Consider the following 144,179-nt stretch of genomic DNA (forward strand, 5'->3'; position numbering starts at 1 on the left):
ATTGCCTCTACGAATGGAATGTAACACATTTCATTCACAAGTTCTGTGTGAATGTATCTGAGAACGTCTTTAACACACCTGACGACCGGCGCTATTGATATGCAAAGTAGCCCAGGTGGGTACTTACAGCAAGTTGGTGTGCTCCGTGCACATCCATGCGTGTGCGTGCACACGCTTCTGCTCACAAAACTTTGGCTGCACTGCGTGCAACCCCGTCCCATGAAGAACACATCACTGGGCACCGTTGACCTATTACTAACGTAGCCATTACTAATTGTACTGACGGGAACCACTGAGTGGCTGCTTCAGCTGCTGGTGTAGTGTAAGCAGGTTTAATGTTTACTTTTAAGCCCTGCTTAAAAGGTGGAATCTGTAATGTTGTCAAACAGCGACCCCTAGGCAAAAGATGGCGACACAGTACTGCGCTTTGTTTGCGTCTGACGTCAGTGGGGATGGGGGAGGAGCTGCTACTGCCAGCCACACCTCAGGCTCTACGACGAGAGGACTGGAGCAATTCACAGTATAATAAGTTACTAAACTCCAACCAACTCACTGGCCAGACCAAAACAGAAAGTAAACAAAGGCTACGTTCACACTTCAAGCTTTAGTGCTCAATTCTGATTTATTGCTTAGATCAGATTTTTTTTGTTTGGCTGTTCACATCATTTCTTAAATGTGGCCAAAATCTGAATCCAGTCTGAACTGGTCACGCTCCTGAACCGACCCGCCTGCACAAATGAACAATAAAGAAGATGGACAATTCTGATCAATGTTCACACTGTCGTGAAAAAAACAGATCTGGGTCACATATGAGCAAAAACTAGGGCTGTCCCCGACTAAGGATTTGTATAGTCGACTTGTAGTCGCCGAAATATGCCGATAGTCAACTATTAGTCGACTATAAAAAAGAAAAAAAAGTATATTATATATATATCTTTCTTTCTTTCTTTCTTTTTCTTTTTTTTAATCATTCCATTTGGGCTGTTGGGGTGCTTAATGTCTGAAGGAGTCGACTGAAGGTTTCTTGTCCTCTGCAAAAGCATGCAATTGGTCCACTGATGGATACATCTTGATATTTGTCTAGTCTAGTGTGTTCATTAGATGGGTGAAATCCTCTTTCAGTGCCTCTGTGCCTGTTTTCTTAGGCAGTTAGCCTCTGGTATGCGCGCCATTAGCGTTAGCCACGCTTCTAGGCCTCTTTGCTTTTGGAAAGAATGATACAAAAAAAAGTATAATTCTTTTTTTTTTGCATTCGACTAAGAGGTTGGCAGTCGACTACGGCTCCTTTCGATCGATAGTCGTCGACTATTCGACTAATAGGGGTCAGCCCTAGCAAAAACTAATCTGATTTGGGCCACTTCTGCCTGCAGTGTGAACGTAACCAAAGTGCAGTACAATCACTCACTAAGGCCATCACGTTTTTCCATTGTCATCTTGTTAAGTGGTGTGATAAGAAACTGTGTATTTATTACTTCTTGGAATAATATACATAATAATGACATCACACATGATATACACCATAATGACATCACACATGATATACACCATAATGACACCACACATGATATACACCATAATGACATCACACATCATATACACCATAATGACATCACACAGGTTCTAACTCCATAACTCTGAAACCAAGTGGTTTTGCACAAGACAAGTTTATGGGTTTGTGATATATGTGAGATTTGGTATGCAATAAATCAGCTTCCTTGATGAGGTGTTCCTTTATGTTTCTGGTGTAACAAGTTTAATCTGTCTTTTTTGTATCCGCTATTTTGGGATGTGATAGGGAACGATGAACCCCTAACCTCTCTTCCACCATCATCCATTTTTAGACCCTTGCGTGACATCACCACACCACACTTGTGACCTCACCGTCCGCTCCTGTTGTGATTGACGTCGGTGAGCGACGCCATTGTGAGCGACGTCATTGTGACCGAATTAAGGGATATTTCTGAGGGAGCAAATAAGGCAGTTCTTGAGAGGCAGTCGGAAGTCTGAGAACACCGGAAGGGTGGGAGACGGTCAGAGAGGCTGTCACGGGTTCGATACCCGTCTCCACTGTGCAGTCGGAGATGGACCTCCAATGGATGAACACACCTGCAGTGGATACTATTTCCTCAGCCGTGAAACACGTGATATGTCTTCAGATCATGGATGTAAACGAACCTCCTTTGTGTTTTCTTGTTGGTCTTTCATGCTGGTAGCTGTTGACTCTGAGGAGGAGGGATACCGCACGCCCTGACTCTGAGGAGGAGGGATACCGCACGCCGGCTGACGCCTGGGAAAACACTTTTTTATTTTTTAAAGCCTCAACGGGAGGCAGGGTGGCCTAGAGGTGAAGAGGCCGGCCGGTAACCGAAAGGTCGCTCATCCGATCCCCGTCTCAGACAGGAGGGTGTATTCCAGCGGTGTGCTGGGGACTGAAGGGTGGCTGGTATTACATCTACGGTGCCCACCATCCTGCCCAAGTGCCCTGAACTCCAAAACTAGGAGTGTAACTAGGAGGGATATGCGAAAAGACAAATTTAAATTGCCTCGTGTACATTGACAATAAAATAATCTTCTGCCACCTGTGTTCAAAGTCAGCCACTTAACAGATAAGATTCTCCCGTGGTTTTTAATGCTGGACGTGGTGAGAGCGTCGTAGAATAAAGAAATGTATGTTTGATGAGCAAACAAAATCTACTGTAATAAAGAACTAACCGGCTAAAACAGTGTTCCTACGTTTTGGAAATAGTGTTGAAATAGTATTAAAATAGTGTTGAAATAGTCTTGGAATAGTATTAAAATAGTGTTGAAATAGTCTTGGAATAGTATTAAAATTGTGTTGAAATAGTGTTGAAATAATCTTGAAATAGTAGTGAAATAGTAGTGAAATAGTATTGAAATAGTATTGAGTCATTCAGTGAAATACTAAAGCGTGTTTAGTTGCGTTGACATGGTATGCTGTTGTACAGTACGGATGCAAGCATTAAATCAATTAATTAAAATTAATATAATTATAATTAGCGTCACACGCTGAGCCATACAGTGGAGTGCTGTTCCAAGAGCGGAGCGCGGCGTGAATTTGCTTATCTGTCCTTTAACGCCCACCTCCTGCTTTACATTCCTTTGAAAAACCTCCCTCCGCACGAGGTCATCGGAGTGTGCGGTATTCCTCGTCATTTTAATCTTCCCGCCAGCCGCCGGGACTTCATAAAGACCGTGGTGTGCGTTTATCTACTCTTTCGTCTAAGCTTTCTTTTCCTCATAAAAACAGTCCGGTGTTTTTTTAACGCTAGCCCCGTTAGCCGCATCGCGCCGAATGCCGCGTCGGTCGCCGGGCTGAATGGTGTCCCCGTCGTTCTTCCAAGAACGGTTGTACCACAGTTCCGCTTAGCTCTGTTCAACTCAGTTGACTTTGGTCCCGTAGCGTTCAAAGAAACAAATCGTAACACGTACGTATAACACATATAAAGAGTTCTCAGGTTAGACATACAAACGTCCAGCATGTACAGTGGACGCCGAGTTGTAGAGCGGATTATAATGGAAGGTAGAACTCGCACACTGGTGTACAGTTTCTACCTTCTACTGTAATGTGTACATGTGCAACTCAACGCTATTCCGGCTATAAAGTGCAGAGGCTGTGTACAGTCTGTGTCCGTCGACCAAACAGACAAGAGTGACGGACGAAGACAGGAGCGACGTGCCTCTCGGTGCGCTCGGTCCACTCAGTGCAGGATGCGGTGGAGGTATCTGTCGGGATCGCCCTCCACCCCTCTCCTCAGCACCGGGCCCTGCCTGGCGGGTCTCTCCGAGGGCCCCTGGCTCTCCACGGGGGCCGCCTTGGCCTTGGCCATCCCGACCGTGGCGCGCGTGCGCGGCTTTGGACCGCCGTGCGCCTCCTCTGAGTCGTTCTCCGCCTCCGCCTCCGGATCCTTCACCTGCCTGCTGGCCGAACTCTCGCCGATCCTGAAACAAACACAAAGGGCTTTTGTTGAACCGTTTGCTCCTACCGGGGTGATTAAAAAGGCACTAAGTTCAGTTACGCAACGTGGTGGGGAACATGGGAAGCTTTTCTGGCAGAGAGGATTAACTTCAGTCATTACAACCACGGGTTAATCTCTATTAATTACATAACTTTTCAGAAGGTTTCACATATTTAGACGGCTTACACTGCAGGTGTTCAAGTGTGTGAGTACATGCGTGAGTGTGTGTGTGTGTGTAATTGAATGTGTGTGTATGTGTGTCTACTAGGGCTGAGCCCAAACGTTCAGACCTTCGTTTGTTACGTTGGCATTAAAATCTTAATTAATGGGTTCGAACCTCCGCTTTTTAGAATTTTTGTTTTTTATTTTTCTAAATTTATTTGACACTAAAAATATTTATCAGAATGTGATATATATCAGAATATCACAGTACTATGTTGTGTTTATACTAATTCGAAAGCCACGCGCGAACATAGGTCACAACAACACAGTCTAGTGAGATGAGGAAGGGTCACCATCATACATTATCAGGAAATGAATCAATCATGCAAAAAAGAGAGTTGAGTGACTCACACTCACCAGTCTTATTTCATAATACAACGTTTCCAAATGGACATTTGGATTAAACCAAGTGTATGCAGTGATGCTGATGCTTTCCCAGCGGAACACAAGTTACTTAACGTTACACAGGGATGTTATGCACGTTAATTAAGCTATGCAGGGCGCAGCCCTTTAGCTGGCTAACGTTAAGATAGCAGGAGCCATCGGCCAACAAAGATGTTGTTTCAACAAATGCATTCACAAAATGGATTATCATCCAAACGTTATTGAAGCCTCCCGTGACCAGTAAGTAGGCACTACTACTCTTAACACTTTCAGTGCCCAGCAGGGGGCGCACATTTAGTGCTTGAATGCCCACCATCCACTTCAATGTTAGCGGTAATATCGCCTAATCTATGTTTAAAATTATGGCTATGTGTCTAATCTGCCCGTCGCTTATCAATGACTCATTTTCCAGTCAACATTGTCGAAGCGGATTGTTTTTTTATCGGTTCATTTCCGTTTTATAGCATTTTGAAAAGCCCTCGTTTTCAAGGGGAAAAAAAGATTCCGTGATAAACGCCCTGTACTGGAATATTCTAGAACGTTGTAATTTTTCGGCCTATTTATGAATCGTTTTCAAATAAACGCTAGATTATCGATAGTATATGTGTACGTATGCACGCTGGTGCCACGAGCTGAAAATCGCTTGCACAGTCAAACAGCCATATCACACATAGGGGAAAAGCTTATATCTCCGTGAAAACGGGTCTGATTATACTAAGACTGGTCAAATAGATTCCTTACCTGAGATCAGATGGTATCCAAAAAGATTATTCCAATTCCTGATCGCCATTCCAAAAATCGATCATTTTATTGATCCAATGCAACGTACTGTAAACACATATTCCACGCATTCCTGAGGCTCCACAATGACTGGGATCATCTCCGGTTACATGCGTGAGAAGTAAAATGTGGATTCCAGAGTTTTTTTTCTCATCCATTTTCATTGAGTCCATTCCAAAAGGGTGCATTACCATCTGGGAGACGATAGGGGGCGCTTTTTCCAAATCTGAGCTGCTACAGGGGCTGCTGTACCAACGGGAGACTCGGTTGATAAAATATGAATTCAGATCGCTAATAAAAAAATAAAATGATATTTGTCGTGATGGGCATTCAGGCGTTGGGCTGATAACACGAGTTATGTCGTGATGGGCATTCAAAGTGTTAATAAACGCAGCAATATGCGCATGTTCTACATTATATGCGTAAATGTGCGCTAAGACGCGACAGTACTGAACAAGAAAAAGTATTTAGGAGCACATTTTTGGCATGATTAAAAACGATGGTTCGAACGTCCGTTCAAAAAAAACTGGCGAATGTTCGAATCCCAAAAACAGGCTTGGGGACAGCTCTAGTGTCTACATGCGTGCGTGTGTAATGTGTATGAACTCCTCTACATAGTAGCGTGGGTACTCACTCTATTGAGCTATGTATGTATGTATGTATGTATCTATAAACAAAGCTCTATAACGAACCGCTGCAGGGTTAAGTCAATAACTCGTGCTAACTAATTATGGCAAGTTCGCATTGTGTTTCCGAAGGGATCGACAGGAAGGTCAAAGAGTCTTGACAAAGACTGGTGGGGTGAAAACACAAGCTTGCTGCTGAAATACAGTATGAAATTACCCTTTTTAAATCCTCCATTCCAGTAACAGCGCCTTAATGATTTTTTTTTATCCACTTTTTCTCCTTATTTTTCTCCCATCCCAATTTCGTATTGCCAATTCTCCCCTCCCCTGTCTTGAACGTTGCTAGACTATGCCTCCCACTGGTCGGCTGTAGTGAGGATAGAAGCCTTGCATCACGTGTCCCCTCCGGTAAATGAGGAGGCAGCCTGTCGCATCTTTTCACCAGACAGCGCAGACTCTCAGTGGCGAGGAGTAACGCGTGGGAGGCTCACGCTGCCCCCGATACTTCCTGTCTCTGCTGTGCAGGCGTCACCCAACCGACCTGTAGGAGTCGCTGTCCACAACGTCCAATCCCCACCCATCGACTTCCACCCGCTACCTCTGTCAATTGAGATAGTATGACGACTGGCCCAAGCCGCAGGCAATGCTGACACCGGGATTCGAGACCGGAGTCTCTTGCATTGGTGACGAGCGCAATCTCCGCTACGCCACCCAGCCGCGCGCCTTAATGATTTAATGACCACAGAAAACCACAGAAGAAGACACCATTACCGGTAATGAACAGCTTGGCTGGAGGACTACACTGCACTTCTGCAGCGGCTTGTGTCGAACCGGGAACCTTTCCTCTTTACAGACGACCGCTCTACCTCACATACAGTACTCCTGAGCTACATACAGTACTCCTGAGCCCAGTGATGTACCTGAACACGTTCAATGAACGATCGTTCGTGAACGCGTTTGTATTTTGGGCGAACGTGAACTGAACAGATGTTTTCCCCCCTAAATGAACGTAATTGAGAACGCGTTCATTCTCAGCGCTGTATAACGGCGTTCAAAAGTGCGTTCATTCTCAGCACTATATTATAACGGCGTTCAAAAGTGTGCCAGATTTCATATGCCTTTCAGCCGAAAACCCAGTTAAAACACACCGTAAAACAGGCTTTAAAATAATGCTGAAAACCACACAATCTGGCAACCGCTCTGGGCGGAGCTTCGGGGAGTCTGGTAGTATAGCAGCAGCACTCGCACTTTTAGAAGGCGCTGCACTCGCTCAGAGTCAGACTCTACGACATCGGTGTATGAGCATTTAAAATAGTTTTAGTTAAAGTCAGTAAATGTTTTGCACTTTGAATATTGAACTTTGAGGTACAACCTTAGTTTCATACCTCAGCCTGGTTCCTACCTCATGTTGTGTTAGTACAGAGTTATGTCGGCACATGTTTATATTTGCCCAATGACTACTTTCACTTTTGGTACTTTAAGTATATTTAGATTATTATACTTACCGGTAATAAAGACCATTCAAGCAGCACGTTTTTCCTCATGTTTTTTTAAAATATACTGTAGAGATGAAAGCTGCAGCTGTTACTGGCAGCAAAGCGTTATGGAAATGCCAGTATTCTGTGGTTCTATTATGGGTTGTGGCAATAAATTTGAAAAAGAATAGCTCGCAGCAACGTATTGAAAAAAGAACTATAAACTATAAATTAGTTCATTTTTGAAACCATGAACTTTAGTTCAACATTTTGAATTTTGAACTATGAACTGAACTAGTTCATTTAAAAATGTGTGAACTGAACTAGTTCATGTAGAAAGTGAACTTTCCCAACACTGCCTGAGCCACATACAGTACTCCTGAGCCACATACAGTACTCCTGAGCCACATACAGTACTCCTGAGCTACATACAGTACTCCTGAGCCACATACAGTACTCCTGAGCCACATACAGTACAACAAAGCTCAGCAGAGTGTGTGTTACCTGAGGTGGTTGAAGGCCCGTAACCAGCGTGAGCCCAGCGCATCCCGCCCCTCCGCCCTCAGGCCCCTCCGTCGACTCCGGGCCCTCAGTCCGATCAGCGCCTGGGCCAGCTCTCCCTCGTCCTTCTGACCCCAGACCAGCTCGGCCCTCTGCTCCGCATCCTGGTCCCCCGCCGCCCGGAACAGACGCTGGAGCTGCCACAGGTTCACCCCGCCGAAGATGTTCCCCGCCCCGGCCTTCCTGCTCCTCCGGTCGGCCAGCCGCCACACTCGGGAGGGGCCCGCCACGGTGGGGGAGGAGGAGGAGGGAGGGGAGGAGGAGGAGGAGGGAGGGGAGGCCGCCTCAGCATCCATACGACCCCCACGAGAGAGGCTCTGCTGAGGGGGTAGAGCAGGTGCAGCACGCTAGGCCTTCTGGAGGAGATGAAGACAGGAGAGTGTTGTGGTGGAACCGGACTCAACAGTGATCTCATAGATGGGTCTTCATGATCAATCAACACACACAGTACAAACATGTAGATTAAAATGAGCTTGGGGCTCCTGGCACTCACCGCGGTGGGAGATTTTACTCTATTGTTTGGGGCGAGCAAAAGGGATTCCTCAACAGTTTCCACTGAAGAATGCGTGAAACCCCCCTCTACGACGAGCTAGTCAAGATGAGAAGCACGTTCAGTCACAGACTCATACCCATAGCTGTCAACCCTACCGTTTTTCCCGGGATTCTCCTGTTTTTTCAACCTTCTTCACGCCCTGTTCACGGTTTACGGAATTGGCACGTATTTTGTACTTATTAATTTTTACAAAATGGCTGCAATTCCCCTCCGTGACGACAGGTGGCAGCAGTGTAAAGTATGCCGAGCTGATTTCAATGTCTCACACGGTGGAAAACACGTCAGCGAATATTATGTGTTTAGAATATGTTGCGACGGTCGGATTGTTATTAAAAACGGAGGGATACTAGCTATGATGTGTAGGAGTTGGCGAATATGAATTGATTGCTTTAAAAACGAAGAGAAATGTCATATTTACGCTGTTTAAAACGGGATGGTGGACGAAAATCTTCGGTTTTGGCTTAACGTGTGACGTTAGATTAAATTTACGTGCGGGGAAGTGGTTTACGTAAGGATTAATGACATGAACTAAGGTTGGGTGAGAGGTGTGAATGTAACTGTGAAATCTAGCTGGTTTGGCATATAATGAGGAAGGTTGCCGATAAGAATGAACGTTTTTTACTTCCTGTTTTGGATGACTGGGGAGTTTGGTCGAATATCGACGTCTCTCATTGGTCTGTGTGGTATGACTGAACAATGTGACCTCCCATTGGCTTAGATGAATGAATGACATCAGCAGAATAGTGATGTGCTGCACTGGTTTGCGTGAAACCAAGTCAGATAAAGTTTGGATGAATGTTTTGTGACTGTTGATATGAATGAAGAAATATGTTTATCTCTCGTGGTATGTGAAGAATGATTGTTTACAGTTAAGATGTGATGTGAGGGTGTCTGGCTGTGGAAGAGTGCAATAGATGTATAAATGAGGGAATTCCGTAGGGCTGTCTTAAATGCTTCGAAGCTTCGAACGTTCGATTCGATGGCACAAGCTTCGAACATTAAAAAAAAATCGAAGTTTAAAAAAAAATTAAAAAAAAAAAAAAAAATTCACATTTTTTTTTTTGCTTCGATTTGTGTGTGTGTGTGTAGGTGTGTGTGTGTGTGTGTGTGTGTGTGTGTGTGTGTGTGTGTGTGTGTGTGTACACTGCACTTGTCCTAATAAACTAACCTACACTGTAACACGCAACACTTTGATGAACATTGTTACTCAGCTGATAGAGTTGTACCCTTCTTGCTGTCTTGTCGTACAGAACTTGTAAGTCGCTTTGGATAAAAGCGTCAGCTAAATGACTAAATGTAAGTGTGTGTGTGTGTGTGTGTGTGTGTGTGTGTGTGTGTGTGTGTGTGTAGGTGTAGGTGTGTGTGTAGGTGTGTGTGTGTGTGTAGGTGTGTGTGTGCGCGCAGCCGCGCACCTTGTAGAATTCCACACATAAGAAAGAAAGATACTGGGATGAATAAACAAAATAGGAAATAAAATGTAGAAATGCATGCAATACATAAATAAATATGAATCTCCATATATGAAATATAACATTTAGATAAGGTGCTACTGAGATGTTTTGGTGAGTTCTTTGTTTTTTTGTGGAAGTTGCCCTTCTTAAAAATGCATGAACATTCACTGATAATTGGTCTGTAGTGGAGTCTACAAGGTCTACATTGCCGGACCATGTAGAATCCGGACCTTGTAGACTGACATAATTCTGTGCATAGTTTAGTCTACACAGGCCATATTTCAAATAATCAAAATCTTACTTCATTCATCTTAAACATTCTTGATTTGGGGGATTGGTAGTTCCCATGAAATCTGAAGTTGTTCAAACGACAACAGCGATCCACCTTGAATTAAATCACACAGCCGAGTGAAACCTTGTTGGATGCGTCAGTCACGAAAGGGGCTACTTAATTAATTAATCCAACCCACTTTATTTATAGAGCACATTTAAAAACAACAACGTTTACGAAAGTGCTGTACAAGTCCCACAACATAAGATAAAAAAAAAAAAAAAAAAAAAAAGCTTCGAAAGCTTCGAATTAAAATCGAAGCTCGGCCCCGAAGCTTCGATTGCCAAAAAAAGCTTCGAAGGTCAGCCCTAGAATTCCGTTTTCACCACAAGGTGGGAGCAAATCAATTACAATGGCTTGTTTTTAGCAGAGAAGGACTTCTTCCCCCATTTTCAATTCATCATAACATTTACAGTAAAATCAAATACATTTACAGATTACAACCTTTATTTAATGGTTAATATTTTGATAAAAGGTAATTTACTGTATTTTTATAGCATTTACACTTAAAGTAGGAACACAAAAGTAATCTGTAAAATAATTAGAGCTGGGCCGTTAACGGCGTTAACGTGCTGCGTTAACGCTATACTAGTATCGCGCGATAATATAATTAACGCATTAATCTAAAAAAAATAAATAATTTTTTTTTTTTTTTTTTACCTTTATTTACCCAGGGTAGGTTCGCTGAGCACAGATGCTCTTTTTCAGGAACGCCCTGCTTCACATTCACACAGTTCCATTCACACCTGGGAGCTGCCCAGTACAACCACAGTTGACACCATTGGCCACTGAGCAACTCCACTGGAGCTAGGCCTGCCACGATAACACATTTTGCTGGGCGATTAATTGCCCCCGAAAATATCGCGATAAGCGATATTATTGCGACCGGTTAGAGAATTTTTTTTTTGGAGACATTTATTTCCCAAAACTTTTATTTTGAAGCCCACCGCTCCGTCTTTTCCGGTGTTTAAGACTTTTATTTTGAAGCCCACCGACCGGACCGGAAGTATTGTTGTGATTATTATCAGGTACTTTTTGGGTACCAGAAAAGTCACGTGAAACACTGAATAGAGACGCGTCTCTAGGATTTCATAATCATTATGTTTGCAGCAGGCACAAGTGCAATAAACAAAGGATACAGTCACTGTGTATTCTGCCTCATTTATTGATTAAACAAAACCGACATCAACACAATTTGCCACCGAGCGGAGAGTTTAGTCTCGCAAAAAGATCGCTGACTTGTTAAGGCTTGTTGTTAGGTTAGGTGCTAATGTTGTGCTAGCGTTTTAGCATGGCTATCGTACATAGCGTGATCAATATAACTCGCTATTGATTGTTTGTATGAGTAACGTTAATGCTAGTAGAATAGACACAACGTGAGGTAATCACCATCCATTTTAAACCGGTTATTACCTAATGCTAACGTTAGCAAATAGACGCGACTGGTAACGTTACAGCTTGTTAGCCTAATGCTCGTTAACGTTAACGCTTGTAGAATAGACACAATGAGAGGTAACGTTAGCAGAATAGACACAACGAGGGTCTCGTTAATGTTGTTATTGATATTATACTACTGCTCTGTAGTAAAGCCAGCGGCCCGCCTCCCAACACGGACAGTGACTGACAAGGGGCACTGGGTCCGCCTCATTAAAACAAACGCGCAAATAGCAATTAATCGCGCCCGTCAAAATCATTGCATTCATTTTAATTATCGCGGCAATTAATCGATTTATTGCTTATCGCGGCAGGCCTAACTGGAGCAGTTGATTCAAGCCATGTCACATAGTTCAAGTTTGAAATGATTCTTTCTGTTTTGCTCCTGAGAGTGCTAGATACTGTACTGTACTGGTAATATTATTTATTTGTGTTAACTTCTGAATAAAACAACTTATTAAACACAAGTACATCTTATTGAACATTATTTTGATATTTCATTACCAATTATCATAGCAAAACAGCTTTTTCAAACAGTCTGTAATGCATTTTGGAAACGGGAGATGGGCTCATGGTGTAATGGGCCACCTGGCCTGAGAAACATAAGGAGGAAAGAAAAAGTAAGGACTTACTTCTGGTCATTATTTGGGTAGAACACACATATTTTGAATGCCTTCGGCAGGTTATTTTTTTATTTTTTTTTGAGTCATTTTAATCTAGATTAATCTAGATTAAATCCAGGATTGCAGATAGATTAATCTAGATTAAAAAAATTAATCTATGCCCACCTCTAAAAATAATACAGTGTATTTCCTGTGAAAAAACATTTACAGTTTACCCTTAAACGAATGGCTGGGTACATACAGGTTTTGACCAGCAGATGGCAAGCGACGAGGCAGCTCCATTGGGAGGGGGCGGGGCCAAGTGGGAGGGGGCGGGGCCAAGGGGCGGGGCCGGGGAAGGGCCGGGGCTAAAATGTACACGTTTTGTCTCCTGCCTATGTTGACAGCTATGCTCATACCCCCCCTGACTAACCGCCGTCGTTCAACCAGCGGCCATCAGGCTCCACAACAGTGGGCAGGGACTGCTGCCAGACATCCAACTACTAGGAAGAACCTAGTAGCTGACTCCCACCTAAAAGGACAATATACTACCTTATGCATATCGCACCTTATGTGAATACTGTATACTTCATCAGATCATATATTTAGCATTTTTTGATTACCGGTTTAGATTTAGATGATTGGATTATTAGATTATATATTGTAACTATTTATTGTAGGGCAAATATAACTGAGAGGGCATACATACCATTCATCTCGCAACTTGTTACCCATATGCACATGTCCAGAGTTAATTATATTGATTTGTTATATTGTTTACACTGCTTTTACTACATGTACCTCCCATCCCCCCTCCCCCATGATGCCTGCATTTCTCCAAGGGGATCAATAAAGGAATATCTTATCTTATCGTACTCTTTCAGTAAACATGGTAGGTATAACTAGTGGCTGCTGGGACAATACTAACACTGGAAAACACCCACATCTCCACAAGTAAGAGTGGGCCAAACACTGACAAAAACAGCTTCATATGAGTTTATGCTCAACAGGATGAATAACAGAAACAAAATTAAGACACCAGTATGTGACCCTTTCTGGACTTATATCACATTAATAAGCCTGTAATATGAATGCTAGCAGTACTGTAATTAACGTTATAATATTCCTGGTCATTATGTCATTATTAGTGTGTCCCTTTTATGCTACCGATTTATTTGTTATGTTACCAAAAGTAAAAGCAATAAAAACTTGAATTACAAAGGAAAAGAATGCATGAAACTAGATGGGAACCGACGTGCAAGAGGCAAAGCAGAGGACGCCGTTTCACGTGGGTCCTTATGTTATTCATGTCGGTGACTAGAGCTGCCGCGGTATTGATATTTTCCTTACCGCACGAATTTGCGCAATATTTCCTACCGCCGCGGTAATTACCGCAGTGCGCACAAAAAAAAAAAAAGTTTGAATGCATTTTTTTTTTTTTTAGTAGTCTACTCTTATAGCCTGCCTCTAGTCTAATGGCGCTTTTCCACTGCATATTACCTACTCGACTCGACCCGCTTTAGGCACCTGGTACTTCGTTCCTTTTCCACTGCAGCCAGGTACTACTCCGTTTGGGGAATGGGGATGCAGGCGGGGCCGCCGCCGCTCGCTTGTGTACACTGAAAGCTCCGTGGGCATAGATGTCCGAGGGCTTGCAGCAAGCCAGAGTTTAACACAGTTTCAATCAATCAATCAATAACAACATTAACCAGACTCTCGTTGCGTCTATTCTGCCAAAGCTAACGTTACCTCTCATTGTGTATTCTACCAAGCAAACCCGGGTTTAACGTTACCTCTCGTGTATATCGGATAACAACAACAAACTTAACACATCAGCGATCTTGTTGTGACACTAAACTCTCCGCTCGGTGGTAAATTGGGTTGATGTCGGTTTTGTTTCATCAATAAATAAGGCAGAATACACAGTGAATCCATTATTTTTTGTTTATTGCACTTGGTTCTGTCGCAAACAAATCCTGAATGAAATGCATCCTTAGCGAGGCAGTAAAGATGGCGGCGTTCTGTTTTCGTTCAGAGGCGTCGAGTAGGGGGTATCTGCAGAGCCGCAGAGCCAGGCTAGACCAATAGGGTCGCTTGGAACCGAGTAGGGTATATCTGCAGAGCCGCAAGCCGCAAGCCAACTTTATTATTATGATAAAAAACAGCGGTGACGCGGTATTCAGCCTAACTCTGCGGTGAGCGTGATGCAACAGCGATACCGCGGTAATGCGGTTATCACGGCAGCTCTATCGGTGACGATAACATACAGTACACCAGGGCTATTCAACTGGCGGCCCGCGGGCCGCATCTGACCGGCCCGCCAAAGATTACATGATAATAAAAAAGAAAATTAAAAAAAAAAAAAAAAAAAAATTTAAATATTTTTTATTATTATAATTTTTTTTTTCATGTCAACGTTAACACGCACAATTGAGCCAAAAGTCACTCAATTAATGACAGATTTCATTGATAAATTGAGGGAAAACTTTGCAAGTTGATTTGATGAATTTGACATGTCCAGATAATTGATGCATTTTGTGAGCAACCCATTTGCCAATGTAGCTGCTATTTCCACAAAAGGACAAGAGTTCCTTGCATCACTTCACATTGATGAAGGTATCCTGCAACTTGAAATAATTGACATGCAAGCATCATCTGCTCTGAAGCAGGCACTTGAGAATGAATCCACCACAACATTTTGGATAAAGTGTATTCATGTCAAGACATTCCCCAAAATAAAAACGTGGCAATATCTGTGCTAACAATGTTTGGCTCAACATACACCTGTGAATCCAGTTTCTCTCACATGAATGCCATTAAAACAAGGAACCATGCCTCCTTGACAAATGAGCATTTGCATCACTGTTTGCGGGTAGCCCTCACTTCCTATGAACCCTCTTTCTCTGCCATTGCCCAGTCAAAGAAGTGCAATCGCTCTCATTAGATGTGTGTATGTAGGCTAGGCCTGTCTGCCCCCCACCTCCCTGATGTTTGAGAGTTAAGAGTCGACAATAAGTGCTAATAAGATGCTGTGATTTGCTGTTGTTGCACAGACATGAAGCACTTTTTCATAAGCTCAGCTGCACTATAAATGTGTTTTTTTGTTCAAGTGTTGATGTTAGAATGTTCATATGCACATCATGCACTTGTTTGTTTTTTATTTTATTTTTATATTGAAATGTTGAAGAGGAGATGTTGCAGTTGTTGCACATAAATGAAGCACTTTTTTTGAAAAGTATACTACTTTTGCAATGTAGTTAAAGGGGATCTTATAAATGGCCTTTTTCAGTGTTTAGCATTGTTTCCTAGCTATGTGATCTATGTCTCTAATTCTCATATTGGCGCATTCTTCCAATTCTCCTCTCACAATATTCACCCTCACTGAACTGAGTCATCTGAAAATGTGCTGATTTGTGATGTCAGAGAGACACTGCTGCATGATAATCAGCTGAGTTTCCACACAGTTCCCACAGTGGTTGGAGCCCAGGCTCAAAACGTGTTTTTGAGTACTTGATTAGAAATACAAAACAATGAATTAAAAAAAAAAATATTACAGAGGTGTTCCATAAACCCACAGGAATTGTGTAAAAGTGCCCAAATAGTGAAAGAAATAGTAAAATAGTTCCCCTTTAAATAAAAGTTGTGAAAATGTGGTTGCGTGTTGTGTCAAGTGTACATATATTCATAGCACGGGGAGGCGCCGTGGCAGTCCGGCCCCTGGCCCCTTGGGTTTCTGACAATGTGGCCCCCTGAACAATTTAGTTGAATAGCCCTGCAGTACACAGTCAAAGACAATACATATATTGTGGTCGGCACCTGTTAATATGTATGACTAATACTGGATGTCCTAAACCACAAGGTAGATTCTAGATCGGACGGCCCGGAAGACATCTTTTACATGTGTCATTTTAGGTAGTGGCAGTCATTAAAAGGTGCTGTAAGTGTTAATTTAGCTCTACATTCCGACAGCCATCACTGATATAGTGTGTCTGGTGGTCAGTAACATATGTCTCTCAGTCCCTCCACTTTGCAATAAACACAAAAGACATTTCCTCGTATCCCATTCCCACGTTATCCAATCAGGAGAGAGAACCCTAGATACTTGTTTACTTATTTCAAGAAATCTTGCCAAGCCAAATTAGCTGGCAGATTATTTTACTTGTTTCAAGCCCCATTTGCTTTAAAATAGTTTTTTTTCTTATTTTTGTAGTGTGGAGTTCTTTCTCCTGGTTGGATAAAGTGGGAACGGGATACAAGGGGGAAAAAAAGTTGTGTGTTTATGTTTCTGTCGGAATGTAGCGGTATTATTTTAACATATAGACCACTTATTTTAACAACGAAAAACCAACAGACCCTCAATAAAATAGCTGATGATGACCCTGTCCAATCTGGCATCAACCATAACCCCCATTGTAAATAAGAATGTGTTCTTATTAACACATTCCCTGCCACGGTTATATCCAACAATGTAGCCTCACTGCCACTACTCTAAGCCTATGGAGATGTTCACCTTCTTTGCAGGGCTATAACTTTTTAAATTGTATTGCTAAATTGACATTACTATGGCCCATTCAACATCGATTATCTATCGTTCAGGATGTAGGAACGTTATACTTTTTCATTCATAGATTCTTCCAAAAATACCTTCTAGAATATAAGTATGTTTTTATCGTTTTCTGCAGTAATTCATAGAACGTGAGTTATAGGCATAAACGCATATAGATTATCAACTGCCGTTTATTCCCGATACACGCTATATTAAAAAATTCAACTGTATATGATCCTATTAGTGTTGTTACGATACTGGAATTTCGACTTCGATACGATACCTTGAAAAGTATCGATATTATCGATATTTTCGATACCAAAAAAAAATATATATATATATATATATATATATATATATTTTTTTTTACAAATTTTGCTTTTGTTGCTGGTTGATTCTCCTCAGCTTCTCTCTGGTACTATAAGAGAAGATAAATAGAACACTTTTAAAACCCTTTGTTTATCTTTAGATCAGACATTTAAAAATAACTAAATTATCTAATCTAAATCAAACCCCTCTTAAAAACAAAAACCTGTTTAACCTTGCCATCTATAAAACATCATGCTAAAACTGTGAAACAAACTCCCCTAAAGAAAGAAATACATAGCAAACATGACTCATGAGAGATTTCTCCGGAGCTATACTCGGAGCATTTATTAACGTTACATTTTCAACAAGATTGCTGCTAATTAAACACTTCATGGAAACGGGGTAACGTTATGTCGAGTTCATACGTGTCATGTACTAGTGTAGTATGAATGAACTCGACTTAACGTTACTCCGTTTCCATGAAGTAATTATAAAGGTGGCCAGCTAGCTAGCATAAGCTAACGGAGGAACGACTAGCTAACGTTAGCTCATAGCTGTATCGTTGGCACTGCTCTGTAACAACGCTTGCAAATGGGCTTTAGCTTTTCCTTCGTCGTTTACTTCAAACCCGAAGTACTTCCAAACAGCACAAGTTGCGGAGGCTCTGCACTAGCCATCTTCGGAGCTAAAATCTGTTTACAAACTGAAGACAGGTCTGCGAGGGGGAGGGGCAAGCGTGTGTCTGTCTGTCAACAACTTGCGGTAGAACACTGCGAGCAAGCCAGCTGGTATCGATACTGCAGAAAGTATCGATATTTCGGGAAATTAGTATTGAAACCGTTTTAAATATTCAGAATCGATATGTATCGATTTTTCGATCTTTTTGACAACACTAGATCCTATACGTTATGATTCATCATGCGCGGATAAAAGGGGGGGGGGGTCGTTTATAATGCTGTGATCGTCAGTAAATGCTTTATGTAGTATGGGTGATATATTGATCAGATCGGTTTGCAGTGAAAATAATAAACAATTGAGCTGAAAATAACGTTAGCGTCCTCTTACCGTGCGCCAATGAGACTGGCGGTGAAAGATCCCAGGTATAGGACGTCGATCGCCTAGGTCCATTTCCGGTTTGTATGTCGCAATAAACGCCGAAATCATATCGATTATTCAGGGCTGTACACTGCGATGATCTCGTCGCAAATTGCCCCTTAATTTGGCCGTTGCGAGTTGGAAATATTATTTGGGAGCAACGTTGCGAGTTGTGATTTCAACCCTTCATTCGCATTTCACTCCTAAATTAATCCATACAAATTGGATACATTTTTTTAAAAACATTAGCCTACAACCAGGGCTGTACAGTGCGACACAATGTCGTGGTGCTATGAAAGAATCTGTCGGCAATGAATGAACTTACTGCGATCACCGATAGCCTGAGTGAAAAAAAAGATTTGCGTGTGGAGTGAATCTGGGTCACGCTATATACTTGGTACTTGTAGTCTATCGTGCGATTAAAGACCATGTCCCTATCTGCGTAGTCTATACATCCAACACCAAATCCCATAATTCCTAGCAAAACAAAACTGAATGTGGGCTCTCTTCCTTTCAATATGGGCTATTGCATCGCCAAAGAAGCACCTCATTTCAATACATTTAAGACGCAAATTTTGCTCTGCAAGAACAACGGAGTGGATATCAGTCCATCTTATGACAACCACGTCCGATGTGGAGAGATGATAAGATGATGATGATTGACGTGATGATGTGATGATTGATTGACGGGGACACGGACACTTCTAACGTTCAGGTTCAGCTATGCATTAGGTGAGTAGTCCTACCGTAAGAGCCTCATACGGGTCAATTAAACCTTTTTGATTAGTCTTTCCTTCGAGCTAAGTTGGACTGAACATTTCACTGTCAAAAGCGCAAATGTAAATAATTTTGCGTCGCAACACGGTTTTCAAAATAAAGGTCACATATACAAATACCTCTCAATTCTTATTAAAAAAAGTCCCGGATATACATAAACATTAATTGGCATAGATCTCTATAAACGGCCCAACACATTGATCACTTTAGGCACACACTGAAACCAGTAACATCACAAATATGAAGCAGGTAATTACCCATACAAATAATAAACCTTTCATGGGGTTATTTACAATAATAATTAATTTGATTTCTAAAGCACTTTTCATTGTGAAACAAATGTATGCAGAGTTTCTTGTCCTCCTGATTAATGCAATGGTGTGTGTGTGTTGTGGTGATCTCATTCAAGGAGCACTACACAAGCGCGCACACACACACACAGTTTGTTGTTTTTGTTCTATTAGTGATTTACACACTTTCTCAGTTGGTTCATTATAAAAGATACAAACCTGAAAACAAACGCACTTAAATGTTAAATAAAAGGACCACAGTAATGAGGCAGGAGGAACATATTTTTTTAATAATGGTAAAATTGTTATTTAAAAATGTGCCCCTAAAAAAATTTGTTTGCCCCTAGTGAAAAAGCTTAGCGTACAGCCCTGCATTAAGTTTATAAAGCGATCGATATGTACTATAGTATCTGTCGGGAGCCTTGCAACAATGTCTGACGGCCGGAGGACTTTTCATCGATGCACTCATGCAGGGCTGTACGTTAACTTTTTTTGCACATAGCACTGGTGCTACAGAGGTTGATAGTTTTGTAGCACTGGCCAAAATATTGTAGCACAAGTATAAAACGTGTTATATTTGTATCAGTCACAAATGTGCCTATTGTATTTGTGTTATTTAGTTGCAGTCAGGGAACAAACTTAACCTTTTGACTTACCAGCCATTTGGCTGGTAGATTTAAAAAAGGCAGATTTTTTACCAGCCAAAAATGATAAATTGCTTTTTAGTATATCGCCATGTGTTATTATTATTACTATAATACTCTCATATGCTATTTTCAATTAATATCATAAACAACAAGGAATATTAGCATAATTTTGAGTGGACTGAAGGAATGAGTCAGCGTTAATAGTTTTAAATGCAAATAATTTATTGAAACATAGAAGTGGGGTCGGTTGGGACACACACACACACACACACAATGGGGGACCCTGATGTAAACAAGACGAAAATCTTTCTATGGTCTGCATCCCCGTACTGTATTGTACCCATTCTGCAATCTGTTAAATAAAGTTTTCATTCATTCACACTGTTTCAACTCACCACCCCCGCATCATCTAGTCTGTCTTCAAACTTCCACTCCTCTCGACACACACACACCCTTTCCCCAGTCCACACTGTCTCTATGGCTCTGCCTCTGATCAGGATTAGCTTGTTAGCTTATGCTAATGTAACGTTCATTTCGGGCGATGTGGGCATAAAGGAATGGCGATGATGCAAAGCGTGTTAGATGCATTTGACCCGTTGTGAGAGAAAAAAAACACCACAGACTTATTTCGGATCGCAAAATAGCCGCACTGCTGTGCAGCCCCGCTCGGCTGAGAGCAGAAGGCAGAAGCACGGTCTGGGTAACGTTCATTTCGGACTTTATGACGCGAGGATTGCAAAGCATGTTATATGCATTTGACCCGTTGCCGAATAAAACAGCAGGGATTTGTTTTGGGTCGCGACAACACTATCTACTAGCTCTGTTTCAATGTCCGCGTTCCAAACGCTGCTGAGACGAGTCCTGCAGTCACCTGCTGTGTTGTGAGCTGAGCCGAGCGGATATGAGTCACTGCTCGCAACTCGCGGGGATATTGTTCGCTAGGGATTATGGGATTTGGTGTTTGATATATGGAGTTTTACGCAGAAGGGACATTGTATTTAATCGCACAAGACTACAAGTACCAAGTGGATAGCGGGCCATCGCACCAGTGCTATTGAAGTCAATCCTTTCATCGCACAGACTGACGTCAGTGTCGCACGTGCGACATATATATCGCACTGTACTGCCCTGACTCATGGCACTTCCTGTTGTTCGAGTGTAACTCGCCCGACCATCCACCAGGCGGCAGTATTGAGCCGTAATTTTTTTTAGCCGTAGGGTCCAGCTGCAGCGCCGGAGGTGTATATATGAATTATGAATGCCATGGCGAAAAAATTTAATATTGATCTCAATATCGCTGTACAGCGTGGTCTGGCGGTCAAAGCATGGCAGGCAATAACGTTTTAAAGCGTTTCCGGCGGTGGATGTGTTAATGACTTGCCTGCTGAAATAAAAATGTATTAACAAATTAAATGTCCAGCACAAGCACCATACCACAACAACCTCTGACCCAAGCAACAGTGAAGCAGCTGCTGTAACGCATTAATAAAAAAAAAGCAGTTGGAACAAGGCTGTCAGTCGCTGAAATGACCAACCAGACAGACAACTTGATGACAACAGGCTGCCATGTCTGTCTCTCTCTCTGTTTAATCCTGCTCTAAGAGCTGGGACAGAGGCTGTCCTCCAAAGCCCATTACACTGCAGATGGTGACCGTCTCTTTGGTAACATGTATAGATCCATCAGGTTCCAGGTCCCCAAGGTGTATGTGGGTCATAAGGCGCTGCATAAGTCTGTAATTCGATTAGGCTTCACTCGTGTTCCCTTACTGCGCACCTCAGCCCGGTAGGACTGAAAAAGGTGGGAATCTCACACGGACTCACCACCACACCACTATCAATCGAACAAACTGTGGACAAGCTTGTTTTATATTTATCTTTTATATATATGTTAGATATATTTTCATATAAATGTAGATATAGATGTAAATAGATATATACATATAACACAAGGTAGCCTTATTGAGATTAGCATGAATGAATGAAAACTTTATTTAACAGATTGCAGAATGGGTACAATACAGTACGGCTCAATACACACAATTGTTAAGGGGATGCAGACCAGAGAAAGACTTTTGTCTTGTTTACATCAGGGTCCCCCATTTTCAATTCATAGTGACATTTATGACATACACAACATACATGACATTTATGGCATAGGGACATACAAGACACCCCTTATAAGAGAGGCCAACCGAGGGAGATAGGAAGACAAAACACAATGAAAAGTACAATATGAATGCTCTTGTACACAGAGAAGGCAATAGTATCCGTTAATTATATAAAGTGCATATAGTCTAGTTTACAAGCCCCTCGTGTTTTGGACGAGCATGTATGACAACAATGGACACTGTGGATAATAAGTTATTATGATCACCTCTTAGGACTATGTCACATAGGTAAACAAAAGACGAAGAAAGACATTATTAGAATTAAAATGAACTGGCTTGTTGTTTCTCTAAATCAACTGACACCGTGTGCTCGGCGTGGTGCCCCTGCTGTCCTGTACAGTGCCGCCCTGCGGGCACGATACCTTGTTATGATGAATTGAAAATGGGGGACCCTGATGTAAACAAGACGAACGTCTTTCTCTGGTCTGCATCCCCTTAACAATTGTGTATTGAGCCGTACTGTACGGTACCCATTCTGCAATCTGTTAATAAAATGTTCAATCAATCAATCAATCACATATAGGTCAAGGATAAAAGCGCGTGGGTCGCGCGTCAGTAACAAAACGAGCAGGAGTCTCGTCACGAGGGAAGAATGAAAAGAAAGATAATTCTAGTTACCGGAGCAGCTGCAGTATCCCGAGACGTGTTTTCCCCTACACCGTTCTCCTTTGCATCGTACTACGAACATCGGTGTTTGTTTTTTTGACCGGGGACGCTTTTGTTTTGACGACTAACGGCACCGTGACCGTTGGGCCTGCTGTGAGTGTCGGTCAGTCCACTCTGACCCGCCAGGCAGCAGGTTCCAGTTTAGAGCTGGCTTTTTAGGCCACGCCCAACTGCCGCCCGCCGGCCAATGAGAACGGCGATATCCATCGTCCCCTCCCATTAGGGGCGGGACGATGGCTGTTTCTCGACCAATCGGGAGGCTCGGGACAGATATCTGCGGTCTGTAGTCGCCCCGCCCCCAAGCCACGTAGAGACGAGTGCACCCATAATAGATATCTATGAGTGCACCCGCTGCTCTCCGTGACGTCACTGGTCCTGGCACTTGTTGTCAATTATGCTGCGGGAGCCTTTCACGTCGGTTGTGTGATAGCCTGATAGGATAGTAAAGGGTTGACCTTCTGTAGTGTGGCAGTAAAAACTAAAAAGGGTTAACCGGCTGTCGTGCGGCAGTGAAAGGGTTTGATTGATTGATTGATTGATTGATTGATTGATTGATTGATTGATTGATTGATTGATTGATTGATTGATTGATTGATTGATTGATTGAAAACTTTATTAACTGATTGCTGAATGGGTACAGTAAAATACATACAATTGTTAAGGGGATGCAGACCAGAGAAAGACTTTCGTCTTGTTTACATCAGGGTCCCCCATTTTAAATTCATCATAACATATATTACGTGTTTAGTCCCTTGTTTGAGCCAAATCTGGGTTTAACATGATTTGTGGACCTCCCTCTGGTGTTGTGATCGTGAATGAATGAATGATGAATGAATGAAAACTTTATTTAACAGATTGCAGAATGGGTACAGTACAGTACGGCTCAATACACACAATTGTTAAGGGGATGCAGACCAGAGAAAGACGTTTGTCTTGTTTACATCAGGGTCCCCCATTTTCAATTCATAGTGACATTTATGACATACACAACATATATGACATCATGACATTTATGGCATAGGGACATACATGACATACAGGTATATAGTACTGTTACATTTGTGACATATACGATATGCAAATATACAGTACTGTTACCCATAGATCCTGCCAGAGTATATACATATGATACGACTATGCTTGCACCTCATGGTACCAAAGCACCTCAAAGGCGCTAAAAACTAAATTACAAACATCTCAAAACAAACTGGTCAGACTACTGCTTGACCTTACTCCTAGAACCCACCTCACCCCTGCCCACTTTGACAACCTAGGATGGCTTAGAGTAGACGACAGAGTACAGCAACTTGCAATGGGCCTGGTCTACAAGATACACTACACGACCAAGGTACCCATGTACATGTCAAAATACTTCCCAAAGGTCAGTGAATACCACGATCACAACACCAGAGGGAGCTCCACAAATCATGTCAAACCCAGATTCGGCTCAAACAAGGGACTAAACACGTTTCGCAATTATGCCACATCAATGTGGAACGCCCTACCCAAAGCTGTAAAGGAATGTGAATCACTACCCACTTTCAAAACCACTCTCAAAGAACACCTACGGGAGACTGCAATTCGAAACTGGCCACCGTAAATGTCCATACACCCCCACCCCCTCCTAATAGTCAGTCTCCTCCCCACAGCATGGATATTCTCTCCCCACCGTATGTATATTTCTCATCCTAGGTTGTCAAAGTGGGCAGGGGTGAGGTGGGTTCTAGGAGTAAGGTCAAGCAGTAGTCTGACCGGTTTGTTTTGAGATGTTTGTCATTTTGTTTTTAGCGCCTTTGAGGTGCTTTGGTACCATGAGGTGCAAGCATAGTCGAAACTGGCCCCTACAAATGTCCTAACCCAGTTGTACAGTAAATTACCAAGTATGGCTTTGTCAGTATTCCAATGTACAGTGTACAGTGTCCCCCTGTTATTTGTTTATTTGACTGTTTGATTCTGAAATTCCCAATGTGTCTACGTTCTATGCCTGGGTTCCCCCAGTGTTCTGAAGGGCCAGATTAACATTGAGAATCTACGTTTTATTGTTTTATATAACTTGTATATTATTTATATATATAAGCTATATCCCTTTAAGCCTTCGTTTGAATCATAGCATTATTCGCTTTCCTCATTGGATAATGCCCTTGACGTCGGCGGCGCCTAGAATCGCGCCCCTGAGACAAGTTCAAAGACGAGTCTGGACATGTTGGGACATGCCTGGGGCCAGCGCATTGATCCCAGACAAGAGCTTCGGCTGCGCACTAGAAAGCCCTCTAAGTATATATATTGTGGAAGGCGCAAACAGTAGCAGTTCGTCTAGCAAGCAAACGCGTTGGTTCGTTCGTCAGTACAACGGTGAAGTTCAACCTAATGCAGTAACGTGAAGTTCGTCCGGAGTAATGCAACAGCAGTAGTGGAACCTAGCGTATAGCAGAGTCAAGTTCGACCTAACTTAATGTGAAGTAAAGAGTCGTCATTTAGTGTGAATCGTATTACGTATTATCGTATTAAGCGGCACGGTGGTGTAGTGGTTAACACTGTCGCCTCACAGCAAGAAGGTCCAGGGTTCGTATCCCGCTTGGGGACCAGGTTTCCATGATGCCAGTTACCCAGGTGGGGTATCTCCCAGGCCTTTCTGTGTGGAGTTTGCATGTTCTCCCCGTGCTCGCAAGGGTTTCCCCCCCCGATAAGATAAACCCAATGGAAAAACATGCACAACAACAAGATCGCTAACGCTGTGGCGTCCTTGACGAAGACGGACAGGAGCACTTGGATTGGTCCCCTGGCGCGGCTCACGTGGCGCCTGTCTGCTCCCGGCTGCCCTTGGGGGGGAAGGACGACGGGATGGGTTAATCGCAGATACGCATTGTATGCATGGTTCGCATGTGTGCCAAATGGTGACCTCGGAGCAGGTCCTAAATTATTATTATTATTATTACAGCAGTTCGTTCGGTGTGCAGCATTAACAAGCAGTTCGTTCGTTTAGTAACTAGCGTGAACCTTAGCAAGTGTGTGTGGACTTAAAGTAATTAGTGCCAGCACACGAGGAGGGCCTAGTAGCAGAACTATTGGACATGTGCGCATTGGAACCTACCGCAGCGATATTGTAGAACCATTATTGGTTGGATTATAGTGATTGTGGAAACGTAGTACCGTGGAGAAGAGCATCGTTAATACCCACTGTCGTTTGGATTTAACTACCCTGAAGATTCGACCACGGGCTAGCTTCGTGGACGAAGCTGGCTGGCTATCATCATTGCTATCGGGCATTGGATTACAGCTATTACCTTGCTGCCGAGCACTTGGATTATAAAGACCGGATCCGTATGAGAACCCCTTTTTCTTCAAGTGAACAGCCTGAGTATCCGTACATTCTTCCTTCCTCTGGAGCTTACAACTCTGGGAGGATATCACCAGTCTCCAGCCGTACCCTCGTTTTGCCCCCCTATATTGCCATCCCACGCCAGGCGGCGTCTGGTCTAGTATACCTAGCCTAGGAATTATTCATTCCCACTGACTTTGCTACTTGCTGACTTTCTAATATCATTCGCCATAAAAGAGCGACCCAGTAATTGACAGTTGTATCTTCTGCATAATAATAAATACTGTAAATGATATCTCCTTGTCACCGTGCCGTCTATTCTGAGTGTCTGCCATAATTAACTGTACTGTCTGGCAAGTAATAATAATAATAATATGTAGTAGTGGTTTAATCTATCACAATATTTAATACAGTCAGGGTTTTGTAACCCCTCAGTTACAATTGGTCCTTCGAGCCGGATGGTATCAGTAATCTTAATCATATTAATAGTAATATGGCCAGCGGCGGACACTCTCCAAACGGCTCTCCCAAACTAGCACGCCCTAGGCGCCAACGTCAGCCCCCTCCACAATTGGAGGACTACGCTTTCGTTTTACCTCCTAGCTTATCTAAAAAGACGTTAAGCACGGATAAAACTAATAGTTTAAGCATGCCCAATCCTATCGACTTGTCGGCCCCACTAGTAGAGACCCCAGCGGGTTCAAACGAAACTGACTTAGCTCACGGGGGGGACTAGCGGGACATGACGTGACTATGCCCAAAGACCACAGCGCCACCGAGATGGACCTCGGAGCGCCAGAGGATAAAGACAGCGCCACCGAGATGGACCTCGGAGCGCGGGAGAAGATAAGAAGCAGCGCCCTCGAGATGGACCTCGGAGCGCGTAAAGAGAACAGGTCAACGCCAAGTCCTGTCAACTCCAGATCACCCTCATCAGCGTCATCCCCAAGCGAGGCCGACCAGAGACTAGCGCAAGCCCTGATCGCCACGCTGACAGCTTCAACCGAAAGAGACCGCATCCAGGGTGAGCGTGACCGTCTCCAAGCGCAACAACAGAGTGAGCGCGAACATTCTGCAGTGGAAAGAGAACGTCTCCAAGCGCAACAACAGAGCGAGCGCGAACACATCCGACTGGAAGAGAGTCGCCTCCAGGCTGACGCCGCGATGACCATCAGACTGGAAGAGAGGCGCCTCCAGGCTGAAGAAAACATCCAGCGAGACCGCGCCAATGCGCAACGCGATGCACAGCGCGACGCCGCCAATGCACAGTGCAAGGCGGAAAGAGACCGCCTGCAGGCGCAGATGATGGAGCAAGTGCTCCAGAGGGCGACCCCCCACTCCTCCACCCGGAGCTCCCGGAGATCATCACGACACGGGTCGAGGGCACCTTCCCCTCCCCGACCAATCTATACGGGACCCAGCCAACGGGAAGATCCCGCCTACGTCGCCGAGAAACTAACTAAGAGACTTCAAGGCCTAGCGGAGGACGAGGGAGGACATCAAGCCCACCAGCACGAACCTATTTCGGACCAGGAGGCACAGTACAGCCCCGACCTCAGCCCGAGCCGCTGCGTTACGAACCCCCGACCCAACCCAGGGGTGAGTTTAATCAACAGTCAGCACCGAGGAGCAGTACCTGGGGGCCCGGCCTCTGGTTCCCACCCAGCACTAACCCACGACCCCACGTACGGAGAGACTCGCCAAGGAGGCCTCTCCCCCTACACGCATCAGTGTCACAGCCATCCATGGCATCTTACATTGGGACACCCACATTCCCAGACTTTACGCGTGAGGACAGAGCACAGTATACTGAACTACGCATGTGTTTAGAGACTATTATGTCCGAAGTACAGGACGAGTCCTACAAATATGCCATCCTCCTCAAGCACCTTAAAGTACCCAGAGCGCACAACATAGCGCTGGCATATTCTAACTCAAGAACCCCCACTCTGATGCCCTGGTGGCCCTCGACGCGCGTTATGGACGTACATGGGACTATGTAATTCAAGAGATACAGGAGATTGAACGCCTCCCCCCAGCTAAAGACAATAGAGCCCTAGATGACCTATCTATAAAAGTACAATCCCTGGTAGGGATGCTCGGGTCACAGAAGGAGAAGGGGAGATATGAACTATACGCCAACTCCAACGTGGAGCGGATACTGGAGAAGCTCCCCCCAGCCCGTCAAGAGCGTTTTCGGCGGCAGAGAGACCACCGTGACCCCCACGGCCCAGAACAATCCCTCCTAGACCTTGCTGACTTCCTAGCCAGGGAGGTCAGCAGTCTACGAATAGACACATTCGCGTGGGGTGGCTCTAACCCTAAAGATGGATCGAGAAGGTTCAACGACAACCGCCGGTCCGTGACCGTGATGCACCAGGCCGAGTCAGTGCCGCGGCACAAGAGCCATAACACCCCCCCGCAAAGGGAAAATGGAAGATCGCCTGCCAGTATTGTGACCATGAACACTGGCTATCTCAATGCGACACCTTTAAGAAGTTGACCGCTGAAGAAGTGAGTCAGTGGATCAAAGCGAACCGCCGCTGCTTCCGCTGCGCGCGCAGCCACATGGCAGCTGAGTGCCGCTTGAAGAAAAGATGCAGCAAGTGTGACAGCGCCCACCTGGAGGTCCTACACGAGAGCAACAAGCGGAGACCCGCACCACCAAGCAGCTCGAGAGCAGACGTCCTATACATAGACCCTGCGAAGAGCGGGAGCTCCCGAGTGCTCCTCAAGGTGGTCCGAGTGCTCCTGAGCTACGAGGACAAGGTCCTTGATACCTACGCCGTCCTCGACGACGGGTCAGAAAAGACTCTCCTCCTCGCTTCCGCCGCAGCCCAGTTGGGCCTGCGGGGTACCAAGGAAACAATGACAATCCGTACCATTCGGCGAGACCTAAAAACAATAAAGGGTGAAAACGTCTCATTCACAATAGCAGCGGTCGAGCAGCCCGAGAAGCGGTACAGCATCACCAAGGCATTTACAAGCCACGACATAGGTCTGTCACGCTATGACTACCCCATCCCACAGCTGATGGAGAAGTACGCGCACCTACGCCGACTGCCTATACCGATCATCGACGGCGCCACACCGACCCTGCTCATAGGCTCCGACCACGCAGACCGCATCGTCCCAACGGACGCGGTCCACATCGGACCCAGAGGCTGCCCAGCCGCGGTCAAGACCCGCCTGGGCTGGATGCTCCAAGGCCCCCTCTCCGGGCCTTCCAACCGACCAACGTCCACACGCTGCCTCTACACGAAGGTGAGCGACAAAGACACTACCCTCTTGCAGCACGTCGAGAGACTATGGACATTAGACTCGCTGCCATTCAAGAACGAACGTAAACTAGTTCGCTCCAAGGAAGACAAGTACGCCATAGCTCTCCTCGAGCAGAAGACCAAGAGGGTCGAGGTCGACGGAGTGATGAGATACGCGACTCCACTCTTGAGGCGGGAGGGGATGCCCACCCTGCACGCATCAAAAGAAGTGACACAACGCTATCTACAGAACACCGAGCGGCGTCTCGCTAAAGACCCCCCTCAAGCAACGATATACCGCGCCGAGATCGACAAGCTGATCACGGCTGGACATATAAAGAAAATCGACGACCACGAGGCAGACCAGACGACTGAATCCTGGTACGTGCCCCATCACAAGGTCCACCACAACGGCAAGAACCGCATTGTATTTAACTGCAGTTATCAGATCGGACTACAGAACCTGAATAACTTGCTCCTGCCCGGCCCGACACTCGGCCCCTCCCTCCTCGGCGTACTACTACGTTTCCGCCAGGACAAAGTAGCCATCAGCGGCGACATCAAAGGAATGTTCCTACAAGTGCGACTGATGGAGGAAGACAAGCCCCTGCTGCGGTTCCTGTGGAGAGAGAGGATCGACGATGAACAACCCTCAATCTATCAATGGGAGGTCCTCCCATTCGGCACCACATGCAGCCCATGCTGCGCCACGTTCGCGCTACAGAAGCACGTGGCCGAAGACCCTGGAGCCGACGAGGAGGTCAGGCACAGCGTGGAAAGGAGTTTCTACGTGGACAACTGCCTACAGAGAGTATCTACGCCAGAAGAAGCTGAGAGCATCTTGCTGAAGCTACGAGCCTCCCTGGTCAAAGGCGGATTCGACCTTAGGCAATGGGCCAGCAGTGACCCTCACGTACTCCGCAGCCTCCCCCCAAAGACAAAGGCAGCAAGCAGCGAGACCTGGATGGCGACCACCCCAGGTGAAGCACAGGAAATGACATTGGGCCTCATCTGGCGTTTCAAAACAGACTCGCTCCATTACAAGCACACACCCCTGACCAAGGAGCAGGGAAGGTCGACCCCTCTACCAACCACTCGACGGAGTGTATACAGAACACTCGCAAGCCAATACGACCCGCTGGGGTGTATCCTACCTTACACCACTCGGGCGAAGATGCTGGTGCGAGAACTGTGGGACAAGGAGCAGGGCTGGGACGACCCCATACCCGAGCACCTGGCTTCCACCTGGAGAGAATGGGAGGGAGAACTCGACTCACTCCAAGATGTGAACATTCGACGGAGCTACTTCCCCCCCACCGTGCGGCTGGAAACGTGTCAGATAGACCTGCACGTCTTCAGTGACGCCTCCGAAGTGGCTTACGGATCGGTGGCTTACCTGAGAGCCCGAGAAGAGGGAGGAGAAGTACATATAGCCTTCGTCCTGGCCCGCTCGAGGATAGCTCCCCGCAAGCAGCAGTCGATCCCACGTCTAGAGCTCTGCGCAGCTCTGGTAGGCGCGCAACTCGCCACGCTGATACAAAGTGAACTCACCATAACGGTGCGAAAGACAATCCTGTGGTCAGACTCTACGACTGTGCTCACTTGGATCCAGTCCGACTCTTGTCGATACAAAGTTTTCGTCGGAGTCCGAGTCACCGAGATCCAAGACTTGGTAGGATCAGCATGTTGGAGATACGTTGACACCAAGCAGAACCCAGCGGATGTCATCACACGGGGGATGTCCTTAGACGACCTCACACGTCTTAACCCTTACAGTGACGGTCCTGAGTTCCTCAAGCTCCCGGAAGAGAAGTGGCCTACCCCCACACCACGGGAGGCGAGTCACGAGGAGGCAGAGATCAAGAAGTCTATGTTCTGCGGGCTGACGCACGCCCCGGCTCCAACGGACCCGAACCTAGACGACTGCTTAACTCTTGAGAGTGCTCAGAAAAGGACATTCTTGTGGCACCACCCTGAGTTTCCCCCCACCACAGACCTTGACGCATCGAACTACAAAGAAGCCGAACTTCTTCTGCTAAGGAGAGCCCAAAGAGACTCATTCCTCATGTCCTTCCGGAGATTCCAAGCCCGGAGAGGAACCCCATCTGTGTTGTTGTCCGACCAAGGGACAAACTTCAGAGGAGGAGACACAGAACTGAGAGAGAGCTTCCTGGCTATGGGTGAAGAACTTAACACCCGCCTCGCTCCAGCTCAGATCACATTCCAGTTCAACCCCCCGAACGCCCCTCATTTCGGGGGAACCTGGGAAAGAGAAGTCCGTTCTATAAAGACTGCTATGTACACCGTACTTGGGGCCCAGACCGTGGTTGAGGAAGTCCTGATGACAGTCCTCACGGAGATCGAGGGCGTCTTGAACTCTAAGCCCCTCGGTTACGTCTCAAGTGGTGTAGCAGACGTCGACCCAGTCACCCCAAACTATCTCTTGATGGGGCGGCTGGACCCTGCCCTTCCACAGGCGGTGTACAGACAAGATGAGATGAACGGCCGGAGAATGTGGAGACACAGCCAAGTATTGGCCGACCAGTTTTGGACCCGCTTCTTCCTCCATTATCTACCATCCCTCCAAGCCCGTCAGAAGTGGGTAAAGGACAGGGACAACCTGAAGGTGGACACAGTCGTCATGATAATAGACCAGTCACTACCCCGAGCTACGTGGCCGGCCGGCCACGTGAGCAGAGTGATTACTGGTGCCGATGGGAAGGTCAGAGCTGCAGAAGTCATAGTCCAAGGGCGGACTTACACCCGACCTGTGGCGAAGTTGATAGAGCTGCCGGAGATCCCTGACTCCCCTGATGACGACCATGACCCACTGACTTTGTAGATTGCCCTACTCCTCACAACAAGTATGGAGAAGTTGACTGGACCCTAATATTAATCTGTGCTCCCTTTACTAATTAGGTGCGGACTAATTAGGAGGCGGCTGTTCTGAAGGGCCAGATTAACATTGAGAATCTACGTTTTATTGTTTTATATAACTTGTATATTATTTATATATATAAGCTATATCCCTTTAAGCCTTCGTTTGAATCATAGCATTATTCGCTTTCCTCATTGGATAATGCCCTTGACGTCGGCGGCGCCTAGAATCGCGCCCCTGAGACAAGTTCAAAGACGAGTCTGGACATGTTGGGACATGCCTGGGGCCAGCGCATTGATCCCAGACAAGAGCTTCGGCTGCACACTAGAAAGCCCTCTAAGTATATATATTGTGGAAGGCGCAAACAGTAGCAGTTCGTCTAGCAAGCAAGCGCGTTGGTTCGTTCGTCAGTACAACGGTGAAGTTCAACCTAATGCAGTAACGTGAAGTTCGTCCGGAGTAATGCAACAGCAGTAGTGGAACCTAGCGTATAGCAGAGTCAAGTTCGACCTAACTTAATGTGAAGTAAAGAGTCGTCATTTAGTGTGAATCGTATTACAGCAGTTCGTTCGGTGTGCAGCATTAACAAGCAGTTCGTTCGTTTAGTAACTAGCGTGAACCTTAGCAAGTGTGTGTGGACTTAAAGTAATTAGTGCCAGCACACGAGGAGGGCCTAGTAGCAGAACTATTGGACATGTGCGCATTGGAACCTACCGTGGCGATATTGTAGAACCATTATTGGTTGGATTATAGTGATTGTGGAAACGTAGTACCGTGGAGAAGAGCATCGTTAATACCCACTGTCGTTTGGATTTAACTACCCTGAAGATTCGACCACGGGCTTGCTTCGTGGACGAAGCTGGCTGGCTATCATCATTGCTATCGGGCATTGGATTACAGCTATTACCTTGCTGCCGAGCACTTGGATTATAAAGACCAGATCCGTATGAGAACCCCTTTTTCTTCAAGTGAACAGCCTGAGTATCCGTACATTCTTCCTTCCTCTGGAGCTTACAACTCTGGGAGGATATCACCAGTCTCCAGCCGTACCCTCGTTTTGCCCCCCTATATTGCCATCCCACGCCAGGCGGCGTCTGGTCTAGTATACCTAGCCTAGGAATTATTCATTCCCACTGACTTTGCTACTTGCTGACTTTCTAATATAATTCGCCATAAAAGAGCGACCCAGTAATTGACAGTTGTATCTTCTGCATAATAATAAATACTGTAAATGATATCTCCTTGTCACCGTGCCTGCCATAATTAACTGTACTGTCTGGCAAGTAATAATAATAATAATATGTAGTAGTGGTTTAATCTATCACAATCTTTAATACAGTCAGGGTTTTGTAACCCCTCAGTTACACCCAGTACAAGCGGGGTGGTTTAATGTATTGAGCACTCGGTGCCTATGGTGGGAAGAGCTTCCCCTACATTGATAACAAGAGCACCCGGTGCCATTTGAGTAAGAATAAACGTTGTAATGTATAACCTGCCCAGGCTTCACTAAAAGTAGATCTAATCGGGATCATTGTGTGTGTCTGTTTCTTTGAGTTCCATTTGCTACTTTATTCTCTGGGTAAATATTGTGACGGCATAATTATTTAACCCTTACACCCCATTTACAGAATAGCATTTGAAGGGTCTATACAGGTGGTCAAGGAAGGGTACTGCTTAAAGGGAAGCCCAATAATACTATTGAACTGACAGTCACTGGGTGTGGGAGGGCTGTCGGAGGTACTGAGGGAGTGAGGGTGTGTGGGGAGCTACTGCTGACCGCCTTGGAAGGCGAGGGAGACCAGAGTACCAGTCCCCAGGTTAGTAAATCCTGGGCCCCATCCACTCCAGCTGCAAGCCCTCCAGAACGACGTTCCGGGCCAAAGACGGGGGTACTTATAGGTCCAATACTATAGTATCCTACTACCCAGTGTCTGTGTACTACTACTCCCACAAGCAGGGATAATCCACCCTTCTACATACAGTTTCTACGTCAAATGTATATACACTCTTTTTCTGGACACTTTTTGTATCACAAACAGTACTGTATTTGCAAATCTGATATGTCATAAATGTATAGATGTAGCAGTACTGTCTAGCATGTATTGAAAATGGGGGACCCTGATGTAAACAAGACGAAAGTCTTTCTCTGGTCTGCATCCCATTAACAATTGTATGTATTGAGCTGTACTGTACTGTACCCATTCTGCAATCTGTTAAAAAAAACGTTTCAATCAATCAATCAATCAATCAATCAATGAGTGCTCCTGCCAGTGTGTCTGTGTGTAGTTAATTATATTGTTTACACTGTTTTCTTTTCTCATTATGTTCATATTCAGAGTTAATTTATATTGTTTACGTGTGTGTGTGTGTGTGTGCGTGCGTGAGAGAGAGAGAGAACACCACCAATGGGAACTTGATTGATCACATAATTTGTGAAAAACAACATCACTCCAACAACAACACAATGGACACACAGCGGCCTGGCCTGGAAGGCGGAGCGGGCTTTGGGTTACAGGCCGCCCCCTCGCTCCTCTCCCAGCCCCCCTGATGATGACACAGACGCTGCACTCACCACCAGAGGAAACGGAAAAGACGAAACATTTAAGAAGAATTTTCATTTTCAAAACCCCGGGGGCTGTGGAAAGAAGAACACACAGTTCTTTCAACTAAACTTTCCTCTTTCATTTAGAGATCACCAAGCCGACGGCAACTCACACCCTCCCCCAAAAACCCGTTCTTTTTTTACCAGCTGTTTTTGCAGCTGGCTGTTTGGGGGGAAAAGGGACCGGCGCTAAGAACAAGATGCCCCCGCCCCAACCACCTCCCCAAGCCCCGCCGCCGGCGAGGAAGATCTCCGTGGGGTTCCTCAAGAGCTTCCCGGGGATCCTGCGCGTCCTGCAGATCCTGTGCGGCGCGGGGCTGTGGGTGACCATCGCGGCCAACAAGTACGAGGGCTCCGTCCACTTCGTGCTGTTCGTCGCCGTGCTCTTCTGGCTCCTCACCCTGGGCCTGTTCTCCCTCACCCTGCTGGACAAGCAGCACCTCGTCCCCGTCCTGGGCGGGGAGCGCTGGCTGCTCACCAACCTGGTGCACGACGTGGCCGCCGCCGTTCTCTACCTGCCCGCGATCGGGGTGATCATCTACAAGACGGACAGCAACTCCTACTGCAACCTGGAGCTCTACAAGCACCCGTGTCTGTACAAGGTCTACCTGGCGGCCGCGGTGTTCGCCTGCCTCAGCGAGGTGGTGTACCTGCTCTCCGCCGTGCACGGGGGCTGCAGGAAGGGTCGGGGGGAGCAAACGGTGGTCTAATTAAAAGATCTAGATTCTAATCTAGAGTGACTGACATTTGGATGAAGTAAGGGCGGGGGAAGCCGTTTGAGAGGTGATTGTGGTGGGAGAGTGATTGTATCATGGTACCCCCCCCCCCCCACCCCCTGCTCAGGGCACAAAGAGAGGAGAGGTGAGATTTTGTCTCCTAGTTTCAAGTTTTGCTCTATTTGTCACATAAGGTACATGTACATTACAGTGAAATGCTTGGTTCTGTATGAGCCCCCTGATATTGTGCTTCATACAGTAAAACAAATAAAAATAAAGACCAAACACTGTACAATTTATACAATATACAACTAAAGTAGAACTAAAGTACAGAATGCAAACAATGAAGTACAAAATGAAAACCTTTTAAAATGCAAATAGTTGAAGTTGTGCCTCTATGCCTCAGGCTTTTTAACGTTGTTTTTTTTAATAGTAATTTAACATCCATCCTTTACACTACAGTAACTAATTAAAGTAGGCATATATTTTTAAGTGTGTATGTTTTTCTTTTTTATTATATATATATTTTTTTGTATGACAGCTAATACTGAACATTTATCGAAGTGTGATGGAGAATCTTCAGCAGATATCTATGTCCTCTTTAGACGGCTTTGTTTATTATTGTTTCGTCTGACTCAAACATTCCAAAGTGTTTTTCTGTCTGGGTGCTTGTATGTTTGACAAGATTGTGACGACGACAACCATATATGGATGTGATGGGTTGCCAAGGTGAACAATCATGTATGTTGTTGAGAGCATTATTTCCATAAAGTGTTCTTTATGTAAAAAGCATTATTTCCATAAAGTGTTCTTTATGTAAAAAGCAAACAATCAAAAACCTGCAGAATAAAAGAGCAACACATGAGTGGCAGTGAGAAGGGTTTTCTTCCTTGTTTTGTTTTAACTTGACATCATGGATAAGGAATTGTCCCAAACACTTGACTGCAGACCAGTCTGTGCTACACCCACATGTTCAGATGACGTGATGGTTGTGATATTTGACCGCCTTCGTTGTCCTGTATAACTTTTTTTTTATAAGTATTTTTATTGCACATTACTTTAGTTACATTCCATAATGATGCACACATGCAATCTTATTTTTTTTCTTGTTCAAAAACAATTGTACAGCGGCATATAACAAAAAAGATTAAAAATAAACATTCTTTCATTTGGCGGATTTATACATACAAATAAACAGGATAGTTAAATAAGCTAGATTCTTGCTGGGAAATAAAAAAGAGACCCAAAAAAATCAGAGCATTAGAAAAAGGCCAAAAGCCAAGACAAAACAGAGAATATACCTTCAGAAATGACTGTAATAAGAGTAACACTTTGAACTTATATATCATCTTCATCCTCCCTCAGACCCTTTAAGTAATCCAACACCTTTCTCCGTCCTGTATTTTTAAATCTAAGCCTCTCTAAGTAGAGGGTCTCACCCAGCTCTCTCATCCACATTTCAAATGAGGGTGCTGCATCAGACTTCCAGAGTCTATGAGCTTTTTAGCCAGTTATCCTGTATAACTAAACACATGACATAAGATATTTCTTATGATCCCCTTGGGGGAAATTCGGGCATCATATAGCAGCATGGGGGAGGGGGGAGGTAGAGGTAACCTTGCCATTATTACTACCTACCTACTATGCTAATTATGTCTTTATGTACTCAAGACTGTAGCACCCAAGTTCAACACTGTTTGACGAACAATGTTACTTACGCTTAGCTGCCAGAGTTGTACCCTTACTGACTTATACAGAACTTGTAAGTCACTTTGGATGAAAGCGTCCGCTAAATGAATAAATGTAAATGTAAATGTAGTAGAAAGACATAAATATAGGCAATAAAGTAAAATATGAATATGAGAAAAATAAACATTGCAAACAATAGAATTTACTCTGAATATAAAAATATGAGAAAAATAAACAGTGGGCGGCGCAGCGGACATTGCGCTCGTCACCAACGCAAGAGACACCGTGTTCGACTCCGGCTTGGGCCAGCCGTCATACTAACTCAATTGTCAGAGTTAGCGGGTGGGAAGTCGATGGGTGGTAATCTGGACGTTGTGGACAGCGACTCCTACAGGTCGGTTGGGGACGCCTGCACAGCAGAGACAGGAAATGGCGGGGGTCGTGTGAGCCTCCCACACGTTACACCTCGCCAATGAGAGTCCGCGCTGGCAGGTGAAAAGATGTGACAGGCTGCCTCCTCGTGTAGGGGGGGGGACACGTGATGCAAGGCTTCTATCCTCCCGACAACCGGCCTGTGGGGGGCATATGCGAGCAACGTTCAAAACAGGGGAGGGAAGAATTGGCACAATGGAATTGGGATGGGAGAAAAATTGAAAAAGAGGACAAAAAGTGGACAAAAAAGAAAAGAAAATGTAAACAATATAAATAACTGAATATAGAAATATGAGAAAAATAAACATTGTAAACAAAGGTGCAGATGAGGGTCTGTATGCCCTATCGGTCATAATATACGCTACAACATGGCTGGATAACGCCAAACGTCTTCATTTGGCAACACATGTTTTGATGCACATTGTGTTATTATTTTTCAAGTAACGGATGACACACCCTGAGTTATCCCCACTCATCTTGTCGAGGAGCGCTTCGATTTATGTCACACATTTGGAGACAGGCCCTTGTGGTGTTGGTGGCTTTTTCAAACGAGACACAGATTTAGAAGGATGAGACGGGAGCCCTCGAGGAACTTCCTGTTCAGAGATAAAAGGCCCAGCCAATCAACAGGGGCCATTTGGATGCCACTTGGCCACATGAAAGAGATGGATCTTTGTGTGTGTGTGTGTGTGTGTGTTTATTAAAGCTTTAATTGCAGCTTGTGAGAGAGGCACATAGAGTGGTGTGTGTGTGTGTGTGCAAGGGCGTATGTGTGGTTTCAACATGAGGGGGGGGGCACTTTAAGTGCGGGGTCTGCGGGTCCTCCCCCAGGACATTTTGAGCATCAAACACTTAATTTCTTGTATCCTGGTGTATTTTTATGCACCAATGTGTGCCTTTTCTGCATCAATTCATGGTGGAAATGTCTTTATTTATGTAAAGAAAAAGACAACACTCGGGTACCCGCTGACACAAATATAATGGAATATAATGCAGTAAGTCTCTCAGGCATTCTGTGGTGCTTTCAAATATTTATTCTATAGTTACAGGTAAGAAGGATATATAAATGTCTTCAGCCCATATTTTTGGAGGGTGACACATTTATTTATCCCTCCTCAATATTGAGGGGGACCTCCCCTAAATATACGCCTGTGTGTATGTGTGTGCGCACGTGTGTCACTGTGTATACTAGTTTGTGTTAGTCTAATAGGCATACTCTAAACAGGTGTGATCGTGTGTGTGTTTCTGCTTTAGTTTCAAAGAGTGATCCCCTTGGGGAAATCCAGGCATCATAGCAGCATGGGGGAGGGGGATTGATTGATTGATTGAAAAGTTTATTAACAGATTGCAGAATGGGTACAGTACAGTACAGCTCAATACATACAATTGTTAAGGGGATGCAGACCAGAGAAAGACTTTCGTCTTGTTTACATCAGGGTCCCCCATTTTCAATTCATCATAACATATATGACATACATGACATACAGATAGACAGTACTGCTACATCTATGACATATCAGATTTGCAAATACAGTACTGTTTGTGATACAAAAGTGTCCAGAAAAGGAGTGTATATACATTTGGCGTAGAAACTGTACATTGGAGGAGGTTGGTTGGGTGGGGTTGGGTGGGTTGGGTGAGGGCTGTACATTGGAGGTGGGGGGGGGGGGGTTGGGTAGGGGACACACACACATTTTACACTGTGCATTGGAATATTGACAAAGCCTTACTTGGTCATTTACTGTACAACTAGGTTAGGACATTTGTAGGGGCCAGTTTCGAATTGCAGTCTCACGTAGGTGTTTTTTGAGAGTGTTTTTGAAAGTGGGTAGTGATTCACATTCCTTTACAGCTTTAGGTAGGGCGTTCCACATTGATGTGGCATAATTGCAAAACGTGTTTAGTCCCTTGTTTGAGCCGAATCTGGGTTTTACATGATTTGTGGAGCTCCCTCTGGTGTTGTGATCGTGGTATTCACTGACCTTTGGGAAGTATTTTGACATGTACATGGGTACCTTGGTCGCGTAGTGTATCTTGTAGACCAGGCCCATTGCAAGTTGCTGTACTCTGTCGTCTACTCTAAGCCATCCTAGGTTGTCAAAGTGGGCAGGGGTGAGGTGGGTTCTAGGAGTCAGGTCAAGTAGTAGTCTGACTAGCTTGTTTTGAGATGTTTGTAATTTGTTTTTTAGTGCCTTTGAGGTGCTTTGGTACCATGAGGTGCAAGCATAGTCGTAGTACCCTTGAATGAGTGCTCCTGCTAGAGTCTTCAGGGTATTCTTGTTTACCAGAGAGGAGATCCGGTACAAGAATCGCGTTTGTTGGTTGACTTTTTTTATTACATTGGATGCCATTTTGTCACAGGAAAGATTAGCCTCTAGGATGGAACCCAGGTAGGTAATTTCATCTTTCCTTGTGATAATATTGTCACCCACTGTAACCGAGAAGCCGTCGGTCTTGCTGAGTTTGTTATTTGAACCGAAGAGAATGGACTCTGTTTTGCCCATGTGTAATGATAGTTTGTTGTCGGCGAGCCATATGCAGATTTTGCCTAGTTCCGAGCTGAGGGCTTTTTCAACCTGTAACTTGTTCTTGTCAGAGACCAGCAGGGCTGAGTCGTCCGCAAACAGGAACAAGTTGCAGTCACAAGCTGACGACATGTCATTTGCATAAATTAGGAATAGTAGCGGTCCTAGTATGCTTCCTTGTGGAACACCACAGCTCACTGTGAGGGGGGGGGATAGGGTACCGTTTACTTCCACAGGTATGGTATGGAGGTACAGGTATGGGCAGGGTAATAGTAGAAGACCTAAATACAGGCAATAGAATTATAGTACAGTAGAAAGTAAAAATAGGCAGTGTAAACAATATAATTAACTGAATATATGCATATACCCAGGCCTAGAACTGTGCCCCGAGAGAGGGAACTGCGCCCTGAGTGGGAGGTTCGAAGGGTCAAAGTGGGTATCAAACAGGAAGGAAGACTGTCAGGTTTTAAACTGTGGATACCAAACACGGATGGTAAAGACGGTTTTAAACTGTTAAACAGTCATTCAGAACTATTTTATTGCACTGTACTATTGCATCATTTTACTCTGTCTATTCTATTCTACTATTTTATTGCATTGCACTATTTTACTCTGTCTATTAATAATAATAATTCATTAATTTTATAGAGCGGTAGGCAGAAAAGAAAAAACAAAGAAACAGAACCACAGGGGAAAATGGGGAACAATATGAATACACAGGGACATAGAGACACAGTAACAAATTTTGACGATGTTGCAGAGGTGAAAGTAGGAGGTTTTGGCGACGGAGAGGACATGGGGGTCGAATGAGAAGGTGGGGTCCAGGATGACGCCGAGGTTGCGAACTGGGGGGGGGGGGGGGGGTGATGATTGAGTCGTTGATAGTGAGTGTGATGGTCCGGAACTGCAGAGGGTGGTTTTGGTGCCGATGATAAATAGTTCTGTCTTGTCGCTGTTGAATGCAGCTGTGACCGCGTCCCCGACCGCCAAGAACCTTGGTGTTGTCCTCGACGACCAGTTGAACTTCTCTGCTCACATCGCAGCGACAACCAGAACCTGCCGATTCCTCCTGAGCAACGTCAGAAGGATACGCCCCTTCCTGACAAAAGAAGCCACCCAACTCCTCGTCCAATCAACAGTCATCTCCTGCCTCGACTACTGCAACGCACTGCTCGCTGGCCTCCCGGCCACTGCCACTAAGCCTCTTCAACTCATTCAGAACGCAGCGGCCCGCCTGATCTCAAACCTACCGAAGTCGGCCCATGTCACCCCACTTCTTAGGGACCTGCACTGGCTCCCCATTGCTGCACGAATCCGCTTCAAGGCCCTCGACCTAGCATACCGTGCGGCAAAGGGAACTGCTCCCGCCTACCTCCGGTCAATGGTCTCTAACTACACACCCTCAAGACCCCTACGCTCTGCATCTTCTGGCCGCCTCAGACCTACTCCTATCCAAGCTCCGGGAGGGTCATCAAAGAGAAGTCTCCTATTCTCAGTCCTTGCCCCACAATGGTGGAATGAACTACCCACCCCAGTTAGGACAGCCGAAACACGTCCAATCTTTCGCCGTCGACTAAAGACGCACTTCTTCAACCATTATCTGAATTAAAAAAAAAAAAAAAAAATCTAACCCTAACTAACCATACTGTCATGCACTTGTCCTAATAAACTAACCTACACTGTAGCACTCAACACTTTGATGAACATTGTTACTCAGCTGATAGAGTTGTGCTCTTCCTGATGGCTTGTCGTACAGAACTTGTAAGTCGCTTTGGATAAAAGCGTCAGCTAAATGACTAAATGTAAATGTAAAATGTAAATGTTGAGTTTGTAGTTCAGATATGTAGGACTCGATGTGACTGAGGGGTGGGTTGTGGGGGAATTGTGTGCTGATGTAGATTTGGGTGTCGTCGGCGTAGCAGTGGATGTCGAGGTTGTATTTTTGGATGATGTGACCAAGGGGGAGAATGTAGCAGATGAAGAGCAGGGGGCCGAGGACTGAGCCTTGGGGGACCCCCTGTGTGACTGAGGAGGGGGAAGAAGTGTGGCCGGAGGGATAGTGACTGATTGAAGAGGGCAGTGAGGTGGGGGATGACAGCAGGGAGACAGGCCTTGGTGAGAGTAGTGGGGAGGGGGTCGAGGGAGCAGGTATAGTGGCCTTGGAGGTGGTCATGAGGTCTGTGATGAAGGAGGAGTCAACGGGGGCAACGTGACCCCTCTCACGAAGGCAGTGAGAGGGGTAGGGGGGATGGAGTCAGGTGGGGGGGGAATGAGGGTGGGGGAGTTGGCGATGCGAGCGGTCAGTGAGCTGTTGTTTTTTGGGAGATTTTGTTGTTGAAGGAGCGGAGAAACGAGTTGCAGAGGTCGGGGGAGGAGAGTGTGTTATTGTCCGGGGGTTGGAGGAGTTTCTTGACAGTGGAGAAGAGGGTCCGGGGGTTTCGGTTGCTGCTGTTGATGAGGGTGGAGTGGGAAGATTTGGCAGCTTAGAGTGCATCGCGGTAGGAGGAGATGTGCTGTTTATAGAGGTCAGCGTGGACAGTGAGTGAGATGGGTTTTTTTTGCCATAGATGTGCAAAACTGTGATTTTATGTCTGCACTTTATGTATTTTTTTCTACTGTGAAGTACTTTGAGCTGCAATTCTTGTATGAAAGGTGCTATACAAATAAAGTGTATTATGAGCAAGTAGGCAGTGCAAGCAAAGGTGCAGATGAGGGTCTGTATGCCCTATCATCAGTTATATTATACATAGATAAATATGGTTACAATAAACACTAGAATCTAAATATATACTATGAGTAAGTAAAGTATACAGTATACACAGGTGCAGTAGTTTGGCACCGAGGTGAGTGGCAGCCTATCATAGCAGCTCTGCACTACTCTATATTTACCCCTACCAAACTACTACTACCAAACTACCCCGTCCCCTACCAACCTACCCCTACCAAACGACTACTATGAAAACGTAAATAAAGTACTAACCTCGACCACAGGCAAAAAAGTTACACAATGTACGTTATGCTATAGCCATAAGTAGGGCTGTACCGAATGCTTCGAAGCTTCGATCATAATGTTGACATTCGAATTCTAAATCAACATTCGAAATTTTTATTTTTTATATATATATATATATTTTTTATATATATATTCTTTTATATCTGTTTAAACCAATGGTGGTTTGGCTACACTAATATTACAATATTATACATAAGACATCACCATCACTTTCATACCAACCGTGCCCTTATTGGATTATTTATGTTGATGAAACTGATTTGAGTGTAACTGAGTTATATTCATTAAAGAAAGTTGATTTAATAAAAGAAAAAGACTAATTTAATCAGATTAATGACTTCATTAAAATTGAGGATTTAGTTTAAAAAAAAATGTTAAAAACATTATTTATTTATTTATTTATTTTTAAGTAAAAAAAAATGTATAGACATTCAAAGCTTCGTTCGAATACTTGACATTCGGTACAGCCCTAGCCATAAGTAATATATAATATTTTATTTTATTTTGGGACTTTCGTTGATACGAAACATAACATAACATATTACTTATGGCTATAACATAACGTGCATTATGAACCTTTTTCCTGTGGTTGATAAGTACTTTATTTATGTATCAGGCTGAGCATGGGATGCACCTTTTCACTGCCAATATTGATGCATAGATAGTCCTGAACTTTGAGTATCCTCCAAGTCGAGCCGTCATGCCTCTGAGCAGTACAGACATGGACCGTTAGTTTGGGATCACTGGACAAACGTGATTAAGATAGGATCCATTTTCACTATTAGAGGACTCTTTGCATTGATTTAGTATTACACATGACACACGGGCCATGTCTCATGGTATTGTAAGATAAGATAAGATATTCCAGATATTGATCCCCTTGGGGAAATGTGGGCATCATAGCAGCATGGAGGGGGAGGGGAGGTACAGGTATGGGCAGGGAAATAGTAGAATTACATAAATATAGGCACAAAATATAAAAATGTGTAAATATCTCAATATCTGAAATGGGGGGGGGGGGGATACAAACCATGTGCGGTCTTTCACTAGTATGCACTCTCTGCTACTAAGGAATCTACCGTGCCTATATTACCTACAATCAGGGACGTGCGCACAGGACTTTAGAGGGGCAGGTGCTCAAAGGCTGAAAAGGGCACTACACTTGTGTGTATATATTAACCGAGCGCACGCAAGCGCGATTTTTAAGGGCCCTTTTCGGGCGGGGGCCCCCTTTTTATGCTTTTTGGGGGGTTTTGGTGATCAAATATTGAATATTGAACTATAATAATCAGTGCAGGAGCTCTCTTATCCTTGAAAGACACTTTTATCACTGACTTAAAAGGCCCATACATCTCCATAAATGTTCAGGGGGGAGGGAATAAGTGCTTACCCTACAGACCCCAAGAAGTGCTGTATATTCTGTATTGTTTAATATAAATGCATTTTTTATTCCAATCCCGATTTGTATTTGAGATTCCCAAATCCCATTGTACTTGACTTCTTCGTGTCCCTCAATGAGTGTAATACCAGCATTCAACTGTATGCGCCACAGCCAGTGATGCGTTGCTCATGGGACGAGATTGCACTCCGTGCAGCCAAAGATTTGAGCAGAAGCGCGTGCACGCACACAGGAATGCGTTGCACTTGCCAACTCGCTATAAGTACCCACCTGGGCTACTTTGCATATCTATAGCGCCGGTCGTCAGGTGTGTTAAATACATTCTCAGATACATTCACACCTAACTTGTGAATGATATGTGTAACTGAGGGGTACAATTCCCTGACTGTATTACTAGATATGATACTTACTACCACTACCTTTGTACTTAATATTCGGCCACCCAGTACACGGCATAAATATATTATCATGAACACTCTCACGTAGATGAAACGGATCCAACACAAATGTACGAATTAGAAGCAGGTCTTTATTTCCTACACAGCGATGGTGTGTAGAATAAACACTTAATCACTTAATTACATTTATGAATTGAAATAGTATGCACTTTTATGGCAAGGAGTATTCGTCGGTATATCAATAGATAATGTCCAATCTCTGAAGGCGCAGGTGGTAAATATACGACCTGGAATAGTTAAGGAATAACAGCAATGATACTTTAATGATTATAGGCTGGATACACTAGAGGGGGTTAATCCGGTCGCTTGTAAGCCGACAGGAGTAGGAGGGGGGGGGGGGGGTAGAATCCAGCTGCCTCGTCCGGCCAAGGGTATCCCAGGTGAACCCACTGTAGTGCCGTTCAATGCGCCGGCGATCCTTGGACCACAGATGAAAGCAGGTGGACTCTTTGTGGGCCGGCTCTCTCCGGTCCACGGGGGAGAGATGTGGAGAGACCTCGTCTTGCAGAGCGTCTCCTCACCTTGCGTCCTCTCCAGGGGGGGGGGTTCCAACACACGGTAGTGTCGGGGGTCTTTATCCATAGAATAATCAAAGTATCCAAAGCATAATCCGTGCCTGGGAAGGCGGGCTGTCGTCGGTAGAATAATCCGGTATACAGGTCCACTCGCTCGTCGGCTCTGGGGCTCCTCGGGTGCAGCTTCACATAGGGTCAACCACCCTGGGTAAGCAGCCAGTTCTCTGCCCGAAACTATGGGGTACTGACTACGGTAGTATTCTCACCGCACGAAGCACTATATATTAACAGACTATTATTAGCTTAATAGACTACGTCCAACTCGACGATATAGTGCCAAATATGACTATTCAAATATTAATATACACGATGTCTCAATACCGATGGTAGGCCGAACTTGGCCTTACTCCCACACGTGGCATCGCGGGGAGGCTTTACGTCTGTGACTCTATTGGAGGGTAAGAAACTGGACTGAAAAGAAAGTCCTACTTTAGTAGCGCAGTATATATACGCACTATGAACAAATAGTCCCATTAGTGGTGCGGTAGCCAAATTCCTACGCGGAACTAGGACTTGTTCGTACATGTCGAGCGGTACGTTTGAACTGGGTCTGAGGGGTATGGCAGCCTGGCACCAAGGTCTCGACCAATAGTAGAATGGAGACTATTATGGGATGTTCAGTAGGCTAGAATGGATATTCAATGCATATTGTACAAGGAATATACAAGGGATATCAGGGAATATTAGAGAATATACAAATACAATTAAATATATATATATAAATAAATATATATATTCGGTTTAATCTGGCCCTTCACAACAATATGTGTTACATTCCATTCGTAGAGGCAATTAGGCACTGTCTTTAGTCTGTGCTCAAGTGAGGGGACATTTATGCGCATGCGCGGGAGCGCGTGTGCACGACTGCACGTGGCGTCATTAGCGTGCGTGCAATCAGAGTTGATATCAGGAACGCACAGCTGGCCACAGCGGTTTCTATCATCATCATAATCAGTGGTGCAGTCGTAATATGGGCCAAGGCCAAACGCCACGCGCACGCGCATGCGCATACATGTCTCTCTCCTCTTTCATGAGGCGGAGCTGGGGACGAGACAGGCGGTCTTTTGTCACATAACACACGCCCAACACTCCACACACACGCACACACACGCACACACACACACAGTCTAGGTGATAAGTGCCGGCCGGGGTATACGGCGCGACGAGTCATTTTTGTGTCGTCGCGCCCTATAGGCACCCCGGCCGGCACTTATCACCTAGACTTTGCATAATAATAGGATGCGCGCACTTCTGCCTCAGTGACGTAGCCTAAACGTCGCTTGACCGCATATGCCCACATAGGGCTGGGGGATAAAACGATAACGATAACTATCGCGATAAATTATTTCCTCGAAATAAACATGAAACGTGGTCGCAAAGTTTCGATATATCGATTTTCCAAGCTTGGATATGAGCACACGCACTAACAACCAATCAGTGAAGGAGATGGCTGACAGTGAAGGAGACCCGCGGTGCACCTCTGGGTAGAGAGGTAGGACTCTAGTAGTAAACAAGGCTGGCTAGGATAACTAGCTTGCACGGCACTATTTTATATATTTACGTGCCGAGTATGTGTGTGGCGTGAATTCTGAGGCCACGTTTATAGTAGTGTGGGGTATACAGTGGACGTTGTTTCAATATATTGGGGCGGAAGAGAGTATTTTAGGGTAATATTTAGTACATTGTCATGGAATACACCGCTTAGAAACAACAGGCTGGCTAGGATAACTAGCTTGCACGGCGCTATTTTATACATTTACGTGCCGAGTATGTGTGTGGCGTGAATTCTGAGGCCACGTTTATAGTGGGTATACAGTGGACGTCGTTTCAATATATTGGGGCGGAAGAGAGTATTTTAGGGTAATATTTAGTACATTGTCATGAGATACTCCGCTTGTCGGCTAACTGCAGTGCTAACGTGCGCGGACTGATGACGACATCAACATTCGCAGCAGCAAAACAAGTCTATTATATATATCTATGCTATTAAAACACTTTAACTGCCACACACGAGATATCTCTGGTTTATTTTTATGTGGTTGAAAGCCACTCACGAGATTTCTCGGAATTATTATTATTTTTTTTTAGCGATCTGAAATCATATTGCATCATGCGAGCCTACCCGAGTATACACGAGCACCGCCGAAGATCATATGTGGAAAAAAGCGCCCCCTATCGTCTTTCAGATGACATAAGGGATTTTGGAATGGACTCAATGAAAATGGATGGGGGAAAAAATCCGGTACTCCACATTTTCCAGTCCACTGATCCAGCCGGGGTTACCATAGTTCATTCTGGAGACTCTGAGCCCCGCTGATCATGGAGTTCTACTGTATCGCGTTGGATCTATACACTTATCGATTTTTTCGAATGGTGATCAGGAATTGGAATATACCAGTTGGATACCATCTGATGTCAGGTAAGGACTCTATGTTATCAGTGTTAGGATAATCAGACTAATTTTGATGAAGTTATAAGCTGTTTTGTGAAATGTCCTCTTTCGGTTTCACTGTAAAAGTCAGAGAGGAAATCAACGCGGCGATTATCCGTGCGCGGCCCGAATGTGCTTGCGTGCACGTATAATATTGATCATCTAGCGTTTATTTGAAAACGATTCATAAAAAGGCAGACGAATATCAACGTTGTGGAATATTCCAGTAAAAGACGATTTTCATAGAATGGTCCAGAATGGGTTGTTTTTTATCTCAAAACGGGTGCTCTTCTAAATAGTGGTGCGGCATAGCTCAACATATCAAACCAATTGTTCATTTTGTGATAAAAGCACCAAATTTGGCAGATGTGTTGATAGATATATTGGAAACAAAACTGGATATTGGGGCATTACAAACTAACACCCTGGTGGCTGTGGCAGGCATTTTTCAAAATGGCCACCAGCGCTTAGTCAAACTTTCTTATGCCATTGGATTTGCATGCAATAATGGATATAATCTAGATCCCACTAACCCTGAGAACCAAATAAAATACTCACTCACCATTCTAAGGAAATAAAAAATAAAATAAAATAAAAAATAAAAATTACAATATTTTTACATTTTTTTTTTTTTTTTTTTACCACATGGTGGCGCTGGCGCATTATCACTGTGGCGCTGTGCCCCTATACCATTGTTTAGGGTCACCCTTGCCTTATTGCTGCTATTTCCAGCTGGACACATGATATGTCGCCCACCTTTTTCCCAGTCTGTTTACGGAGGAGATACAGGTAGGTTACATTATTTTGTTTCTGACAAGTTGTGATAGGCAAGATAAGATAGATGTTCGTGTTTCTTCACTGTATTGCAGATTATTGTGAGTAGCGCTGTATTTTGTGAGTTTATTCATCTGCCCTGTTAAGATGTGTGGTGACGTCTTCACAACTGCTGCGGTTGATAATATTGACCATAACCCTAGCTCAACTACCTCAAAGTAGTCCTTTCATGGCACAGGTATTTCACTCCTTCAACACCCTACATTTGCAGGTCAAGGAGTTGACCGCAGCATTGTGATTGTTGGAGGGTGTGGAAGCCAAAATACAGTAGGCCATTTGCCAAGCTACTACACAGAAGTCCCACCAGTTGTCCGTAGCACCACAAAGGCACCTGTACCACCTAGCACTGTGGCATCTCTGAGCAGGGAAAACTCTCACCATAACATCAAGGAAGAGTACTGCTGGCTAGAAAATGTGCGGAAGAGTCTTGCAAGTGATGAAGAGAACTCTGTGAATCAGAGTGTGGACAACATGTCCTGGGCTGCATACCATGCAAGTCAACAGCTTGCTGGAAGAAAAGTAATCTGCCCAAGTGCCCTACTACCCCTGTTCCACGAGAGTGCCCACACAGTGGCAATGATCAAACACTCCATGGATGTAGTCAGAAATGCAGTTTAACATCTGAATTCTGGGCAGACACCAGTAGTAACATTTGATCAACCCCTGTATGCTATTGCCAAGCAGATTCAGTGGAAGTGGCCAGAGATGTATGCGGAAGACAAATTTGTTGTGATGTTTGGCGGCCTGCATATAGAGATGGCAGCTCTGAAGACCCTGGGTGATTGGTTGAAAAGCAGTGGCTGGGTTGAGGCACTGGTACAAGCAGAGATCACAACAGCAGGCACTGCTGACTCCTTCTTGCGTGCAGCACATGTTGCTCGCACCAGACGTGCCCACCAAGTCACAGTGGCTGCACTATATGTCCTGCAGTATCGGGCTTACAATAACCGTAATACAGATACAGAAGATGTACCTTTGGGGTTTGATGAATGGTGCTCAAGGAGGGAGGAGAGCTGCCCTCAATTCCAGTACTGGGCAACAGTCATGTCATTGGAGCTGTGTGTATTGGTCTATGTGAGATCCCTGCGGCAGTCCTCCTTCAGCATGTACCTCGATGCTCTGACAGAACTCGTCCCCTGGTTCTTTCGCTCTGGACCATACCAACTATGCCCGCTGGATCCCAGTTCATCTTTGTGACATGACTGAACTACCAACAAGACATCCAGATGTTGCCAGAGAATTTAATGTTGGCAATTTCACCATTCAGAAGACCAATCGGGTCTTCTCTGCAATCCCCATTGATCAAGCACATGAGCAAAATAATGCTTGCATCAAGAGTGATGGAGGGGTGGTAGGTCTTACAGACAACCCTAGTGCCCTCCGACGGTGGATGGTAGCTGGCCCTGAGGTTGCAGCGCTGATTGAAGACTTTGAAGATGCTCACCAGCTCATGGGAAGACAAGATGGGGTGCTCCACCATGATCAGACAGCAAGTGTGCAGAAAGCATTTCGAAAAGATGTCTGCTCACTCGTCAATGTAATGGAAGAACTGGGCAACCCATTCGAAGAGGAGAGTGAAGACCTGCTTGTCCTTTACAGCAAAGAGATTGCAGATCCATCTGCAGTGGAGACTGTTAAGAATGCACAGAAGATTGGCCAACACCAGTTCCAAGCATTCACAAAGGAATGTCTTGTGGAGAGAACAAAACCCATTGATGACACAATCCACTGCAACCGGTTGAAACTGTTTGTTGGCTCAATGCCAAAGACAACAAGTAAGGAGAAGCAGCAGCTGACATCAATGAAAAGTGATGTTGAGTTGTTTTCACGACTCTACATTAGCTGTCAAACAAGAGATGGAAACCTGGAAGAAGAACCAAGCATGGCCACCAGCACTCTCTGATGGAGGAAGATTACGACTTGGGACCAAGAGTGACCTTCTGAAATGCCTGGAGGACCTATCTCCAGCTCAGACTAAAGCCCCTGATGCTACCTGTGTAGTTCTTGATGGAGCTGCCATGATTCAGATGATGAAGCCAGCAGGTGCCAAGACATTTGATGAATATGCCCAGCAGGTTTTCATTCCATATATCTATTCTCAGCTGCGCAGTGTGTCACGTGTGAACCTTGTCTGGGATACTTACAAGGATGACTCCCTGAAAGGCACAGCAAGAGCCAAGCGTGGAAAGGGTGTAAGGAGACGTGTGGTTGGGAAGGCTGCCATACCAGGAAACTGGCAGAACTTTCTGCGGGTTGACAGTAACAAGACAGAACTATTCAGCTTCCTATCCAAGGTCCTCCTTCAGGTATTCAGTGAGGAAGACAAGGAGGTTGTCCTCACTGATGGGGTGGGGGTGCTCAGCACACAGCCACTGCAGGATCTCCACACCCTGGCCCCATGCAGCCATGAAGAAGGAGATAGTTGAATGCTACTGCATGTATCACACGCTGCACTGCATGGCCACCACCAATTGCTTATTCGCACTGTTGACACTGATGTTGTGGTCTTGGCTGTATTTGCCATAACACAACTACCAGCTGGATGTGAACTGTGGCTAGCATTCGGAACTGGCAAGAGCTTTCGCTACTTGGCAGCCCACCAAATAGCTGCGTGCCTCGGACCAGAGATGTCATGTGCCCTTCCAATGTTCCATGCTTTGACAGGCTGTGACACTGTATCCAGTTTTGCTGGACACGGAAAGAAGGCAGCATGGTCAACATGGAAGTCACTGCCGGACCTGACAGATGCACTATTGATGCTGGCAAATGGACCAAAGGAGATCCAAGATTATGCAATGAACATTATTGAGAGGTTTGTCATACTTCTATTTGACAGAACCTGCACCTGCACCAAGGTGGACCAGGCAAGAAGGAAACTCTTTCCACGTAAAAGCTTGGCACAGAAAATCCCGCCTACCCAAGCTGCTCTGGTGGAGCACGTCAAGAGAGCAGTCTACCAGGGTGGTTACATCTGGGGGAAGACACTGCTTCCAGACCCTGTGCTGCCATCACCAATTGACTGGGGGTGGGTGAAGACAGAAGGAATGTATGAGCCCCACTGGACGACATTGCCACAAGCATCACAATCGTGCCACGAGCTGATCTCTTGTGGCTGCAAGAGTGGTTGCAAAAAGCGCTGCAGGTACTTTTGAAACAGCACTGTGCAATACTACACATACTGTAGACCTCAGTATATTTTTACTGTATATTTTATTCCATTTTTATTCTATTTTATTCTACTCTTATCTTAGGCAATTTGATTTGTTTTGTTATTCTTATTTGTGACCTGTTCTGTCTAAATGTTTAATGTTGAGCGATTTGCAGTGTCAAATTTCCCTCAGGATAATAAAAGTATTTCTATTCTATTCTATTCTATAGGTGCAAGAAGGCTGCACTTCAGTGCACAGGCCTCTGCTTCTGTGATGGAGAATGTGCCAGTTGAACCCTGTGGAACCATTCTTCGCTACAGTTTAATCAGGCAATAGGCCCATCACCATTTTGTGGGGGCGGGGTTAAAAAGGAAAATGTTATAAAAACAAAATTAATAAAACATGTTCTTCACTTTAAGTTATATGTAAATACTATTTGTGGTGTTAAAAATGTGGAAACAATAGCTTTGGTGGCCAAAGTGTTCTATGCCAGTAATCTCTGGCAGCCATTTTTGGAAATGGTTACCATGGTCACCAGAATGCCAATATGCAATGCCCCAATATCCATATCTTTTCTAAATATATTAAGCTAAATATGTACCAAATTTGGTGCTTTTATCACAAATTGAACGATAGGTTAGAGCACTAAAATGCTCTGAAACGGAAATGACGCGATAAAAAAACAATCTGCCTTGACAGCACTGACTGGAAAATAGTCTTTGATAATGCGATGGGCAGATTAGACACATAGCCATAATTTAAAACATAGATTTAGATCGATATCGAGTTATTTGAAAATAATTTTATCGCGATAACGTTTTTGGCCATATCGCCCAGCCCTATGCAGCCCACCACTGCATACCTGATCATCATCACCACCCACGATATGCATAAAATATATAGGTCCGCGGAGAGGCACGCTGAGGAGGCCGTGCAAACTGCAATGGAATATGGGGCATCTCTCTCTCTTTACCTAATATTTTGATTCTATCCTGACATTTTTCAGTTGGAAGGGCAGTCTATATGCGTAACGGTAAAAAAAAAAAAAAAAGCTCAAAAAGGCAGGTGCTCAAGCACCCCTTGGCCTCTATGTGTGCACGTGCCTGCCTACAATGCCAATATGCACTCATGTCTGTAGCACTGAAGTTCGACACTGTTTGACGAACAACCTTACTGACCCTTAGCTGCCAGAGTTGTACCCTTCCTGCTGACTGGTTGTACAGAACTAAGTCGCTATCGGTTATATTGTGCGTCACTCTCAATAAATATATGCATTACAAAGTTTGAATCTGAATGCTATTATTGTACTATGAGTAAAGGGTAAAAGTGTGCTCTCGATACAATACCCTATTTCAGCCTGGTGTTGCCCCGATATCCCTACAGTTATGTGCCTCAAAGGATGCAACGTGTCCTCATTCAGGGAAATAGTAATAGAAAAAATACGTTTTGTATCCAAACATTGCAGAGTATCATTCATACGTGCATACATTTTCTTTATTGCAACGGTCAGTAGGAATCAAACACACACGACAAAAAGAGGGGAGGGCCCGGGGGCAGGAAGCGTTAATAGGGAGACAGGGTCTGTGTCTCCGCGCCTGCTCTGAGGTTGACCGGGGGGACCCACAGTAGATGGGGTGGCCAGGGGCCTAATTCTCAACAGCTGCAGTGCTGAGACATAAATCTAGCACTTCTGAGAGGAAAGGAGGTCCCATCTCTCCAACCCCCCACCCCGGAGACTTCCACAGCAGTCAGTATTGTCCTGTCCACGTGTCCGCATTATGGAAAAACACCAGTCATATAGGGCCAGATGGAATCCATATACCACAACAGGCACGTCCCTACCATACAAGACAGCAAACATTAGAAGATTACAACTTTCAGGAAACTTGATGAGAGTAACTCTGGCGAGTCTGGGTTGTTTTGAAGGGATGAGTCACGTTAACGTTAGAGTACCCAACAAGTCTAGGACTAACTAATCCTTCCACCCTGCAGGCTCTTTCTAATGTACCCATAGAAGAAAATTGGGCTCCTCTTCATGACATCATCCACAATCATAATGAACTTGAATTGTTTTTTGGTTTGTGAAAGCAGATCTCTAGCCGCTCGCATGCCCCCTGTCCAGACACGAATCAAGGTGTGATGAACACAGGTAATAATGTGAATCTTTAGGCTACGTTCACACTGCAAGCATTAGTGCTCAGATCTGATTTTTTTTTTTTTTTTTTTTAATGTGGCTAATATCAGATTCCACTGTGAACTGGTCACTCCTGAACTGACCCGCATGCGCAAATTAAGTTTTGCTTGGACAGAAGTATCACCCCAAGTAATATGGTAAACACCTCACTGTCCCTCCACTGACCACGTCCATCACAGCCGTCTTCCATGTTTGTATTCACAGAGTGACTCTCACCAACGCAGAATTGTGATGAATGTCAATCTAGAGTGGTGTAAAAGTCCATGAATTCCGTATCCACACATATGTGGAAAGTGGCCCAAATCAGAATTGAAAAGATCCGATTCCATGTGATTTGTGCCGTCCACACGGTCATGAAAGAATCAGATCCGAGTCACATATGAGCAACAAACTCAGATTTGGGCCACTGTGTGAACGAAGCCTTATTGTTAAGGTCATGAGAAGGGCATGGGCTCTGAGACTGCAGGACCCCCCCCCCCATTACATATCTCTTGTTGTGGAATTAACAACATTATGCATACTTTTGACAATAAATAAAATCTGAATTTGTTCTTACTTGCTTGCCTGGGTAAATAAAGGTTATAGAAATGTAAAAAAATATATATAATTTTTTTTTTTTTTGAAAACCGATAAGGATATTTTCCGATATCACATTTTAATGCCGATATCGGCCGATAATATCGGACATCCTCATGCATACATACTGCTTTCATGGACTGGTATGAATTCTCTGCCAGAAAATATAAATAGAATTTATAATAAAACACAAGATACTTGTGCCCTAATGATAAGGATAAACGCTCAGTGAAGAAACCCAATCCCCTTGCCAAACATCTATGCTACTCATAGTGGTCAAATAAAAGGCCATAATTTGTGCAGTGAGAACCAGTTATCAAGTGTAGCTAGATAGACAGTGAGAGCAGCATATCACCAGGGTTATCAAGTGTAGATAGATAGATAGACAGTGAGAGCAGCATATCACCAGGGTTATCAAGTGTAGATAGATAGATAGACAGTGAGAGCAGCATATCACCAGGGTTATCAAGTGTAGATAGATAGATAGACAGTGAGAGCAGCATATCACCAGGGTTATCGAGTGGGAACCTCCATTCACTGGTGTTTTGTCAAGTTAGGCCTATTATAAGAACAATGTAAGGAGCATAATGATGACAAAGAATTATCAAATCATTATAAGAACTGTACTTAAATCCCAATCCTTTCAGGTCACAGAGGTCAACATAAGCACATGCATTTTTTTAATAAAAAATTAATAAAGATCTACATACTTTGACACTACGCAGCATTTGGTCTTCAGGACCTTGCTTTGCAAAAATCTGCCATTACAATCAAAACATGGGCCGACATGCAGTTTGCTGAATAAGGTGTTTTTGCTGGGCTGTAGCTCATAGTGTATTGTATGCTCCGCCAGGACCCATCCTGAAACCCTGAGCCCTGGCTCTGCTTAAACACCCCCTTCCCTTTCCAAGCCCCCCCCCCCACCGTCAGACAATCCTCTACTGCTCCTAGGGGTCAGTGGGTACACACACACACACTCACACTCATAACATCAATGGCCCTGTTAACCACACTTTCGACAGAGAATGCTGAGGTGCACATTCCGCTGCAGAGAGGGAGAGAGAGAAAGGAAAAGAGAGCGAGGAAGGATGAGAAAACAGAGGAAGAATGACAGACAGAACAAGTGACTGATAGGTGGGGGGGGGGGAGCAAGCGAGAAGATTGAAAGGTGCACACTCGGAAAACAACCTTTACTATCATGCACTTTGCTACTAATAATAATCTTCCTTGCCTATATTACTACCTACTATGCTAATATGTCTTTACTACTATGCACTCAAGACTGTAGCACTCAAGTTCAACACTGTTTGACGAACAATGTTACTTAGTTGTCAGAGTTGTACCCTTCCTGCTGACCTGTTGTACACAACTTGTAAGTCGCTTTGGATAAAAGTGTCAGCTAAATTACTAGATGCAAATGTGCCCAACCCTCATGGGTTTAAAAGACACCATTACACATTACATTTCCTTATCTAAATACGGATTACATGAATACAGATTACAGCTCGGTCTCAAACAAAGTATTCTGCCTTCTCTCCCAAGCTTGACAAATAAAATCTGCTACAAAAAAACATCCCTTCCTAAAGCACAACTCAAGCTCAAGAAAATCAACATAAACTGAGGACAAGTACTTCCCTTGTGTCCTCGTAGACAGGACACGGACAGTAAAACAAAAAGAGAACCTCGTTCTCAATTTCACCTAGAGACCTTTGCCTTACAGTCGTGAGGAACTGATATCACGGATGACATAATTTCCCGTCTGTATCAGGCATGAATGGGTACAGTGTTCCATGATGAACTAGTAAGACACAGTAGTAGTCCCCTCCTGACACTGATTCCAGGTCAGTTTACAGTTCCCTAACATGGCTGTTTAAGACCAGGATGAAGGGAGGACACGCTGATCTCACGTCTGTCCCGAGGCTAGTTCTGAATGGGCACTGTGTTCCAGTGGGCAGTGCAGCCGTGGTGGGAGATGATGGGCAGCTATTTATAGAGGAGTGGAAATACCACGACTTCCAGGCTCTAGCAGATGTGGAGGACGTGTAATAAGTCTGAGTCTGGTAAGCTACTAAAACAAGGAGGAGAACTTGTAATAAGTCTGAGTCTGGTAAGATACTAAAACAATGAGGAGGGCGTGTAATACGTCTGAAGGAGTCTGGTAAGCTACTAAAACGAGGAGAACGTGTAATAAGTCTGAAGGAGTCTGGTAAGCTACTAAAACAAGGAGAACGTGTAATAAGTCTGAAGGAGTCTGGTGAGCTACTAAAACAAGGAGGAGAACATGTAATAAGTCTGAGTCTGGTGAGCTACTAAAACAAGGAGGAGAACGTGTAATAAGTCTGAAGGAGTCTGGTGAGCTACTAAAGCAAGGAGGGCATGGGAGGAGAGAGGAAACGCATACAGGAAAGAGTGTATGTGTGTGTGTGTGTGGTGGGCAGGGGTGCCCAGGCACTTATTTAGATAGTACTACCTACTATGCTACTATCCCTATACTACTACGCTAATATGTCTATACTACTATGCACTCAGAGTGTAACACTCAAGTTCAACACTATTTGATGAACGCCACTGACCCTTAGCTGCCAGAGATGTACCCTTCCTGCTGACTTGTTGTTCACAATTTGTAAGTCTCTTTGGATAAAAGCGTCAGCTGAAAGACTATATATAAATGCAGATCCATATTTTTGCAGCTTGCAACTCTTCTCATGTCTGCCTATCTATTATTCTGTGATACTTCAGAGTTCCGAGTCCACTTTTACCACCTACCCGTAGGTGCTCTTTAAGAGCAGTTTTGAATGTGGGTAGGGCGTTCCACGTTGTTGTGGCATAATTGCGAAATGTGTTTAGTCCCTTGTTTGTGCCGAATCTGGGTTACACATGATTTGTGGAACTCCCTCTGGTGTTGTGGGTGTGGTATTCACTGACCTTTGGGAAGTATTTCGACATGTACATGGGTACCTGTGTGGTGTAGTGTATCTTGTAGACCAGGCCCATTGCAATTTGCTGTACTCTGTCGTCTACTCTAAGCCATCCTAGGTAGTCAAAGTGGGCAGGGGTGAGGTGGGTTCTAGGAGTAAGGTCAAGTAGTAGTCTGACCAGTTTGTTTTGTGATGTTTGTAATCTTGTTTTTAGCGCCTTTGAGGTGCTTTGGTACCATGAGGTGCAAGCATAGTCGTAGTACCCTTGAATGAGTGCTCCTGCCAGAATCTTCAGGGTATTCTTGTTTACCAGAGAGGAGATCCGGTACAAGAATCTAGTTGATTACATTGGATGCCATTTTGTCAGAGGAAAGATTAGCCTCTAGGATGGAACCCAGGTAGGTAATTTCATCTTTCCTTGTGACAATATGGTCACCCACTGTAACTGAGAAGCCGTCGGTCTTGCCGAGTTTGTTATTTGATCTGAAGAGAATGGACTCCGTTTTGCCCATGTGTAATGATAGTTTGTTATCAGCAAGCCAGGTGCAGAGTCTGCAGAGTTCTGAGCCGAGGGTTTTTTTCAACCTGTAACTTGTTCTTGTCAGAGACCAGCAGGGCTGAGTCGTCCGCGAACAAGAACAAGTTGCAGTCACAAGCTGATGACATGTCATTTGCATAAATTAGGAACAGTAGCGGTCCTAGTATGCTTCCTTGTGGAACACCACAGCTCACTGTGAGGGGGGGGATAGAGTACCGTTTACCTCCACCATCTGTTCTCTCCCCTCCAGGTAGGATTGCATCCAGCTCACTGATAAACTATCAAAACCAATTGCTTTTAGCTTGTCAATCAGAATGGAGTGATTGACAGTCGAAGGCCTTTTGTAGGTCCAGCATGACCATGCTGCAGTGTTTGCCCGCGTCCACCTCTTGTTTGATTTGGTCATTCAAATAGAGAAGGCATGTGTCAGTGGAGTGGGATGTTCTGAAGCCAGATTGGAATTCGTAGATTCGATTTTCTTCTGCAAGGTACTTTTCGACCTGTTCGTAGAATTCTTTTTCCATGACTTTGGAGATGGAGGTAAGAATAGAAACAGGGCGGTAGTTGCCTGGGTCTAATTTGCTGCCCTTTTTGTGCAGGGGGTCACTCTCGCAATTTTGAAGTCCTTGGGGACGTGTCCATTTTATGGAGAGGTTTATTATGTGTGTGATGACTGGGGTGATGGCGGCTGCTGAGTCTCTGAGGAATTTGTAGGGGATGTTGTCATGGCCAGTGGCCTTGTTAGGTTGGAGGGCGCTCAATTTTTTGTTACCATTTCAAGTCTGAAGTCGTCTTTGCGGACCCCTAGGTTTTTGTAGTATGCTACTATGTGTTCTACCCCAAAATGCCCTGAGTGGGAAGGTAGTTTATTAACCAGTGTTGTGGCTATGTTTGTAAAGAATATGGTATTTGGCCACATCCAGTTTGTCTGTGATGAGAGTGTTTTCGGTCTTTATGTTTATGTTTGTAAATCTGGTTTATAGTTTTTTGCTGCAGCCTAGTTGGTTGTGGAGTAATTTCCAAAGTTCGCAGGGTTTGTTTTAGTTTTCCTCAGTTTTGTCAGATGAAATATTTTTTTGAGGTTTTGATCATGGTATTTACGTCATTTCTTAGTCTGTTTGACGCGCGCCACACGTACACAGACGCACGCCACAGAGCAAACGAAAGGACGATACGCCCTGAAGAAGAGAGGAGCCGTCTGCCGGTGCAGCGTCTCCGCGGTGTCTTCTATGGGGGACGGACTGAGTCCTAGAATATAACAGGACACACGCTGAGAAGTAAAACAAACATTTGCTCCCAAACACGGAACATGGTGAGCTTGATAAATGTCTCACCGTGACTCAGATCTGTGTTCCCAGTGGTGTACCCTCCCCCACACACACACACGTCACAGACGATCAAACCTTGAAGGCCCTCGGTTTAAACGTGTTAATTAAAGACATAACGGTGAATTCCCAAGCATCCGACTCCCAGAGGAACATTTTTTTTCCCCACTTTGAAAAAAAAGAGAAATAACAACATCAGACAAGTAGCGTGTGAGAATGCAGTAATGGCAGAAGCAGCCGGTGTGTATATTTATGCATTTCTTTAATACATTACATCCATTTCTACACAGCATTGTCAAAACAATACATAATAGTTTGATAGCAACAGACATATATATAAATAAAAAAAAGATGAAGTTGAAGAACTTCCATTATGGAGAAAGAAAATAAAGAAGTAGGCAACCAATGGCATTGATTGACAGACGACAGAGTTCATCGCTGACTTTGGCTACATTCACACTGTAAGCCTTGGTGCTCAATTATGATTTTTTGCTCAGATCAGATTTATTTTGTTTGGCTGTTCACATTATTATTGTAATTATTGAAAGAAATGTTGGGCTTTTGCCTGCAGTGTGAAACGTAGCCTTTGTGGCACTGGATAAATAGAAATACATCTGTATCAGTAGACAAGACAATCAATTACTTGTGCAGCTCCTCATAGATCTGAAATTACATTGTGATCAGCGAGGGATCAGTCAATTGATTGGGAGCAGAGGGGAACACACCTCTTGTTCAATCCCAACGCTGTTGAACACTAGAGGTAGTGAATGAGTACTCGCACTAGGGGGCAGTATATAGTTGCACAAAACAAATCTGAAAAGCAGGCATCCTTAAGTGTTAGGCACCAGCAGTGAAGGAAGCATTCCCAGTGGGAGATCTCTCTATAAATTGTAGTGGTTATTCTAACTCAATACAAGTCCACTGTCCACAGGATATGGTTTCCTCACTCTCCTCTGTAATAATAATGATGACATGGATGATACTAAGTAGTCAGTGGTGAGATGGATGGATTGATTGAATTGACCATATTCACACGGCGGCCATTTTGCTCTTATGTCATGTTCAGGTTGGGAGAGATAGGGAAACTATAAAAGAAGGAAGGGTCATCACGTCACTGTGTAGCACGTGTGTGGGAACTTTCAGCTCGGCAGACATTGAATTAAACGGTATCGCCATCTCCTTGTTTATGTTTAAACAGGTTATTACCTCAGAGGTCAGAATAATCAGCAATGTGTTGCTTTGTTAGCTAGCTAACGTTTGATATATTGGTTGATGTATATTTCCTCAGATAGCTGGTATATTTTTTATTGGAATATTTTTTTGCATAGAACGTGATGACCCTTCCTTCTGTTATAGTTTCCTTGGGGATAAATCAATCCAAACGTGAGCATGACACAAGAGCAAAATGGCCACCGTGCATAGGCGGCGGGTAATGAAGGTGAGGGTAGGTTATGCTGGAACATTTGAAAATGATATATAATATATGTGCGCAGCATTATATAGCCTACTATATTGTGTGTGTGTTGTCGCTGCAGCCCCCTGGTGACAATCTGGTGATTATGGGTAGGCTCAGGTTAAATAATGTAGCCAATCACATCCTGATCCCGCAGCAAAGCATAATACATTTTTTGTAAACATCTGCAATTCCGAATTCCCGCCCGCCAATCGCTTTGTAGCGAACACCACAAGCTCGCTATTTTGAGTCAAATTTCTTTTTTTTATCAATTTCTTGCCCACTGCACCACCTAGCCACCCCTTTGAGTCAAATTTCTAAAAGCAAAATGGATATACGGTCTTTTTCAAGGCAACTTGGCAACATATAAAAAAAAGTTATTCAGAACCCTGCCCGGGCTGCCCCTGGGCATAACACCAGATCACCTGAGGCTATATATTGTATGTTGCTTTATCTTTGCAAACAAGGGCTTGCTCTACGAGGGCATGATGAGTCAGAGGTAATCAAATCGTGGAAACTTTTTAGAGCTACTGTATGTACATTGTTTTCAAAGCATGATGAGATCCAAATTACGGAAAACGTTTCCTTCATTGCCGTCGGCACCGCAACTTGTGAACGGTCTTTCTCAGCAATGAGGCGCATCCGAAACTGGCTAAAAAGAACAACAATATGCACCAGGACGGAGAGACAGTCAACTCTGAGTCTGCTTCACATTGAAAGTGATCTCACGGACAAACTTAAAGCCGAAAAGATCATTGATGCCAAGACGAAACGTCACATTTAGATTTTGATGCATTAAGGTAAGACAATGGTGAATCATATTGGATGCCTTCATTTGAACACTTAATTTGCACTCTATGAAATGAGTGGGGCTCGCTGTAGTAGCCTAGTGGGTTGTGTGTATTGTATGAAATCAGAACCTGGACAGCACCGTTTTTTGCGCGAGCAAAAAAGAAAAAAATCTGCGCGCTACGCACGACTATCAACTATAGCCTCCTCTAATGTCCAGCTCACCTGCCGCCTATGCCGCCGTGTGAATACAATGAATGAAAGTCTTCCTATCTTTTTCAAAATCAGCCTTATGACTAATGACCAGCTTTAATGCCCAGCTTAATTTTGAGCAATAGCTTAATGACTTGTTCCAACCGAATCTCAGCGCTAGCCTAATGACTTGGTCCAGCTTGATGGCTACAAATGATTGAAGACAATGAAATGATACACACGTCTCAGAACAAGCAGAACAAGTCTTTTCCTGACCAGGGTGAAACAGATCTCCCGTTTTCCAAATCTGAAATTACACCTATTAGAGCAGCTAAAACTGGAGAAAGCCACTGGCGGGGGGGGGGGGGGGGGATTGGGGGGTTTGCATACTTTTGACCAAAGCCAAATATAGGGATTATTCTCTACACAGTGTGATTTCACAATTCAAACATTCAAGGCCTTCTGTGTTCAGCCACGGACATGGGACAGGAAATGTAAAATGCTAAATACGTCCCGACGTGACGAGGTAATACGACTGCATGTAAAACAGGCCCTACATACACCGGCGATTCAGATACTGAATAATACATATCACTAACAGGGTGGCGGGCAGCTGCAATATCTCTAGACCTGCTGTGTTATGTGAGGAAGCAGCCGGGCGGCCTACTACTCTGTCGGCATTTGGAGGTTTAGTGAATATATTGATTAGGTGCCAAGATGGCTCAGGAAACAAGAAACAACAGCAGGGACTCTGGCCTTTGACGTACGCTCGGGACGAGACGTCTAGAACGCCCGGTTGTTTTGAGCCTGAGGCTTGCCGTTTTGTACTTCACCGTGAGCCACCGGCACGGTCTCATCGGTAAAACGTAAATAAAGTACTTAATCGACCACAGGAAAAAGGGTACATAATGTACATTATGTTATATATATAAGTAATATATTTATGTTTTGTATCTGCGAAAGTCCCCAAAAAGAAGCACAACCGGGAGTTGAACTAACAATGCTTGTGGCTCACCGCTAGCTAGACCAAGACACCCTCTGTGATATAAACACAGCAATACTATGATGATAGAAGGTTATGGTTAGGGTTAGTTTAAGTTTAAGTTTAGGCTTGGTCTAGTGGTGAGCGCACTTGCCCCCCCCACCCCAGGCATTGTTAATTAGACTTTCATTAGTTATTTTTGGACTTGCGCAGATACGAAGCGTAAATATATGACTTATACAACACGTAAATATATGATTTATGGCTATAACATAACGTACATTATGTACCTTTTATACTGTGGTCGATTTTTTACATGTGGTCGTACTTTATTTACATGTTTTAAGCGAGATCGGGCCTCGTCATTCCGCAGTCTCTCTTCACCGTCCTCCCGACCCACGTAAAAGTCAACGATTCCACTCTCCTCGACTCCGTTCTCGCTAATAAAAAGAAGTCTGCGCCGTCGTCGTGACCGTGGCTGGGGGGGTGGGGGGGGTGGAGGCATGCAAGCTGGGAGCAACGTTTTATGATGTTTTCTTTTTAATTGAGGAAGTCTCCCCTGTTACTGTCCTCTACCCTTCCACCTCCTCCTCCTCCTGCGTGGTTTACACCTCTGCGTGACCCACGTCCGCGTCGACGGCACGTCACCGCTTCTACATTTTACGCAGTAATCCGATCCCATCAGATGACCTTGTTTTTTTCTTCTTCTCAAGTCTTCTGTGAGACGGTACACATTTTAGAACGCTTCACGTGATAACCTACGCGGAAAGCACTGGAGCTAACCTCGTGTCGTTCCCCGCACAGACCCGTGTGCAAAATGCAGAGGCCGTGATATTGACCTTTTCTCTCTCTCCGGGCCCCTCTCCTCCTGACGCGTCCTGCTACCACCAGGTGAAGAAGGGTCTCCTGCTCTGGAAGCTCTGTGTGTAGGACTCGCTGCTGGCCCTCTGAGGGGCCCTGGCCGTCTCCACCATGACGGGGGGCATCTGCACCAGCTGGAGTGGCGTCTTACCGTCCTTCATGGCCTGGCTCAGGTTCAGGATCTGAAAGACACACACAGTGAAGCAGCCGAAGTTAATCAACTTAGTCAAAAGAGACCTGGTTAATACGATGCATTAACTCAATCAAAGTATTCAATACAAAATAGTAAGAGTTAGGCTGGATGACTGTCAACGAGGTGCTTAGCTAGGACACCACCGGCAGAGACCCCTCCCCGGATCTTGAAACATTTGATTTGATTTTTATTTGTCTCGAACATAGAAACATAAAACAAATTTAAAAAACAAAAAGGTAAATAGTCAAAGACTATTTCCATACAATAAGTGTTCGAGAAGGAACAGGGGGAAGTAAAACAAATTATCAAGCCCTGCCCCTTCCTTACAATATTTGACAGTATAATTTAATAAAAATAAAATTAATATAACAAATAATAAAATAAAAGTACAGTTTTTTATATATCCAAATATCCAAATGAGAAAAAATAATAGGCAGTCACATTACTGCTCAAGCTCCTCTCTCTTATAGCTACCTTTAAATGTATTGATATTTTTGCTTAATTTTATATTCGCATTCAGACCATTCCAGAGTGATACCCCACAAACTGCAATGCACATACTTTTAAGAGTTGTACGTACCATAGGTTGCTTTAAAGCTAATGTCCCTCTAAAATGATAAACACTCTCTCTAGCCGTGATTTTTTTTTTAATGTTGCTTGGTAATTAGTTTTTTATTGCCAGAAACATAATTTGTGCAGATTTTAATTTGATTAAGTCCATGAATTTTAATGTTTGACTCCTTACAAACAGACTATTTGTGTGATCTAAATATCTACCATGAATATAAATATCTACCATATGTATAAACATATTTATACATACAAAACTGGAAGGGGTGGGGGTCACAGGAATACACGACTTATAGGGGTGTCGTGACATTTTGGGGACAGGTGGGGAAGGGCGGTAGGAAGGAATGGGGGAGGGATGGGGCTAGGAAGGATATGGGTAGAGGTAGATCATCAAAGAGACGGGGGAAGGGAGTCTTAACTCCCACAGCATCAACACAGATACAGAAGAGCATCCCTACACGGGCACGCATGCACATCCATGGTAAATGGACTGCATTTATATAGCGCTTTTATCCAAAGTGCTTTACAAGTTATGCCTCACATTCACCCATTCACTCACACACCGACGGCGGAGGCGACCAGGTAAGGTGCCAACCCGCTCATCGGGAACAGTTAGGTAGGGATGTCCCGATCCGATCACGTGATCGGGATCAGGGCCGATCACGTGATTTTCCGAAGATCGGGATCGGCAAAAAAAATCTGGATTTTTTTTTTTATTATTTATTTATTCAACAAACATGACCATGTTCACGTCTTAAACTCATACTGAGGCCTTAGTTTTGGTTTTAAATTGCATATCATCATTCATTTACACAGAGCAGAAGAATTTTGCCAAAACAAACCAATAGTATCCAGCTGCAGAACGGCAGACCAGCCACAGTCTCTGACCCAAATAATTTTTTTTATTTTTATTTTTTTTATCCCAATTTCTCACATTACATTCACCCTGAATGTTGACGTTATCCAGGTGAAAAGTTAACTTCATTCAAGCGAGGCATTGCAATCCTTGACATAAATCATTTGATGTATAATTAAATCAAAGGAAATGCGTTTGGGTCTGAGAGTGTGACTGGTCTGCCGTTCTGCAGCTGGATACTATTGGTTTGTTTTGGCAAAATTCTTCTGCTCTGTGTGACAATAAATAAATGAATGATGATATGCAATTTAAAACCAAAACTAAGGCCTCAGTATGAGTTTAAGATATGAACATGGTCATGTTTGTTAAATAAAAAAAAATAACTTTTATTTTTTTTTTATCGGATCGGGAAATATCGGTATCTGTAGATACTCAAAATCACATGATCGGGATCGGATCGGGAGCAAAAAAACTTGATCGGGACATCCCTACAGTTAGGGGTAAAGTGTCTTGCTCAGAGACACTTCGACACGCTGCTGGGAGGAGCCGGAATCAAACCGGGAACCTTCTTCTGATTACCAGACGACCGCTATACCTCCTGAGCCAGTCACCCCCAATCATCATCTCATAGATGAAGACGTACATCACATATCCACATTACATATCTTTCATGAATCGAAATGTTATATCATGTTTGTGTACTATTAAATCTCCCATTTTATTTAGGGTGTTTGCAATGTCTAGGGTTTAAGTCGTTTTTTATGTAAAATGTGACTATAAAAAATATATAATTTTGAAATAAAACATTAATGACATAAACATGAACCCCCCACACACACACACACACACACACACACACACACAGTGACGCTCACCTGCCCTCGCATCACCGATATCTGCTTGTGGAACTGTCCTCGGTCAAAGCCTGGATCCTTCTGCAACGCACCAAACAAACAACATCATACACCAGCAGTTTGGTTTGCATACCATACGCACATACAGTCTACTGCAGGACAGGCGTGGGAGTGATATACAGTAGGGCTGACCTTCAAAGCTTTTTTTGGACGTCGATTTTAATTCGAAGCTTCGACAATAATTAAAAAGAAAAAAAATATATTTTCCCGTTCGAATCCCGTGCCCATCGAATGAAGCTTCGAAGCTTCGAAGTACTTAAGACAGCCCTAATATACAGTGTTTGTTTATTCTGACAGGAATTCAAAGAGAAACAACGCACAAAAGAGAATTCGCAAATACTATTGACCTATCTAAAGGGAAAACAGCAAAGGAATAATGGATTTTGTTGTGGCTTTGATAGATTACTCTTTGGTGTGTGGTAGGGTTTCGTGCCAGTAGCCATCAGGCTCCACAACTGTGGACACAGACTGCTGCCAACTGCTGGAGAACTAACGGCTGGTGAACTTGAGAACTGTTAGGACTGTCCGACTCTTAATAATAAACACCGTTAGGACAATCTGACTCTCAATGATAAACACTGTTAGTGTATCCTATTTTCATACTAGCGCTCATTTCTATGCTTTCTCTTTTGTTGTTGTTCTTAGCTCTATTCTATTTATTTTAAATCTTTCAAAACATTTCTATGTACCCCAGTTGCTATGGCATAATACATATTTGTGCATTTATCACAGGTATATGTACATACATACTAGGGCTGACCCCTATTAGTCGACTAATCGGTCGAAAGGAGCCGTAGTCGACTGGCCAACCTCTTAGTCAAATATATAAAAAAATATGTATTATTATTATTTTTATCATTCTTTCCAAAAGAAAAGAGGCCTAGAAGCGTGGCTAGTGCTAATGGCACGCATACCAGAGGCTAACTGCCTACGAAAACAGGCACAGAGGCACTGAAAGAGGATTTCACCCATCTAATGAACACACTAGACTAGACAAATATCAAGATGTATCCATCAGTGGACCAATTGCATGCTTTTGCAGAGGACAAGAAGCCTTCAGTCGACTCCTTCAGACATTAAGCACCCCCACAGCCCAAATGGAATAAAAAAAAACAATAGTCGACTAACGGCACATTTTTGCCAATCATAGTCGACCATCCAAATCCTTAGTCGGGGACAGCCCTAATACATACCAACTAGGGATGTGAGGCCCTCTACAGGAAGGGACAGAGCAGGCTGCTCTTCCTGAGGAGATGCAGGTCCTTCAACATGTGCAATAGACTGCTGCAGTCGTTCTACCAGTCTGTAGTAGTCTGCGCCCTCTTTTTTGCTGTGGCATGCTGGGGGGGGGGGGGGCTACATCAACTCAAGGAACGCCAACAAACTGAACAAGCTGGTGAAGAAGGCCAGCTCCGTGCTGGGAGTGGAGCTGGTCAAACTAGAGGTGGCGGCGGAGAGGAGGATGAGAACCAAGATGAGGAGGATGAGAACCAAGATGAGGAGGATGAGAACCAAGATGAGGAGGATGAGAACCAAGATGAGGAGGATGAGAACCAAGATGAGGCGCACGTTCAGCCACAGACTCCCCCCCCCCCCCCCCGACACTCCCACTAACCGCCCCGGCCAGTCCTTCATGCCGGCGGCCATCAGAGAGCTAACGGCTGCAGAACGAGAACTATTAGGAATGTCGTATAATATAACCGATAGGGCATACAGACCCTCCTCTGCACCTTTGTTTACACTGTTTATTTTTCTCATATTTTTTACATTCAGATCTAATTTTATTGCCTATATTTATGTCTTTCTACTATTACCCTGCCTATACCTATACCTCCCCCTCCCCTGCCCCCTCCCCCCATGCTGCCATGAAGCCTGAATCAAATCAGTGGGATCAGGAGGATTTAGAGTCAGAATAAACAAACTAAATGAAATGGTGTTATAGGGCTGGGCGATATAACGATAAATATCGCGATATATTTTAATAATCGATATCGAATATCGAATTTTTTTTTTTTTTTTTTTTTTTTTTTTGTACCTGCAACAGGGCAGTTTTAAAACCAGAGACAGTGGACAGACTTGTCTTTCTTGCCTGCAACTTAAAGTAATGGCTTTGCTTGTCCAAATGACAATACTGACCAAATTCAGATTTCTTTTTCTCTTGTCCATTTATTTTGTTTGCTTTCTAATTTAAAATACATTTTGAAACTGTCTGTACACAGTAGGCTATGTGTGCTAGCAGAACTAGACTCCAGTCACGAGTCACAGTGCACATGTTCGGTGGTTTGTCCACCAAAAAAGCGCCAAAAGATCGAAAATAAACGAGCAGAGCCAGAACTGTTCAACTCCTCTGGAGCCACAGCCAGCAGAGAAGCCGGTTTACTTTAGCTTTTAAACCAGCTGCAGCCTGAGAACTGGAGTGTGAGGGGATGTAACACTAAAGATGGCGGCAATGACAAAGAATTGCTGCAAAATAAACATACATCTGTTGTTAAAAAAAAAAAAAAAATGTTTTGTTTAAAAAAAAAAAAAAAAATTATACTTATAACAATTCGATAATTATCGATATCGAGAAATAAAATAAAATTATCATATCGTTATCGCGATATGATTTTTTTCCATATCGCCCAGCCCTATGGTGTTATATAAACACCCTCCTGTGTGTTTCTCCTGGTGTTGTTTTGCCAGGCGGGGCCTTCCAGAGCACAGGGGACCACCTTTGGTCCAAAGTCTGGACCTTGGGACAACCAGAAGGGTTCTGCCCAGAGGATCTCACGCTATATTTACTATATTCAAACTGAACAAATATTAAAGGATCATACGAGTCTAGTTTTGACTTCTCGTAATTACCAGACATCGTCTCAGTCTTTAACAGATTTTGTGTGCATACTAGGTGTATAACGTTTATGTTTTGGTAGATCTTGGCCTACGTTTCAAGTAAGATCAGGTGTTCCTTTATTAATCCTCTTGGGGAAATCCAAATGCTTTTGTTCCCGGAAATACACTGGCCTGGTCCGCTAGCGTTAGCTGTTAGCAATAACAGCAGCCAGCTAGCTCGCTTGTTGGATTATCTCACGTTTCGCTATTAACACATTGAGTGCCAGCAACGTCATATCTCGTTTTATTAGCCCCCCCCACTGAGTGCCGACAACGTTTATTATCGTTTTATTTTTTTATTAGCGATCTGAATTCATATTTCATCAACCAAGTCTCCCGTTGGTACACCAGCCCCTACAGGAGCTCAGATTGGAAAAAAGCACCCCCTATCGTCTATCCCTGTGTAACTGCAGGTCAGTCGCTTAGACTGACCTGGGATCTGTAGATCTGTAGAGGTGGAGCCAACTGGCTCCTTGTGCTGGCGAGCAGTCTGCTCAAGAGGGATCTGATCGCGGGACGGAAATCAGCCTGGAATATATATTTACAGCAGCCAATAATCAATCAATAAGCGTGATCGATATTTGGAATGGCGATCAGGAATTGGAATAATCTTTTTGGAGAACATCTGATCTAAGGTAAGGAGTCTATGTTACCAGTCTTGGGGTAATCGGAGCTGTATTCGCTGAGATAACAGCATGTCCCCTATGTGTGATATGGCTGTTTGGCTGTGATCGCTGATGAGGAAATAAGATAATCGATTTTTCAGCTCGCGTCTATAGCTTGCATACGTATACATATACTATCGATAATCGAGCGTTTATTTGAAAACGATTCATAAATAGGCCGAAAAATTACAACGTTTTTGTGTATTCTAGAATATTCCAGTAAATGTCTTTTATCACGGAATCTTTATATTTTCCTTGAAAACGAGGGCTTTTCAAAATGCTATAAAACGAAAATGAACCGATAAAAAAACAATCCGTTTCGACAATGTTGACTGCAAACGAGTCATTGATAAGCAACGGGCAGATTAGACACATAGCCATAATTTAAAACATAGATTAGGCGTTTTTAACGCTAACATTGAAGTGGGTCGCGGCATTCAAGGAGGTTCCGGGGCACCGAGCTCGGGCGCGGAAAGTGTTAAGAAAGAACAAACCATACATTAACGTGGAAGCTTGATTTTCGATTAGTATTCGAATAGTTCCCAGTGACTATCGAATAGTTCCCAGTGACTATCGAATAGTAATTTTGTGAGTTTTTCCCATCCCATCCCCACACCATATACACCTACAAACACAAATCGTACTACAGTTCAACTGTAATATTCAGAAAAGAAAAAAAAAGGCACAATGTGATTATTTAGTAAGCGCCAACGTTACCTTGAAGAGCTCGTACAGGTCCTCCTCCAGGTCCTTGATGAAGTTTGGGTCATTGAGTTTGGGCAGCACTAGCTCTCTGATCTCCTGGGAGAAAGGAACCTTGGCCTGAGACAGCCACGCCCAGTAGAACGGGTCTGCAGGAGAAAGAGAGAGAGGGGGGGGGGGGTGAGGGAGGAGGAGAAAGAGGGGGAGGAGAGAGAGAGAGAGGGGAGGAGGAGAGAGAGAGAGAGAGAGACTAGAATTAATTATTTCTAAATGGAACATTTGGACATTTTTCAATGGAAAACAATGGAACATTTGGGGAAAGATCCCTTTGATGTTGACTTTCTCTGTGTTTTGTTTGTTTGTTTGTAGGAGTGTGTGTGTGTGTGTGTGTGTGTGTGTGTGTGTGTGTGTGTGTGTGTGCGTGTGTGTGTGCGTGCGTGCGGTGTGTGCATGTGCGTGAGTGGTGCGAGTGCGTGTGTATATTTCTGTGCATGTGCATGAGTGGTGCGTGTGTGTATTTCTGTGCATGTGCATGAGTGGTGCGAGTGTGTGTGCGCGTGCGTGCGTGCGTGTGTTTGTGTGTGTGTGTGTGTGTGTGCGTGCGTGCGTGGCGCGAGCGTGGCGAGTGTTCTGCTGGCATGACTCACAGGCCCTCCAGGAGTCTGGGTGCTTAAGGGGGAAGGCCAGGCCGTTGTCTATGGCAGCCAGTTTTATAATAGGATCTCTCACCACCACCCAGTCTGTATCCTACATACACACACACACAAACACAAAAGGCACATATTTTTTTACGGTGAATGAGTCAACACGTACAGTATGTGTTGCTGGTGTTTCACGTTTAGTTTTATTTGTCACATATAAAAGGTACAGTACAGGTACATTATAGTGAAATGCTTGGTTCTGTATGACCCTCCTGTGATTGTGCAACATACAGTAAAAAAAAAGTTTAAAAAGTAAAGACTGAACACTATACTAAAAAAAATATACAAATAAATTGCATAAAAGGAATGTACTTACCCGAATCCCTCCGGTGTCCATGGGTAAGTCATACTTTATTAGCCAGTTGTCGTTCCCTCGATCTGTAAGAGACAAAACTCAAATCAGAGTGTTTCCCAAGCAAATATGCCGTCGGTGGCAGCCTACTGTAATATCCCACAGGCACGCCACGACAGACACAATGGGCATACGAGTATCGCTTTTTTGATTATTGATTTTCAAAACGGCGTTTGACATGGTTAATGGTAAACGGTAAATGATGCATTTATACAACAGCTTTTATCCAAAAGCGCTTTACAATTTGTTACAATTGACATTTTACCCATTCACACGCACATTCACACACCGACGGCAGAGGTGACCATGCAAGAACACTTCGACTCGCTGCCCGGGAGGAGTGGGAATCAAACCAGGGACCTCCAGATTACCACCAGACGACTGCTGTACCTCCTGAGCCACTGTCGCCCCAAGTTAATCCTTAACTATCACCAAATTTACCAGATTAGTAACTCAAACATCAGCTAGAATCCTTAAAACGGAAAAATCGACCCTAAAATAGAATTCCTATGTAATACCCAGGGCTTTACCTAAACAATGGTATAGGGGCGCAGCGCCACTATGACAACGCACCAGCGCCACCATGTGGTTAAGTTTTTTTTAAATAATAATACTAATTTACGTTTACATTTCTTTGGCAGTGAAAGCTTGGGGCCATCTTAGAAACAGACGCATCATTGTCTAATACAGTGGTTCCCAAACTTCTTACAGTCCTGTACCCCCTCAGACATTCAACCTCCTGCTGAGTACCCCCTCTAGCACCAGGGACAGCTGAGTACCCCCTCTAGCACGAGGAACAGCTGAGCTGAGTACCCCCTCTAGCACCAGGGACAGCTGAGTACCCCCTCTAGCACCAGGGACAGCACGCTCACAAATATTTCTTTTTTGCCACGTTTGTAAGCCTGCTGCACTGCTATATATATACAAATAAAGATGCATATATTATATAACAGAGTGTTATCATTTGCTCTTTATTTAGCCTTGTAAAAGTCCTCTCACATATCAAACATGTTATTTGCACATTCTCGAAGTCAACTTCCTGTCTGTTGTTGCTACGCAACTGCAGCGTGGGGGGGAACTGTCCAGCCTGGTACATTGTGTACGCTTCATTGAGTGGAGAAACGGATCGTTAAAGCGGCAAATTAAAGACAATCAAGCAGAATTTTCTTCAGTCCTTCACAATGCCAAAGAGCTGCTGTGTTACGCGTTGTACTAATGACAAAAACAGAAGCCCAAATCGCTTTATACCATCACGGAGGGAGAAGTGGCTGGCAGCTAACATTAGCTACGTTAACCTAGACAAATAGCTACATGCTGAGCTAACGTTAATTATATCATATCGAACCGATAGGAGCTTATCTTATCTAATCTTACGTGGATGTTTGATCGGGTAGTGGCACACGTGGTACCACCACGTAAGATTAGATAAGATAAGCTCCTATCGGTTCGATATATATGATGTAATTAACCTTAGCTTAGCATGTAGCTACCACGACACCAGAATCAGGGGGAGCTTCTTTGACTCATATCTCGCCTTAGAATCACCAGAAAAGCTTTCGAAATAGTGAAATGCCATGTTGGCCTCAATATTTTCAAAACAAATCGTATGCAAATGTTATGAAATGAACAAGAATGTGATAAAACATGTAATAAAAACAGACTTCAACGCATGCATTTGATGGTAGAAATCAGTTTGTTACCCTCATACCAAGATGGCGGTGGTCTCGTGACATCAGAGTGTCTTCGAGAATCAGCTCAAACAATTTGTGATTGACTCACCAGATCAATGAGAAGGGTGTGCTTGACATGGCGCGAATAACTCCGCAATGTTGGCTTGTATAGGAGAGGTTTAGTCTTAAATAATTTTCCAATGTAAAGGCCGTTTCACACGGGGAGCGGTAATTCATTTTCAATGAGAGGCCAGCGACTATTTTGGAGGCGAGGACAGTCTGAGGGGCGGAGCGGCAAGCGGGCGGCCGGGCGCGGTCCTGGGAAATTGTCGCACACGTGCTCTTTTCGCGCACATGCCCGCCCGCGACAAAAGCTGGATTGTGGTCAGCTTTCCCCGCTGCGCGCATATCGCCCTGCGTTTTCTCACGGAGCGATTGTGTTTTTCTGTCGGCTATTCACATGAGACGCGGTGCGTTCCCGCTGATCAGAGCGAGAGTGCATGCGGATTATCGCTCCTCATGTGGGCCTTTTTGAGGACGATTTTCTCAAAGGCACTTTGGCGACCTCTAGTGGCTCGGGTGTGCATATTTTGTAATACAATATATATATATCTAATTGGAGGCTTATTTGTTGCCTGTCCGACAAAATCCGTTCAGCGGTTCTCGAGTTACATGCCGGTATTTGAGGCTTGTGCAAAGTACACGGTATTGCGCAAAATACCACTCCCAACTCTTGGGGCTCTAGTTCTGTCAATCATTTGGCGATCTCAAAAATGATTGTGGAGGGTTGTAGCCAATGAGTGTGTCTTTTCAATGATACCCCACGTGGGGATGTATGAATAAAAAAAAATTAAAATAAAATAATGAGCAAAAACAGGAAGAGAAAAGCAGCCGAATGAATTGAAGTCTATGAGAAAACTGAGTTTTTCTTTTGTACACAGTTTACCAAAATCACTCCTAATCACTCATTTCTGAATGTATCTTTATGAAATTTGGACATGTACTACATAAGGCTTCAGTCTATGGGTAAGCCATACTACCTTCTGGGGAAATACTACCTTGGGACTACTAACTACTACAGAAAAACTTGAGTTCAGACCTATGTTACTCTATTTCATTAGCACTAAAAGTGAATTTCCTTTCTGGAATCAGAAACTTCAGAATGTCATCTTTCAAAAGAGACCAGGCCCATGCATGTGCTATAAGTATAAAGTATGTTGTTTTGGTTTGCAAAAAAAATATGCAGTCCTCAAAAACTTAAACTAAAACGGCCAATTTTGGGGGCGCAGGTTCACCCGTTAAATCAGATTTTTATCAGATTTCTTTGGCGTACCCTCGATGTGATTGCACGTACCCCAGTTTGGGAATAGCTGGTCTAATACATGATTGCTCGGTCCTCAGTTCCTTTGTTCCACTGTGTGTATGTGTGTGTGCATGCACGCGTTCGTACGTTCATCGTTCAACCTTATACAATGTACTTAATGTTTTTAAATTGTAGGAAGTTAGAGCAAATGAGTTTCTTTATTGCAATTTATTTTGCCTCCCACTGCTGGGGGCACGGCCCCCCTCCGGACCACCCCCTAGTTGAGGCACGGCCCCCCTCCGGACCAACCCCTAGTTGCGACTCAGCACTATCTTGTTTGAAAATCCTGGGGAAAACCCCGATTTCTATAATAGTGTACAGCTCAGTTTCAATTTGTGAATATGAACAAGTCTCTCCTTAAAGGGACAGTTCAGATGTCTGGCCCCCTGGCCCTCCTGTTGATCTGTGGTAGAGTCCTTTCCCAGCACCACCCCGTGCCGTTCCTTCACACCAGCTCCGGCTAACGAGCCACAAACTGATGCAGAGTCGACGAGGTGGAGCTCCCGTCTGCTCCGGCTGAGCGAGGCTCGAGCTGAAATGCACTCTACGGTGCAACACAAGCCCTTCGACCTCCAGCTCGGTACTAGGGCTGACCTTCGGAATTATTTTTGGAATTCAAAGCTTCGGGCCGAGATTCGATTTTAATTCGAAGCTTCGATTTTTTTTTTCTTTTTTAATATTAATTAAAAAAATTATAATAATAATAATAATAAAAAAAATAATTATGTTGTGGGACTTGTACAGCACTTTGTTCAACTTTGTCAGTGCTGTAAAGTTTAAACCTTTTTAAATCGTAGACAAACTAAACACTTTGCTTTCATGAAATATTGTAAGCCGTCATTTGAGGCTTTATAAAAGCAGCACAAATCTGTCAGTGCCGAGTCCGACCTCATCTTAAATAACAAACAGCATTGCTTGTTGTAGTTAACAAAGAGAGGCAGGGTTGATTTTGCAAAACATTTTAAATAATATAATTTTTATTTTTTTTTAATAATAATCGAATTACATTTTCATATTCGAATCCCATGCCCATCGAACGAAGCTTTGAAATATTTAAGACAGTCCTACTTGATACACAAACCTGTGTTTCTGATGATGTAGTCGAGGACCACCAGCCGCTCGAACTGCAGCTGCAGCTGGCGATTGGTGTTCTCCGGGAGAGGCTCCGCCTCGAAGCGCCGCAGCCAGAAGTCTGCGTCCTTGAAACCTTCCACGAATAACTGAAACGATCCCACCTGAGGCCGACGGGGGAGCGAGAGAAGTTAAAACACACGACTTCGAGTGTCTAGTGGATTTTATTGGATACATAATCTAAACGACCTACCTCATACTATAGTCTACCCATATAGCTCTGTATGATAGCATGTACAATAGTGCTGTATATACCGTATATATACATTATATATTTATATTTACTGCATATATCCATATCTGCCTGAATATACCTGCATACAATCCTTCTATATATCTATGTACCGTATATATATTTATATATATTATATATATTTATCCACATCTGTCTGTACATACCTGCATATAATCCTTTTTACATATCTGTAGATACTATATCTATATCTGTACATATCCCTTACCAACTCTTATTAGTTACACTGCTGGCCAGTATGACTTACTACCATAGTGTCTTTATACCTGTATCACTGTACATATTAATACTACAACTCTGTACATACATCTGATTAGCACTACACTCGGTAGTACTAATTTATATATCTTACACCCAGTTTAAATCACCTGTACATTGTACGATTGCACTTTACTGTTACATTTGCACTCTGGTTGGATGCCAAGCTTCTTTTTCGTTGTACTGTACTTGTGCTAATCTAAAACAATTACATTTTTAAGAATGCCCATCATCCACCCACGCGACAGAAGAGGTTTCTTACCTTCGGAGGCAGGCCTATCCGGTGGAAACGCTGTCCTACTTTGGGCACCTTTTCCAGGGCTAGCCTCTTTCCTCTGGACTTCACCCTGTCTATGGCGTTATAGTTGAACGTTTCACTGGCCAGATACACCACCTGGAGACACAGGAGAGAGAGAGAGAGAGAGAGACAAGAGAAAGGGAAGGACGGAAATGCTTAAAGCTGTACTATGTAACGAAGACGGAGCAAGAAGAAAACGTCTTCAAGCATAACATTGTGTTTTTCATTTGTCATTCATATTTATGCTTTAGTTTTACATTTGTCAATGCACTTTACTGTTACCTTGCACTCTCGTTAGATGTCAACTTATTTTCGTTGTACTGTACTTGTGCTGTACTATGACAATACATTTTAATCTAATATAATCAAGATGGTATATTTTACACTTATACTGTACTATATGTGAATATGGATTTATGCATACTGTATGGTACCAGGACTGCCGTCATGGGCTATGCATGGCAAATTATGATAGTCACTCACCCACTCTCAGTCATGGACATACTCAGTCATGGCTGCATTTATAACTATTTTATCCAAAGCGCTTTACAATTTGTTCCTCACATTTTACACATTCACATGGTGGAGGCAACCATGCAAGGTGCCAACCTGCTCATCGGGAGCAATTAGGGGTTAAGTGTCTTGCTCAAGGACACCTCGACACACTGCCTGGGAGGAGCGGGAATTTAACTGGGAACCTCCGGATTACCAGACGACTGCTCTACCTCCCGAGCCACTGTCGCCCCGTGGACGTTCTGTGAGGGGCATTTAATCAAACGCATGCACAGATCATGTTCATGCTTCTAGCGACTTGTGCTAGATTAAAGACGCAGCCTGTTACGGCCTTCAAAAGACAGTGGGATGATATATGGGCTGCTAGAATTAGTATTAGTTTTGCAGAGAAGATTTCTTGCCACTGGTCACACGCCCGCCCACCAGAAGGCCACTGTCGCCGTGTCGCTGATGGGACAGTTTTCTCTTGTTGAGTGAAAAGAAGCGATGGTTTTCATTGAAAAGGTTATAGTGTAGGTTTAAGACACAGGACTGATGATGAAAGGTTATAGTGCAGGTTTAAGACAGTATAGTGCAGGTTTAAGACAGTATAGTGCAGTTACATTTCGCTCTTGTATCTCGTTCTTCCGCTACATGCACCTTCACTTGTCCGGCCACGCCCACTCCCGCCTATGCATACAAGCGAGGGGGGTGACCACCGTGCTTCTTCCTTCCCTCATCTTTCACTTCCAGAAGTGTTTTCGCTATAGGCACACGTCAGCAAGTGATATTAGCTTTTAGATTCGGTTTTTTGTGTTGCTACTTTTTATTCAAGAATGACATCACCATCGGGACCTGGGAAAGATTTTTCAGGGCTCCACCACCAGCGATTCTCCATCGCGACCTCCTCCGTGCGCCGCGGGGGTTCCCTACTCCCACGTTCGTGGCGAGAGGCCGTCCGGCTCCGGCGTCCCCACCGGGAGACCCCCGACCAGCCCGGGCGCGGTCTGTCTTTGGTGGTGGATGATTTGCGGCGCAAACTCTTCCGAATGAAGGTCAAGACTCGGGAAGGAAGAAGCACGGTCACACCCCTCGCTTATATGCATAGGCGAGAGTGGGCGTGGCCGGACAAGTGAAGGTGCATGTAGCGGAAGCTTTCAAGGTTACAATAGGTAACAATGAGGTCATCCCACAGAGCAGAACGCTCACAATAACTCATGTAACTAGGGTTATAGGATAACCTTCGGTTTAAGACACAGGACTGATGATGAAAGGTTATAGTGGAGGTTTAAGACACAGGACTGATGATGAAAGGTTATAGTGCAGGTTTAAGACACAGGACTGATGATGAAAGGTTATAGTGCAGGTTTAAGACACAGGACTGATGATGAAAGGTTATAGTGCAGGTTTAAGATACAGGACTGATGATGAAAGGTTATAGTGCAGGTTTAAGACACAGGACTGATGATGAAAGGTTATAGTGCAGGTTTAAGACACAGGACGACTGATGATGACTCAGGCGAGGTCATGACATTACAAAATTAGAAAGGTGCTGTAAGGGGTATTTTTTTGTTAAATAAGTGTTAAAGGGGAACTAATTATCTTACTATTTCTTTCACTATTTGGGCAATTTTACACAATTCATGAGAGTCTATGGAACACATCTGTAAGGTTTAAAGAAAATATATAATAAAATTTGAGGAAGCGTCAGTGACAGGGAAACCGCTTCCGCATTATTCCCACTCGCTCCGTTGTTGAGCGAATTGTTGATTGTGAGTGGTGGAACTAAACCACAGAAGGGGCGGAGGTACGCATATCATTATGCAAATAATTCTGCGTCCGTCACAGGGGACCAAAATTCTGAATGGCTTGGTTCAGTGGGGGAGGATCTTGTCTCGTCTGAACTGGAGGAATGCGCCAAAATGAGAATTTGAGACACCAGTACAACCCCACATTGCTAGAAAACAATGCTAAACACGGGAAAAGGCAATTTATAAGATAGTTCCCCTTTAAGTTAACATTCCGACAGCCATCACTGATACAGAGTGTCTGGTCAGTAACATGGGTCTCTCTCAGTCCCTCCTCTCTGCAGTGAACAGGAATATACATTTTCTGGTATCACGTTCCCACTTTATGCGATCAGGAGAGAGAACTCTCAAATATTATCTGATAAGAATAAGAAAATAATAACTAGTTTTAAGAAAATATCTTCTTGAAACAAGGAAAATTATCTGCCAGTGCAGTAATGTCTTGAAATAAGTTAAAAAAAATATATATATATCTCCCGATTGGATAAAGTGGGAACAGGATACCAGAAAATGTATTTCCTGTTCACTGCAGAGTGGAGGGACTGAGAGACCCATGTTACTGACCAGACACTCTATATCAGGGATGGCTGTTGGCATGTTAACTTAACACTAATTCTAACAAAGAAATACATTGTACAATACAATACAAAGATGATCCCCTTGTGATTGTGTGTGTGGGAGGGTCATATTTCTCCATCTAAGCCGAGTCTGTGTGTCCATACCTTGGTCTTGGGAACTATGTTGAGCTCCAGCTTCTGGTCCACCAGGCTGGCTCCAGCCTCCGACAGGTAACCCTGGTTGAGCACCAGACAGTCGCGGCCGAAGCAGCAGGGACAGCACAGTTTCTGGAGGAACTTGGTCCACTTGGGGTTCAGCTGGCCATAGGGCTCCTCGTTCTTAGGCTTAAACACGCCGATGACCTTCTGCGAGAACACATACACAGAAAGAAATCAGAGTTTCAGTTAAGACTTTTGCAGGGTATCTGCAGGTTTCAACAAGTTTTTTTTTTTTTATCAAATTTTTTTATTATTAATTACACGAAACAGGACAACACAATAACCACAGTAACAAAAAACATAACTTCACAGGAGAATAACAAACAATAATAATACAGAATAATAAATTATAAAGACAAAAGAAAAAGAACAGCGTCCAACCTATCAAATACAGATGGCAATTTCAATAACAAAAATGTCTTCAAACATGCCAACCTTTCCCCACCTTTACAAGTGGAGTGACTAGGCCTGCCACGATAACACATTTTGCTGGGCGATTAATTGCCCCCGAAAATATCGCGATAAGCGATATTATTGCGACCGGTTAGAGAATTTTTTTTTTGGAGACATTTATTTCCCAAAACTTTTATTTTGAAGCCCACCGCTCCGTCTTTTCCGGTGTTTAAGACTTTTATTTTGAAGCCCACCGACCGGACCGGAAGTATTGTTGTGATTATTATCAGGTACTTTTTGGGTACCAGAAAAGTCACGTGAAACACTGAATAGAGACGCGTCTCTAGGATTTCATAATCATTATGTTTGCAGCAGGCACAAGTGCAATAAACAAAGGATACAGTCACTGTGTATTCTGCCTCATTTATTGATTAAACAAAACCGACATCAACACAATTTGCCACCGAGCGGAGAGTTTAGTCTCGCAAAAAGATCGCTGACTTGTTAAGGCTTGTTGTTAGGTTAGGTGCTAATGTTGTGCTAGCGTTTTAGCATGGCTATCGTACATAGCGTGATCAATATAACTCGCTATTGATTGTTTGTATGAGTAACGTTAATGCTAGTAGAATAGACACAACGTGAGGTAATCACCATCCATTTTAAACCGGTTATTACCTAATGCTAACGTTAGCAAATAGACGCGACTGGTAACGTTACAGCTTGTTAGCCTAATGCTCGTTAACGTTAACGCTTGTAGAATAGACACAATGAGAGGTAACGTTAGCAGAATAGACACAACGAGGGTCTCGTTAATGTTGTTATTGATATTATACTACTGCTCTGTAGTAAAGCCAGCGGCCCGCCTCCCAACACGGACAGTGACTGACAAGGGGCACTGGGTCCGCCTCATTAAAACAAACGCGCAAATAGCAATTAATCGCGCCCGTCAAAATCATTGCATTCATTTTAATTATCGCGGCAATTAATCGATTTATTGCTTATCGCGGCAGGCCTAGGAGTGACTTAAAAGATTGTTTATGAGAGTGTTGCCGCAGATTTATTGTAGATAGCCTAGGTCCCTTACACATGTTCAAGACTGCCAAACTCGCAGAAGGTAAAGTGTAAGAAGAAAGAAATTCTTCCTCCAAGTTGGTTAACAGGTCAATCAGTCTGCCAATATTAGTCCCTTGGGGAGATGGCATGTGAATTGACATATAGCGCAGAATAGCTAAATACCTACCCCCCCTCAAATCCCCCCCGGTCAAAGTTAAGAAGGACAAGACAAAAACCAAGACAGACAAGACATTTCCTCCTCCCCCTCCCCAGAGACCGCCGGACCCCCCCCCCGATCAAGCGCCCCAACCCCGCTCAGCCGCACACTGCGGTCTTTACCTTCTCAGCTGCTGCGAACCACCAGGTTTCAACAAGTTTAAGAATTTTTTTTTTTATCTACTTTTTCCTTTTTCTCCCATTTTCAATTTTTCTCCCATCCCAATTTCGTATCGTCCAATTCTACCCTCCCCTGTCTCGAACGCTGTTAGGCCATGCCTCCCACAAGCCGGCTGCAATGTGGACTAAGCCTTACATCACGTGTCCCCTCCGGTACTCGAGGAAGCAGCAGTCGCATCTTTTCACCTGAACAGCGCGATCTCTCAGCGTCGGGGGTCTGCGTTTTGGAGGGCACGCCACCCCCGTCGCTTCCTGATTCTGCTGCGCAGGCGCACCAACCGACCTGTAGGAGTCGCTGTCCACAACGTCCGATCCCCACCCACCAGCTTCCCACCCCCTAATAGTGTTGTCAAAAATATCGAAGTATCGATACATATCGATACTGAATATTTAAAAAGGCTTCGATACTCATTTCCCGAAGTACCGATACTTTCTGCAGTATCGGTACCACCAGCTGGCGAGTGTTCTACCGCAAGTTGTTGACGCGCTGTTCAGAGCGCTCAGCGTGCTTGCCCCCCCCGGCTCCTCCGAGTCCAGCCCTCCCCCTCACAGAGTCACAGAGAGCCGTCTTCTTCAGTTAGTAAACAAACATTTTAGCTGAAGATGGTAAATGCAGAGCCTCCGCAACTTGTGCTTGTGGATAAAGAAAGCAGCAGAAGTGCTGTTTGGAGGTACTTCGGGTTTCAAGTAAACAACGAAGGACAAGCTACAAATGCCCCAATGCTATTTGCAAGCGGTTATAGCAGTGCCAGCGCCGATCTCCATAAAGAAATGAAAGAGGTTCGTGACAGCTGCTCTTTCAACGTCACTGTGACTGAAGCATTAAACCATTAACTCTAGTTTAATACATGATACGTTGTCTACTGATGGCGCATAATATCAACAGCTGCTTCGTTGTAACGTTACAGCTACCAGCTAAAGTTAGCTCCCTTAGCTTAGCTGGCCACAGTTATAAATACTGCATTGGAAACGGAGTAACGTTAACGTGTAAACGTTATGTCGAGGTCATACAATACTACAGTCGACATAAGGTTAACGTTACCCCGTTTCCACCAAGTGTTTAAATAGCAGCAATCTTGTTGAAAATGTAACATTACTAAAATGCTCCGAGCATAGCCTCTCTGTCTCTCTCTGTCTCTCTCCATCTACTGCTACCTCTCTCTCGCTCTCTCTCTCTCTACCGCTACCTCTCTCTCTCTCTCTCTCTCTCTCTCTCTCTCTACCGCTACCTCTCTCTCTCTCTCTCTCTATCTACCGCTACCTCTCTCTCTCTCTCTCTCTATCTACCGATACCTCTCTCTCTCTCTCTCGCTTGCTCTCGTTATCTTTAAATAAAAACTGTTACTAACTGTTCAGTTTGTGAGGTACATGCAACACAGATTACAGTGTTTACATCTGTCTGCTTGAGAAAATACCATGTTCTGCATTTGCAATAAAAATGATTGAAGTGAGATGAACAGTTATTTTTAAATGTGTGATCTAAAGATAAACAAAGGGTTTTAAAAGTGTTATATTTATCTTCTCTTATAGTACCAGACTCGAAGCTGAGGAGAATCAACCAGCAACAAAAGCTAAATTTGTTTTTGGTATCGAAATGGTATCGAAGTATCGATACTTTTCAAGGTATCGTATCGAAGTCGAAATTCCAGTATCGTGACAACACTACCCCCTAATACTGCCAATTGTATTAGTATGAACGACCAGCCAAGCTGATAGCAATGCGGAGAGCTGGGCTCGAACCCAGCGTCTCCCGCATTGGTGGTGAGCGCCTTGCCCACTGCACCACCAAGCCACCCCGTTTAAGACTTTTTTTTTAAGATTTCTTTTTTTTAAGATTTCTTTTTTTAGCGTTTATCGCTTTATACTACTGGGCAGTCCAGTAGAGAGAGAGAGAGGAGGAACGGGAGACAGAGTGGGGGGAAGACATTCGGCAAATAACGACGGGTCGGGGAATCGAACCCGGGTTGGCCGTGCCACGACTCAGCACGTTATGTGGTTCGCCACTGGGGCGCCAAGTTTAAGACTTTTTAATACGACTTTCATGACCATACTAGCCTCTCCTGGCAGCCGGAGATGAAACTTTAATATATTAACCCATTTAGATCTAAAACGCCTGCTAAAAATGCATTATATAGCCTGCATATACACACACAAATGTGTTTCCCGGTTTCAATGGGTTAAGGCCTTAAATTGAGAATTATGAATTTAATACTTTTTAATTCCCCCGCCGATACCCTGTTTTGAAGCCAGCGGATTCTAACCGGGGGAGAGATGTGATTCTAGACACGCGGTCACTTGATAATTACCCAATTGTCTCATAACAATCTGGACTGATAACGGGGTCCCTATGAAGTGAGTTGGGGGTTGTCATGATTCCAGACGCGCGCTCCATCATCCACCCTGCTGTCAAAGGATGCAATTCAAGCTGGCTGCTGCAAACTAAGTGGAATTGGAATGGTTTCGCAACTCATTTATGTCAATCAGATTATCTTAAGTTTCCTCACATGGTCAGCCGTGTAGAGGTGTATTCTGGGGCAGAGACAGGGGCTGGTTTTGTAGTCTGCCCAGAGCAAGTCCACTTGGCAACTGACCTACTGTCAAGTAACAAAGTCAAATCTTGTGCCTTTTTTGTAAGATGCCGAACCGATATATATAGTTCGGCCGATATTGGCTTATCACCGATATATCCATATCTGTGTTTATGTTTACCCTGTCTTTAAGGGACTCTAGCGGGCTAGCCGAAGATACTGGCATGAAACTAGAGATCTTGGGGGATCCAAAGGTACCAGCCGTGTCATGCTAGCTCACATGCTAGCTAGCTCCTAAATTAAAGCAGTTTTAAGATAGCTTAAATTTGATGGGAGGAAAATGCTGTGGGCATGGTCATTTCCACAGGGGTCCCCTTGACTTCTCAGATATCTGAATGACAATGGACTCAAAAGCACCATACAAGACTCCTCTTTACAGCCAGGCTAATTTATGCTAGACACATGCAAAAGTCGGCCCAAAGCACGCTGTTTTTTAGCATTAAGTACAAATAGGTTACTTTAGCCTTTCTTTCTTATAAATAATATACACACAATACACATGCACACACACACACATATATATTCACAGTACATTTCGTTCCAACTGTAAAATATATGTGATCCTTGCTAAGAAGATCAGCATTATATGTTGCCAACGATCTATCATCTGCTATATCGTTTTTTCCCCCTTTACTCCCAAATATCGGCCTCAGAAATATTGGTCAGGCTCTACTTTTAATAGCTGTATAAGTAACATGACAGTGTTTAACTTTACTCATGTTTGTTTCTTTTGCTTAGAGACAAACACAAACACTCTGTTATTCTGGAAGGGATGCATGACAGGTTGTCATGGATGAGGGTAGAAGAGAGACTGACATACAGCCTGATCCAATATAAGAGAAACATTTGTGCCTTAAGAGAACCTACATACTTGTGTACACAGATAACACACACAAATGATAGACATCATTATGATACGAGACATGCTTTTACAAAACGCTTCACATCACCTGTTCAATTTCATCAATGACAAAACTGAGGAAAACAAAAACAAACCATGTGACCTCAATAATCAACTAGGCTGCAGTAAAAAACTTAAAAGCAGATTCTCAAACATAAACATAAAGACGGACAAGACGCTCATCACAGACAAGCTGGATGTAGCCAATTACTTAAACATTTTCTTCACAAACATAGCCACAAGTCACAACACTGGTAAACAAACTACCTCCCACTTAGGGCATTATGGGGTAGAAGTTAGAACACATAGTAGCATACTACAAAAACCTAGGGGTCCTAAAAGACGACTTCAAACTGGAAATGGTAACACAACAGATGAGGTACTCAAAAAACTGAGCGCCCTCCAACCTAACAAGGCCACTGGCCATGACAACATCCCCTCCAAATTCCTCAGAGACTCAGCAGCCGCCATCACCCCAGTCATCACACACATAATAAACCTCTCCATAAAACAGGGACACGTCCCCAAGGACTTCAAAATAGGGAGAGTGACCCCTCTGCACAAAAAGGGCAGCAAATTAGACCCAGGCAACTACCGCCCTGTTTCTATTCTTACCTCCATCTCGAAAGTCATGGAAAAAATTGTCTACGAACAGGTCGAAAAGTACCTATTGGAAAAAAATCGTATCTACAAATTCCAATCTGGCTTCAGAACATCCCACTCCACTGACACATGCCTTCTCTATTTGAACGACCACATCAAACTAGAGGTGGACGCGGGCAAATACTGCGGCATGGTCATGCTGGACCTACAAAAGGCCTTCGACACTGTCAATCACTCCATTCTGATTGACTAGCTTGTCAATCAGTGAGCTGGATGCAATCCTACCTGGAGGGGAGAGAGCAGATGGTGGAGGTAAACGGTACCCCCCCCCCCCCCCCCCCTCACAGTGAGCCTTCTGTTGACTTTTTATCAAATTTTTAGCTCCACACATTTTATGTTCTTTTACCAATTTCTTTTATCAGTTTTATTTATTCTATGTTTCTCTATGTTATTCTATGTTTAGTCTTGCCTATTTTTATATTCTCTTTCCTTTAATCTCGCTTGTTTTTAAGTTCTTTTAACTGTAGCGCTTTGAGATTTGCCCCGCAACTGTAAAGCGCATTAAATAAAATCAAATTTATTTGTAAGGCCCGACAACACACGTTAATGTCCCCATGGGACGGACACGTCTTCTTTAAACAAGTCAAGAAGAAACACAACAATAAGTCAAGAACAAAACAAGAACACCATAAGGTCCAACAAATTTAAAATAAATAATAGAATGCAAGCACTCCCAGACATACCCCACGCGAAGGTAAGGAAAAACTCACTAAACCCTAACAATAGGGAAAAAATGCTCCACAGGCAGTGTGGAGGAGAGAAACCTTAGAAGGGCCATTCAAGGGGGGGATCTCCCTTCTTAGATGTCGGTGATAGTAGTGTTGCAGACTAACAGTTGGTAAGCATGCACTCATGTGTGTAGTGAAACACAGATGAGTGCATGCAATAGCAACTGAACATTTTGAAAAATTAAAGATAGAGCTGATAGCAATAGCAACTGAACATTTTGAGAGATTAAAGATAGCGCTGATAGCGAATCTATTTGAGGCACAGGAGCGACGCAAAGAGGGTCGCGTCCTCCCCGTCTTAATCACGGGACGTTCAACACTCCGGTCATCGCTCCGAGACAGCCGGAGACAGGGAGATGGGGGGGCGGCGCAGAGAGGGTCGCAACCTCCCCGACATCATCCCCCGACAAATAGAATCTAGTGTTGTCACAATACTGGAATTTCAAACTTCGATACGATACCTTGAAAAGTATCAATATTCGATACCATAGGGAAAAAGGTTCAATCTTAAAATGTAAAAAAAAAAAATTGTTGCTGGTTGATTCTCCTCAGCTTCTCTCTGGTACTATAAGAGAAGATAAATATAACACTTTTAAAACCCTTTGTTTATCTTTAGAGCACACATTTAAAAATAACTGTTAATCTCACTTCAATCATTTTTATTGCAGAACATGGTATTTTCTCAATCAGACAGATGTAAACACTGTAATCTGTGTTGCATGTACCTGACAAACTGAACTGTTATTATAGTCATATTCCGACTTAACTGAATGCGCATGTGTGTGTGTGTGGACTACTGTACTATTACAGGTATTGAAATGAACAACTTCCTTATACAAATTTCTTTTTATGAATAATTAATCGATATTTCGGGAAGAGTATTGAAATTGTTTTAAATATTCAGAATCGATATGTATCGATTTTTCTATATTTTTGACAACACTAATAGAATCTATTATTATTATTATTGAGCTGTGGTGTTCCACAAGGAAGCATACTAGGACCGCTACTGTTCCTAATTTATGCAAATGACATGTCATCAGCTTGTGACTGCAACTTGTTCTTGTTCGCGGACGACTCAGCCCTGCTGGTCTCTGACAAGAACAAGTTACAGGTTGAAAAAACCCTCAGCTCAGAACTCGGCAGAATCTGCACCTGGCTTGCTGATAACAAACTATCATTACACGTGACCTGGGTAAAACAGAGTCCATTCTCTTCGGATCATAACAAACTCAGCAAGACCGACGGCTTCTCAGTTACAGTGGGTGACAATATTGTCACAAGGAAAGACGAAATGACATACCTAGGTTCCATCCTAGAGGCAAATCTTTCCTGTGACAAAATGTGAAAATGGCATCCAATGTAATCAAAAAAGTCAACCAACGAACTAGATTCTTGTACCGGATCTCCTCTCTGGTAAACAAGAATACCCTGAAGACTCTGGCAGGAGCACTCATTCAAGGGTACTACGCCTATGCTTGCACCTCATGGTACCAAAGTACCTCAAAGGCGCTAAAAACAAGATTACAAACATCACAAAACAAACTGGTCAGACTACTACTTGACCTTACTCCTAGAACCCACCTCACCCCTGCCCACTTTGACTACCTAGGATGGCTTAGAGTAGAAGACAGAGTACAGCAACTTGCAATGGGCCTGGTCTACAAGATACACTACACGACTAAGACACCCATGTACATGTCAAAATACTTCCCAAAGGTCAGTGAATACCATGACCACAACACAAGAGGGAGCTCCACAATTCATGTTAAACCCAGATTTGGCTCAAACAAGGGACTAAACATGTTTCGCAATTATGCCACATCAATGTGGAACGCCCTACCCAAAGCTGTAAAGTAATGTGAATCACTACCCACTTTCAAAACCACTCTCAAAGAACACCTACGGGAGACTGCAATTCGAAACTGGCCCCTGTAAATGTCCTAACCCAACCCCCTCCAATGTACAGTAAATTACCTAACCCAAGAATACACAAGACCCTCCTCTTGGAACCAAATATGGTTTCGTCGATATTCCAATGTACAGTTTTGCTTGTACAGTTGTACAGCCCACATTGCAGCCGGCTTGTGGGAGGCATGGCCTAACAACGTTCGAGACAGGGGAGGGTAGAATTGGACAATACGAAAAAGGGGACAGGAGAAAAAAATAGAAAAATGGGGAGAAAAAGTAGATAAAAAAAATATGTAGCAGTACTGTCTATCTGTATGTCGTGTATGTCATAATATGTTATGATGAATTGAAAATGGGGGACCCTGATGTAAACAAGACGAAAGTCTTTCTCTGCTCTGCATCCCCTTAACAATTGTGTGTATTGAGCTGTACTGTACCCATTCTGCAATCTGTTAATAAAGTTTTCAATCAATCAATCAATCAATCCCTTAACCTAAAACCAACGCTTTAAAGAAAACTAATGTATAGAACTATGTCATTCTGGAACAGACTACCACTGTATTTAACCCAGATTACAAGTAAGATCAGTTTTATCAGACTATACATGATGCGACATTCTCTGAGGTGATGGCTGACTATAATTGTGGTGCTTAACTATGTACGTTAAAATGTTATTCTGGTGAGATAACTTCCTATATTCTTTCTTTCTTTAATTACAATTGTAACTGTGTGAATGTACATGATGTGATGGTTATATATCTAATTGTTTCTCTTGTGTGGACCCCAGGAAGTATAGTTGTTTCTAATAGGCAGCGACTAATGGGGATGATCCTAAATAAACAAACAGCTAGGGAGTGTTATCATTAGAAGTATCTTGATTAGCCTGACACACACACACACCTGGAGGCAGGGTAAATAAATAAAAACACACATACCGACCTGGAGGCAGGGTAAATAAATAAAAACACACACTGACCTGGAGGCAGGGTAAATAAATAAAAACACACATCGACCTGGAGGCAGGGTAAATAAATAGAAACAGGGCCAAACACTTGGATTGCTAACACATGACTTCCCATGCCTTTCTCACACATGCAACATGCTGAAAAGTAAACTGATTTTCGAGCTTGAAAGAGACGAGCCTTTTCAACAAGCCCCTGGGAGATCTCACAGATATGTGAACAATGCTGTCAATGTCTGTATGTATCATGTCTCCTAGCCTGCAAAGTGCAAGTCCTACCTACAGGGACCCTGCGCTGGGCAAGTCCTACCTACAGGGACCCTGCGCTGGGCAAGTCATACCTACAGGGACTCACTGGGGGAGTTTAGCCACAGTAGCACCACGCCGATAAGGGTTTTGATTCAGTGTGCCAGAGAGAGCCCAGATCCAGTTCACCAAAGTCATAGCACGGCAGTTACGGCAGGCTACGTTCTGTGCAAAGAAGGTACACTTGGGATTGCGACAGGCCGACAGCATTAACTATCCAGATCAAGGTACTTGCCTTTAAAGGCGCCTGTCATAGTAATCAACACAGTTGTTTAGAGCGAGGTCAAAGTCACATTCTAGGCGGACACATTTTGGAGAGGCCTCTGTGGTAAAGATGCCACCTCTGGTGATTTGTGTGGCGGTATGGTGGTGTGAAGTCACAGCAAAACAAAGGGCACAAATAAAGCCATTAGGACCTCTTCTGAATCCATGATGCAATCTGATTAGCATACAATAGTGCTGTATATACCGTATATATACATTTACCATATTCATTCAATCTTTATTTATACTCGATAATACACTGAGTAATTAAACTCATTTACAGTGCCGTCGAGATGTTACATACACAAGTGTCACAGTGTGTTCATAAATATAAAGACATCAGACAATCAGAATAATTAAGAGCACATTTTAAAATACATTAAAAAAAATAATAGCTCAAAATTAAAACAGAGGTAATAATTTAAAAACAATTACATATTGTGGTGACCTGATTGGTCATTAAGGTTCTAAACCGACCCATAGACACTAGAGTATCTAGTTTGTGTTTCCTGCAGGGTATTCCATGATGTAGGGGCAAAAAAGCCAAAAGCAGATCTACCAAGTTCAGTAAACTCTAGGCACTCTAAGTGTAAGCCAAAAACTGGATTGTGTACGACAGGGTCCAGTGGTCCATTCCAATAAAGAACTAATATAATTTGGACAATCTCTAATTATGGCTTTATAGATAAAAAGATTGCAATGCAACTTACGTCTCTCTGCCAGAGAGGCCCATCCGACCTTATTATATCGGATACAATGGTGAGTACCATAACTATCACCGGTGATAAATCTAATGGCTGAATGATAAACGGAGTCTAAGGGCTTAAGAGTGGAAGCCGCTGCATGTCTATAAATCACATCTCCGTAATCCAAAACAGATAGGAACACTGCTTCAACAACTCTCTTTCTACTAATCATAGGGAAGTTGGCTCTATTTCTATACAAAAAGCCAATCTTTTTCCGTAATTTACTAGCGAGAACGCCCACATGATATTTAAATGCAAGTCTCAGGGTTCGAAATTAACGGGGGCTTGGGGCATAATGCCCTTGAAAATGGACAAAATGCCCTCGAAAATCAGTTAAGGGGGGCAGAAAATGCCCCCGACAGTTTACTAATTATATATATATATTTATCCGGTAATGGAGCATCTGTGTATCGTACGGTTCAGATGACGCGCAAATAAAAAAATTCATTTGGCGGAGCCGGGAGAGGTGAGCACTGGCTGCAGGCAGCAGCAGCAGCACTGCAGCCAGGTGCTAGTCAGTTTGTGTAAAAATGGCAAGCACAATATAAATCAATCTTCATTACGACTTTAAAAACATAGCCATTAACATTACATAGGCCTACACACATCTTGCCATAGCGTTAGCAGTTTGTACAACACAACGCACGTTTTAACTATGGTAGCCCGACGCAGCTTGCGAGCTAATACTGTACAGTCAATGAAATGTCACCGTAGCTACTAGCTACTGTAGCAGAGGAGGAAATGGGAGTCTGAGAGGCGGGGTGTTTAAAGACCATGATAGGCATTTATTCAACATCCAAGAAGGCTAACATACAACTGTGTTTTACTAACTCCAACCGGGACTATTGCCGCTTTCGTGCTGCTTGTTGATGTTATGATCTCCTCCTAACGTTACCGGAGCTGAAGGTGCCACACGCTAAAATGTCCGTGGGGACCCGGCGCCAACCCATAGATAGTTCCAACTCACCGAATTATGTAATCCACCACAGTTGCACTCAATATTTAAATAATGTTAGTCTAAATAAATGTAGACAGATACATAATAATTTCAAGCAGAAAACGAATCTTTCCATTAAGAACTGACAATCAGGGAATTTAAACATGGTTGACAGTTTTTTTGTGTTTATATTAAAGAAAGGAAAGTCTAGTGCTGGCTGAGCATATTGTTTGTTTGCACTAAGTTAATACTTTGACAAATGTAGCCTATATTTTTCAGTCAGTTCGGTCTTTGTGTGCCAAACATTATTTAAGGCTGTAAACACTGTAACACTGTAAACCCTTTTATTAATTTTTTTTATAAATGAGAAGCATGTTTAGATTTTAATCAAAATTAACGTATATCGAACCGAACCGAAAACCGTGACCCCAAAACCGTGATACGAACCGAACCGTCCATTTTGTGAACCGTCCCACCCCTACCGTTTATCATAAAAATTCAGTGCCCCCGAAATACAAAAAAAAGGCCCCGAAAATCAATTAAGGGGGGCAAAAAAAGCCCTTGAACTTTTTTTTTATTTCTAACCCTCCAAATACCAAGGTATTTGTATTCTGAAACTCTCTCGATATCAGAACTGTTCAGAATCGATATATGCAAGTCACTATAAACAATATATATATATAATATATATCCATATCCGTCTGAATATACCTGCATAATAATCCTTCTATATACCTACTTATACACCTGCATCTAACCCACTGTATATACTGTATATATCCACGTCATCCGTCTGTACATACCTGCATAATAATCATTTTACATATCTGTAGATCTATATCTGTCCATATCCCGGCATTACCTACTCTTACTAGTTACGCTGCTAGCCAGTATGACTTACTACTATTATTAGTGTCTTTATACCTGTATCATTGTACATATTAATACTACAACTATACATCTGATTAGCACTATTACTCTGTACTGTAGTACTACTCATTTATATATTTTATACCCAGTTTAATCACCTGTACATTGTATGTTACTATTGCACTTTACTGTTACATTTGCACTCTGGTTGGATGGCAAACTTCTTCTCGTTGTACTGTACTTATCATATAATGACAATACATTTGAATCTAATGAATCTAAATCATTCTTTTAGACAATGGATGCATGGATGTGGAGTTACTTTCAGTGGCATATCTTCATTTTGTAAAAATAAATCCTTGGTGTATGACTAGGCGTAATCCACGTCTGTAACACCAGTAGATCTATAGGCCACCTGGGTGCTGTTGTTATGCTGGAGAGACCTGCTGTGAGAAGCTACGACCCATCACTGGTCTGGTACTGACAGGAAGGCTGAAGCAGCAGCTGAGTGGGGGACGAGTCAGCATGGGTTGCCTGGTCAAGACAATGGGGGCAACTCGATATCTATTGTTGATTACAGCAACTCGATATCTATTGTTGATTACAGCAACTCAATATCTATTGATTGTTGATTACAGCAACTCAATATCTATTGTCGATTACAGCAACTCAATATGAATTGTTGATTACAGCAACTCAATATCTATTGTCGATTACAGATACTCAATATCTATTGTTGATTACAGCAACTCAATATCTATTGTGGATCACAGCAACTCAATATATATTCAAAGAAGACTGAAGTCAACATCACATTGTATATCCTTGTATATCGTCCTGTACATTTGACAATGTACTGTACATTTTACTGTACGTTTTAGATGTACAGTTTCTACGTCAAATGTATATACTCTCTTTTCTGGACTCTTTTTGTATCACAAACAGTACTGTATTTGCAAATCTGGTATGTCATAATGTATAGATGTAGCAGTACTGTCTATCTGTATGTCATATATGTTATGATGAATTGAAAATGGGGGACCCTGATGTAAACAAGACGAAAGTCTTTCTCTGGTCTGCATCCCCTTAACAATTGTATGTATTGAGCCGTACTGTACCCATTCTGCAATCTGTTAATAAAGTTTTCAATCAATCAAGATCCTTTACACAACATGTCTCACCCCCTGAGAGTCCTTCACGAAGTAGCTGCCACTGGATCCCTGGTAGATCCTCTCCGGGAAGATCTCCTCGTCTATGGCTTGCTCTGCCTTCCTCACGATCTCCCTGAACTCCGGGTCGTCGGGGAACTCGTTCCTGTGGTGGTGGTGGTCCCGTGGAGAGCTGCCCCTGTCCCCCCTGTCCCGGTCCAGCAGCGGCTGTCTCTCTCGACTGCGTCCAGAGGAGGGGCTCCCGCCGCCGGGCACTCGAACCCCCGATCCCGGCGTCGCGCTCGACCCGAACCCGCCGCCGCGGGCACCACCGGTGGTGGCATCGCGTTGGCAGTAGTTGTTGTAGTCTGTGACGTCCTGGTGCGGGGGCACTAACGGGCTTGTTTCGTCCATAATACCCGCTGCATGGGATGGGAAACGACTTTTATTCCAGTGGCTACTAACCTGACGCAGAATAGATGATGGACGTCAGCAGCTCTGTTGCTGCCCGACCGACCGACCTCTTGCCTTGATCTGGCTTCCGCATTCAGACCCCGCCCATTTAAAATACGAAGCGGTTATTGGTCCATCTTTTTAAGACACGTCTACCTCGTGCGCCTTGTACCCGCCCTCCCCTGTTGATGATGCATTGAAGGCAGGGATTGATTGATTGATTGATTGATTGATTGATTGATTGATTGATTGATTGATTGATTGATTGATTGAAATTTGTATTAACAGATTTCAGAATGGGTACAGTACAGTACGGCGTACAGTAAGGGGATGCAGACCAGAGAAAGACTTTCATCTTGTTTACATCAGGGTCCCCCATTTTCAATTCATCATAACATGACATACACATGATTGATTGATTGATTGATTGATTGATTGATTGATTGATTGATTGATTGAAAATTGTATTAACAGATTGCAGAATGGGTACAATACAGTACAGCTCAATACAGACAATTGTTAAGGGGATGCAGACCAGAGAAAGACTTTCATCTTGTTTACATCAGGGTCCCCCATTTTCAATTCATCATAACATATATGACTTACATGACATACAGATAGACAGTACTGCTACATCTATACATTTATGACATACCAGATTTACAAATACAGTACTGTTTTTGATACAAGAAGAGTCTAAAAAAGAGAGTATATACATTTGACGAAGAAACTGTACATTGGAGGAGTTTCAAGTTTCTCAAGTTTCTTTAATAGTTGTCATACAGAAGTACAGAATACTTTTATACAAAATGCTTCTTACTGTTACGCTCCAGAGACTGTGCTAGACAAGATAAGTATGAAATAAAATAGTATAGCATGTAAAATAAAAGTAAAAATAGAGGTCACAGTGTTCAGTATAGACATATGTACAATGTTCGATGCAGAATAGAAGTAACTGAGTTACCATACAATATACAATATACTATGCAATGTACTAATATACAATACTATATAGTGCAAAGCAGAAATGGGATGAGGTACAATTTAGGTACAATTTACAGTAAGGTGTACGAGTTGTAGTGCAAATCCTTTACCAATAAATATAAAGTGTAAAGTGTGTTTAGGTGATCTAAAGTGTGGAGAGTGGGTGCTGCAGTGTGTTGTTTGTTTAAGTGAGTGTGTGCGTGTGGGTGTGTGTGCTGTGTGCATTTGATGGTTGTTGTATAGTGTTTATTGTTCGTTGAGCAGCCTGATGGCCTGGGGATAGAAGCTTCTTCTGAGTCTTTCTGTGCTCGCCTTAAGACTCCGGTATCGCTTGCCTGACCGCAGCAGTTCAAAGAGGCAGTTGTTCGGGTGGCTGGAGTCCTTGATGATTCTCTTAGCCTTACCCCTGCACCGCTTGTTGTAAATGTTCTGGAGGGTGGGAAGCCCCCCTCCAATTGTGCGTTCGGCTGAACGTGTCACTCTTTGTAGTCTGCTACGGTCTTGTGCAGTGCTATTCCCAAACCAGGAGGTGATGTTGCCAGTCAGGATGCTCTCTATTGTACATGAGTAGAAGTTCTTAAGGATATTCTGACTGACTTGGAACTTCCTTAGGCGCCTGAGGAAGTAGAGGCGTTGTCGTGCCTTCTTCACAACACTGTCAATGTGTGTGGTCCATGTCAAGTCCTCGGATATGTGGGCTCCGAGGTACTTGAAACTGTTCACTCTCTCAACCGGTGCCCCGTCGATGCTGAGGGGGCTGTAGTCCTTGACCCCCGACCTCCTGAAGTCCACAATCATCTCTTTTGTTTTGCTGACGTTCAGGGAGAGGCAGTTCTCCTGACACCACTGTGACAGATTCTCTACCTCTTCCAGGTAGGCCCTCTCGTCGTTGGCAGAGATCAGGCCCACCACTACTGTGTCATCAGCAAATTTGATGATTGTGTTGTTGTTCCGCTGTGCCACGCAGTCATGTGTGTACAGGGAGTAGAGGAGGGGGCTCAGAACACAGCCCTGGGGGGCCCCTATGTTGAGTGTGATGGATGAGGAGGTGCAGTTGCCTGCTCTTACCACCTGGGGTCTGCCCGTCAGGAAGTCCAAGACCCACTGGCAGAGGTCATAGTTCAAGCCCAGGTCCCTGAGCTTGGCTATGAGTTTGGAGGGGACTATGGTATTGAATGCTGAGCTGTAGTCGATGAACAGCATTCTCACATAGTTCCCCTGCCTCTTGTCCAGGTGTGATGCTGCTGTGTGCAGCACATGGGCTATGGCGTCCTCCGTGGACCTGTTAGGGCGGTATGCAAATTGCAGGGGGTCCAGGTTGATGGGGAGGGAGGAACAGATGTAGCCCTTCACTAGCTTCTCAAAGCACTTCATGGCTATGGAGGTGAGAGCTACAGGGCGGTAGTCGTTGAGGCAAGCGGGCGTAGATTTTTTGGGTACAGGGATGATGGTGGACTTCTTCAGACAGGTGGGGATGACAGCCTGTTCTAAGGACAGGTTAAAGATGTCAGTGAATACCGGGGCCAGTTGGTCGGCACAGACTTTTAGGACGCGGCCGGGGATGCCGTCCGGTCCTGCTGCCTTCCTGATATTCACTTTTTTAAAGGTCCGCCTCACCTCATGCTCTGTTACCCTGAACTCTGAGGGGCCTTTCTCACTCAGGTATTCGGTTCCATTCCGTTTCGTTCTAGCCCGTTCCGAGATCTGATGCGAACTCCCCCCCCCCTCTCCCCCCTCTAGTTTGCGTACACACTGCAGTCTTGTTTCATTCCGGGTTCTGTTTACGGTTTGCCTTTTGAGCGTTTACGCTTGCCGTAGGCGATGATGTCACGTTCGAAAATGTAAACACAGGAAGTGTTAACATGGCGCTGGAGACTGGATGCTGATATAAAATGAACAATAAGCAATAAATATGAAGTTATATTTGAACCTCTGTTGTCAAGCCTTGTCAATATAACCCACCCCATTTTATCACGAATGGATGGTGTTGTAGAGTTCGCTTTTGAGCGTTTCCCAGGGCTAATGCTAAGCTAACGGCTAACGCTAGTTAGCTTAGCCTAGTCTAGTATAGCCTGTAGCACTTTTTCTTTTCAGCAAAGAACGTGCAATAAACAAAACGGATACATTCACTGTGTGTTCTGCCTCTTTTCTCACGAATGGAACTCTGTTGTAGAGTCCGTTTTTGAGCGTTTTGCAGGGTTAACGTTAACGCTAAGCTAACGGCTAACGCTAGTTATCTTAGCCCTTTACTAGTAACATTGCTGCATCGATTATATTGAATGTCATTGATCTACTGGTCGACCACGGCCGACTGGTTGGGCACCACTGGTCTAATAGAAATAAATGCATTCAAACAAGAAACTAATGTATAGAAAATAGCATGGCAAACAAAAATTGCCAGGCCTAATGCGAGCCAGGGAAGTGCTGTGCGTTTGTAACATGGCTTCATGTTTTGGTTGAGGTCTGAACTCTCAAATTGCCCATAAATATCGTTTTTGTGGGTATTCTCCAGTTGTTGCTGTGTGGTGTTATCTGCCCAAAATTCAAGCAAGCATGACAGTAACGACGTTGTGTGTGTCACGCCCCCCGCTCCCACGGCGCGATTCCGAGACCACCTAATCCAGTGGTGCCCAACCAGTCGATCGCGATCGACAGGTAGATCGCGGGCTGATTTCAAGTAGGTCTTGATTAATAAAATTTGATTATTAAAACAAACAACATTTTTTTTTTTTTTTTTTTTTGCTAAATCAACTCTTCCTCTCCTTGTTAACTACAACAAGCAATGCTGTTTGTTATTTAAGATGAGGTCGGACTTGGCACTGACAGATTTGTGTTCATTATGCTGCTTTTATAAAGCCTCAAATGACGGCTTACAATATACAATTTTGGCTGGTAGCTCTCGGGCTAGGTGGTAAATAAAAAAGTAGATCTTGGTTCAAAAAAGGTTGGCCACCCCTGACCTAATCCAACTGGCCCCGTTCAGCGGGGGGTAAAACGAATCGGCGCCGTTTCGCATCCCAAAAGGGGTGAGTGAGAACACTCCCCCCCGTTCCCGGGAGCAGTGATTCGATCCCAAAACGTGAGTGAGAAAGGGCCCTGAGTCTCCATCAGCAGACCCCCCCCCCCCCCCATTGCCGTGGCTTGTAGGCTGGTGTTGTTATTCACAGCCTCAAACCTCGCATAGAAGGTATTGAGATCATTGCTAAGGAGATGTCACTGTTCAGTTTGAGGGAGGTGCCTTTGTAATCTGTCATTGTTCTGAGGCCCTGCCACATACCTCTAGAGTCAGCCTGTTCAAACTGAAGTTCAACTTTATCCCTATAACGCCATTTTGCCTCTATTACTGCTCTCCTGACGTTGTATCTTGCCGTCTTGTGTTCATCCATGTTGCCTGTCACAAGCCCGGTGTTGTAGGCTGAGGTGCGCACTTTCAGAGCCTCACAGATGGATTTATCTACCCAGGGCTTTTGATTTGGGTAGATTCTAATTGTGGTAGAGGGGATTGTTTCTTCTACCAGAGTACAGACAAAGTCAAGCACTGTTTCAGTGTATTCGTTAATATTGGCTGTGTTATCACGGAATACATTCCAGTCTGTGCATTCAAGTGCAGCCTGGAGTGTCTCCTCTGACGTCACAGTCCAACGGAGGTTGGTATAGGTAGGAGGTTGGTAGGTGGGGTGGATGGGGGGGTTGGGTAGGTGGGGTGGGGTGGGGGGGGGGGGGGAAACTGTACATTGGCACTACTAGACTTACTGTATTCTGGTAAGATAAAATAAGATGTATCTTTATTGATACCCTTGGGGTTAATTCGGGCGTCATAGCAGCATGGGGGAGGGGAGGTTCAGGTGTGGGCAGGGTAATAGTAGAAAGACATAAATATAGGCAATCAAATCAGATCTGAATATAAAAATATGAGGACAAAATAAACAGTGCAAACAATATAATTAACTCTGAATGTAAAATTATGAGAAGAATAAACAGTGTAAACAAACGCGCAGAGGATGGTGTGTATGCCCAATCGGTTATAGGTTACAATAAATATAGGCAATACATATTTTTTTATCTGAATACTATGAGTAAGTGTAAAAGTAAACGTATACACAAGGTAATTTTCAATGATAGCATCCAGACCAGTTTCTGCTACAATTCAGTTGTTTTAATATATAATTCATCCAGGTGATAGTGGCTACTACCAGAGATTACGATGGCTCTGGTAGGTACTGATGATGGGGAATATGGATCAGTCAGTTGTTGAGTTCTAAATCAAGCAGGATATACTATACATATATATACATACTATATCTATATCTGCACATATCCCTTATACTCTTACTAGTTATGCTGCTGGCCAGTATGACTTACTACCATACTGTCTGTATACCTGTATCACTGTACATATTAATATTAAAACTCTGTACAATACATACATCTGATTAATTAGCACTACACTAGTGCTAATCAGACTCACACAGTAGTACTCATTTATATATTTCATAACCAGTATAATCACCTGTATATTACTATTGCACTTTACTGTTACATTTGCACTCTGGTTGGATGCCAAACTTCTTCTTGTTGTACACTGTATGTATCTTATAATGACAATACATTTTAATCTAATCTAATCTAATCTAACATATACCATGAGCCTTGATTGATTGATTGATTGATTGATTGATTGATTGATTGATTGATTGAACATTTTATTAACAGATTGCAGAATGGGTACAATACAGTACGGCTCAATACACACAATTGTTAAGGGGATGCAGACCAGAGAAATACTTTCGTCTTGTTTACATCAGGGTCCCCCATTTTCAATTCATCATAACATATATGACTTACATGACATACAGATAGACAGTACTGCTACATCTATACATTTATGACATAGCAGATTTACAAATACAGTACTGTTTGTGATACAAAAAGAGTCTAAGAAAGAGAGTATATACATTTGAGGGGGAAGAAACTGTACATTGGAGGAGGTTGGGTTGGGTAGGTGGGGTGGGGTGTTATAATACATTCAATGCGAAATATATAAAACATCACAAACTACATTATGAAGGTCACCATAACTCCTCCGCCATTGGTTTAGAATCAAACGCGGTGTTATTTGATTGGTTGTGGAACAGCGGAAGTGAGAGAACAACCAATGACAGGTAACAGCGAGGAGCGCCCGCCCCCCAGTAGAGCGCGTTGGTTTGTGACAGCGAAGTGTTCGTCAGTCCCCTGCTGTCCTAACCTCGTTCCCAGCTTTATCTCGAGAGACTGCTGTTCTCAACGCACACACACACACGCACCTCTCTCTCTCTCTCTCCGTTTGGTCAAAACTAGGCGCTCACAAATAATAAGTTATCAATGGCTGCCTACAAATTGGTTTTAATTCGTCACGGAGAGAGCACGTGGAACCAGGAGAACCGCTTCTGTGGCTGGTTTGATGCCGACCTGAGCGAAACCGGGGAACGGGAGGCGAGGAGAGGCGGCCAGGCCCTGAAAGGTGAGTGTTTGCTGCAATATAGACATGATGTCTGACTTGTGGACCATTTCTAAAATAATCTTCACCGGTGATGAATGAAGCAAATGTGATGTGGCCGGCCGGCTGGGGACTGGGGGGGGACGCGTGTATAATATGGTTAACAATAATAATAATTCAGGAGGCTTCTCCCTCTTTCCTCTCTCACACGTGATTCCCTCAACTCACCCATTTACTGTGTTGACCAATCAGCGACGGGAATACGTGACGCCACATTTCCAGAGGATGTGCTTGATTGATTGATTGATAACTTTATTTAACAGATTGCAGAATGGGTACAATACAGTACAGCTTAATACACACAATTGTTAAGGGGATGCAGACCAGAGAAAGACTTTCGTCTTGTTTACATCAGGGTCCCCCATTTTCAATTCATCATAACATATATGACGTACAGGTAGACAGTAGCCTACTGCTACATCTATACATTTATGACATACCAGATTTGCAAATACAGTACTGTTTGTGATACAAAAAGAGTCCAGAAAAGAGAGTATATACATTTGATGTAAAAACTGTACATTGGTGGGCGGCTACGTGGCGCAGTGGGCAAGGCGTTCGCAACGAATGCTGGAGACTGGGCTCGAACAGGATGCCTCCTGTTCGAGCCCCGCTCTCCATATTGCTTTCAGTTTAGCTGGTCGTCCACAGTAATACACATTGGCCGTATTACGGGGAGGGAAACTGAAGGGTGGGGATCGGGCGTTGTGGACAGCGACTCCTACAGGTCGGTTGGTGCGCCTGCGCAGTAGAATCAAGAAGCGACGGGGGCGGGGACCCTCCAAAGCCCAGACCCCCGACGCTGAAAGATCGAGCTGCGCAGGTGAAAAGATGCGACGGCTGTTACCTCGAGTATCGGAGGGGACTCGTGCTATGTATGACTTAAGGCCTCTACATGCTACAGCAACTTCAAAGCAACTGCACCACAACATCGACAAAGCAACGGTGTTGTAGACACTCTGCCTTTATGCTTCTGCAACATCGACGCTAGGGGTGGGACGATACATCGATCCAGATCGATACATCGATGTAATTATCAACAATCGAATCGGATCGATGCGATGTAATAAGATCGATTCATATCGATACTCTTATTTTGAAAATCCTGTGGCGAGTCTCATATCCGCCCAAGAACAACAGCAGTAGATTGATTGATTGATTTTTATTGTGGAGTAAAAGACAGCATCCAAGGGATAAAAACATGAGAAAGTGCAAGCACTTATTTCCATCATGGTCCCTGATTTTGGACATGGACAGACATCATAAAACATAGAGCATCATAATAAAACATACTAAAACAGAGCATCATAATAAAAACATAGAGCATCATAATAAAACATAGAGCATCATAATAAAACAAAGATCATCATAATAAAAAACAGAATAAAACATAATAGCAACCCCATACAAAAAAAAGCACTTCCTACCCTCTCCTTCCTATGGCTATTCTATGCTTCACTGGCTAGCCATTTCTTTGTGGCACGTCTAAAACTTCCCCCCTCTTCGATGTTTTTCAGGGCCACTGGAAGCTTGTTCCACTCCAGTGCTGCAGAATATAAAAATGTATTTGTGCCCATTAGGGAGTTAAATCTTGGCAGAATAAAATCCGTACTGCTCCTTCTAGTAGAGTATGAATGATTGTCACGGAATCGATTAAAATAATTAGATAGATATTTCGGACCTGTATTTTGAACTATCTTGTGTGTGAGACCTAATTTGATGTGAATTACCCTTTTATTGACCGGAAGCCAGTTTAGTTGCCTAAAGAAAGTTGGCCCTAGGTGAGTGCGTGGAGGTAGTTTAAGGACTACTCTAATTAATTTGTTTTGAGCTGTCTGAAGTTTATTTTTCAGGACCTGTGGAGCGCCACTGAACCAGGAGGTGGCAGCATAGTCAAAGTGACTCTGTACTAATGCGCCCGCTAGCATTTTAAGTGTTGCCTGGTCCAGTAGTTTCCCTTGTCTAGCTAGGAATTTTGTTTTCTGGCAGATTTTAGTGTGGGCTTTTTTAGCCATGGCCTCTCCTGTAAGGTGTTTGTCCAGTATGCAGCCTAGATATACAACAGAATCCTTGTTTGTTATTTGCTTCTCACCTACTCTTACCTTCATTTCAATATCTTTACCAAGCCGTTTCTTTGATCCAAACAGGATGGCCTCTGTTTTTCCTAAATGAAGAGATAGTTTGTTATCTGACAGCCATATCTGCACATTTGATAGCTCCTCACTAAGGGTCCTCTCCACTACTGCCAAGTCCTTATGGGAGACCAGAATAGCTGAGTCATCCGCATAAAGAAAAAGGTCTGATGAACAGGCATTCTTCATATCATTTATGTAAATGAGAAAGAAGAGCGGCCCCAGGACACTCCCTTGAGGCACCCCGCAGGTGATCGCCTTGGCTGAGGAGTAGGTCCCGTTTACATCTACCATCTGAGACCTGCCTGATAGATATGAGGTGACCCAGTTCAACGCTGACCAACTAAACCCAATCGCCTTCAATTTAAATAAAAGGACACTATGGTCAACCGTATCAAAGGCCTTTTGTAGGTCCAACATGATCATTCCACAGAATTTCTTTGCATCAATCTCCTTTCTGATGCAGTCAGTCAAATACACCAGACAAGTCTCAGTGGAATGAGATTGTCTAAAGCCTGACTGATGCTCAAATAGGATATTGTTACTCACTAAATATGTATTGATCTGTTCATGAATGATTTTTTCCATGACTTTTGATAGTATACTTAAAATGCTAATTGAGTAGCTCCGTGTGTGTAGATGTTACAGCATAGCATTCTCCCTTTCTGTGTGTGTGTGTGTGCGCGCGTCTTTGGAAAGACCAGATGAGGTCAGAGGAGTTTGATGTTTAAATGTTATTTAAACATAAACAATATAATACATAATAAATGTAGGCCTATACATGATCATCCAACATCAACAAATTGTTGTAGGAACGGTTTGGGAGAGGGAGGTTGTGAGTTTTGAGTTCCAAAAAAATTTAGCTTAAAGTTTAAAGCTCGATATATAAAAACGTGGCACTTTACAGTGAACAGGAGGTCTATTTGTATTAAAAACAATAGATTGATTTTCCTTTAAATGTCTGGAAGAGCTCAAAAATACAAATGTCAAATGATATTTTCATTAGCTTTTTTTTGTTGATCTAAATGTTACTGATTGTGTTAAATGGGCATATGATATCATCTCATATCGATCGCAGGCACCTGAATCTTATCGTATTGTATCGTGAGAGACTTTGTGATATCGGCAAATATCGTATCGTTGTCCAAAAAAATCGATATCGTATCGTATCATGATGAAACTGGTGATTCCCACCCCTAATCGACGCGCAAAGTTAGTTTAACTAAAGTTAGTTTAGGTTCGTGTTAACGTTAGATAATGTACAAAATAAACGTATTTCCGGTGCTTTTAGACGTCGCTCTTTTATTTTGAAATCCCCCGACCGGAAGTGTTATAGTGTCTGTTGCTAGCAGCTTAACTTCTGTCGCCCGTTTCTGTGCTTTTCGAGCTAACGTTACCGTAACGTCATTAGTTTCCAATGGAGAGGAGAGAAAGACCTCGGCTCATGCAGCTCAAACTACCTGTTGGAATAAATTAATTGATTGATGTTTAACTTGTCCCTGTGTGTGTCCAGTCATTTCGACTAGCAAACGTTGTATTTAACCTTACCTCAGGATACCATTGTATTTAGTTGGTTAGCTATGTAGCTAATGTGGATAGCATTTTGTATAGCATCAATGCTAGCTGGCTGGCTACAGCTTTATTTACTAAATTATGGAGGCTTTTTAATCGTCAAGGTAAGAGAGGATTTGTCATGATCAACTGAAGGCGTATGCTATGGAACAATATGTGCTTGGGTTTTCAGAAAAAGGCCAGCTATGACGCTAATTATTTAGCTAATATTGATAGCATAGCTTGCTGGCTACAACAATGGCGGATGGTATTCCTCGCTGCGGGACCAATATTATTCTATGACAGCCCCGCCCCCATTCACTACCAACCAATCACTGCTACGCAATATCAACGCAACGGCTGTTTAGGTTAGATTTGGGGGACATGTACGCAACGTCCTCGCAACACAGTCTACAAGACCCTCTAAAACAACCGCGTTGAAATCGTGCCGATGTTGTGTTGCAGTTGCTTTGAAGTTGCTGTCGCATGTAGAGGCCTTTAGTCCACATTGCAGCCGGCTTGTGGGAGGCAAGAAACAACGTTCGAAGACAGGGGAGGGTTGAATTGGACGATATGAAAAATTGGGATGGGAGAAAAAAATAGAAAAATGGGAGAAAAAGTGGATCCAAAAAAAAACTGTACATTGGAGATTTGGAGGAGGTTGGGTAGGTGGTGTGGGGTGGGGGGGGGGCTGTACATTGCAGGTGGGTGGGGGGGGGGGGGGGGGCGGGGTGCGAACGTGCAGATCTAGACGTGATGCCCTGTGGGGGAGCCTGCAGCATGGACGGGGCAGATGCATACATATTGGTTTTCCATTGCACTGCTGCATGCACAGCGACGGATCTCTGAGTCTGTTATTAGTAATCCTATTGCCTCTGGTTTGTTGTAAGGTCATGTCCCATGTAGTCATGTAGCCTGGTTTTAAGATGAGATATTCCTTTATTGATCCCCTTGGAAAAATGTCGGGCGTCATAGCAGCATGGGGAGGGGAGGGGGGAGGTAAAGGTATAGGCAGGGTAATTGTAACTGAGGGGTACAATTCCCTGACTGTATTACTAGATATGATACTTACTACCACTACCTTTGTACTTAATATTCGGCCACCCAGTACTCGGCATAAATATATTATGATGAACACTGTCACGTAGATGAAACGGATCCAACACAAATGTACGAATTAGAAATAGGTCTTTATTTCTACACAGCGATGGTGTGTAGAGCAAGCACTTAATCAAATCAATCACATTTATGAATGGGAATTAGTATGCACTTTTATGGCAAGAGTATTCGTCGGTATATCAATAGAGAATGTCCAATCTCTGAAGGCGCAGGTGGTAAATATACAACCTGGAATATTTAAGGAATAATAGCAATGATACTTTAATGATTATAGAACTGGATACACTAGGGGGGGGTTCCGGTCGCTTGTAAGACAACTGGAGAAGGGGGGGGGGGGGTAGAGTCTGGCTGTATCCGTCTGGCCGAGGGTATCCTGGGAGAACCCACGGTTGTGCGGCTCGGTGCCTCAGCGATCCTCGATCCACAGATGAAAGCAGTTGGACTCTCTGTGGGCCGGCTTCCTCCGGTCCACGATGGAGAGACGTGAAGCGACCTCGTCGTGTAGAGCGTCTCCTCACCTGTCGTCCTCTCCGGGGGGGGGGGGGTTTCCAACACACGGCAGTGTTGGTCTTTATCCATAGAATAATCACTGTATACAAAGCATAATCCGTGCCTGGGAAGGCGGGCTGTCGTCGGTAGAATAATCCGGTATGCAGGTCCACTCGCTCGTCGGCTCTGGGGCTCCTCAGGTGCAGCCTCACATGGGGTCGGCCACCCTGGATAAGCAGCCAGTTCTCTGCCCGAAACGATGGGGTACTGACTACGATAGTATTCTCACCGCACGAAGCACTACATATGAATAGACTATTATTAGCTTAATAGACTACGTCCAACTCGACGATATAGTGCCAAATATGACTATTCAAATATTAATATACACGATGTCTCAATACCGATGGTAGGCCGAACTTGGCCTTACTCCCACACGTGGCGTCGCGGGGAGGCTTTACGTCTGTCACTCTATTGGAGGGTAAGAAACTGGACTAAAAAGGAAGTCCTACTTTAGTAGCGCAGTATATATACGCACTATGAACAAATAGTACCGTTAGTGGTGCGGTAGCCAGATTCCTACGCGGAACTAGGACTTGTTCGTACATGTTGAGCGGTACGTCTGAACTGGGTCTGGGGGGTATGGCAGCCTGGCACCAAGGTCTCGACCAATAGTAGAATGGAGACTATTATGGGATGTTCAGTAGGCTAGAATGGATATTCAATGCATATTGTACAAGGAATATACAAGGGATATCAAGGAATATTAGAGAATATACAAATACAATTAAATATATATATATAATAAATATATATATTCGGTTTAATCTGGCCCTTCACAACAGTAATAGTAGAAAGACATAAATATAGACTAATAAAAAAATAAACCCTGTAAACAAAGGTGCAGATGAGGGTCACTCTGTATCCCCTTTCGGTTATATTATACATTACAATACGAATCTGAATCTATACTATGAGTATGAGTAAAAGTAAACCGTATACACAAGGTGCAGTATACACATTTTTGGCCCAGACCGGCCCACCACAATCGGTCGGACACCACCCACCATTACACGATCCTTGCAGTCTCCATAAATATGCGTACCTACTGTACTATTCCCCCAAACCACTAAAACCATGGACAAGTGGACCAGTGTACTCACTCACTCACTCTTGGCTGAATCTTATTTTGGGGTGGTGATGTAAAAACACCTGCATCATAGGACGGGCAAAGTAGTCTACAGCCTGTTCCTCCCTGACTCTCTCCTCCACAACCTGGCATAACCAGACACAAGGAGAGAGAGAGAGATGATTACAATTAACTGGTACATTCAGGTCCAGATTTGTTGGAATTCCCTGACAAAGTTGTGCAAAATGCTGTACAATTTCAACAATACCATACTGGTAATGAGCAAATAGTTGTTTATTCAATTAATGCATGGAGCTGTTCCATCTTTTAATTTGATGCTAACTAGAATAAGATAATCCTTTATTGATCCCCTTGGGGAAATTCGGGTGTCAAAGCAGCATGGGGGGGGGGGGGGGGGGGGATGCATAGCTTCACAGTACAAATACAATATAGTAATATAAAAGTACAAACAAAAGATAGTCCAGTGATATGCAGTAGTTGACAGTCTCACTTTATGATAGTGTTACGAGTATGTTATCATATTATTATCGACATTAATTTAATTAATAATCATCGTCATCATGGCATGGCACACGCACTACCTGCGAGTCCCTATTAATCATGAAGCTACTACTCAATTAAATTCAAAGGGGCTTTATTGACATGGGGAAACATACCTACGTAACTTACATTGCCAAACAAAACGAAGCAACACAATAGTGCTCCCTGCTTACCGCTACACTCTCCTCCCCCTGCTCACTCTGTCCCTCGGCCCTGTCAGTCATGCTCACACGCCTGCTCTGAGCGGCATCTGATTTGACATGAGAAACAGAGAGGTCTGTCTGAGGGAGGGGGTGGGGCTTAGTAAGAGATGTGATTGGGCCAGCCCAGTGTCCGTATAGAAAATTAACCAATGAGCCGCTGTCCCTGCTTTATGGGCCGGCCCGGTCGTAGACCAAACTTTTAAATAGTTTATAAATCAAATTATATCTGCCCCCCAAGGTGCGTCGACCCACCGGGAAAATGGTCGGACAATCCTAATAGTTCTTGAGTTCTATTTTTACAAAAGTAAGAAAAGAATTAAACATTTACAAATGATTTAGGCTCAACCAAAATACTGTTGAACTCATGCACAACAGTCCTCCATGTTTTTCATAATGACTTTCAATTCCTGTGGCCTGTGCTGCTCACCGAACCCCCCAGATGCCGGGTACGAGTTTGACATCTGCTACACCTCGGTGCTGAAGCGGGCGGTCCGGACTCTGTGGCTGGCGTTGGACGGCATCGACCAGATGTGGGTGCCGGTGCACCGGACCTGGCGCCTCAACGAGCGCCACTACGGCGGCCTGACGGGGCTGAACAAGGCGGAGACTGCCGCCAAGCACGGCGAGGCCCAGGTGAAGATCTGGAGGCGCTCCTTCGACACCCCTCCCCCCACCATGGACCCCGACCACGACTTCTACTCCGTCATCGGCAAGGTGAGGCGCCTCGCCCCAGGCCGTCCGGATGCTCAATGACTCTGTGACACTAACTCGTCACATTCTACATTCATTGCACACACATCCACATGCACACACTCGCTTTAAACATTCACCTTAACATTCACTATAAACACTTTTTTTTAACACAACACCATATTTGATCTATTACTAAAAGGTTTGCACTACATCTCTGTTTGCATTTTGTACTTTAGTTTTGTATATTGTATATTTTTGTAGTGTTTGGTCTTTATTCTTTTTACCTTTTCTTACTGTATGAAGCACAATCTCAGGAGGCTCATACAGAACCAAGCATTTCACTGTAATGTACCTTATTATGTGACAAATAAAACCGAACTTGAACTTGAAACACTCTCTGCTACAGTGCCGCCCCCTGCTAACAGTGGTTAGCACAAAACCCCAGCAGGAGGCCTTTCTGTGGAATCTGCATGGTCTCCCCGTGTTTGTGTGGGTTTCCTCCGGGTACTCCGGTTTCCTCCCACACCATGGAAGACATGCATATAGGTATATAATACTCCAGCCGCTGCCCTTGACCAAGGCACTGGCTCTACAACTGGAGTTGGTCCCCGCCCCCGGGCGCCGCACTGTGTGGCTGCCCACGGTCCTAAAATAGTTAGGATGGGTGGGCGGCTAGGTGGTGCAGTGGGCAAGACACTCACCACCAATGCTGTAGACGCTGGGTTCGAGCCCAGCTCTCCACATTGTTTTCAGTTTGGCTGGTCGTCCGTACTAATACAATTGGCAGTATTAGGGGGTGGGAAAACTGAGGGGTGGGGATCGGACGTTGTGGACAGCGACTGCTACAGGTCGGTTGGTGCGTCTGCGCAGTAGAATCAGGAAGTGATGGGGGCGGCGTCCCTCCAAAGTGTAGACCCCTGACGCTGAGAGATCGCGCTGCGCAGGTGAAAAAGATGCGACGGCTGCTACCTCGAGTATCGGAGGGGACTCGTGATGTATGGCTTCGTCCACATTGCAGCCGGCTTGTGGGAGGCAAGAAACAGTGTTTGAGACAGGGGAGGGTTGAATTGGATGATATGAAATTGGGATGGGAGAAAAATAGAAAATGGGAGAAAAAGTGGATAAAAAAAAATATAAATTAGGATGGGTCAAAATGCAGAGAATGAATTTTCCCAATGGGATTAATAAAGGTTAATAATAATAATGGATTGGATTTATATAGCGCTCTTCTCTGACTGACTGTTGCTCTGACTCAGGTTCAGGTTCAACTTAACTTACACGAAGGTCCAAAGGTCTAGCGTTTTCCATTTGGGGATTCCCTGGAAACTTCTGGTCTATTATATAGCCACCCCTCCTGTAACCCTAACGCCTAATTTATACTCCAACGTCAAAGTGGTTGCGAAGGTTACAGTGAGCCTGCCGAGCTCCCGACGCCTACATGCAGCTGGTCAAGAATGTAATTGAGTGTCAAATCGACGCGAGCTGACGTGGACAGCGCAGCACTGTGATCGTCCGCTTCCCTGGGCTGGACCGGGCCGTGTACGTGTTCCTCTGACGTACTTGCGTATTTGCCGTTTATCATCTCTGTGTAAGTGCAACAGTAATATACAATGTACAGGCGATTACACTGGATATCTGTAGGAAGAACGTTGGACTTTCCAGCGCTAAGCTATCCAATCTACTATGACCAACGACACATGTCAAACGGGAGGTGTGATCAGTACTCTGATCTCTGATTGGGCATTTTCCCACGGCCATCGTCATGGGTACAGCAGCTGTTGCGTGGCTGTGTGTTTTGCTGAGTTGGGTGACTCCAGACTGTGTCTGTGACTTTGTTGCCTTTGCACTTTGCAGCAACCTCCGCAGACTCCCCATCAGAAGACTATAGATTTGTGTTTTTATATGAAACATGACCGCTATGCTGCGGGCAATGCTTGTTGTCCTCAGGGTGAGTTAATGTTTCACCGACTGGACATACGTAAGCATCTACAAATTAAAGTTCAAAGTTCAGGTAACATGGCAACAAACTCTGGTCAAAGTTCCATCTGTATTGACCGGGTCACTTGAGAGCTGAGAGATACTTTCATTATGAAGAATCCCATTAACACATGCTTATTTACAGTATGCGCGCATGGAAGCACGTCATCACTTCATCTTTACAAAGTTGGACTCGTACTCTGAGTTATGCTCCCTCAAAACTAAATCTTACATTTGGACTTCACACTCTGAATCACAAACACCCTTTTTAATCTCATTGTTTTTCCAGTTGTTGAGGTTACAGTGGGTTTTGAGAAAAGCTCTTGGAATAGAAAAATAAATTAATAATAAACTTAATTTGTATTCCACCTTTCATACAAGAATTGAAGACCACAAGTGCTTTACATCAGTAATGTAGACATAACATAAACATAACTCTCATTTACAGTGCAATAATCATAAAAAAAAATTACGGAATAGAATAGTGCAGTGCAGTAAAATAGCTCTCATTTACAGTTGAAGGATGTCATTGGTTTTCATATGGTTATAACAGCATGAGCATGGATGTAAATATGTTAAACTCTAAGACAGACATTTAATTTAATTTCTGTGTAGAACCGAGGGAGATAGGAGCCTGGCGGCCAAGGTCAGCCACAGAAGCACCTTATTCACAACATTCAGTTCAGGATGCCTCTTTTCCACTGCATGGTACCTACTAGACTCTACTCTACTCGCTTTTGGTACCTGGTACTTCGTTCGTTTTCCACTGTAGGTAGTCCCCGCCGTCAGTGTAGCTGGTCGTCATAGTGAGGGCACCGTGATGTCAACTTCAACACGACACACACGTATTGTAGCTAGCTATGAAGATACCTTCACAGTGTACTCTGTGTCATTTATTGATGAAACAAAACCAACCGCAACACAATTGCTATGAAGATACCTTCACACAGTGTATTCTGCGTCATTTATTGATGAAACAAAACCAACATCACCACCAAGAACAAAGAGTTTAGTCTCACAAAAAGATCGCTAATTTTGTTAGCTTACGTGTAGTTGGCTAATATGGCACTGGTATCATAGAATAGAAATACTTTAATCATCCCGATTTGTAGTGTCAAATTTCCCTCTGGATGATTAAAGTATTTCTATTCTATGATACCAGTGCCTTATTAGCTAACTACACGTAAGCTAACAAAATTAGCGATCTTTTGCACGCTATGTACACTAGCCGCAATGCTAACTATTATAATGGTAAATCCCACTCACATTAGCACGTAAGCTAACAAAATTAGCGATCTTTTTGTGAGACTAAACTCTTTGTTCTTGGTGGTAAATTGTCTTGATGTTGGTTTTGTTTTATCAATAAATGAGGCAGAATACACAGTGAATGTATCCTTTTTTGTTTTTTGCACTTTGTTCTTGCTGCAAACAAATAATGAATGCTAATGTTTAGTAGTCGTGAGTCTATTCAAAGATGGCGTGTTTTGTGTTTTGTGCAGGACTTCCCCCCGTGTAGTGCAATGATAACGTAGTGACGATTTTTTCTTCTGACCAATCAATGGTCTGCAGTGTTTCACGTAACTTTTTGGTATCACTTCTACCCATCCATCTACCTATCCATGCTTGGAACCTCGAAAAAGCAGGTATTAAAAAAGTACCCTGTACCAGGTACTATCTGCAAATTTTGGCAATGGAAAACCGAAAAGGATGAGTAGAGTCGAGTAGGTACCATGCAGAGGAAAAGAGGCTATAGAGAAACATCCCGAGAGAGAGAGATGAGACTTTAAGCTGTTAGTTCTTCCGGTAGGGGCCAAATAACGAGACAGACTGACATCGAGGAGAGAGCTCTTAGGGCTGGGGCAGGGAAGACCACAAGGTAGAGAGATAGCTACCGGCTAACAGACAGGCTTCGGCTAACAGGACAGGCCGCAGAACCACCAAAGTGATAGATAGAATCTATTAATCTAGTTCCTTATACCACCAACGACTTTCAATCGGTTTCATTTCTGTACGAGATGCTATGTTTATGGAAATAAACATCCTGCTGATATGAGACGACGACTCCAAGTACATTCTTTTGTCCGGATGCATTAACGGGGTGAAACAGTGTTACAGCCAGGTCGCGTGGGAGGACAGAATTCCACAGAACGATTGCCTCGACAACAACAAATAAACACAACACAGACACTTCACGGAAGGGCAGATGAAGGCTGAAAACATGATTATCTAACACAGTACAATAATCATAGTGTGGATGTAATGAGTAAGTGGCAGAGTATATTAAAAGGCTAAGGTGAAGAGGTAAATTTTTTACTTCTACTATTACACCACCCTAATGTCCATAGGTAGAAATGGCTACACAACCTCTGCTATCTCTTTTCTGTTATGTAATTTACTCAGACTGTTCTCTTTGTAGGACCGTCGCTATGCCGACCTGACCGAAGACCAGCTTCCTTCCTGCGAGAGTCTGAAGGACACCATTGCCCGGGCGCTGCCCTTCTGGAATGAGGAGATCGCCCCGCAGATCAAACTGGGGAAGAGGGTGCTCATCGCTGCCCACGGCAACAGTCTCCGGGGGATCGTCAAGCACCTGGAGGGTAGGTCCATCGCGCCATGCTAATGAATAATCATGAATTAGATTAAATTCGATTAGATGTTCTTTATTGTCCACAAGGGACATTTATTTTGCTCTGGTCGGTAACTAAGTTACATACAGACAAACAAAACGATGAATAAATTACAATAAGATGATAACACCACTGTAAAAAGAGACGCCACAATATAAACACAGTAGTTAAAATTCAAGGTCTTTATTTGTCAAATACACAACAATACAGGGGCATTACATTCATCCTATTAATGAATACGAGAATGGTAACAGTAAGTAGTAGTAGTAAGATACAATTTTATATAAAATGAGGTAAGATAAAATAGTCAATTATTTACAGAAAGTCACAGTACACAGGAGGTATCATTCTAAAAGAAACGCATTGCTCTCTAGATGCACAGCACAGTAGGTCCAGTTCTTCCAGGCAAGGGGGTTCTGGGGGGGTTCTGTTTGTTAAGGAGTCTTGAGCAGTCTTGATGGCAGAGAGGATGAACACAGGGGCAGCATATCTCCTACCAGAGGGCAGGATCTGAAAGCGGGTGTTATGGGTCGAGTCCCTCACAATCTTATCTGCTTTCTTCACCGCCCTCTGGTGGTCATACTGTAGGGTCTCTCTATTCTCCACTTGCACAACCTGAAAGTAGGCACTTCCGGCTGACTTCCGGTTGCGAATGGTACTTCCTGTTAGGGGTGGAACGATACATCGATCCAGATCGATACATCGATGTAATTATCAACGATCGAATCGGATCGATGCAATGTAATAAGATCGATTCATATCGATACTCTTATTTTGAAAATCCTGTGGCGAGTCTCATATCCGCCCAAGAACAACAGCAGTAGCTCCGTGTGTGTAGACGTTACAGCATAGCATTCTCCCTTTCTGTGTGTGTGTGTGCGCACGTCTTTGGAAAGACCAGATGAGGTCAGAGAAGTTTGATGTTTAAATGTTATTTAAACATAAACAATATAATACATAATAAATGTAGGCCTATACATGATCATGCAACATCAACAAATTGTTGTAGGAACGGTTTGGGAGAGGGAGGTAGGGAGGGGTTTTAGGTTGTGAGTCTTGAGTTCCAAAAAATGGAGCTTAAAGTTTAAAGCTCAATATATCAAAACGTGGCACTTTACAGTGAACAGGAGGTCTATTTGTATTAAAAACAATAGATTGATTGTCCTTTAAATGTCTGGAAGAGCTCAAAAATACAAATGTCAAATGATATTTTCGTTACCTTTTTTTAGTTGATCTAAATGTTACTGATTATGTTAAATGGGCATATGATATCATCTCATATCGATTGCAGGCACCTGAATCTAATCTAATCGTATTGTATCGTGAGAGACTTTGTGATATCGGCAAATATCGTATCGTTGTCCAAAGAATCGATATCGTATTGTATCATGATGAAACTGGTGATTCCCACCCCTACTTCCTGTCCCATCCAAATACATTGGTTTTAGCTACTTTTCTCCCCTTATTTAAACAACTTTGTCGTCACAGAGAGGCAATGAAACGTTTGTATTATTATAGTATAGAATGTATTTAATAAGCAAACGTTTGTCAGCAGGGTTTTTGGGCTGTATTTCATGTAAAAACGTTTACTGTTAGTTTCCTTGCTCAGCCAGCATTAGCCTTCATTAGCTAACAGAAGCTAGTGGTTAAACAGGCCGGATTAGCTTTGAGCTAACTATCTTTCCCGACCCATGTATTCATTCCATTCTAAACATAACGTTAGTTTACAAAACATGACCTGTCTATATAACGTTGAGGAACAAATTATAACGTGTGTGGGTGTGTGTTTTGGTGAACATTGGACTGCAAACAGAAAATGCATCACAGTTACAGACAGTAGCTACTGTTAGCTGCCCTTCCGGATTAGCTTTGAGCTAACTATCTTTCCCGACCCATGTATTCATTCCATTCTAAACATAACGTTGGTTTACAAAACATGACCTGTCTATATAACGTTGAGGAACAAATTATAACGTGTGTGGGTGTGTGTTTTGGTGAACATTGGACTGCAAACAGAAAATGCATCACAGTTACAGACAGTAGCTACTGTTAGCTGCCCTTCCGGATTAGCTTTGAGCTAACTATCTTTCCCGACCCATGTATTCATTCCATTCTAAACATAACGTTAGTTTACAAAACATGACCTGTCTATATAACGTTGAGGAACAAATTATATAGACGGGTAATGTTTTGAACAACTAACGTTACGTTTAGAATGGAATGCATCGGCAAAGATCGTTAGCTCAAAGCTATTCCGGCCAGTTTATCAACTTCCTGTCATTTAGAAATATGATTTTATAGTGAAAATCATTACCAAAACGTCCGGAAAAACCTCACGGAGCATTATAGACTGTCATACAAATGTACAAATGCTATAAGGTGGCAAGAAATGCACTATAAACAATACTTTGCGGCGTCGTTTCTTGCGCTAGCTTCTGTTAGCCAGCATTAGCCTTAATTAGCGTGAGCAAGTAACGTTTTTACATGAAATACAGCCCAAAAACCCTGCTGACAAACGTTTGCTTATTAAATACATTCTATACTATAATAATACAAACGTTTCATTGCCTCTCTGTGACGACAAAGTTGTTTAAATAAGGGGAGAAAAGTAGCTAAAACCAATGTATTTGGATGGGACAGGAAGTACCATTCGCAACCGGAAGTCAGCCGGAAGTGCCTACTTTCAGGTTGTGCAAGTGGAGAATTCAGGCTTGAATATAATTCATATGGATTAGGGCTGGGCGATATGACTAAAAACTTTATCGCGATAAAATTATAAAATAATTTTCATATAATTCGATATCGATAATTATCGTCGATATAATGTCTGTCAAGTTTAATTAACTTCTTATGCTGCTGCGAATGTCTCAAGTCGAGTTGATGTTGTCATCAGTCCGCGCACGTTAGCAGTTAGCCGACAAGCGGAGTATCTCATGACAATAAATATGACACTAAAATACTCTCTTCCGCCACAATATATTGAAACAAACTGTATACCCCACACTACTATAAACGTGGCCTCAGAATTCAAAACACACACATACTCGGCACGTAAATATATAAAACAGTGCCGTGCAAGCTAGTTATCCTAGCCAGCCTGTTGTATCTAAGCGGTGTATTCCATGACAATGTGCTAAATATGACACTAAAATACTCTCTTCCGCCACAATATATTGAAACGACGTCCACTGTATACCCCCACTACTATAAACGTGGCCTCAGAATTCACGCCACACGCATACTCGGCACGTAAATATATAAAACATCGCTGTGCAAGCTAATTAGCCTAGCAAGCCTTGTTGTTGAGTGAGTCCTACCTCCTTCCGGGTCTACTTCGCTCTCGGCCATCTCCTTCACTGATTGGTTGTTAGCTGTTGTGCGTAAGCACATCATCACGTAACGTTGGTTGTTGTTAGTGAGTGTGCTGAGCCGAGGCTGAACGGAGCCAAGCTTGGAAAATCGATATATCGAAACTTTGCGACCACGTTTCATGTTTATTTCGAGGAAATAATTTATCGCGATAGTTATCGTTTTATCGCCCAGCCCTAATATGGATGGGGATTCTCTTAACATTTTGGCGGAGATCAATTGATACATTTTACAACAATGAAAAACAAATATGCAGTCACCTCGACTACCAAGAATACACATTTCAAACAGTCATCCTAGTCCAATGATAACACATTTAAAACAGTCGTCCTAGTCCAATGATAACACATTTCAAACAGTCATCCTAGTCCAATGATAACACATTTAAAACGGTTATCCTACCTAGTACAATGGTAATACATTTAAAATGGTTCTCCTAGTCCAATGATAACACATTTCAAACAGTCATCCTAGTCCAATGATAACACATTTCAAACAGTCCTCCTAGTCCAATGATAAGATAAGATATTCCTTTATTGATCCGTTTGGGGAAATTCAGGCAGCATGGGGGAGGGGAGGTAAAGGTATGGGCAGGGTATTGGAAGAAAGACATAAATATAGTCAATAAAGTGAATATAAAAAAATTAAGAGAATAATGACGCCACATTCCTCCATTGATAAACCCATCAAGCTGCTCCAACCTGTCTCTGCTGCCCCCTGCAGGTATGTCTGAGGAGGCAATCATGGAGCTGAACCTGCCCACCGGCATCCCCATCCTCTACGAGCTGGACAAGAACCTGAAGCCCATCAGAGCCATGCAGTTCCTGGGAGACGAGGAGACCGTCCGCAAGGCCATGGAGGCCGTGGCCGCCCAGGGGAAGGCCAAGAAGTAGAGGGAGGTTCGGGAGGTCTCATCTGAAAGCTCATACTACTGACCTATATGGACAAAACATCATATTAGCAGATATCACCATGTAACCTATGACATCAGCTTTTAAGTTTCTAATTCATGTTTCATTTGAAAACCCTTTCAGTGATACACTGTGGAAATACATTTACCTGGTACTGTATGTGAGGGCATCACACCGTTAACTACTGACCGATATCCCAGTGTTATGTACAGTAGACCTAGTATTTCCCAGCGAAGACCAATATCCCAGTACTATATATACACCTAGTATTTCCCAGTGATGACTAATATCCCAGCACTATAAGCTTGTCTGCCAGACGACCACACTATAAATGATTATTAGAATCCAAATCTCTTTATTTGCCAAGTACATTTTTGCACCATCCTAACTATTTAGGAGCAGTAGGCATCCAATAGTCTGGCACCCAGGGACCAGTTCTGATGCCAGTGCCTTGCTCAAGGGCAACAGCAGGAGTATGTACCTAGCGTGCAGGTCTTGTATGGTGTGGGAGGAAACCAGCGTGCACACGGGGAGAACGTGAATCCCATCCTTCGTTCAGCCGGTCGAGCTCAACTCCAAACCCATGGCTGGAGGACTGACACTGGGTCCTGTGGATGTCGTCGAGCCGTTTCTGGCCTTGTTAGCTGACAGAGACGTAGGCTATTTCCTATTATTGTTTTAATATAAACATAAAAGGTGTTCTTTGATTGGCCGTGGAGATGAGAAATATATAATAATCACTGATTTACTAGACATTGCAAATATTATACACTAGCTTAAAGCGCTTTGGAAGTTGAATACAGGTAGAATACCACATGCATGAACCAGTTATGGGACGCCCTACAGCCTACACTATGCATGTTGATGCTTTAGTGGTTCTTACGGCATACTATCGGTTGGCGTGTGGTATGAGCTTTCAGATCACCAAGTGGGTCCACTGTCTGTGTGTACTAATACACTGTACTATAGTGTAGGTTGGTCTTACCCCCACCCCAACATCCTAATCTAAAGGCAGGGGAATACAGTGCTGTGTATAGATCCATGTAGAAGTCAACCTCACTCTACTGGCACAGTGCAGGGAACATGGGATGGTAGGTGAGGGGCTAGAGACTAGAGCCAGCAGAGCTACAGCTCAAGAGATTAGGACTAGATTTGGCAAACTGGTCCATATTTATAATAATATTTGCTAACCACGTTAGTTTTGCCATACTCATGTAATTACAGTACTCGATACAATCATCTATGATAATGGGTTAAATTGTGTGTTTTAGTACAATTTTTCTTCAGGGTTGGACTACTAAAAGTAACTTGATATTGTAATTTAATTTAAAGATTAATATATTTAACTCATAGGGGTCTACATTTAGATCTCGTTTAAGAAATGCTTCAACAGATTGTCACAGTTGCAAAAGGGACCTTTAAAGAAAACAATACTAGTTTTATTTAATTTATTTTTTTCATTTTGCTTTCCAAGGGCATGCATTCCACAAGGCAATATTTTGGGTTACCGTCAAGATCCCTTCAGATCTGTAGCAAAGTGAATCTCTCTCCCTTGCCCCCTCTCTCTCCCTGGATGGAACACGTGTTGTGTACTCATGCCGAGCTCATTGTGTGGATTTACAGTCCGCTGCATATGCAATCTCCTATGTTTGTCTATCCGTCATCTGTGACCCCACCAGTCTGTCGCCCTCACGATGACTCCGTACCTCAGGCACTTATTCCCATAAACTTGACCCTTCTTACATAAGAGTCTGCGAAAAAAGGGCGTTTGTATGTAAGGATGTCCCATTGTGTCTTACAGTGTTGCCAATAAAGCTCTTTCTTTTTTATTCCATGCACTGTTCTAATGTAAACTGAACTGTGCTGTAATAAATATACAATATGATAAGCGTGGGTATTTTTGTGCGTTTGAAGTCATGGTTGTTGTTACTTGACTGGCTGCATTTCACGCAAATAAAATACTTTGAACCTGCATACGGGGTTCTCCTGGGTGAGGTCTACAGGCAGAGTGTTGTTGCTGGAGTAGCCTTTGCCCCAGTAGGCCTAGCTGGGGCTGCTTCCACTTGCATTAGCATTCTACTAGCAAGGTAGGGGGCTTAGCTCCCTCACACTAGACGCTTTGGACACTTTTAACCGCCACCAGTAAAATGTTCCAAAGCATCAACATAGTCATTTTAATAGTTTATTTATTTTTTGTAATCGATTTGAGTCAATTAATCGCGACACCCCTATTAGGCTACGATTGAAAACACATTGGAAGCACATCAGCCTTTAGCTAAAGCGGAAACATTTTAATATCGGACGAGACGATGAATGGGTATCTGACTATTTATTTTTTTATTTATCCAGGAATGTCCCATTGAGATACAAGATCTCTTCTTCCAGGGAGTCCTGACCAACACTATGAGGTCATAAAGTGTGTGTGTGAGCTCTTGCACCAAAATGAGGTTCGGACCTTCAAGCAATGCTAGAATAGAAACCTTGGATGATTTTGGGTAGCATTTTCTTAGAAGATAAAACTATCAAGACAATTATATAGGTCTAAGTTCACTTGGACCTTAAGCCAAGACGGGGTTTATATGAAAATAACTATTCTATTCTTATTTCTGACCTGATATTACGGCGCTAAGTGTCAACATTTTAGTTAACTAGACTAGATGGGTATCCAGATGGTGTCTCAAATCTAGGAGGACCGAGGTTGTGTTGAACTTTAAGGCGCCAGAAATGGAGATAAGTAAGGAGCCGGTGATGATAACAAATAGTCATATTATGCCAGGGAGAGAGAGGGCTTCTTCAGTCTGCTTTTTCGGTATTCAGCTCACACAGAGAGAACATGAGAGCAACCTAATTGTAACTATTTTGCCATTTATGCCAATAAACCTGTGTTATAAACAGAATACCGGGAGGCTGTGCATCGTATATTATTCTCTCGAGGGGAGATTTTATTTGAGTGACTTTACTTCAACATCCAACAACAACGCAGAGTCTATCCTGAGGGAAGACGGAATAAGTAACAGTAATTGAAAGTCAACTAAATCTAACAACCTCATTTGTGTGTAAGAGCTCACAGAAATATGTTATAGCCTCATAAAGTCAGAGCCCCTGTCACTGTCTACGGAGCATCTTACATCCCTGTAACAGAAGTCTCTGATTTCTGTGTTCACAAAAACTGGCTGAACTGTCTCGGGGCACAGAAAGAACATATGCCTACAGTATGTGAATTCTTAAAATGGGTGTCATTCCCCTTTAAATATCGACCAGTAGGCCTACAGAGTATCAATATGAATTGTTCATTTGACTTAACAGTATAGATATAATAATAATAAAACTTGATTTGTATAGAAAAAAGACAGGCACAAAATGAGCACATAAAGTGCAGACATATAAAATCACAGTGTTTCACATTAACATCCCAACAGGCCACCTTGTTTATGGTTTGATTCAGTTTTAAAAAATAGACAATAATAAAGAGTAAGATAGAATAGACAGTAAAATAGTGCAGTACAATAAGTAGTAGAATAGACATGAAATGAGCACATAAAGTGCTGCAGACATATACAAATAAAATAGTTCTGGATTACTGTTTAAAGTTGTCTTTACCTTCTCTGTTTGGTATCCACAGTTTAAAACCTGACAGTCTTCTCTCCTGTTTCATATCCACTTTGACCCTCCGAACCTCCCACTCAGGGCAAGCCTCCTTCTCAGGGTGCAGTTCTATAGGCCTGGGTTATGGCAAATGATAAAAGAGTAGCAAAATAGTGCAATAGTGTAGTGCAATAAAACAGTTAGTCAAATAGAATAGACAGAGTAAAACAATGCAATAGTGCAGTTCTGGGAATAGACGACACAAAGGCGGTTGGAGCCACACCGTCAATACAATACAATACAATACAATACTGTCGCTGCCTGTATGTTACTGCAAACCTTGGCGTGGTCTGTTTAAAAAGTTTAAAATCTGTAATAAGATCTGTAATAAAAGCATAAAATAGAATAGTCAGAGTAAAATAGGGCACAGTAGTTCCACTCCACTCAGTAGTTCAACACTAGTACTCGCTCACTAACTCATTCGGTTTCAGCTTATAGTGGCCTGACTTATATACCTGCATATAGCCTGATGACATGTACAATAATGCTGTATATTATTTATGTTGATTTATATATGTAAATAACATCTGTGATCATTTAACTCACTCCCGGTACCATATATATATTTCATTTTTTCATTTCAACCTTTATTTAAAATCGTAAGCATCTGAGGTTTCCCTCATTTACAGAAACGACGATTGTACAGTACATAATAAAAACAATATTCACAGAAATTTAAACACCAGAGTAAAAATTTTTAAAACGTTTAAAAATAATTTTAAAATATCAACTAAAACAGTTACAGGTAGTCACACAATGGTCTGAAATCATACATTTAAACATTCCAAGGGAAGGGAGAACCTCCAATCTTAGCGTGGGTTGAAGGACATTCCATGAGTTAGAGGCATCAAAGGAAAAGGCTGACTTCCCTAGCTCAGAACAAATCTGAGGAACCCTAAGAACCATCCAGTCATTCGATCGAGTTGAATAGGTTCCAATATTCCAATCTAACAGTGAGGACATATAAACAGGTTGTTTACCAATAAGGGCTTTAAAAATAAATAAATACCAGTGTTTGTTGCGCAAGAGAAGGCCAACCCACCCTATCATACAGGACACAATGGTGAGTATCATATCTGTCACCAGTTATAAATCTGAGAGCTGAGTGATATGCAGAATCCAGAGGTTTAAGAGTTGATGCCGCAGCATGCCTATAAATTACATCACCATAGTCCAAAACTGATAAGAAGACTGATTCCACAATTATTTTTCTACTAAATAGAGGAAAATTCGATCTGTTTCTGTACAGGAAACCAATTTTCTGTCGCAGTTTAGTGGCAAGATTTTCCACATGGAACTTAAATGTTAATTTCTCGTCGAGCCACAGGCCAAGATATTTATACTCAGTGACTCTCTCTATACAAGAGCCACTGACAGTAGATATCCTCACATCATCAAAGTTAACATTCCTTGCTCTTGAAAACAACATAAACTTTGTCTTACTAGCATTAAGAACCAATTTAAGACTAGTAAGGGCATCTTGTAGATGTAGAGCATAAAAGGAAAGTTGCAATTTCTCAAAGGCCAGCTGTACAGAGTCTGCAATACAGTACACAATTGTGTCATCAGCATACAAATGGGCATGACATCCATACAAAGAAGAAACAATATCATTCATATAAATTGTAAAAAGGACAGGACCCAAAACTGAACCTTGTGGCACACCTTTAGTCATGGCCAAGAATTCAGATTGTGCTTGACCTAACTTCACACACTGCCGCCTAGAAGATAGATAATCCTGAACCCAGACACAGGTATTATCATCCAACCCAATGTTAGATAGTTTCTTTAGAAGTAAGTAGTGATCAACTGTATCAAATGCTTTTGATAAATCAACAAAGAGGGCAGCACAATGTTTCTTCTTATCTAATGCTGAAATAATGTAATTTGTAACCAAAGTGATGGCTGATGTTGTACTATGTTTGGCTCTAAAACCAGATTGTTGAGAGCTAAGTATGGAGTTAGTTGAAAGGTAAAATGTAAGTTGTTTACTTACTAGTGTTTCCAGGACTTTAGCTAAGCAAGGTAGCCTGGAGATAGGACGATAATTATCTAAGTTATCACTATCACCTCCCTTATGTAAAGGAATCACCCGTGCAGATTTCCAAACTAGAGGAAATCTACCTGATGAGATAGAGAGATTAAAAATATAAGTAATCTGTTCAGCGATAACTGGTGCAGCCAACTTAATAAAAAAATACTCTAAGTTATCCTCACCTGTAGAACACTTTGCATCGATTGATTGCAAAGCATAAAATACAGCCGACTGTGTAAAAGGTTGAAAGGAGAAATGGGAAGTGACGCCCACAGGGTACAAACAATCAGAATTAACAGGACATGGTCATTAGAGTATGAGTTTGTAACCAACTCCAGATAGTAATCAGTTTTAGATTTTCTTACTACTGCAGTACATTTGTTCCTAATTTGCCTAAACGAAAGCCAATGTTGAGGGTCTCCAGAACGCCTGGCCCGAGACCATGCAGCATTTCTGTCTTTAATTAGGGTTGACAATTCCTGAGAAAACCAGGGTATTACTCTATCTTTAATGCAGACTTTTTTAAAAGGAGCATGTTTGTCAACTAATAAATTAAATGTATTTACAAAGGAGTCCAGGGCTAACTGAACATCAATTTCAGTGTTACAATAAGTATTAGAAAGAACAAGATCATCTAAAAATGATTGGTTATTAAAAGATTTAAAATTCCTCCTTAAAACTGTGTGAGATCTAGTTTTTGGCAGTCTCGTGCTTCTTACACAGACTGTGGGGCAATGGTCACTTATGCCTAAGTCAAAGATATGCTGATGATAGTTATGTATTCGTGTGCTCATTCTCTTGAGGCTGCTGTTACAAATGTAGTCTGATTTTACAAATGTAGTCTCATTGAATCATAACTGCAATTGAATGGTAGCAAAACAAAGGCAATGGTTTTTGCTCCAACTATAGGTCAACTGTCTCTTCCCCCCTCTATTTTCACCCTTGATGGTTGTTCTATTGAGGTTATTGAAACTTCCAAATACCATGGCATCTGGCTGGACAAGAACCTAGATTTTTTTTATCCACTTTTTCTCCCATTTTCTATATTTTCTCCCATCCCAATTTCGTATCATCCAATTCAACCCTCCCCTGTCACAAACGCTGTTTCTTGCCTCCCACAAGCCGGCTGCAATGTGGACTAAGTCATACATAGCACAAGTCCCCTCCGGTACTTGAGGTAACAGCAGTCGCATCTTTTCACCAGCGCAGCTCGATCTCTCAGTGGCGAGGAGTAATGCGTGGGAGGCTCACGCTGCCCCCGACACTTCCTGATTCTACTGCGCAGGCGCACCAACCGACCTGTAGGAGTCGCTGTCCACAACGCCCGATCCCCACCCATCAGTTTCCCACCCCCTAATACGGCCAATGTGTATTAGTATGAACGACTAGCTAAACTGAAAGCAATGTGGAGCGCTGGGCTCGAACAGGCGAGCCCAGCGTCTCTGCATTCGTGGCGAGCGCCTTGCCCACTACGCCACGTAGCCGCCTGACAAGAACCTAGATTTTAAAGATCATATTGATGCTTTAATAAATAAAAACTTAAATTCACAGTTGCTTTTTTCTATAGGGTTAAATCATGCTTTCCCCCTGCCACCCGTAAACAGGTGGTTATGGCCCTTTTTTGTCACAACTAGATTATGGATTATGGTATACATAGTTTATAGATTTGCTTGTCCTACTGCCTTAGCCAAACTCGATCCGCGTTACCATGCCGCTCTGAGATGTATCTCCAACTCACCATATAGGACGCATCACTGTACACTTTACTCACTAATTGGTTGGACTTCACTGGCTGCACGCAGGTTGCAGCACTGGTATGTTTTAATTTGGTAAACTTCCATGGTACATCAGAACCAGCACCTGGATGTATTTTATTAAGCTGAATTAAATGTTTCATTTTAAATTTCGGTTGTATGGTAGTCTACTGTATGTGTATTGTGCTTTGTTATGTATGTATTGTCATAATTTGTGCTTGCCTTCTTGGCCAGATCACCCTTTAAAAAGAGACCTCGGTCTCAAAAGGGTTTTTATTTCTGGTTAACCCTTTCACACAGAGGATACTACAGTAGACCGCTATTCAAAACCCATTATATTTTTTTTTGTATCCACTTTTTCCTCCTTATTTTTCTCCCATCCCAATTTCACCTCGCCAATTCTCCCTTCAATTCTCCCCTCCCTTGTCTCGAACGTTGTTAGACCAGGCCTCCCACTGGTCGGCTGCAGTGAGGACCAAGCCTTGCATCACGTATCCCCTCCGGTACACGAGGAGGCAGCTGTCGCATCTTTTCACCTGCACAGCGCGATCTCTCAGTGGCGAGGAGTAACGCGTGGGAGGCTCACGCTGCCCCCGATGCTTCCTGATTCTGCTGTACAGGTGCACCAACCGACCTGTAGGAGTCGCTGTCCACAACGTCCAATCCCCACCCACCAGCTTTCCCACCCCTAACACTGTCAATTGTGTTAGTATGAACGACCAGCCAAGCTGGTAGCAACGCCGAGAGTTGGGCTCGAACCCAGCATCTCCTGCGTTAGTGGCGAGCGCCTTGCCCAATGCCCACTGCGCCACCCCAAAACCCATTATCTTGAATATACATGGATTTGATGGCATAGCGGCACAGTAGACACTAGTGCAATGTTATTTACACTGCCATCTAGTGGTAAGCCATTGTATCTGAACCCCCCCCCTTCAAACCATGATGGCCGACGACCAGTCAGAACCACCATGTTTCTCTGGAGTATCAACTAATTCCTTCTATTCTAGGAATACCTTGCAGGTAATAAAAAATATTCTAACATCAAGTAACATCTAAGGAGTCCTGTCATTGTTAAATATTCTAAGTATTGATTTTAGATTGGGAGGAAATCACATTTAACACTTTGAGTGCCGGGACACGTCTTTTCACATCTTTGCTGGCCATGCTAAAGTTGCCGGGGGACGCTGTACAGCGTCCTTATATCAATATTTCAAAAATCTGCGATCGGATTCATAATGTCCCTCCGCTGGCCTGAGATCCACCAGCAGGACCCACTGAGCTCTCTGGCGGTTCAGGAGCGCCATCTGGTGGCCGATCGGCGCAATCGCCAAAACAGGATGTTGAATAGAGGTTGTCATGACGACCGTAGTACTTCCGGGCGCTCGCTATAGTTCATGTGACTCTGGCTCGTCACGCTACACGGTGATCGATTGCCAATAACTCGATAAACAACATGATTTGGACGTATATACCATTATACAAGCTGGAGATGGACCGGGTAAAAATATATCCCATAATGATAAAATTTCTACTCGACGATGATCGCCCAACGGCGCGCGGAGACTGGGGTGAGTTTCAGCGTGTAACGTTACCGTCTTCGATAATAACTGATATTATCAACATTTGACCCACATTAGATGATTGGTATAACGCTGCCCACGGAATTATAAACGCCCCCTCGCCCATCCGGTCAACATCAGATGACGTGTAGTAACTTCTAGAAGTACGTCTAGTTGGAATTTTTTATATCGCGCTGATTGCCATCAAACTGTATTTCATCATCAATATAATGCATTTGGGGCTATATATCACTTTCTGGAGAAAGCTGCAGAAAGAGATGAAAACATACTTATACATTAGACCATACTTTACTATGAATATGTGAATGAAAAAGTTTAACGTTGCTACACAATGAACAATACATATAGGACTTTGAATGGGCCCTAATAATGGCAATGTAGCAATAGAATTTAAAAAGTTATAGCCCTGCAAAGAAGGGGACTTTCTCCATAGACAAATAGCGCTGGCAATCTATGGTATATCATTAATTTAACCTTAGGCAACCAAAGTGTTAATCATCTGTCCACTCAAGTGGACATCATGCGTCACTGGCTATATTTTGACTATAGTGACATATGTGTGTATACTGTATTTGTGTATACTGTAAGTCTGTGTGTATACTGTACGTTTGAGCTGTGTATACTGTATTTTTGTGTATACTGTACATCTGTGTATACTGTATTTCTCTGTGTATACTGTACATCAGGGGCGTTTTTAGGGTTAGAAAACATTGGGGGCTTCAGCCCGGGGGGGTCACCCCTCCCCCATTTTTTATTATTATTTTTTAAACACAGAAATACGCAATTTTAGAGTAATTAGAGATGAATACTGAAGAACTAGAATCATTAGAGGTTCTCAAAGTGAGGTCCATGTCCATGAGAGGGATCTGGGCAGTCCCCATAGAAAATTCAAAGTTAACAGGACCAAATCATCAGTTTCTTATTTATTTATTTAACCTTTATTTAGCCAGATAAAACATTGATCTGGTCCAAGAGGCCCCAACAGGAGTACCCCAACAGGAGTACAAATATACATATATACACATATACATACATATATATATAGTCTTTACAGTTTTCTTCAATTGCATAAACACTCAAATCAAAAGTATTACACAATTATCAAAACCTTACACTCAAGGAGCAAAACATAGGCCCAGATTTGCACCCCTATAAGCACAATGTCAGCCTCACACTTTTTGCAAAACAATACACAGTGATTTGCAAAACACTAAACACACTTGCATTACATTAGACACAGAATGTCAAATTACCACACATGAGCCAATTGGTTAAACACAGCCATCAGGTTTAAGCTATAAAAATGCAGCAGGTGAGTTCACCTGTCTTCAACCAAAATGGAAGGAGAGTGAAGTACTGTACACAGAGAACGTGAAAATATACAATACATTCACCAAACACTACACCACCAATACCACCACTACTAACACCACCAATACCACCACCACTACTAACATACACCACCAATACCACTGTCACACACATACACACACACACACACGGACTCCTCTCACACACAGCAAACAAAAGACCTAGAAGTCTGTCTGATCTGACTCATCCCCCTCTCCCCTTACAGCTGTTCCATGACACCCTCCTGGTCCTGGACCAAGTTACAGCCCCATCAGCCGCGGTGCTGGGGGCAGATGCTGCTGCTAGTTATTTCTTTTTTATTATTATTTTTTTAGTTATTTAAAGTACACTTCCACTTTAATTTGTATTATTTAATTTATTTATCTTGTTATGAGTGATTGCATTTGCTGTATTGTTCTTCAATACATTTTCATTTAAAGTTGCAAGATCCAAATTCAAATGTTTCATGAGTCATTCATTATTTTAATTTGCTATGGGATCATCATGTTATGATGTTGTTGTTTGGTCCTGACAAGAGTCTCAAAGTCTGGGGTGATGGTAGACAAGCAACTCTGAGGTCATGCTCAATGTCCAATCTGTTCCTCTGCTCTGTCTTCAGCTGGACCAGAGCTGAGAAGCCACTTTCACATATATATATACATTTTTTTTTAATTCTTTTTTAATAATAGGTTTTCGATTAGTCGACTAATCGAAAAAATTATCGACAGATTAGTCGACTACCAAAATAGTCATTAGTTGCAGCCCTACACCAAACACTACACAAGACAACCAATGATGCAGACTGATGAAAATATACATTTTCTCCCATTTTCCCAAATCAGTCAACATGTCAACATGGAGAATCACAACAAAAAATTCTCTTGCCAGATCCAGCTAGGCAAAGAGATAATGTCTAGTATTTTCTGTACTCTATTTAAATTTTTTCTAAATTGTTTTTGTTTTACTGTCATTTTAACCTGTACTGGATACAGTATTTTATGTGTGTCTGATATTTGCTGAGCTTACAGTGTTATGCACATAGTAGCATGAAAACTGGGACATGTTTTGTTGTGATTCTCCATGTTGAAATGTTGACTGATTTGGTTATATGGAGAGAACATTTATATTTTCATCAGTCTGCATCATTTATTTGGGTATATGGAGAGAAAATGTTTGTTTTTTCATCCGTCTGCATCATTGATTTTGGTATATGTAGATAAATAAAATTATATTTTCATCAGTCTACAGCATTGGTTGTGTAGTGTTTGGTGAATTTATTGTATATTTGCACATTCTCTGCGTACTTCACTTACAGTACTCTAATCACTGAGAAGTAGAATTGCTAAATGTGTTTTAGTAAAAATACCAAACACTAACAAACATTCAGCACAGACAATGGGGATGCTGACATCTTAAAAAAAAGAAAAGTAAAAAAGAAAAGAAAAAGAAATTAATTTTTTTTAAGGTCCGGGGCTAGGAGAAAAACATCCGGGGCTAAAGCCCCGGAAGCCCAGGGCTAAAGCCCCGGAAGCCCAGGGCTAACGACGCCACTGCTGTACATCTGTGTATACTGTAAGTCTGTGTGTATACTGTACATCTGTGTGTAATACTAGGGGTGTGGAAATTTCTCAATTCTGTAAAGTAATTGAAAAAGAAAGTTGTAAAGTAGTAAGATCCCTTTTCATTTGTTTTTTGCATCTATTCATGATCTGATGGCTGTTGTGTTGTGTTGGTAATAAAGAGTTTATTTATTTATATGAACAATTTCAAGATTATTACTTTAATTAACAAATAACAGAACGTTATAAACACAATCATATAGACCGAAAAGAAATTAGAACAAAGGTTTGTTTTTATTATACTGTGGTTTAATAATAATACATAAACATACAGAACATTTCATACAACAGTAGTAGAACAACATGCTAATTATAAAATAAAAATGTCACACAATTAGTACTGGATTTTTACAAATAGAAAATACAATTAGTGTAACAGCTCCAGGTTTTAAAGGGGTGAGGAGGGAGAGGGGGAAAAGGGTGCCTGGTACTTTGGTGATGACATGGCAAGAGGGAGGGGTGAGGAGGAGTGACACAAGGGAGGAAAGATGGGGGGGGGGGGTTTAGGGTTGTTGATGGGGAGGGGGATTCCCGATCAAGAGGGAGGGGGGAGAAGGAGAGTGACACGGGGGAAAGGTTGGGGGGAGGGGCAACGGTGATCGCCGATATACTGCCTTGATGTAGGTACAGTGTTCAAAAAGGTTCGATACATGTTTGAAAAGGAGTAGGAAGTATACTTTATTTACTTTTACTACAACTCAATTGAATGTACTAATTAAAAATCTTACAAAACATATATATATATATGCGCAAAACAACATTGACTGCAAATCACTAGTGCATGTGCTCAGAACAATACATATTTGTTTGCCTGTCTGTCTATGAGTGGATTGTGTGAGAGAAAGATGTGATGCTACCAGGAGGATATTTGCAGATTTTATGCATGGTCCAGGTTAGATCAACAACGATATTGATATCGGCCCCGATATGACTAAATAGCTGGATCGGGTATGAAAAAATATATATATATATATATCGGAATAGAAAAATATATATATTTTTTTATAATAATATAATAAGAAATAACAATTCAGTACATTTATATCTATGTGTTAATATGTTACATTTTGTTTCACTAAGTTAGGAAAGTAATGTTTAAGTCAAGCCTGCTGTTGCCTTGCACAAAAGAATGATCCCAGTCTCTTCCAGACAGTGAGGCACACAGTTTATTAATTGAATGGGTATCGGATCGGTACTTGGTATCGGCCGATACCCAAAGCCCAGGTATCGGGACTGAAAAAGCTGGATCGGTGCATCCCTAGATGTGATGCTAGAATATAAACCTAATTTGGGTGCAAGTACTCACACAAACATTTCATGGCCTCAAAGTTTCATCGTCTATGGAGCAGACGCAGGTTTTACATCACCAATTGGAGGGTTCTCACTCTGATTTCTAGCGTTAGGAGCATAAATACGGACTGAACTGTCCTTCCGGGACACAGGAACAACATATGGGTGGTATTCCCCTTTAATCTTTTGATCATTTCACTGATGTTGCTGTTCACCTTGAAGAAGTGCACTCTGCCACCGTTGTTGCCGATCAGGTTCTCGTTCTCTGGTTCATTGCTCATCTCATCCTCTAGAGAGTCCTAAAGAAATTAAAAAAAAATTCAATCAGCATATTTTAGGTTGTTTATATAATAAGAAAAAAAAGCATGTATGCTAATATAATAAATAAATATACTTTTATTTGACCTCTTCCCCTCTATCCAATATAAGGTATTAGATGACTATGGAAGTAGCACTTGTAATATGTAAAATGAAGAGTTTAGCCATGTTTGAAGAGCGAGCCAGAGAAGCCCACCGTGCCACATATTGTTCACCGCTATGTTTTATACGAATTAAGTTAATTATATAAAATAAATTAAAAAAGTCAATGAATTCTAACAAGCAAGGCTCCTGATGACTATAGTTAGGAATACAGACATGAACCCTGTGTTTGTACCAACACATCCAGCGCCAAAAACGCTGTCCAGCGTTATTGGCCGCCATGCGTTGTCTGCCAGGATCGCTGTACAGCGTTTTTTAGATCAATATTTCATTTTTTCGCCATGGCATTCATAATTCATATACCCAACCCCGGTCCTGCAGCTGGACCTTAGATGTGACTGCAACGACGGCTCAATACCGCCGCCGGGTGGATGGTCGGGCGAGTTACTCGCAAACAGGATGTGCCATCAGTGCATTCGATGAAATTCCTCCGGCAGTCACATCTCGTTACGGGACTCCCGACAGACACTATGTACATAATGGATCGCTTTCTAAACTTAATCAATATGATTGCGGCGTTTATTGCGCCATACAAACCGGAAATGGACCTAGGCGATCGCAGTCGTATAATTGGGATCTTTCACCGCCAGTCTCATTGGCCCACGGTAAGAGGAATATAACGTTATTTTCAACCCGATTGTGCATTTCCTTGTTTGCAAACCATCTGATCAATATATCCACCCAACCTACATAAAGCAGTTACTCTGGGAATTATGACCCCCCCCCCTTTCCTCCGCGCATGATGAGGCATAATGTATACCGATCATATACATTTGAGTTTTTTGGTGTAGCGTGTATGGGGGGAAACGGCAATCGATAATCTATATAATGCGCTTGGGCCTATAACTAGCGTTTTTGGAATTACAGCAGAAAAGATTAAAAACACTTATATTCTAGAAGGTATTAACACAACAATGTATGAATGAAAAAGTATAACGTTGCCACATCCTGAACGATAGATAATCAATGTTGAATGGGCCATAGTAATGTCAATATAGCAATACAATTTAAAAAGTTATAGCCCTGCAAAGAAGGTAAACATCTCCATAGGCTTACAGCGCTGGCAGAGAGGGGCATGAGATGGGCATAACCCCGGCGGGCAATGTGTTAAGCTGTGATGGGTCCTCCTCTTCCACTGAGTCCCACTGAGGCAGGGCAGCCCCCTCCCGTTGCCCACGCAGCTCCTCGAGCAGCTCCATGCGGCTACGAGACCCGGCTAGCACCCTGGGATACACAAACTCTCTCCGCTGAGGGGTCATACCTAGAGGAGGGTGAAACAGCTAGTTAAGAGACTAGTATAATACTGAGACCTTCTGTACCCCCCCCGCCCCCCAAACAGGAAAACATTGAACCCAAGTCTGTGTGGACACATACTCTCCTACAAATATAGTATGATAAACCTTGAATATGCATACATAGAGGCCTTCTCAGCAGGTACACACCCCTATACTCATTCTTTTTTTTTTTTTAATTTTTTTTATTATTGCAAAACAAAACTTATTAAAAGTCAGTACTCAACACACAATGTATAATGAAACTTTCAGTAAAGGTGGTTAAAATATATGCAAGTACAGAAACAGGATAAAACAAAAATAGTCAATAATAACATTTTAACCGTATACCGTGTATATCCAGCGAAGTTACAATTATATAAATGTTAGTATATAATATACCCCGAATACCTATTTTCTAAAACCCTACACACATATGCTCCAGCTCAAATCCCCCCCTCCCGGACCCCCTCTTGGATAGTACCTCCATTATCCCTCACTCCTAACCAGACATCACCATTATAGGCTAGCTTTTATTCTCTCCACCACTTCTAACCACATTAACATTTTGGATTCATTGAGCCCTAGAATTCTTGCTGTTGATATTTCTTGATATATCACATCAAGATATGTAAGAAACCACACTTTCCGGCACATTTTTTCCGGTTGAAACCAACGTGATGCAATCAGTTTTTTAGCTACTGTGATACCCGATAAAACCAATCTTTTTAGTTGTGGGTTCACTGCAAACTCAAATACATCATTCAATAGCAATACCGCGGGGTGTACAGGTATATTCCAAAATACGAGTATTGATAATTGTTGGGACACATCTTCCCAGAATGCCTTAACTGGTGGGCAGTCCCAATACATGTGCATAAATGTTCCTTCGTCCCCATTTGTACATTGGGAGCATTTGGAGTCTTGTATAAGCCCCATTTTGCACAGCCTTATAGGAGTCAAGTATGTCCTGTGAATATAGTTCAGATTGATTTGTTGATGATCCGGGTTCCTTGATGTAAGTCGGACATTTGCCCAGGCTCCTTGCCAATCAAAGTCATTTTCCAGGTCTGGTATATCCCTCCTCCAGACATTGTCTAGTTGAAGGGTTTCGTACGAGGACGTTAGTAATTGTGAATAAAAACCTGATACAAAACCTCCCAATGTATCTCTGTCATAGAAAAATTTGTGGTATCTGTGGTGTTCAATTGGTATGTGTAATGGAACACCGTGAGATCTCATACAAAGTCGTAACTGTATGTAAAAAAGCCATGTGGACTCGGTGAGGTTAAACTTTATGCATATTTCGACATAACTACAGAGGCCCTTGTTATTAAAAATATCCCCTAATGAGTGTATGCCTCTTTCTTCCCATACAGGGAATCTTATAGGTCGTTTTCCCATTAAGAGAGCATTGTTATTGAATATGGGAGTGTGATTATGCCATACTTGCTTGTTAGGAAATTTCCTTTGAGTTTCCCGCCATGTCCTGATTGCATGGGTTATTATTGGGCCAAATTCTCGCTCACAATGCTTGATTGAAAGTTTAGTGTATGCTATGTCTTTCAATCTCTGTGGGGCTACTATGTTTTCTTCTAATTTTCTCCAAGATACCAAAGCCTCGGGGTCAAACCATATCTTCTTCAATGGTCTTAATGTGAAGGCATTAAAATATTGTAAAAAATCTGGGACTGCCATGCCACCGTCTGCTTTACTTCTCTGTGCGGTGGATCTTTTTATGCGAGGTGGTTTGTTATTCCAAATAAATTTGTATGTGGAGGTTTGTAATCTTTTCCAGTAGCCCTCTGGAGGAGGTAACGGAAGCATTGAGCTGAAGAAATTGATTCTTGGTAATACATCCATCTTAACTATTGATACCCTTGCCTGTACTGAGTTTTTAAGTTTTGCCCACCTGTCCAGGTCGTCCTTGATTTTGTTCTGTATTTTTGTGTAATTGTGCTTCACCGTTTGTCTTATGGTGGGGAATATTTCCACTCCCAAGCATCTGAAATGTTTTACCATCGGTATCGCACCTGGGAGGGTAATATCTTTTTTTGCAGGGGTGTTAAGTGGAAGGAAAGCCGACTTCGGCCAATTTATCTTAAATCCCGATAAATCACCAAAGTTCTCAATCAACTTGAGCAGATGAGGCAATGTGGTGTTGGGGTTTTGCATGAACAATATTACGTCGTCCGCATATAAACTAATTTTTTGTTGTGTGCCCTTGATTACGATTGGTTCTATGGATTGGGATTGTCTTATATATTGTGCTAAAGGCTCTAATGATAAATTGAATAGTCCGGGACTAAGAGGGCAACCCTGTCTGGCAGAGCGTGATACCGGAAAGATTTTGGAGATGATTGTGCCTGTTGTAATCATGGCCGATGGGTCCTTGTATAGTACTTTAATCATATCAATGAAACCTTTTCCTAACCCCATCCTTTCCAATACTGCCCATAGAAACGACCATTCCAACCTGTCAAATGCTTTCATAGCATCCAGGGATAGTATCGCCTTAGGTGTGATGTCCTCTTTGTCTGTATCTAGTACGTGCAGTATTCGCCTTATGTTATCATTGATCAGGCGACCTTTTATGAAGCCTGTTTGGTCCGTATGAACTAAAGACGTCATATGCTTTTGCAATCTGATGGCTAATATCTTAGAGTACAGTTTGACATCGGTTCCGAGGAGGCTTAAAGGACGGTAACTACCGCATTCAGTGGGGTCTTTGTCTTTTTTGTGAAGAACTGAAATGAGTGCGGTATTTTGGTGTTCGATGAAGCTTCCCTCTTTGACTGAGTATAAGATCATATTTAGTAATAAGGGTCCAAATATGTCCCAGCAAGAAATGTACATTTCTGATGGGATACCGTCAATTCCCGGAGCTTTGCCGTTTTTCATTCCGGATATGGCCTTCTTGAGTTCTTCTAATGTGATCGGTACTTCTAACTGTTTAGCGTCTTCATCCGTAAGTTTAGGGAGAGTAATTTGATTAAGATATGTGTCTAATTTGTCTTGATCAAAGGTCGTTTCTGAGTTATATAAATCGGAGTAGAATTCTTTGAATGTATCGTTTATTATTTTGGGTTCTGTTACTAGAGCTTGTTGTTTCCTAATGGCAGTTATATCTGCACATTTTGCATTAATTCTTAGTCGCATGGCTAATAGGTGACTAGGTTTAGAACCTTGGAAGTACTGCTGTTGTCTAGTGCTGCGTATTTGCAATTCCGATTTTTGTCTGTACATTGCTTTGATCTCGGTCTTTAGAATGTTAACTTGGTTATCTAGTCTAGTAGAGTTGTTGTATTTTAAAGAATTAAAAAGCGTTGAGTAAAGCGTTTCCATTTCAGACAGTTTTGTGTTTTGATTTTTGCGCAATATGGAGGTAAATCTATCCGAGAAATCCTTGATCATACTCTTTACCGACATCCATAATATTCTGGGATCTTGCACCGAGTTAGCATTAACTTGTAGGAATACTGTGAGAGCTTCTTTAATTTGTGTAATGAATTCCTTGTTGTTAAGCAGCATCGAATTAAAACGCCATCTTGGGGCCCGGGTAGATAATGTACCAAATGTTGCTTTCAGGATTAAGTAGCAGTGATCTGATAGCGCATTGGGTGTCATTTCCACTTCGTATTTATCAAATATTCTCGGGGATGCAAAGACGTAATCAATTCTGGATAGTGTGTTGTGTCTCGCCGAACGACAGGAGTACTTGCGGGTCATGGGGTTAAGTGAACGCCATAAATCAGTTACTCCTGTTGATTTCGACCAATCTTTTAATGCTTTAGATGAATTCTTTTGTTCGCTGGAGAAGGAAAGGTAAGTTTTGTCCATCCTTGGGTTCCAAATGGCATTAAAATCCGCACCTATTATGTATGAGTACTCGGGATGGTTTAACATTTCTCCTGTTAGTGAAGTGAAGAAACCCACTTCGTACAAATTCGGGGCATATACCGCTGCCAATGCAATTTTCCTGTTATTGTGTATAATCCTAGCTATAGTTATGCGCCCCTCAGCATCCGACCATACCCCTTTCAATTCGATATTTAATTTGCGTCTGACGACTATGGCTACCCCTCTAGTTCTCGTAGCAAAAGAAGAGTGACCAATATTATGGTATATGTTATCCGCTAACGTATTTATGTCTCCCTCTAAAATGTGCGTTTCGCTTAATAGTGCCACGTCCACATGTTCTTTTCTCATCAGTGTAAGCACGCTTTTGCGCTTGTGTTGTTTGTTTATCCCACCGGTGTTCCATACCATTATATTCAAACTAGCCATAGTCTATGCATGTTTTCGTGTAGTTTTTGGTAATGTTTCTGGAGTATGAAGCTACAATAGATGCACATCCAATTAATGAGGTCCCGTTGAGAGCTGAGCTTAAAAACATATATATATACAAATAAAAATCCCCTATTTTCCCCTCTCCCAGAAAGTCGAACATGCCTGTGTTCCAAGAACACATCCTCCGCGATTGACTTTCTCCCATGGTCCACCGGATTGCCCAACCTGAGCATTGTAATCCTAATTTTCCTATGCTCATTGCCATAGGATCTAACATTTCCATTCTATTGCAATAGAATGTCGCTTTTGGTCTTGCACCTTCCCTTACTGTAATGAAGTATTGTGATAAATAACCTAAAGATAAAAATAAAAAATAAAATAAAAAGAGAATAAACCTTTATCGACATATTCCTTTGAACCCTCCACCAACGTGTGAGGGAAAAAAAAAAAAGGAAAAGATTGTAGATCAGTATTGACACTTAATGTGAAGAACATTGGAAAAGAATAATGTAAGTTACAATATATTTAAAAAATATATAGTAATATTGACACCTTAATGTGAAGAACATTGGAAAAGAACAATGTAAGTTAAATTATATTTAAAAAATATAGGGTGATGAGAAGAAAAAATTTAATAAAATAAAAATCAATGGAAAGATATAGATAAGGAATAAGAGATAAATAATTATCAACGTGGAGAAGCCACTAGAACCGATTTAACTGATTAGATAAGATAGAAAAGCAGCGCCTTTTAGCGCTTCAATGTGCCTTTAATGGAGTGATTACTTAAATTGTTAGAATAACCTTGCTGTGCTCATACGTTTATGTGTGGATAATTTTAAAGTATTATTAAGGGCTGATTGCACTTCATTTAATTTATATATGCTATGTGTATGCACACCGAATGTTATTGTTAGAGTTGTATGCTTCGTTGTCATGGTGCCTTATATTCTAGAAGGTTGTAGAATATACTAGTGCCTAGACTATTTTACATTCCAGAATGATCTAAGAGACCCAGGGCATTTGAGCGATAAACCCAGAATATTCCAGATAGATCTTTTTGCATTGATATTTATTTGTCCCCTCAGAGACCAGAGACTGAAATTATAATGTATTATGAATCGTATTATACACAGTACACATTGTTATAGACGACTTGCATATCGTTTGCTACTTTGATGAACACAGCAATGTTATTCCAACACTGGTGGAATGACCTCATTGATGAACACAATAAAGTCATTCCAACACTGGTATATATTTAGAGAGAGGCTTAACTGATTCCGGCATTTCCGTCATGCTTTGGGTTATTTGCTGCATTTTGAATCAGGAAATCCTCAGCATCAAAGGGTGTAAATGGACCTGACCTGCGGCCGTTATTGTCCAAGAATGATAACAGCGCCGGATATGCTAGCCTTGGCTTGTGGCCGGCTGTGTACAGCTTTTGCATCACAACTTTGTATGGTTGACGTCGGATGATGGCCTCTCTGCTCAAATCTTCGTAGATAAATATTGGTTTATCACCATACTTCAGCTTCCCACGTTGGTTGCGAGCATATTTGATGATTTCATCCCTTGTTGTAGTTTTCCGCAGAGTGACAATGATGACTCTCGGCCCGTTGATATTTTGCCCCTGGGAACCAATTCTGTAAACTTGTTCCACTTCTGGCACTTTGTTTGGATCGGAGTTATTCAAAATCGTTGATAACTCGTTTGGAAAGTTGATGTCATCGCAGTTCACTGATTCATCAAGCCCCACAATGCGGATGTTATTCCGCCTGTGGTAACGATGGGTTTCTAGTTGCCTCTCCATCACTTCGTTTTTAAGCAATTTTATTTCCCTCCGGTATTCATCTTTAACTTTTTCCATCTCTTCTCCCATCTCTGTCATGATACCTTCGTTCGCCTTGACTGCTTTTGTGTTTTCTGTCACCGAAATCTCCACTGTCGTGATTCGCTCTGACTGTGCATCGAACGCTTTCTTGACTTCTTCTAATTTCTCATCGATGTGATCGAATTTAGCCTCGATGCGATCGAATTTAGCCTCGACGTTTGCCTCGAGCGCCTTGATGTGTGTAATCTGCAGGTTAGACTGTTCTACCATCTGTTCTTTCATCAGGTTAGACTGTTCTACCATCTGTTCTTTCATCAGGTTAGACTGTTCTACCATCTGTTCTTTCATCAGGTTAGACTGTTCTAACTGTTCTTTCATCAGGTTAGACTGTTCTACCATCAGGTTAGACAATGTGTTGAAATCGGGTGGATTTCTGCTTTCTTCAGTTGACGGCATATGGTAGATAGATGCAGTGACGTTGGAATCCATAAATCTGGCTGCTCTCCCTCTCACGGAGCTTGAATCTGTACCTTCTTTTATGTTGGTCTCTATTGACTCTCTTTCGGGGACCGTAATCGATGATCCCGGTACGTTGTCCTCTTCCTTCTCCTCCTCGGAGCTTGTCGCCGTCGGCTCAGAACCAGCGACGGTTAGGACGCGTCTATCTCGTTTTTTTACGTCCTGCGCCGTTGAAGTTGCCGTAGTTATTTTCTCTGCCTTCTTTCCACCTTTAACCATATTGTCTTTTGATATGGTTAGTAGAGGGTCTTAACAATACATACGATGTGGTCTATTCTCTTTCTTTACTGTCCAAATAATGTTTTTAAACGAAATTAGCGTTAGTGGGAGCAGAGCAATTGCAAAATGCGTGTGCTACATGTTGTAGCGTAACCGGAAGCCCCTATACTCATTCTACAGAGACGAAAGACAGTAAGAGTAAACGGCTATTCGTGTGGAGGCTCTTTACCCATCGGGACATCTCGTCTTAGCTCCTCCTCCAGGAAGCGATGGACTATCCCCATGCCAGAGTCGATGTGGTCCTGGACCGCAGCCTGCTGCTCGTCCAGGAGGTTGTGGTCCATGGAGGTTTGGTTCTGGACGGTCTCAGCAGCCTGAGTAAATTCACTCTGCCTTTGAGCCAGGTCTGTCCTGGACCCCTGTAGCTGCTCTGCAGACCAAGCCTCTACAGTCTTGGGGAGAGAGAGAGAGGAAGCGTTAAGAGATAATTTGTCTCCTAAACTCTGGTGGGGAAAATAAACAAATTAACTTCAACTTTTTTTTTTTTTATATATTTTTTTCCCCCTCACTTTTTCTGTATTTTTTTTCCCATCCCAATTTAGTCGTTATGCCAATTCCCTTCCTGGTCGTTGCGTGCATTGCCCCACTGTCGGCCTAGGGAGGGTGTAGAACTACCACAACGACAACGATGGAAATAAGTCCTGGACTTTTCGTTCTATCCCTGACGAGGCAAATACACATGTGATCTGTATATGTTTGTCAATAAAATAAAATCAAATGCCACCTCCGGTACATGTGGAGTCAGCCAGGCGCTTCTTTTCACCCGACAGCGAGGACTCTCACTGGGGGAATGTAACGTGTGCGGAGGTTCACGCTATTTCCCCCCGATCCCCTCCCTGCTGAACAGGCGCCCCGACCTACCAGTAGGAACTGCAGTTTACAACGACCAGGACACATACCCCACACGCCAACACTGCCAATTGTGTTAGTAGGGACGACTGACCAAGCCGGAGGTACCGCTGACAGCTGGATTCGATCCCAGAGTCTCTGTGGTGGTAGGAGAGTGCTTCTACTTTATTAATGCCTGTGAGGAAATTGTTCCTCTGCATTTGACCCATCCTACCCACCAGTATTGTTTGAAAGAAAAGAAGGGGGGGGAAAAAAGCTCAAAACTATCCAGACCCACGGTGCAACCAGGTGTAGGCTTTTGTGTTGTAGCTACATGAACTGACAAAACGTCCCTTGCAAAACGACCAGTTGAGTGACCACAACTTGGACTTTAAAAAAACATTTGGCTACTTAAAATCGTTGAACGTACAGAGAGTGAGAGAAAGAAAGGGTATCTGGCTCAGCAGCTTAGTTGACATAACAGCCAACTTTAGTGTAGGTCATTGAACATGAAATCTGTAATGTCCTTCCACTGCTTGCTTTTCTTTTTTCAATTTGTTTATTTGGACGGGACAATGCAAAATTAATGAACACTGTGGAGTGTAAAGATTGCCGGATTTAGCACGAGGCTAATTTCCATCCGTTGTCCCCAAACATAAAAACAGGACTCATAGAAACAGTAAGAAATGTACAAATACATAAAAACAGGACACATAAAAACAGTAAAGAATTTACAAATACATAACAGCAATACACAGAAATACTAGTGGCTAGAGATATGTCACATGTGGTCACATGACTGGTTGGTCTTCAGCCTTTTTTTTGTTGCCCTCTAAAAGAAGCAATGGTGGGTCTTTCCCTTATGGAAATGGGAAGACTGTTCCATGTTTGATTGCCTTTTATGGACAGGACGTTTTGGTCAAACGTGGTCAGTCTACGTTGGACCATGCAGTCATGTCGTGAATTTATCAAAATGAAACATGGAACAACTAAACTGTACAAAATGATTAGACAGAAATGCTGATTTGGCAGAAGGGCCACTTGAAACCCCATGTTGGTGTTCTCTGTGGCCCCAGGCTTAAAGAGGTTGAGACACAGTGACTCCCCCGACCAGGTGGCAGACCATTAAGGTCATAAACTGACCCCTCAAGACTATATTGAGATGGGCAGGAAGGAGTGATATGTACTTTAGCTAAAGAAGAACAAAAGCTTACTTTAAAGGACCCATTTCCCCCACCGGGCGAACCTATTTGGTAAGAGACTAAAGAGGAAGGAGATAATATCTTTGAAGAACAGGAACCAACTGAAAATACAGTTGAGGTCAGGGGTCTTATTGACACAAGCTGAGCAATTTCAGGTTACGACACGGCAGCTGGTCAGAAGACTAAGGCCTCAGAGGTCAGAGGTGACACCAGACCAGATTTGGAAAGCTCCCCTCACACATCCGATTTGACTGACTTTAGGAAATACATTTAACAGGCTCAAGGCTATTGGAATTTAAGCAGAATGCCACCAGTTATACATTAACTATAGAATAGATAGACTAGACGGGTTTAGACCTTGAGGAAATAGATAAAACTGATGGCTTTTTCAGAGAGATTAGTTAGATGGCTTTAGAAAACAGTGCAATCAATATGTACTAAAAGTGAGCTGTCATACAAAATCACCTTAGATAATAGGTTTAGCAAGCCAGAAAAGTTGACAACAAGTGAACCAAATAATAAAACATAGGTAGTAAATTAAGGATTAAAGAAAAGGTTATTACTAAGAGAATAGACAAAACCATCAGTAGGATGGAAACAGTTAATAAGACAATTACATGAGTTACAATGTGGCCATAACTTAAAACTATTAGGATAACGGTAGTCACAATAAAGAATAAAATCTCTTAATGCTAAAAGATAAAACTATACAGTATTGGTCAATGGTTAATCAAGAAGCCAGTATACTATTTCTGTTGAAGGACAAAATGCTATTTTCTGTTCACGGAGAGAGGAGCTGGAAAGATCCCCCAAATAAGGTAATGGACACTGTGTAACATTGTGTCACAAGACCAGGCTGACGTGTCATTCACAGAAGAAGTTTCCTACTAGAAGGATTTTGGCCAATGGGGAAGCCTGATCGCTGGGGTGACGTCACCTGACAGGCAGGGGAAAGGTCTTTTCTATCTCATTAAAAGGGCAGGCGAGGTGACAGAGAAGGAACCTGGAGCGACACACACACCGGCTGACAGGAGAACCTGGAGCGAAGGAGATGAGCGCTGGCGACTGGAGTGCTGAACCTCCACCGACGGAGAGAGACTCACCACCCGGAGACTCGAGAGCCGAGCCGGAGACACACAGAGCCACTGACACCAGATGACAGAGGAGAGGCTCATAGCAGAGATCCGCCGAGACGAAATCAAGCGCTCCCAACCCGCCGAGGATCCGAAAAACCAAGGTTGCCTTGGCGACCAGCAACCACTAAGAGAGGACTCGTGTTGTCATGGACAACCCGAGACAGAGAACCACACCGGAGAAAGCGTTGATCGGCCGCAGCTGATCAGATAATGGACAAAACTGCCACATCGAGGACGACGATTAGATTACAGTAAAGATCTTGTACTTGTTTGATGCATAAGCTGTGTTTTATTAAGAATGGAATAAACACACCAGTTTGTTTTATTCAGAGCACCTCGTCTGCGTTTTCCTTAATAGAACTGAACCACCTGAAATGCAAACAATGCAGAGAGAAGGGTAAAAACTATACGATCATAGAACTTATATAAATGAAGTGAGAGATACTTCAATTGGTCCGTGACCCGTGCTGTATTCGAACAAAGCCGGTTGAAGACGACGAAAAGCTACTTCTGGAAAATGGACCGAGAGATTCTCGCCCTCATCGAAGCCTCTACGACTGATTAAAATCTTCGCCTCAGCAACCGAGGACAGCGGGACTATAGGTAAGTAATAAAGATGCATTTACATTGGTGGAGGTCGAGCGGTCTCAAATTGGGGTTGCTATAGGTGAAAGTGAATGGTGTAATGGACCAGAAAAATGTTGGTGTCGGTAGGCACCGGAGACCAGGATTCACAACCTGTCTCTGGTCTCGGCCGCACCAGCAGCACTTGATGGGTTAGGGTATTGAGGGGTGTTCGGTTAGAATACCTAGGAGGTGCAATGGGATGATGTGGCAAGGCTATTCTAGGTAGAATCGATACTAATGTAATGAAGAAAAGGGGCACAATCCGAGTGAACGGTACAGTAGTGAGGCGAAAGGTGAAGTGTTTATAAGCAACTATGGAGCTATAAATAAGGAATTGTTCAAGGAAACAATTGAAAGTCTGGGGATAAGTGACGTTTTTGGTTGATGAACGGGTTAAATGAGGCGCTGTTTTCACTCGTCAGAACCGGGCCCGCTCTGGGAAACGGCTGACGGAGGAACAAGGGTACCATTGTGGATTTTCAAGCCCTTCATCGAACAGTATTGTGGCTACCAGTAAAGAGATGATATAGATGTCTGTATTTAGTTCAGATCGCGCACAGCCGAGGGTTAGGGATTCGTGCCAGTTTGCTTAACGGGAAGGAACTCACTTAGAATCGGTACGCTGAGCAATAGACTTTTGGAAGACGTTCCATATGCGAATTGTCGAGACAAATCCGACGTCATTTAGGCTCAGATTGGCCATGGTCCAGATCTGAAGAACATCAAACTCGTGGAGGAATGAGGGAAGTAGAAAATATGGAAATTGTGGTTTAAACGGGGAGCACGATAGACCACATAAACCTCCGATTCAAGCCGTCAGATGGCTCTACAAGTAGAAAATATGGAAATTATGGTTAAACGAACGATTTGACCATATAAACCTCCGATTCAAGCCGTCAAGAGGCTCTACAAAACTCTCCACGAGCTACTATACATGAATGGAGCGGGTTTCTCGGGGTATAG

At 43.1% G+C, this 144,179-nt stretch overlaps 4 protein-coding genes across 4 annotated transcripts in view; 2 read left to right on the forward strand and 2 right to left on the reverse strand.

The window, feature by feature from the left end:
- Window positions 1-22,994, reverse strand: part of LOC311234391 (uncharacterized protein) — a 23,488-nt gene extending 494 nt beyond the window's left edge. Inside the window, exons 1-3 of the mRNA XM_084321558.1 lie at window positions 22,847-22,994; window positions 7,969-8,381; window positions 1-3,960 (exon numbers count right to left, since the gene is read on the reverse strand). The exon at window positions 1-3,960 is cut by the window's left edge and continues 494 nt beyond it. Of these exons, the coding sequence (XP_084177684.1) occupies window positions 3,720-3,960; window positions 7,969-8,321 (594 nt within the window). The 5' untranslated portion in view covers window positions 8,322-8,381; window positions 22,847-22,994 and the 3' untranslated portion in view covers window positions 1-3,719. The remainder of the gene's footprint in view (window positions 3,961-7,968; window positions 8,382-22,846) is intronic.
- Window positions 22,995-34,924: 11,930 nt separating this feature from the next.
- On the forward strand, window positions 34,925-36,534 carry marveld1 (MARVEL domain containing 1). The gene has a single exon (XM_084321117.1). The coding sequence runs from the start codon at window positions 35,154-35,156 to the stop codon at window positions 35,661-35,663; it is 510 nt and encodes a 169-aa protein (XP_084177243.1). The 5' UTR covers window positions 34,925-35,153; the 3' UTR covers window positions 35,664-36,534.
- A 23,440-nt stretch (window positions 36,535-59,974) lies between these two features.
- LOC311234549 (phosphatidylinositol 4-kinase type 2-alpha-like) lies at window positions 59,975-94,191 on the reverse strand. The gene is made up of 9 exons (XM_084321795.1): window positions 93,777-94,191; window positions 79,825-80,025; window positions 76,767-76,898; window positions 75,944-76,097; window positions 71,794-71,855; window positions 71,424-71,523; window positions 70,792-70,925; window positions 66,497-66,556; window positions 59,975-64,184 (listed from the first exon to the last, which is right to left on the reverse strand). The coding sequence occupies exons 1-9, from the start codon at window positions 94,155-94,157 to the stop codon at window positions 64,023-64,025; spliced, it is 1,386 nt and encodes a 461-aa protein (XP_084177921.1). The 5' UTR covers window positions 94,158-94,191; the 3' UTR covers window positions 59,975-64,022.
- Window positions 94,192-100,424: 6,233 nt separating this feature from the next.
- On the forward strand, window positions 100,425-119,356 carry LOC311234089 (phosphoglycerate mutase 1-like). The gene is made up of 4 exons (XM_084321200.1): window positions 100,425-100,680; window positions 108,340-108,614; window positions 112,987-113,167; window positions 117,290-119,356. The coding sequence occupies exons 1-4, from the start codon at window positions 100,542-100,544 to the stop codon at window positions 117,457-117,459; spliced, it is 765 nt and encodes a 254-aa protein (XP_084177326.1). The 5' UTR covers window positions 100,425-100,541; the 3' UTR covers window positions 117,460-119,356.
- Window positions 119,357-144,179: the final 24,823 nt, after the last annotated feature.

This window comes from Notolepis coatsorum, assembly GCF_963971535.1.
Source record: "Notolepis coatsorum genome assembly, chromosome: 9".
NCBI lineage: Eukaryota > Metazoa > Chordata > Actinopteri > Aulopiformes > Paralepididae > Notolepis > Notolepis coatsorum.

Coding starts and splice junctions, on each gene's coding strand:
- marveld1 (XM_084321117.1), top strand. CDS start 35,154: ATGCCCCCGCCCCAACCACCTCCCCAAGCCCCGCCGCCGGCGAGGAAG.
- LOC311234549 (XM_084321795.1), bottom strand. CDS start 94,157: ATGGACGAAACAAGCCCGTTAGTGCCCCCGCACCAGGACGTCACAGAC. Junction 76,899..79,824: donor ACATAGTTCCCAAGACCAAG/GTATGGACACAC, acceptor CTGTGTCTCCAG/GTGGTGTATCTGGCCAGTGA. Junction 70,926..71,423: donor CCCAGACTCCTGGAGGGCCT/GTGAGTCATGCC, acceptor TTTCTCCTGCAG/ACCCGTTCTACTGGGCGTGG.
- LOC311234089 (XM_084321200.1), top strand. CDS start 100,542: ATGGCTGCCTACAAATTGGTTTTAATTCGTCACGGAGAGAGCACGTGG. Junction 100,681..108,339: donor AGGCGGCCAGGCCCTGAAAG/GTGAGTGTTTGC, acceptor CGAACCCCCCAG/ATGCCGGGTACGAGTTTGAC. Junction 108,615..112,986: donor TCTACTCCGTCATCGGCAAG/GTGAGGCGCCTC, acceptor TTCTCTTTGTAG/GACCGTCGCTATGCCGACCT.